The following is a 144,179-nucleotide window of genomic DNA, read 5'->3' on the forward strand; positions in this document are numbered from 1 at the left end:
GTCATTGCCAGGGTCTGTGATGACCGGCTCTCAGTGGCCTCTCGCTACAGCACATTGCCTCACACTCTAAGAAGGCCCAGTTGCCCTTCAAGCCTGATTCAATGGCGTATAATGGTATCTACCCCTGGCCTGTTGCCCTCTGGACTCAGAAACTAAGTTGTAGCCAAAAATCTTAGCTCCGAAGATGGAGACAGGATCAGGTACCACATGGTCCCGAGTGCAGGAGCCAGTCTGAATGTGTCCTGTCACTTGATAGCAGACAGACACTCCTCAGGAGCTACTCAGGACTCCCGGCGCCAGGAAGTAAGTTGAGGTCAGGGAGTTTGTTTTATCTACTGATTTGGAAAAATATTTAACCTCCCTGGAGCAGGGATGTACATTCCGTGAGCCTGAAGCCATGAAGTTTGGCAAGTCCCATATCAGATGCCTGATACTGTTATACAACACAGTCTAATTTAGGTTGTAAGGCTGCCAGAGGGACCTAAGTCTCCCCCTAGGACCAAAAGTCCCCTCTGACAGTTCTTTGGGCCCAACAATCAATTACAATTATTAGTAACCATAAGAGTGATATCCACTGCCCAGATTTGACCTAAAGGTCAATACAAACAGCTTTGCATAATTATACATTAGGATTTAGAGGGACATAGGGGTGACTTATACAATGTTTTGACTGTTCTACAAATAAAAGCAAAGAGATCTGGCACCATGAGTGAGTTGAAATCCTCTTGAACTGTATGCTCTCTCTCTATTGACCCTGCCTCTTGGAAAATAAAAGCGAGCCTTCTTGTTATCTTTTACCTAAGAGGCCATTACATGTCTCACATAATTTTTTCCAGACTGTTACAAAAAAAATTCACTTTAATTCTGCCACTTAAATTTCCAAAGTATATGTTGATCTTCAAAGATCTTGAAGCTATGATGATAACACAGTTTGGGAACAGCATAAAATGGAAACCAGTGTGTTCAGCACGAACCCTTCAAATGCTCAATGACAACTGTGCATATTTGCACGGGATCAGAGGGACTGAAAGAGGATAGCTTGCCTTAGCGTCGAACAGAGCTGGACTCAGCCTGAGGCTCTGCACACTCTTCAGTTGTCTTGTCTGGATGGCCTATCCATTTGGCAAAGCCTGTTTTCTGAAAAGCTCCTTGTGAAGACTATGGAGAGGTCTTAAGAAGAATGACAACTGCAGTTAAATATGTTTGGAGATGGTCTGTGGAATAAAATCCTGTGACTTCTAAATTGCAGGCTTCTCAGAGCCTTTGAGCATTAATGTGACTCTCAAAGAGGGAGAAATGTATAAATTAAAATGCAGTAAATAGCTAAATGTTGCCAAAACTTGCCCAACTATGAAAACTTTTTTTTTTTCATTAAAGTATTTCATGGGGTTTGGGAATTCAGGAAAACAACTGTGTCTCTCAGGATTCTTCAGGTCATAAGTGACAGAGGCCAACTACTGACAGGGCAAAACGTGGAAGCTATTTGCTCTGGGAACCGAATCAAAATCAGGACATGGGTAGGGCTAGTCTTGTGGGCAACTAGAAGAGTTTATATTTATAAAATACTTTTACTTATTACATTTATTTAAAGTGTATTGAGGGGCTGCATGTTATGGCCTCCTTATAGAGGTCAGAGGACAACTTGGAGGAGTCAATTCTCACCTTCTACCAAGTGGAGGTCTAGGGTTTGAACTCAGGTCTTCAGGTTTTGTGGCAAGCTCCTCCCCTTGCTGGGGCATTTTGTCTGTCCTATTTTTTGTTATTTACTGTGAGATGACCACATGCCAGGCATTGTTCAAGATGCTTGATATGGATGGATTCCTTTATTCTAATATCTCCATGAACTAAATACCAATGTAACCTTCTCTTTACATGCAGGAAACTTGACTCCAGAGAAGACAAGTTGCCCATGGTCACCCGAGCATTCAGATGTTAGCCTACACTTGCAAGCAGTGTGCTTCTCATGGGACTGAAATGCTGCTAAAGCTCACGTACTTGCTATGACTCTCTGGTCTTTGGCCTACTTTATTCTCGTCATCAAGTTTTCCCTCATGAGATCAGAGACCTGGCTGTCTTCATCTTGCTCCCTCACCTCCTTCAGGAAAGGGCACCTCTTCCAATTGCTATGGAAACATTTTGGCAAGGGGCTATTCTATGATTGGCTGATGACTTGGGTCGTTTGTCCAATCTTGGGCTAATTGCCAGGTTGGTGTTGAGGCCAACACACCAATCAGCTCAACTCACTGTGGCTGGAACACAGTGGCCCTGTGATTAGCCACATTCACTAGATCAACATGGTCATGGTCTATGGAGAACAGTCACTTAAGAAGGTTGGTATATGCTCAGGATAGGAGGTCTAGGGCCTTGATATTCTGACTTCTAACCTTGCTTGGGATCTGTTGGTTGGTTTTGCCTTTTGAGACAGGGTCTTGACTGGTCCTGAAGTCCCGACTCTCTTGCTTTTGCCTCCGGAGTATATTGTGATTATAATCCATAGTATCTGGCTGTTTCTTGTGGGGTCTTCTATAATCAAATCATACATACATACATACGTACATACTACACACATACGTATACACATACATACATACACACATACATACATTCACACACATATACATATATACACATACACATAGACATACATCATGTATATTTGTAGTGGAATTAACATGCACAGCAATAGGCAGGTAATTCGTTGTGTCTACTGTTTCGTTCAGGTTGCAGAAGATAAAGACCTTCCTTTTGATGTGTGGATGCCAACTCTACCAGGTATAAGAACTAACAATGAATGTTACTTTTATGCAGGTCTGAGAGGTAAAAGGAGACCTTGAAGGCTCAATCAAAGCCTAGATCTGAGAAGTCCGCATAAGCTTGAAGACACAAAAAGCAAGGTCACAGAAAGTGGTCACCAGATCCACACTGGTCCTAAAACAGAGACACGTTCATGGAGCAGGCCTGAGGCCAATATTCAGAGGCCCAGTCTAAACAAGAGGGTACTGAGACACACAGGCAAAGGTCTAATTTAGATCAAGGCCTGGAGTGAAGGTTTCCAGGTGTCTGGAAGTCAGGGGCAGCTCTCAGGTGTAGAACAGGGTGACAGGTAACGCCACAGATGTGAAATAGGGCTCTGTGTGTGTGTGTGTGTGCCAAATTGAGTTGATGGGGAGTTAACACCATTTGCTAAACAGGGAAGATATTTGCCCCAACACACATTAATTTACTTCCACCAGCTGCACCTGTGTCGCAAGGTTACTGTTCACTGTCCACAGAAGCAAACTCAAATCATATAATAGGGACACGAGGCATGCATTACAAGAGCTCCTCTGGGTGTTTTCCACAGCGTGTTCCTCGCCCCAGCACCTTTATGAGCCACCCCTGTTCCTCCTCTGTGAGGAAGTGAACCTTTTCTTCTGTGATTGTCTCTGAGATGAGTCCTCATCTTGATTAACTCTAGCAGATCCCAGCAAACCTAGTGGCTTCCACATTGTGAGTTTATTATCTCATGGGCAGATGCTGAAAGTTACTCTCTTTGAACAAACATCAAGGCATTGGGTCTTCTTTTCTGAGTGTTCCTCTTTCGTTCTTTCCAGCTTCTAGATGCATCTTTACTACTTGGCTGGTGGTGCCCTTCCTCCATCTTCAAAGACAGTGGCATCATATTTTCTAATCTTTGACTCTGACCCATTATTGACTCTGAATCACTATTCCCCCTATTATGGTTACTATTGATTGTCAACCTGACAGAATCTGCAATTACCAAAGACACAAGTCTCTAGGCATGCCTGTAAAGGACTAACTTTATTAAGTTCTGATGGGGAGACTCACCCTAATTGGGTGACACCATTCCCTAGGCTGTGGTCTTGAGAAATCTAGCTGAGCAGCAGATGATTTGAGGCTAGATGCCTCAAGATGCTGCTGCCATGACTCCTTTTGAGCGACCAAAGTTTGGCTGGGAGCCAAAACAAATCCTTCCCTAAATTGTTCTGGTCAGGTATTTTATGACAGCAAGAGGAAGATAACCAAGACACCCTACAAGGATCCCTGTGAGTACATTGTATTTACTGCTGTAGTTGGTGGCCTGAACCCGGGAGGGTGGTGGCCTTAAAATAAGGTGCACTAAAGTTTCATGCAGTAGTCAACTTTATTCAGGGCATCAGACAATTTATATCCTGAGGGTTAGTTAAACAAGGTAATGAGCAAAACTGATGAGTTTAGGCTGTGTACAAGGATAACCTGTGCTGAAATATTGAGTAACAAAAGAAAGGTGATGGTTAATCGGAAGCAAAACCCACTTCTACTTACTACACCCCAGACGGGCATGAAAGCACATTCCAGAACAACCCACGCCATGGTGGAACAGGTTAGAAGGCTTTGTCTTGTTTCCTTGGAGTTATCTCACAAGCACTCAGAGATCTCTTCACACAGCTTTATGCATGGACTGTATTCTGAGAACATTGGATTGATTGTCCCTGATAATCAAGAATGACAGCTTCATCTCAAGGTCTTTCTTTAGTCGCCCATGAAGTGACTTCTGTCATGAGAAACACAGGTTCCAGAGGGCTGGGTATGGCAGTCTATGGATGGGTATATTAATCAGTCTGTCACAGTTGTCACGTTTAACTTTAAACCTCCAGTAGCTTTACCCATTTGTCTCATACATTGTTTCCTCGATGATGCCATCAGCCTGTCCTAGATTTTATAAGCCTTTGTTTAGATACACCTAGGATTTATCTAGATACACCTAGGGGCTGCATTTCCTGTTTTTATTTGTTTTGTTTGTTAATCCCCCTTTGTGGAGGAAGATGGGTCTCGAAGGTATTTGCTGTTCCCAAAGTCTTTGTGTTAGTCTGTGTCTTAGAGTTTTACTGCTGTGAACAGACACTATGACCAAGGCAACTCTTATAAGGACAACATTTCATTGGGGCTGGCTTACAGGTTCAGAGGTTCAGTTCATTATCATCAAGGCAGGGGTATGGCAGCATCCAGGCAGGCATGGTGAAGGCAGAACTGAGAGTTCTACATCTTCATCTGAAGACTGTTAGTGGAAGGCCGACTTCCAGGCAGCTAGGATGAGGATCTTAAGCCCACACCCACAGTGACACTCTTCCTCCAACAAGGCCACACCTCCTAATAGTGCCACTCCCTGGGCCAAGCATATACAAAGCATCACAGTCGTGTTTTGTCATTATGGCAAAACCAAACCAAACCAAACCAAACCAAACCAAACCAAACCAAACCAAACCAAACCAAACCAAACAAAACCTGAGGTAAAACAGCTTAGAGGCAGGAAGTTTTGGCCTCAGTTTCAGTGTCAGTCCATGGACACAGACTTCAGCATGGAGGCCCACCACCTGTGTGGCCAACCTGCAGTGGGAGCCATCACGATGTGCCAGTCTGTGGTGGTCAGATAGGAGAGAAAGAGAAGTGGAGCAGCCTTGAATACTATGAAGAGAGACGGAAACGGAGACTTGAGGGTGGCGAGGAGTAGCCGGTTGTGAGCCACCTGAGGTCATGGTAATGTCCCAGCCCGACCTGCCGCTGATGGGCCTGTCTGAATGTGTCTATGCAGCGGTAGGTGTCAATATCTATGACTCATATTTCCACCAGAAACCAGGGACATGGGGGTGTCCCTGGTTGGTCCGCCGCTAGGGACCACGTGGATGTCTAGGAGCTGTGCATGACTGGCACCACCCCTCACTGGATGCTGCATTTGGGAGAGCATCTCTCACTGGTAGAGCAGGCCCTTTACGTTTGCCCAGGCAGTATAGTGGAGCTGGTCTTGGTGTCGGGGTGTGTGGGTGAGCCGGCCCGAGGGCATGAGTATTGGAACCCGGACCCTGCCACTCGCCTGCTGTGGGGTGGCACAGGCACAGGGGTGATGCTCTCCATCCCCCTCCCCCCCCTCCAGCTATTGGCTAGCCCTGCAACTTACCAGCTGCAGTACTCTGGAGAGCAGGCTCTGCATCTCCCTTGGGCAACACAGTAGAGCTGATCCTGATGGCAAAGGCTTGGATGAGCCGGCTCCGAGAGTGTGAGAGTGGGAGAGCTGGCCCAGCCCCTCACAAGGGTGAGGCCCACACCTTGACTGGGCAGCACAGAGCAACCAGCTGTGGAGGCATGGTTGCTGGTGGGCCAGCTGGAGGGCACGAGAGCCAAGAGAGCAGGAGAGCCGACCCTCCCTCCTGCCAATGGTGCCATTGAGCAGTGCTGCAGAGCTCCCCTGCACCCAGTGGTGCAGATAAAGAAAAGCCAGAAGGGTGACCAGTTCAGCTACCATCAGGCCCAGATCCAGGCCTCTGAGTTGGCCCATCCCAAAATTTGTATCATTTATGAATGGTCGGGCAGCATGAAAGATACTGCTGTTCCAAAGCTGCAGGATCTCTTTGACATAGGGCAACAGGAGGAGTCCCAGTGAGGATCTAATAGTGACGGTGTCAGAAAAGCCAGAGATCATGAACCAGACCAATACATTGCAATGGACATTTGCAAGTGAAGATGTGTGGACAGAGGGATATACTGTGGGACATACTGTGGCATACTACAGCTTCCAGGGTGAGATGTTTTCTATGCGTTGTTTGTTTGTTTGCGGCACGCACGTGCGTGCGTGCGTGCATGCGTGTGTGCGTGTGTGGGTATGTGTGTATGTGTTTTATTTTGGCAGGAGGTTGCAAGGGCAAAGGGCAGATATGAGGGGAACTGGGGTCTGTGATGTGAAACTCACAAAAAAAAATCAATAAAAAGTAAACAACAACAGCAACAAACAACAAAATAATTGCCATTTTGAAATTTAATGCAACCTTTCTCTTCTGCCCAATCTATTGGTACTTCACGTGCTTACCACTCATTATCATGGTGTAGTACTATTATTTTTCTAGTTTCCTAAGATCACAAGCATGTGGCTCCTGAAAAAAATTATAGTTGAAAACCAGCACTTAGTGGAGCTGAGTGACATTGGGCATTGAAGTCTTGCACAGTTTTTGTGCCAACTGGGTGAGAGCTGTACAAACAACGGAGCTGAGTTATCTCTGGGCGATAGCTCTTCTAAGCAGAATTAGGACGTTATCTTGTTCTTGGAGTGGGCTAGCCCTCACTGCGCATGTGCTCCTTCTGCACCACCCCACAACCATCTCCATTCTGGAGACAGGGTCTCCCTATGCAGCTTTGGCTGTCCTGGAACTTACTATGTAGACCAGGCCAGCCTTTAACTCACAGAGACCCACCTGCCTCTACCTCCCAAGTGCTAGGACTAAAAGTGTGGACTACTGTGTCTGCCTGGGTGTGTGCCTTAATGGAGAACACCACGTGCCTAACCACATGTAGCTCTGTGATGGTTTCAATAGCATTAAAAAATTTTAAATTAATATCTAATAAGTGTGCCTACATATGAGTACATGGTGATATTTTGATACACAGATATAATTAATATGCAATGGATCCAATAAGGGTAGTCATGTATCTTTCTCAAACAATCACACTTATTGTGCTGGGAATACTCAAAATCGTTTTTGCAGGTATCTTGAATGCGTATACTTGTATTCAATGTATCTACACAATGTGTACACATTAAATCATGATTAGCTCCAGTCCCCTGCAGTAGTATAAAGCATTAGAAACCATCTCTTAAATGCATTTCCATATTTGATAATCTCTTTCAACATCTCTCACCCCTTTACTCTCTCCAGGCTCTGCTTTCTCTTCTGTTCTCAGCTTCTATGAGGTCACCATATTTAGCTCCCAAACATGTGATATTTGTGTTCCTGTTGTAGTGGTGAGTTTTTGCTACACCACTTTGGCTCCCTGAGGATCACATGCACGCACTTCCCCAGGATCTTTGGATTCACGAATGAAAGACACATACGCATTAGCTCATTTTTAAAATGCCTTGGCTACCTCAAAGGCTGGACACCCTAACCTTCTTCCCCTGCTACCCCAGGTCCAATCGGGGAGGTGGCTAATGACCACCACCCGAATTTGGGATTCTCACATGGCTCATAGGCTCTCTCTCCTACAGTTCTTCTTTTCTGTCTCCCCCAAGCCCCAATCCTGGTGATTCTGCTCCATTTCTTTCTGCATCCTAACCGTACAACTCTAAGTGTCCTGCCCCGTGCCCAGCCATTGGCCAATGGCATCTTTATTGGTCAATCAAAAACTCAGTGTGGACAAGGACTTTAAGCATTTGGTCACGCAGAATCCTGATTGAATCAAAGCATTAAAACCAATCTCCAATGTCCTGTGTCTGGCTGATTTCACTTAGCATAAGGTTCCCCTCAAGGCTCATCCATGTGGCTGCAAATGACAGAACTTCATGACTGTATAATATTCCATTGTGCACATATTCAGCATTTCCCATTGATGGATGGCTGCAAATATGATGTCCACAGCAGGGTCTGGGGAAGCAAGCATCTACCCAGGGAGGCAAGCCACAGAATTGCTCTGAGGCACCGGAATACAGTGATGCGTGCAAGCTGGTCCAGCGAATACCTGTAGGTGGAGATCAAATAGCTTCAGTGCCAAGCTGTGCCTCCCGTGCAGTGCTCACGTGCAGGCATTTCCTGGATGCTGAAGGTCAAAGGCCCCAGAAAATTGGAATTTGAAACTTAGTAAAACATGGTTTAAAGAACCACCTTAGAAACAACTTATTATTCACTGTGCTCTCAACAATTGGCTAGGATTAGCGAATGCAGAAGAAAAGGAATTCAAATTATTGCTCCCACCCCCAGCATGGATTCTGTTTTCAGTAGAACTGAATTAATGTTTAGGTGAGCTGTGAATGCAAGTACCAACACAGAAATCCCGCCAGTACAGCTCTCTGTATTTAACAGGCTTTTCTGTGGGGTGAAACTTGGATGCTATTCAAATATGCTACACTTCATTAAACTTACAATTCACCAGTTATCAATGTTAATATAAGGTTACATGCTTGGATTCTAATCAACTATGATTGTTATTTAGCTCCATAATTACGTTGTTCCTGTTGTGGTTCCCTTCCAGGCAGGTCCTATGTTCTTCAAGGATCCCTTGCTTTCTGACATGATGCTCCCAAACTCATCCCATGGATCCTCTGTGTCCCCTAGAAGTTCTGGTTCCTTCTCCTGCGCCCTAAAATTGAGATAGAAAAATCATCGTAGATTTGTATTTAGTTGTAAAAGAGAAAATCATAGAGAGATTTCCTTTTACCTAGCTCCCTGCAATGGGGACACTTGCACGATTCTATCACAATGTGACAGCTGAGACACTGGACGTTTGGCTGCCACAAGTCCCTCTAGTTGATTTGATAGCCACACTCACCTTTCTCTTCTTTTATTTAGAGTTCAAGAAAGACCTGAGCTTTATGTGTATTCATTGCTGTTGAGTACGGTTGTGTTTAGTAAACTGGTGATCTCTCTCTCTCTCTCTCTCTTTCTCTGTATATATATAATATTATATGAATGTATAGTGTATATATATATACATTAGGTATGCATATGCATATGTATATATGTACACACTAATTACCATATGTCTGAATCTACTTATAGACAACTGTGATTTCATAGCAATACCTTCAATCCCAACCCAATGCCATAGGCTCACTCCCTTTCCACATCTGTACATGGTTTCTGCATGACAAACCTGCCTGTCTTGCCTACACTGTTTCTCCCTTGTCAGCTTTCCTGCATGTAACCAAATTCCCATCCCTTCTTCACAGAAATATTCTCCCTTCTCCTGGTGTGCTCATTCCCAGCTGGGTTGACCTTCCACGAAGACATCTTCCTACTGTCATCCCTTCCCGGTTGCTTTCTTCCTCTTTGTGATTTGCTCTTAAGTGTCAATGGGATGTCCCACCAGTGAACACTGTGTTCTTGTTGCTACTGTTTTGGGCTGTCATGACTTAGTGTGTCACCTTGATGCTGATACCTCCATCTCGATGCTGCTGCTTCACCTAGAAACATTATTCTTAGACCCCTAAAGACATCAGAAGGGACTTCTCTATCAGGACACTTGCCAACCGGGTTATGTGGTCCTCTGCATCACCACATAGTGTAAGCCATGATCCTGTCCAGGTCATGATGCTCCAGGCAATGATCCTTTGTACAACCTCTCCTCTGGCATAAAAAAGGAACACTTCAAGGAGGAAGGAGAAGAGGAGGGGATAAAGAAGATTTTAATGTTCTCTTTAAAAATAAAATCCAAACCTCTCTAGGTACATGCTGAGCCATTTAAAAATAACACATTGATTCAAAAACATTCCTCAATGTTGGCGTCTCAAGATATCTTTGTGTCACCACTGGGCCCTGGCTGTCAGACTCGCTTGTGTATATCCTGGTTCCTTCCCTCTGTACAATCCCAAAGAGGTAGGCTTCTCTTTGCTTCTCTTGCCCTTCTGGGCTTCACTGTAGAAATGCTCAATGATTGCCCTTCATGAGCAATGTTTTAAGTGTTTTTGCTCCCACCATGCTCTTGCCACTCTAACTCTGCCTAGAAGGAATGACTTGGATTTGCTGGAATCAGAACCCTCAGGTTTTCCAAAAGGATACATAACAGTCAAAGTTTGCCACTAGAGTTTCTAAGGAGCTCATGACTGAACAGCTCATGAACTCCTCAGCTGAAGGGTTGTGTGCTTTCTCTCAGTGGTGATGGTCTTGACATCATCTCCGGTTCATAACAGACCATGAATGATCACTGACTGTAATGTAACAAGTGATCTCAACTGGTGGCATTCCTTGTGACTGGACACTTGATGAGCTGCAACCAGAGACGATAAAGTTCTCAGGCTTGTGACTTTTGGTTTATAAAGCAGACACTCCATTTATACCAGGAAACCAGTCAGCATAGGCCTTAGGTATTGGAATGTGGAGCAAAGGCTCTCTTCTGTAAAGGAGCAGTGTGAGCTGGGTGTTTTGTCTAGCCATATACCCAGCGGCTGCTTCTGAGGTCAGAATTACCTTTGTGTACTTCCTTCTGAGTACACTGACCCCCACGGATGCTCAGGACGCTGCAACCATGGGAACCTTTGTCCCTAGACAGGAAGCAGAGATCCCAAGAGTCTCAAACACATGCAGACTACAGACTTTTCTTTCTTTGTGGAGGGACAGTGCCAAGGAACATTTCTTGGAGCACAGTGACTTGGGTGGGGTTATGGTGCATCCTGAGTTGGGAAGGATTGGATGACCCGTTTGGCTAACACATACCAATTGAGAAGTTGAGGCTCAGCATAGTCGACGATGACGTTCCCGATCACTCAGTCAAGGGCAAGGCCTCTGTTCAGCCCTCAACCCGGTCAGCTTCAAAGTACGTCCATTTCATCCCGTTGCTTGGTACCCCAGAAGCATCCTAGTGCTCAGATAATTAAGTCCACGTTCTCCTTTGCACTCTGCAGAACTCCCTACCCCAAATTAATGCCGACAGAGGCTCAAATCACAGAGTTTCTTATGGTTCTGAAGTTTTTTGATCTTTTTCATATGAGGTACCACAAAAGATGACATTTTAAAGTGAGAGATAATGCAGAACTATGTTTTTTTATAACCCAATTACTAACTCATTTTAAACTGTGCAAACAGATTTGCCCAGTTTCACATTCTTTCAGTATGACCAACTTCATCATGGGAGTTTTCACACAGAGATATAAAATGTTGCCAGAACATTTTACTCTAAGTGTGTTATTATTAAAGTAAAATTCTTTAGATTTCTGACCATGGTAAGTTAAGGATAACTGTATTTTATTTCAGATGAAACTAAACATTACAGAAAGGTTTCTAGGAAAGCCAGTCTATAACTGGTGGTCTTGTTAACTCATCTGTCTTAGCCACTGTTCTACCGCTGTGAAGAGACACCATGACCATGGCAATTCTTATAAAAGAAAACACTTAATTGGGGGTTGCTTGTAGATTCAGAGGTTTAGTTCATTATCCTCATGGTAGGGAGCCTGGCAGCAGATATGGTAGCTGATAGTTCTACAGCTGGATCCACAGAGAGGAGAGAGAGAGAGAGAGAGAGAGAGAGAGAGAGAGAGAGAGAGAGAGAGAGAGAGAGAGAGAGAGAGAGAGAGTCAGTCTCTGGGCTTGGCACAGGCTTCTGAAACCTCAAAGCCCATGCCCAATTACACACTTCCTTCAACAAGGTCACAGTTCCCAACCTTTTCAAACAGTGCCACTTCCTTCAACCAAGAATTCAAATCTATGAGCCTATGGGGGCCATTTTTATTCAGACACCACATCATCCAGTCAGAATCAATTTGGTACTGGAATAAATATATTCAAGATGTCCTTTGCTCCAGGGATAATATGAGAGCTATTCTTTTCTGAAATATTCCTAGTGCTATTTGCTTATGCCTCTCTCCATTGTCCTTCTATAGAAAGAGTTACTTCTAAATCTACCAGTGATCACCAAGTGGTTCTCATTTGAGGCTGAAAAAAATAGTTTTTTGGGGGGAAGGGGTGGAGGAGAAGGAGGAATACTTGAGGGATAAAGGCACTGCAGGGAAATGGGGTAAAGGAGCTGGGGGAGTGGGATGAGGAATCAACTCAAATGAAATGGGTATGGAAATCCCCAGTGGAAATGTTATCTTTGAGTCTGTTATTTTTTTGTTTGTTTGTTTTGTTGGTTTGTTTGTTTATTAATTGGCCAGTTTGGTTTAGTTTCTGAAGAGAGGAAGAAATCACAAGGTTGGATGGAATGGTTGAGGTGGAGGATCTGAGAGGAGATGAGGGGGAGAGGGAAACCATTATCAGAATATACTGTTTGAAAAAAAATTAATAAAAAATGCATATTCACAGAAAGTTTTTAAAAAGATAATTACCATCGTTATATTATGGATAGGCACCCAGTTAGTCCATAACATGCTAGTGAAAGTCCTGTGGAGTTTCTCTTAGAAACAAAATGAAAATTTAGACATTATTACAGAATTCCTGCTTATATTTTTTCTTATAACACACATGAAAGTATTTATTTTTTTAAAGAAAATATTTCTTTTCAATTATAAGATTTCTGTGTCTGTTTCCTAGATGCTATAATTCATTTAATCCAGTCTTATAGTTGGGAATAATATTTAGAATTAATTTAGGAAGCCAATGCATATAATGTCTTCTTTTGTTGAGTTGATCTTTTTGACAAAACAAAAACTTCTCTCAAGCCTTTAGAACTATTTTAATTAAGAACAGTTCCTTATATGTGCCTTTACTTAGAAGAATTGCTAGAAAATGATTAGCTATTGATTTTATTAACTTGTTTATCCTTATATATAGCTTACAGCCAGAGGGGTTGTCTGAATCCCAATATATACTAGGTAATCTTTTTAGGTGGTTTTTCCATACCATTTGACAATAAAGTTGAATCATTTTATGCGTGAATATGTTAGGGGAAATAAAACACAAATGGAAATACTCATAGAATCAGGAGATTTCGTGTACTAAACACAGACAGTCAAGATCCTAGCAGGTGTGTACACAATGCAGAACACTAGGGCATATGAGCAATTAAGATGGATATAGAACTTTTACACCAGCTACAGGTCCAAGAACTTATAGCTCTAAGTGATTCTAATGCCCTGCCCTTCAAAGGGTTCCCCATAAGAGGCTCCACACCAACGAACCCTCCTTGTCAATGTGCCTAACTTGCACCTATAGTTCTAAGCGTAGCTCAGAAATGTAGAATCTGTGTGTTATACATCATCTGGGTGACGGTTTCAGAACTGGGTCTTGCCCAGACCTTTCCTGTTTTCAACTCCACATCAAATAACACTTACTCTAATTATCATGGGCTAATAATAAGAAAAGAGTAGAGACTGGTGAGCAGACATTTTTTTTTTTTTTGAACAAACTAATGACCCGGCCTCACGGTTAGCTAGGCTCCAAGTAGATTGGTGTGGGCCGACTGAGCCATCACTGTGGAGCCCAGCTCTATGACACTTGGGGATGGAGACGGAGGTGGGGTGTCATGGGGGGAAGGGTTGCTCTCCAGGCACATAGATCAGAAGTCCTTCAGTTTCAGGATTGCCTGTCATGTTAAGCTTATGCAAGCCGTTTGAGGGACATTGTTCTTGCCATTTTGTTTGAATTTCATCTTAAAATTTATTGTGGCTTTACATTTTATGGATTATAAATCCAAGATTCCTTCCTGCCTGATTGCATGTTTACACACACCAAAATGCCAGAGCAGCAAAGAGTAATTTCAGACAATACTAGATGTCTGTGAGAGCTTTTCCTTGAAACTTCTTGGTTTCTTTTTCCATTAAAAGTGGCCATTAGTGAAACAAGGCTGTATACATGACTCTTCTTTAAGAACTGTCCCTACGGTGCATTTCTGTGAACGTTTTGTATAAATCTGGCTTTGTTGATCATAGATACCTTAAAGCTACTACAACAGACATCTCAATGTGCCTGCCCCACACCCATAAAACCTGTTTTCCTTTCTGAAAAGCAGTCTTGGTGACTTATCAATCAGAGCCCCCACCTCCCACTGTGCCCCAGGTCCTGCTTCAGGGTAAAGGCTGGACAGAGAGCATCCAAACGGTGTCAGTGAGACTCTCACTGGAATGTAAGGCATGAAGGAGAGTGACATCAGAACTGAAAATAGTTGAAGCTGATTCACTCCAGAGGCGAAGGCTCAGAGCCCTGTCTGTCAGCTCTTACTACTGGGTTTTCTGGTTTTGCCTGGATTCTGTCCTTTGCAAGGCTTGCTGACCACCTGTTGCTTTAGTTCTATGGGCCACTTTTCATCTTTTAGCAAATCTTTCGTTTCTTATTTTCACCAGAGTTGATTGCTGTCACACACCGTTGTTGATTTCATCTTGAAGAGAAGATCCTTGCAGGAAGGATTAGAGATGGTGCTGGGGAACACTGAGTCAGCAGAATAACATGGAAACACGGTCATAAGAACTTCAAATATGTCGCCCTTCTAGGGGCTCTGTAAACACCACTGGAAGGAGCTTTGGAGCTTTCGGGTTAAGAATCAGGCAAAGCTGTTTCTGACATTGACTGAATATAAATTTGGATATGGTATGTCAACTCTTGAAGCTTCGGCTGCTGCTGATTTCCATTTAATATTGGGGATGCTAAGAGTCCAGGTGGCCATTTATATTATCAGGTCCCGTGTTCTTGCATTCAAGTAGCCTCAAATTGAAAATATTGAGAAAAAGTATGACACTGGTTGCCAGGAGCCTGCCCAGCCTGGAATGGGCTTGAAGTGGGACACAGCACTGGACATTGCTTTAAAGACTGATGGTCTCTGGCCTTCTAGCTCCCTAACTATAATGCTTGCTGATTACTTCTAAAGGTTTCTAAAAACTTTATTGCTTATTCTATGGTTAAAAAAGCTGGCTTCTTTTCTCTTTAACTCTGCTTTTTGAACATTATAACTCTCTGTGCTTTATTGAATTCCATGCTTAAATAAGTGCTAGGGAAACCTAACTCTTTTTTACTGTTCTGTGCTCCATTAAGCACTAAAAACTTAACTCTTTATTACTTGTGCTTTAATAAGTGCTAATATCTGGCAATTAACACATACTGTTTAGCAGCAGGGAATTAAGTGAAAGGATTTATTGCTGGTGCTCCTTTCTCTGGTGAATCAGCCAGAAATCTCTCTGGTTAGGCTGGTTAACTATCTGTGAACCAGAGAGGAGGAAAGGAAAAGAATTAAAATGCTTTATACAGGCAAATATGTACAGACTCATATACATTCAAACATTCATGCGTTCACACTCTGGCCAAGCCCACCTGTTTGCCACAACTCCACAAGTATTCATGCATGCTTACATACATACATATATACCTACACACAAACATATAAACAAAAAAAAACCAAGTACATTGGATGGATGGATGGATGGATGGATGGATGGGGCAAAGCTCCCCGAGTGAAACCATTCAACCAACAACCAACAACTTTATTTCTTTTCTCTGGTCTTTTTATACTAATTTAAAGTTTGTATAAAACTTTGTATGACAAAAAGTTTGTTAGAACATTACCTCAGACAAAAAATGTTACATAAAATGGGAGTTACAGAAGGATGTTGATATTAAGTTCAAAGCAGGGTTTCATTATAACATAGTCATTAAAAGTTCAAAGCAACAGTTTTTACATGGCCTTGCCTTATCATAGTGCACACCTGTGACTTTATACTTGGGTCTAAATGCTTTTCCTTGAGCATAAAATTGTCCCAAGCCTATTTCTCTTTTTAATGTGATTATGAAAGCTCATTGTGTTTCTTATTATGCAACTATTCTGAGGAGTGGGCACATTCTATTCTTGATTCTAACTTTATTACATCTTTCTAGTGACTAAGACTGTCTCTAAAAAATTATTCCAATCAAACCAAATTCTATAGAATTATTATCTATTTGTCTCTATGTATAGCATCACTATAAGATAGTAGTACATCTCCGTAGGTCTGCAGATCTGGAGAGAGCTGCTCAAAAGGTTGTACTAATAGCTAATTTTATATGTATGTATGTATGTATGTATGTATGTATGTATGTATATATGTATATATATTATATGGGAAAGAATATTTATAGTAGGAATCTTTTGCTAAAATGTATTTCCCCTCAGGCCTTGCCTACTGGAGCAAATCCATCATAGATTTTAATTCAAGGTAGATCCATCTCAGGAAGATCACCTGCTAGTTTTTAGCTTCTCCTATGATGGCTCCTGACAACTGGTATTCAACACGTACAGAATATTCTTTAAATAATGACAAATCTTCACATAAAATTGTTTTGCGTTAGATGTAATGAGTGATTTATTTTGACACAGTTTCGGAACATTAGTTCATATCAACCAGCCTTTTGGTTTTGGATCTGTGACCAGTATCACATCAATGCTGGAGTGTGTGGCATTTCACAGCTGCCAACCTCTTGAATGGGGAGCTAAAAAGAGAAAAAGACTCATGCTTTACTACTGCCCTTCATAGACATGGCCCAGTGACTCAGAGACTTTTCACTAGGACCCACCTCTCTCTCATTAGGCATGTGGTTGCATCATGGTTACTCAAATCATCTCTGTAAGCAATGGAACAGTGAGGTAAGGACACTGGGAGGTCGCTGGTGGTGGGATGCAGTCGCTTTAGCAATAGTAATGTTTTATTAAGAGTTCACATAGCACTGGGCGTCACATAGACACTTTCTTTCAAGTATGCCATGCATTCTTACCAGACTTCTTGTGACTATAAATGACACAAGAGGAAGGTGAAGCTGAGAAAACAGAATTAGCAGTGCACACAAGGAAGCAGAAACTCTCCAGATATCTTTGGAGGAATCCTTTCTCTGCCATCATTTTGGGGTTGGGGCAGCTAAGGAGACAACCGGAAGATTCACAGTATCAAGTGAACAGTCAAACTCACTAGATTCCTTACCTATGATGAAGGCTCCAGGGGATCTTGGATAGGACACTTGGGCAGACATGGACAAGGCTGAGGATGTGGGGCCTGCACATGTTCAATAACTTTCTTGTCAGCAGAGGAACAAACTCTCCTCCCTGCAAAGACTTTTCAATAAGGACACCTGGCACGTGCCTGTTGCTATGGGAACCACTCACCGACTCTATGTCATTGCAATCTCCCTGATGATGGTGCCATTATTTACCTTTGTGCCCATGAAAAGAGCTCAGATGGCTCAGGTATCAGCTAGGTACCAGGTACAGTGCCCATTCTTGGAAGAGAATGCTTATTCACAGTTACAAGAGGTCCTTGATCACTGTGTGCAAGAGTCAAGGAAGGACAATGACCCTGTTAAGGGACAAATGGAGGTGGAAGTAAAAGTGACTCTGCTGGTAGAATGTCCCAAAGGAGCAATCCTATTATACCTTCCTCCTCACTGTTTAATAAGTGGTAGAGAAGGATGGAAAAATGCCACCTACTATTTATCTTTATAATAATGTAAAAGGTATTTCTGTTACTTAGGTGATTCATTCACTGACCCATCTCATCACTTCTTATCAATATCTCACACAGAACCATACATGATAAACACCAATGATATAAATTTCCCTTGCAGTTTTTGTAAAACTTGACATATCAAATGATACTTTCCCTGTGGAATTTTATTTTTGGTTAACTCTGACTAGAATATTTGCTTGATAGTTGTCTAAGTGAGGCTTATTTTATTTTCAGTGTTTTACTTTGGTATTCTGCAGCATTTTGAGAATGACTTCCATGTTGGTATAACTTCCACATTCAACCCAAATAGTCCCAAACACATATTCAACCATACTCTTTCCTAAACTACCGCAGGGCCAGGTGCCAGGCAGAAAGCTGTAACATCTCTAAACTAGAGTGCTCTGAATTCTGTCCACTTACTCCATTCCAGACTCACTCAAGCTTAATTCTTCTGTCCCTCCCAATAACAACAACAGCAGCAACAACAAAATAAAAGAGATAGTGTCCAGCAGTGAAGACTCCCTCAGAGAATGTGCCCCATGGTCACAAATGATCTCCTTCCTCTCTCTCTGGAGGAGGAAAAGAGGAAAGACAAGAAGCACTCTGTGTAGAGTCCTAGTTCTTACTTTGGGACTGAGAATGGCCAGGATGCTACAACATCACCATAGTCATTAGCCATGTACTAAAAGAGGTAGTCTTATGTGTTGCCTGGGCCACTGTGTTCTGCCTGCTGACAGGTGGGAAAGCAAGGCCAATAGAGGATGTTCCTTCAGGAGGAGGCATCGCTAAAAGCACCCTTGATTAAGATCAAGATGAGTTGGAAACCATCCCAATAAACATTTACATTTGTCTGTCTGTCTGTCCATCTGTCTGTCTATTTATCTATCTAAGCTCCTTCTTCAACTTCTGGTTGGTTTGATGCTTTACAGTGTGGGCCTGCATGGTGCACTATGACTATCTTGGGGGAATGTAGGTGAAGAATTCTTTCAGACATGTTTGTTTTTGAATCTATCTCCTTACCCTACAGGATAAAAGGACATCTTGGAGACATTTTAGAGTATTGTGCTTTTCTTCTTAAGTATAAACATGAAGACTTCTGGGGTCTTCCCAGGCCTCTGCCAGTCCTTTGCATAGTCTCCCAGCATGTAGCAATACCCACTCTGGGCTGGTAGCATGTGAGGGCTTAGATGGTCCCAGCCTGTGGTTCTGTGCACTGTGTGGACAATGTTTTCTTCCATAATACAGGACATCCTTTGAGTATTGCAATTTATTTTTGTTTTGCTTGGCTTTTAACTGGATCTGCATGGTGTTTCCTTGTTCAAAGGAAGAAAACAATATATCATTTTGTTTCATCATCTTTGAATGGCTGCCTGAAATAAGAGGCCCTCTGGATTTTAAATGATGAAAATATGTCTGTAGCCACCCAGATGCAAATTTTATATAATGTGGATCATTTCCCAAAGCCCAGTAACTGGATGTGTAAAAGATGTGTCAACTAATGCTTCTTTGATCTCTGTGCTCTGACAGCTCAGAAGTAACCCCCATCGAGAAATAGAAGAGTGTCTGCTCAAAGCGAGATTTCTGGGACAGTGGGTGATTTACTAGGAAATGGTACCTCAGACAAAAGAGTCCAAGGGACTAAGTGTTAAGAGCTATGTTCCTGGAAACTATTTTTAGTAGATTTTAAGACAGACTTATTAGATCAAATGCTGAACTGAGAAAATTTATTTAGTTTGTTGTTCAGCTGTCATAACACCCACACACTTCAGACATAGAACAGAAACCTCTATAGTTCTTGATAATATAATGTGTGAGAGCTCACTGAGCTGTATATGTTGAGGTGGAATAGGTCCATGAAGACTTCGGTTCTGGCTTGTTCATATTTGGAGGCAGCGAGCATTCAGTTAGCTATCCAGACTCCATTTTAATAGATTGGACTTAGTCTTCCCAGTTCTATATTGTTGACAGTATACATTGGATTACTTATGTAACCCTTTTAAGGGGCTCCCCTTTGACTTTCAAATAGACAATCCCACTAATTGAGAACTTTGTTGTTTGCTTTGGTGTGCCAGAGTCTCAAGCCTAAGGCCTCGTGCCTGCTAGGCAAACACTCTTTCACTGAGCTACACCTCAGGGACTGTGCTTATGCTAACTAATCGTAGCTAACGATTTTAATATAAATGGAACCGGGTACTCATATTTTGTAACAGAAAGAAAAAGCTCCTTGACAATGGATTTCCAAAACATAGAAGATAAACAGTGCTCTGTGCACTAATGGAGCCTCCTGTTAGTCAGACAGATGGAGACTGAGTTGTATTCCAGGGTGGGGATGCCAGTGATGTGGGAAAGTTCTAGTCAAGTTTTGGCTGAGTAGAACCTCCACCCCTGAACCCCATGGAGTACTTTCTTAGGTAATTGGATTTTAGAGTTGGATAAGATCCAGATCCCATCCCTCCCACATACTGCCTGGGTGGCTACAAATAAATTATTAAAATTTTGGAATGCTTGTCTACAGCATCTCTGAAATGGAGTTGACAAAAGTGCCTATTTCGGAAAGCAGCTGTAACAATTAAATGATAGTGGATGAAGAATATCTCATAGGATCTTCTACTATGTAAGGGAATCCCTAAGAAGCAGTAGGGTCTGGAGGTATAGCTCAGTGGTACAGTGCTTGCCTGGCATGGACAAGACATAGTACCAAGAAGTAGTAGGTAGCCTGAAAACGCAAATTAGTTTCTTTGATCTCAGCTCTATGTTCTGATTATCTTGCAAGATTAGAGAAATTCAAGAAAATGTAAAGTCTATTTGATAAGTAAGATAAAAGAAGGTGATCCAATAAAAGTGAAAGGTGAGCTATTCTACAAGTGGAGAAGACAGATCATAGAAGGACTTACAAAGACAGAGAAATTGACTGAAGAAGTGTCAGCTTACAGAAAGATCAATCAATCGATCGATCAATCAATCGATCAGTACCATACTGAGAGAGGACACAGCAGTTTTATTCCCTTGAAGCCTTAATTCCCAGACACCTGGTTAAGCACAGAATAAAGGATGTGACAATCATTTTGTTGGCATTAGTAGAAAACAGCCAGAAGGCTTCATTACCCTCTTCATGATGGCAAAGGTTCTTGGTCAGGCTTCCAAAGCTTTTTCTAGGTATCTATCTATTCTCTCTGGTAAAATCCAGTTTCAGCAAGAAGCCCAGCTAGTTATTTATTCCCTTGATATTGATGCCTCAAGTTCCTTTTGATCTCGTTATCCATCCCCAACATTCCGCTGGAGATGTCTGGTCATCGAGGTCAGTTTTCAGCAAGAGTAAAATTAGGGCAATTTAGCCAGACTCTCTCCCCTGCTGGGCACTCCTTCAGCAATCTGCCAACACATCTCTACCCTGATCCCTGGCCTTGCATTCCTATACCCACTGCAATGCCTTGTATATAGTTTGCCTTTCTTTGCTTTAAGAAGGGCCAGTGAATATTTCTTCTATGTCCATACCTAGATACAAAGCCACTAATTAAATTATTTTCTGCTTGGCGAGATTATGTTTTTCTTTGCCTTTTATTTTCTTGCAAAAGTCCAACCCTTCTTTATAACAGCTCTCAGCTGATACTACAAATGCTCCCCAGAGCACAGTTTTGATGGGATATGGCATTCACCATCACCTTGGAAGCCAAAAGGATCAGTTTCTCTTTTCCAATTGTACCCACAATGTGAGTTAGTCTGTGGTTTGGACTTTGCCAATGGATGCTTCTCTCAGATGATTTTCTGGGAGGGACATTGTTTTTTCAGTATCTAGTCAGGCTTACCTTTCTGAGTGTAAATGGGTTGCCTGTTTTCCCTGAGCTCTTGTTATTCCCAACATCTGAGCTACCAGTGTCTTCTTAATAAAGTGCTATGTAAAAGTAACTTTTATTTTCCTGATGCAATTATTGTCTCCAAGGCTCACTGCCTCTGTCCATTAACCTAGGCTTAAGCTTCTAGCCTCCATACAATCTTATCTAGGCCTAGAATGTTTTCAGCCTCTGAGACTTACTGCTGAATATGCTCACCCTTCCTAGTTCTTTCTGAATGCTGGCTGGCTGGTCAACTCAGCTGTTCTGACTCAAAATTCCTCTCCATGCTGACTGATTCAGTCTGGCTTCTTTCAGCTTCTGACTGAATTGTTCTGCTTGGTCTCATGCTAACATTGGCAATCTGGTCTAATCGCGTGGCTCCTCCTCATTCTCTGGCTTGTTCTGTCCTCACCTGTGTCTAGCTTGTTATTTTTCTGCAACACAACTGTCCCAGTAAAACTGCCCTGTCTCCTCTGAGCTGCTCTCTCTTGTCACCCTTCCTTTCTCTCTGTTCTTCTGAGAGTTGAGAAAATTTATTCTGTCAAATTTTTCTCTGATTCATAGCTTTGTCTGCCACTCAATTTGACAGCACTTTCAGACGTGGGTGCTCCCTTTTACAAACTAACTTTATCTTCATTGTTTGGGATTAAAGGTTGAGTTTGCATTCCAGCCAGAGTAGCCATGTTGCTGTGTTAATATCCCAGTATAGTTCCATTTTGCCAGAGAACTTGTTGAGCTTGATTTCTCCCAGAGGAAAAACTTGGAATATGAGATTATATAGGCAGAGAGCTTTGAGAGCATAGAGATGAGATGGGGGTGGCGAGGTGGCTGAGGAAGTGCATATACTTTTCTCTTACTGTGGCCTTTACAGTTAGTTTTGAAGAGGGAAACTGTGGGTACCCATGTCTTAGAGACCCATCTTACTGGAGTTGAACAGTGCTGGACACTCATGGGCTGGCTCCTGCCCCTATGTTAGGGAGTTGCTCAGAGGCTTGCCTAGTGTCTGGTCTTTGTGGGTGACATTAGCACAGGCAGCCTCCTGTTTTGAGCAAAGAGTCCATTCAGAGATGCAGGCTCAGACAGTTGATTGTCAGCTACGGACAGAGATGGTAGGGCCCAGCTGACATGGGTGGATGAGGACAGCATCTTTTACATTGCCTGAGCTGCTTTGAGGTCCTCAAGAGTCAGAAGTGTAAGACATGGCATTGCTGAACTGCAGTGAGGCTCACCACTCCCAGATCAGGGACATCACCACTATTGCCATCTCCTGATAGTTCCCTATGGTTCCATCCACCTAGGGTCCCTTTTTCTAGGATCCTGGCTCCCAATAAGAGCAGATCACACAGTTTGTGTGCGGGCTGCTGGGGCAGAGGAGGAAGGTTGTTTCTGATCTGATGTCCACAGTGGGAAGTGGAGCACTGAATCCCTCTTGCATCATCTGCAGCTGGACAAAAAGAGTTGGGACAAAGTGGGGAGGCCTTGACCTGTAGTCATTGGAACAGTCACTTTGACAGCTCATTTTGTTACCTGCATTTATGTTACACATCCAAATGAAAAGGTCACATGCCCAACAAAATGTGCTTCTCAGTCACTAATAATGCATTAAGCATATATGGTAAAGGAGGACATCCAAAACTGAGCAGTGGTAAAGAGCTTCTGGGTCAGCCTTGGTATGGTCCATTACTTCTCTAGTGATTCTATTATGGTTCATTATTTATGGACCATATTGCAAACTTACCAGTGAGAAACTCACCTTAATACGTGTATATCCATGTTTGTTGCTGCTCTGTTCACAATAACAAGGAAGTGGAACCAGCCAGTGTGTCTATCAGTGGATGACCAGAGAGTAAAAATGTGACAATCTACACAATAGAATTTATTCACAGGCAAGGAAAACAAGAACACATCACAAAGAGGGATGAATCTGGAGATTATAGTAAGCAAGGTGATCCCTACTCCGGAAGACGGATGCTGCACTCTCTCTAACATGTGTCTCTTAGTTTTTAATGCTTAAACACACATCTAGGTATGGATGTGAGTAGGGTGTAAATTGTAAAACATGCAGCTCAGGTGGGTGGTGTGATCTTTTGGCCAAAACGGAGCCATCTTTCTAGTTCTTCCAATATTATTATTTTTAATGTTGGAGTAGTAGTGATTTCTTTTAAATGATGCAATCACTTATAACTTGTACTTCTTTAAAGTGTGCACAGTAATTAGATCAATGTACTGCAGGCTGGAAAATATAACTAGAATTCAATCTTTCTTGCAGGAGCTGGACAGCATCAATGGAGAAAGCTGGCTTCTTCACTTGCTCTCACTTGCTGGTGTGGAGTGTTCCTGGTCCAATCCATACGTGATTGGAACAGAAGATTGGTAGGAAGTAAAGAACATACATGTGACTTTAAGGAGTGAAAAAAATGTTGGGAGGGGCATAGAGGAGACTTAATAATCAATCACAAAGGCATTTCCAATAGCTTTAAAAGCACAAAAATCTCCCTGTCAAAGTCTGTTCTGCTTGAAGTATCTGTGGTGCTTCCATTTTCTGCAGCAAAACATGACCAGCGTGAGGGGAAATCAATCTCAAAGAGGGAACGGTAGGAAAGAAGACACACTTATTAGCTTTTATGACTTCTGGTTTGTGAAATCTAATTAGCACCAAGAGGACCCAGAAGTTGCAGTAGTGTTAACGGTGCATCCTGGACACCTGTGGGGGGTAAAAGGTGGGAAATATGATGACTTTTTTTTCCATTTTAGATAAAGATGAGAAGCTGGACGTTAGGACTTACACATTCTAAGTTCAGTTTTCTCTTTGAGAGCAGGGTGGGTGGAGACCTTGGGAAAGAATCAGGGGGTCAGTTTGCATATTTCTCCTGGAAATTGGGTCAAGTAGCACCTCAGGCTGCTGTGGAGGCAGGGCAGTCAATGCTGGATGAATGGGGAACTCTTAGAGCTCTGAGGGGGAGTCTGGGAAAGTATTTTCTTTCTTTTTCTTTTTGCTGAAATAGTTTCTTCTCTGTCACTAAAATGGCCTGGGACTCCCTGTGTAGTTAAGGCAAAGGAACAGAAACTTAGAACGCATTGTTGGGGTGAACGGGCAACGGGTTTTCATGGTCCCCCTCATCCCCTCATCGAGGAGCTTCAATTTCAAGTTTTAGGATCCGAGGAAGGACTCTTTAGCATAGATCCAACTAGCATCCTCTTTCTCTCATATCTGTCAACTCTATGAAATGGCCAACCAACACCTCCACTCATTCTCTCCAACTTTTCCTGATAAATCAGAGGCTAACAGAGGACGGACGTGCAGGTCTACCACAGAAACATATTTCAAAGGAGGGTCTAGGGAGTTTTCTGTTTTAGGCTTATTGACAGGAGATATTTTCCCACAGCAATGAAATCTTACTTCAGACTCTGCATTGACTAGAAGATCCACAAACTTCCTTAGTCATATGTATCCAACTTTACCATCACTAATTATTGTTTTCATATTTTGGCTTGACATTTTGGGTTGTATCTTTTGCTTTATTTTGACTAATCAATTGATTGATTATCTTGGTGTATGAATATGCCTGTGTGTCCACGTTTATATGGAGGTCAGAAGACACCCTTAGGTGTTGTTTCAGGTGACATCCACCTTTACTTCAGTTTAGACAATATCTCTTCTTGGCCTGCAGCTCTCCAGGTAGCTAGCCTAACTGGGTAGTAAGCTCTCAGGCATCCGCCTGTCTCTGCCTTCCCAATGCTGGGACTATCTGAGTGTTCTCTTTGTGTGGGTTCATGTTTGTAGGGCAAGCACTTTGCTAACTGAGCCATCTCCCCCTGGGCTGTATCTTTTATGACTTAGAAGGCATTCTGGTTTGCTTTGTATTGATACGATAGACACCATGACCAAAAGCATCTCAGGGAGGAAAGAGTTTGTTTCAGTTCACTGCTGCTAGTCCATCATGAAGAGAAGTCGGGCCGGAAACTCAAGGCAGGAATCTGGAGGCTGGAACTGAAGTGGAGGCCATGTTGGAATGCTACCTGATTGCTTAGTTTCCATGGCTTGCTTAATCTTTTTTCTCTCTGCTCTGTCTGTCTTTTTTCTTTGCTTTTTGATTGCTTTTTATTTTTTATTTATTTGCTTTATTTTTTATTTATGATTTTGAACAAATTTTAAAACAGATTCATGAATTTCACGTCATGTACCCCAATCCCACTCCTTTCCCAGTCCTTCTGTTTCTGCCTTTTACCCTTGTAACATTTCCCCCACCCCCACCCCCAAAATAAAATAATAGAAAGAAATCTCAGTGTGAAAGCGTCAGTGTGTCATTGTGTGTCACACAGTATACCCTTTTGTCCAAACAGCTTACTTGCAAAAGTTCACTGCCATGAGTCATTGGTCTGGTTCGAGGCCTCTGGCTTCTGCTATACCATCAATACTGGATCCTCACTGGGAGTCCTCTTGGATATCCTGATGTTTCCCTGAGTCATGAGATCCTGCAGCTTTGGATCTGCAGGACCAGCCCCTTCCTGTGCTCCAGTAGCTCCTAGGTGGGATAGATGTTGGGGTGGGCCAGTTCAAAGCCAGGATATGTGGTAACTGAGTGGCTCTGCCTGCCAGCTCTCCTGCACCCTCCCCAGCAGGGCCATCTTTCTCATGCAGGCCATCAGGGTCAGCTCTTCCTCACCTACACCCCCAGTGGTGCTGGCTCAACATAGTGCTAGACATCAATATGGCCTCAGGCCACAGTCCAGATACGGAACTTGGCCTTAGGTGGTAATGTGAACCACAGACATCAACACAGATCCAAGCTGCAGCAGGACCATGGACCCACACATGGGCCTCGGGGGCAGCCTGGGCCAGGATGTCACATGGCCTCAGGTGGCAGTCCAGACTACAGACATCTGAATGGCCTTTGGTGGGAACACAGACCACAGATGTCACCACAGATTTGGCTGCAATAGGGCCAAGGACCCAGTCATGGCTCTTAGTGGCAGCCTGGCCCAAGACATCACCATGGCTTCAAGTGGCTGCATAGACTCTGTGTACCCTCCCATCCTTCATCTCCTCCAAGTCTCACAAAGCCTAAAATCTTGAAGAAAAAAAGAAAAGACTATTTAAGCCTGTGTGTGAGTTCAAGGCCCTCCTCATTTACACAGGGAGTTCAGGACAGATAGGGCTTCATAGTGAGGCCTTGTCTCAGTAAACACTCAGATTTTGTAACAACTTTCAAAGTTTCTTAGTTTTTTTAAATATATGTTTAAATAGTCATAGGAGAGTCTGAATTAGCCTGTAGTTTGAAGCTGTTGATGTCCATCCTCCTTTTCCTAGTCACTTTGTCCTGATGACTTCTTTCTTCCCTGTTCCTTTCTTGTTTGTCACAGCCATCACCTTAGTCCATAGAGGAAAATATATTATTTCGTATTTTGAATATTATAAAAAATCCAATAATTTCCTCATGGTTATATTCCTTCAGCTCCACATGCACTAATATCAGGCTCATATTAAAAATAATGAGTTACATTTTTCTGCCGTTTTGCTCAAAGATTGCCAGGCTCTGCTCTGTAATTCCAGGAAGATTCAAGCTCTAAAATTCTGCCGAACTCTTTCTCTCTATTTTTTAAATTTTTTTTGTGTTCTTCTCTACAACCCAACTTCTCATGATGATCCAACATGGACCTTTCCTCCTAATGAGTTCCAGTCTTCAGTGCCCACTAACCTACCACACTGATCCAAAGCTCACTCTTAGGTTAGAAACCATGTTTGGAATATGTTTTGTTCCCTAGCTTCTGGGCTTTCTCATGTCAGGCTTTGTTCGTCTTTTGCAGAATGGCTCAAGGCTTATCTGAGGACTCTCTAGGGTCTGAGAAGAGCATTTAGACGTCCAGTGTTTGTCCCACAATGCATTCAAATGAAAAGAAGAACCCCCTTTGTGGTTTTAATTATGTTCCCTCGTGTATCTTCTCAGTTTGTTATTACCACCACCATCCTGGCCACTACACTGACCCCTTGACAAGCTATGTTCTTTGTACAGGCAGAGTCTGCTCCCCCTTGCACTCCCTGGGTACAGTGAAACAATTGGAAAATTTCAAAAGACATTTCTATGGAACAAGAAAGCACAAAAGAAAATGAACATCAACTTTCAAGAAGCCACAAACAACTCAATTTATATAGTACAAGTAACATCCTATCTTCAGGCATTAGTCAGGATTAGGTTCAGATGTGTTGGTTTCCAATTCAAAGAATAGTTAGTATAAAAGCTACGAACTTATTCATCCTTGTAAAAGAAGACTATAGATCAATCAACAGCAGAGGGTCGAAACACCATATTTTCTTCTGTATGACCCCTAGCAGCGGGACTGTTAATCCCACCAGGTGAGAGAAAAATCACTACCACGATTTTTGAGTTAAACTTGAAGCAAACTTTATTATACAATGGCTTGGTCCATGGATACTGACCAGGTCCATACTGAGATCTCCAAGGGTATGGCACTGAATTACCTCAGTCAGGGACTATGTGTAAAGACAACACTCACAAGACTATGTCCTTCCCACCTTTGCCCAATCAAATACAAGCATACATCCTGACGTACTTCCTGCCTACATACCCCCTGCTTATGTGGGATTAAGCACATGCTGTGCAGTTGGGGCAATCAAGCTTGTTTACAGAAGCAAAAACACAAGGCTTGTTATCTTACATCAACAACAGCATCTAGCATTCCAGGAACTTATCTATCTTTGGGCAAGTGGAGATTACAGATTAGAGGCATTTTCCTTTTATAGATCTCTTTTTTATTTTTTTCCCATAGCCTAGATCTCTTGAGAATGACAATTTAAATTTAAGACATAACTTTAGTCATCACAGGGCAAAATCCTCAAGGTCATTTAATATGGTTGCTAGAGTTCCAGCTATCAGACACACATTCCAGGAATGAAGAAGGGAAAAGGACGAAAGACTTAGAGACTGTAAACCTTTCCTCAAAAGTTCAATTCATTCAATTCTCCATACTTAGTTTCAAGGGTCAGGGCATGCCAGTGTAGTTTGTTAAGCAGAGCATATTGCTGCCCTGGAAAAGTAGGACTGTCTCCTAGAAATGACAAGGAGGCTAAACACATGATACAACAACAGGGCTGCCCGAACACAACTTCAACAATGATATCATTGACAGACATGCTAACCCGAAGGTGGGAATCTCACTGTGCCCTACCCCTAGACAAAGAACTATAAGCAATGAATGACTGACAAGAGAGGAAAATTAGTCTTTCCCAAGGATGAGCCCCCTAGTTGGTTATTCAATACCAGTGGTGAGCTCTGAAATCACATGGATGCAAGCAGCACTAAGCAGATGCAGCAGGTTGTGTCTATGTGCTTATGTGCTCATATAATAATACTATTCAAAGGGAAAGAAGCTGTGAGTTTGAGAGGGAGGGAGTGGGAGCCTGGAGAGTGTCTGAGGAGGACACATGGGAGGAAGGGGACGAAGGAAAAGGAGGGATGATGTAATTCTTTTTGATTAATTAAAAAAGTGGGGTTCTGTTTAACAATGATAGAGGGGAGAGTGGATGTTGAGTGGACACGCAACTGGCCAGTTCTGCTTCCACAGACCATTTCTACAGAAGACTTTCTCAGTAACACTGCTCCAAACAAAACCACCCATTGTCTTTTTGCATTTTAGCTTTTTTGACAGTAGCTATGTGGCTACATCACTTTAGAACTCACTACCTCGGTGGCTTCCTCTTTGTATTGTGTGTTGTCTCAAAAGGTGAGAGCCAAATGTCTTTCTGGGACTTTTATAGCTGTTTTCAGTTATTGGCTTAATACTCATACACACCAGTGGTGACTTCCTGCAGGTCGTTAATCACTTGTTTTGTTATCACGACAAAGGCAACTCAAGGGAGGAAAGAAGGGTTTATTTTGACTTACAGTTCCATGGGAGGACAGTCGACCATAGCAGGAAAAGTATGGTGGCAGGAGGAGGCAGTGGCTGGTCATGTGGGGTCCAGAGTCATGAAGAAGAGAGTGAAGGATGCTGGTACTAGGCTAGCTCCCTCTTTTATATGCAGTTCCAACCCATGGAATCGTGCCAACAACATTTAGGGTTGATCTTCCTACAGTGATTAACCTAATATAGATAACCCTTTACAGACACACCTGGAGGCCTATTTCCATGGTAATTCTCAATCCTACCAAGTTAATAATCAAGATTTACTATCATAGTGCAACATACCATTCAGTATGTGGGCAGTGGACCTGGTCTGTAGAATGGCCTATGGATGTGTTATGTTCTCCACCAGATAACACCGCTTCACTTGTGGCCATGTAATGTATTGTGGCCAATGAGACTTCAGCAAGTGTCATGCATGCCAGAGTCTTGAGAGGCACTTGTGAACTGTAAGTTGCCTTACTAGAATGGCGTCACTACTCTGTAAGAAACCCAGGGTAACCAGGTGGAGAGGCTTCGTGGCTGAGAGCTGAAGCCTTAGTTGATAACCCTAGCTCTAGCATCCAGGCAGTTAAGTGAGGTTTTCTTGAACATTGGCTTTAGCCATCTTAGCAATTGTAGAGTAGACACCCGGAGAACTAGAGAGCAGAATCTCTCTTCTGAAGACTTGTAAGTAGGTGTAATAGATGGTTGCTATTTTAAGACGCTAAATGTTGAAGTGGTTTGTTATGCCTAAATAGGAGACATCTTGGCTATTGTTCAGAGAAATTATGGTTTGGATTATTTTATGTGCTAATCCTATAGCTTACGATCTAAGCTTTCTAGGCTAGCCCTATGTCTGGCTTGAAGCTGTGGTTTGAAATACAGACAGCTGGCATTCTCTGATGCTGCTTTTGCACCCGTGGATTCAACCAACCATGGATAAATATATGCAGGAAAATGCTGCATCCAGGTTGAATGCATACATACCTTTTCCTTGTTATTATATCCTAAGCAGCACATTGTAAAACTCCCTATGTAGCATTTGCATCTTTATATATTACAGGTAACTGGGAGATAATTTAAAGCACCTGATGTGTGGGTTAGATGATGTCACTGAACTACTACTTGTGGATTTTGCTCAGTACCAGAAGGCATAACCATGGCTGCAGAGGGACCACTGTACTCGAAGGCTACCATTTGGTTTTGGTCACTCATTCATGCCTTCATTTTTTTTCTTTCTTTGTAGCAACTCTACAATACTTAGGACAATCAGGTGTTTAATTACTATATGGAATTTCTTTGGCCGCAGTGTTTGAACCGAAAGAGGAAATTATGGTAGAATGTACATCGAGATGTAGATTTTACTTCTAACATCAGCATGAAGATGTATCCACGTTCCCTGTGAAAATAAGAAATACCGCAATATAATTTCCATATCATAATGACACATGCACAAGAAGCGCACCCTCTCTAGGATCCTGATTTATTGCTTATTAAGCTTAAAGAACCTGGGGCAATGAAGAGAAGAAGTCAAATTTAGGCAAGAACCTTGAACTATGGTAACAGTCTGATGGCAATTGAGGGTGTGGTTAATTCCAAAGTCCATGCATGAAATTCAAGAAGAGCCCCAGAGGGTTCTCTAGAATGTGCAGTTTGAGGCGATGTGTGCACCTACACTTACTGGATTCTGAGGAACTTGTCAGACTTTAAGATGACCAAGAGTGTTCAAAGTCACAGGATTCATGTTAAAATTGGAGAGAAAGCGTGACAACAGGATGAAGCAATTCTCGCCAGCAACTCGAGGGCGAAATTCGATGTCACAACACGATTACCAAAAATATGAGAGGGCAAATGTCAAGAATTTTCCTGATGTTTTCCTCATGGCGTTCTATTCTATTTTAGTCTCCTGTATCAGCTATCCGTGTTATAATGCCAAGTGGAATGTACTTGCTGGAAAGAAAGAAAGAAAAAAAAAACACTTCATAACATTACATATTATGATAGCAGATGTTTTCCACATCACTTTTAATTCCTGGTCAGAGCATGACAAAAGACAGTGCATAGGTTAAATAATAAATTAACTATTTTTTTCTTATTAGCAGAGATCAAGCGCTAACTCTGAATAATGATGTGTTGCTAGATCAACACAGTACCAGCACTTCAAGATGGGATTTAGGGTCTTGACTTCTTATATCTGAAATCCAACAGGATGCTGCTTGAATTTTTCGAAAAATATGACTTTACAAGTCTATGAGTTTGTGTTATATGAGCTAAATTCTCTCCAAATCATCTTCTTTTCTTTAACTGATTCATCATTTCTCTCCAAAATCTGCTGCATAGTGGTCTTTGCATTCTTCAGATTTATCATTGTTAAAATAAAATGAAAGTGTCTCCAAATTGGTCTTGAGTGAGACAAGGTGAAGGACTGAAGAAAAAAATTCCCATCCCGATAGAGTTTATATTTTATTGCTTGTTTCTGGTTACCTTTTGAGTATAAAATATTTGATATTATAATACAATAATATCAGAAAACTGACTTTAATAATGTACTTTTGAAATTTGGTAAATTTTTGTCCTGATACTGTTCGTTTGTCTGGACCTTAGGGTATTTGACTATTGTAACATGACTGCCTATCACATAGATTTAAATATAACTTGTGTCAAATAATATCTCCAAACAAAAGAAAAAAATCTGAAATAATAGAGAAAAGCTATAGCATATTTAAAAATTGACATTTTAAACATTTTTTAAAATTAGAAATTATAATAATTATATCATTTCTATTCTTCCCTTTCCTTCTTCCAACCTTTCCCATCTGTTCCTCTTGCTGTCTCTCAAATTCATGGCCTTTTCCTTTAGACATTCACATACACACACACACACACACACACACACACACACACAGACACACACACACACACACACACACACACACGCAAATACATCAATATAACCTGCTCAGTCTGTATGATGTTACTTGTATGTATGCATATGATTCTTGGTATGGGATAGCAAGTTGGAGGACTCTTTCCTGGGAAGACTGGTTCTCCTGCTCTCAACATTCTTTAGTTCCCTGGAGTTCTGAGTCTAGGGTTCTTTGCATTTTCATGGGCTGCATTTTTCTGTGCTGATCTCCATCTGTTGTATATAGAAGTTTCTTTGATGACTGGTGAGAGTTACAGTTATCTGTGGGCATAAGGATGGATATTTAAGATGAAGCTAAAGATTATGCTGGCTTCATAAAATGGTGGATCTCTTTCAAGATTCATGAGTTCTTTAGCGTGGGTAGTTGGCTAGGTCTGCAGACCCAGACATGATTTCCCTCTTGTCAAGTGAGCCTTTAGTATGGCTAGAAAGCTGTTAGCTGCTGCCAAGAGGTGAGGTATGACAGCCTTGGTGTATTACATGATGCTGGTTAATTGTTGTGGTTTGTAGGTATATTTTTTAATCTAATTTTTTTGAGAATTTTCACACATGAGTACTGTATTTACATCATTTACGCCCACCCAATTCCCCCATGTCCACTCCCACTCCTCAAACTATTGACCTTATCTCCTTTAAATCTTATTGCCACACCACACTTCACTCAGTTTATTTAGGTTTATTAGTGCTTGTTAGGTTTATTTAGTGTTGCTTGTGTTATATCTGTTTAGGGTTTGGGATTGGGTTACCTATCAGGGGTCTCATCCCTGGAGAAGACTAAGTCTTCTCTTCGAAGCCATGAACTGCCTATAGATTTTTATCTAGGAGTGGGTTTATGTGAGATTTTCTCCATGACCACTGGTATTTTTTTAAAAACATTCTTTATATGTTTAAAAGGTGTCTGTTTTATTGAACAAGGTCATCAAGCTTGGTGCCCTAAACTTTTATAGCTTGGATGTACAATACATTGCAATATCAATGTATTTATTGATTCTTTACTATTTTATTTTTCTTTATTATTTTAAAATTACATTCATTTATTATGTGTGTGGATACATTGCCATATGTGCACAGGAATGTCATGGCATGTGTGTAGGTCAGTGAGCACTAGTGGAAGTGGTTTCTTTTTCTCCACTATATGCGTACTAGGGATTAGAATCAGGCTGTCAGGCTTAGTAGCAAGTATCTTTCTCCATTAAGCCTTCTCTTGTTATTTATGGCAATGCCTACGATGTATGAGGTAAGTTCATTCATTCCAATCCGATCTTATTTGCATCTTGTCCAATCTGCTTTCTGCACTCCTTCCCACCCTCAACATTCAGGGTCTTGTACTTTTTTTCCTGCCCTGTGTTCATTGCTTCTCAATCAATTCCTGTGTTCTCTGGTTCTCTGTCTTTCTGAGGAGTGCTGTATCAGTCATAGGCAGCTGCATGCTGCAGCTTGACAGGAAATATCTGGTTGGGAATCTGGGGCCACTATTAAAGTGATATTGCCAAACAGTTCCATCCATTATAAATTAGGTCACTTGTAGAGGTAGGTTATTTTAAACACGTTGCATAAAGGCTAAATATTTATTTCTTCATTCTTTGCAAACCACTGACTCAAAATCTCCGATGTGTAGCACTTTAAAAACCAGGCATTAGAACAAATCCATGATAATAATGACCATTAAATACTTTTCAAGTGTACATCAAGACGTTAGCTACTACTTTTTCCCAATCTTATTTATACAACACTAGATTAATATCTAGATGTAAAAGCTAGAAAATTGCTCTGTGTAGTGGTCACATATATGATCCCAGATCTTGGTGTGAAGGAGCAGGAGAATCAGGAATTAAAGTCATCTTTGGCTACACAGGGAAATTCGAGGCTAGCCTGGGCTACATGAGACCCCGACTCAAGAAACAAATGAACAAATAAGAAAGCTGAAGGCTCACTATTGGGACGACAGCTTACAGGTCTCTCTGTGAGATTTCTAAGCACATGCTATCTACTCTGGACACTAAATCCCAACCCACACCCAAATAAAATAAAAAAGTAAATAGCAATACAACTTAGTGTGATCGCAATACAACTTAGTGTGACTGCAATACAACTTAGTGTGACTGCAATACAACTTAGTGTGACTGCAATACAACTTACTGTGATCGCAATACAACTTAGTATGACCGCAATACAACTTAGTGTGACCACAGGCTTGAGGGACGCTGTGCTTCTCAGCTGGAAGAGCAAACATCTCTGAGGACGAGGGCCAGGTCTAAAGGCTTAAGGAGAAGGAGATCCGCAGGTAGCAAAACCCAACAAAGGCGGTTATTCATGTGCCTAAAATTCCATTTTACATATTTATGCACTTTCTCAGATTCTTTTCCAAGCTAAAAGAAAAAGAAAAGGAAAAAACAAAACAGCAAAATATAGTCAGTATTGCTATATATGAATTTAAATCACATATAGTTTTCAATTTTTAAAAATTACAGTGTGTGTGTTTGTGTGTGTGTATGTAACATCTGTAATGTGTGTGTAACATCTGTGGTGTGTGTGTGTGTAACATCTGTAATGTTTGTGTACCATCTGTGGTGTGTGTGTTTGTGTGTGTAACATCTGTAATGTTTGTGTAACATCTGTGGTGTGTGTGTTTGTGTGTGTGTAACATCTGTGGTGTGTGTGTGTAACATCTGTGGTGTGTGTGTTTTTGTGTGTGTGTGTAACATCTGCAATGTATGTGTAACATCTGTGGTGTGTGTGTTTTTGTGTGTGTGTGTAACATCTGTGGTGTGTGTGTGTGTGTGTGTGTGTGTGTGTGTGTGTGTGTGTGTAACATCTGTGGAGATCACGGGGGGACTTAAGAGACTTCATTCTCCCACCATGTGCATCTGAAGGGACTGAACTCAGGTCACCAGGCTTGGTTGCAGGTACCTTTAGATGCTGAGCCGTCCCCCTGGCCCATATTCTTGTTTTGACTACATTAGACACACTGTCTATGAACTAACAGCACTACATTATTTGCATTTCTTATGTCTGTACTCAGGCCATCTAAGACAGATGGGCAGTATGTGTTTCAGAAATCTTTCTACAGTCACAAGCCTCAGAACATCCTCAGAGAAATGAAGACACTATTGTAATAGAAAGTTCTACACTTTCAAGAGAAGCCCTTGAAGGCCACATGCAACTATAGCTCCTAATTAAATTGAGCCATAATTTAAATAAAAATACATACTTACTATTATTTGTTATATTCACTAAAAAAAAAATTACAGATTTGTATAATAGAAGACATGGGGCCGATTAATAGAGTCCTCCCAAGGAGAGTGGAGACCTAGAGGCAAAATTCTAATTTAATTCTTTTGGTGTCCACTGAATTTCCTCTCACTTCTTCAATAGCGTTCTCTAAACCATTGGCTGTATGTTTAGAAATGAAAATCTCAGTACTCATCGAACTTCAGAAAGGGTTTTTGGATTATGTGTCACGGCCTTTCATCTTTTCTGCCTCTAGGGGGAAGTGTGTTTTCAACAATTCTGTCTTGCAGAAGGTATTTTTATTCTATGTTAAGGCTTCACTGTGGTATTCTTTAGTGTGACCTCAGGATTGGCTGGACAAGATGGAAGGACCTTGGACAATCTGCAAGGACCCTTACTTGGTGGGTTTCAGGCCAGGGTTCTGAGGCAGGGGATTTGTGGAGAAAATGCCCCAGGCATTTTTTAGTACATTTCTTTTTTTACTAGATATTTTATGTATTTACATTTCAAATGTTATCCCCTTCCCCAGTTTCCCCTCTGGAACCTCCCTATTCCATCTCTCTCCCCCTGCTTCTATGAGGGTGCTCCCCCTCCCACCCACCCATTCTCACCTCCAAGCCTTGACATTCCCCTACACTGGGGAATCAAAGATATCATAGGACCAAGAGCCTCTTCTCCTATTGATACCAGACAATGCCATCCTCTGCTACATATGTGGTGAGAGCCATGGGTCGCTCCATGTGTACTCTTTGGTTGGTGGTTTAGTCCCTGGAAGCTCTTGCGTGTCTGCTTGGTTGATATTGTTATTCTTCCTATGGGGTTGCAAACCCGTTCAGCTCCTTCAGTTCTTTCTCTAACCCCTCCACTGGGGACCCCAAGTTCAGTCCAATGGTTGGCTGTGAGCATCCACCTCTGTATTTGTTGGGCTCTGGTAGAGCCTCTCAGGAGACAGTTATAACAAGCTCCAGTCAGCATGCACTTCTTGGCATCCACAATAGTGTCTGGGTCTGGTGTCTGCAGATGGGATGGATCCCTAGGTGGGGCAGTCTCTGGATGGCCTTTCCTTCAGTCTCTGCTCCACACTTTGTCCTTGTTCTTTGAAATGACACCATAGCTTCTCCATACTGTATGGCTGTAGCCAAAAACAAACAAACAAACAAACCCCAACCAACCAACCAAAAACATCTGGACACAAAATTCACTTGACAGAACTAGAAACAAAATAGCTCTTGGATATTGATAAAAATATTTCTAAACCTTATAAAACTTCTGAGTTTCTGTAATATCACATTTAACACTAATGTGTTTAGGCTTTCCACTAGCTAACTTTAGTCCTTTGTTTTCTTAGACAATTGAAATTGATAACTGAATTCTGAATGTGAAAAAAAAAATGACCCTTCCCCAACTTCAGTGGTTTATTTTTTTTCTTTTGGTTGTTGTTTTGTTTGTTTGTTTTTGGAGTTGAAAGGAACAGTGTTTAAAACCTAAATGCAAGACTGTTTTTCTTTCTTTTCTTTCTTGTTTTGCTAACATGATAAAAAATGTTACAAGTTATATTTATCAAGTGCTGTTCAGTTTTACTCTTCTGGAAAGCCTGAAAATATATTGGTAAGATCTCATAAGATGGTGTGTGTGTGTGTGTGTGTGTGTGTGTGTGTGTGTGTGTGTGTGTGTGTGTGTGCCTGTGTATTACATTGTATTGAATTTATCGTAGGCAAGTAATCCCATTTCCAGCTTTCTTTTTTTTTTTTTTTTTTTTTTTTTCCTTTTATTGGTAACAGAACCTTGTAAAATTAAGTCACCCTGGCTGGCTTTGGATTAATCTGCAGCCCAGGTGGCCTTTGACGTCCTTCAGCATAGCCTGTGCCACCAGGCCCACCTATAAATGTGATACAAAGAATGTTACCTACAGTGGGAATCCCTTTGCTTACCGACCCTGTTTTACATAGTGTTGCATGTGATCTTTCCCAGTAGAAAATATCCTCAGGAGACAAAGAGGTGTTTAAATGTACTGTGCAGGCTTTGGGCCACAGTTCTTTCAGGCCTAAGATGCAGAACTACAGTCACACATGATATCGTCAGCTGGTTGCCCAAAGAATTATGATGGAAAGTAAACAAACCCTCCTAACACCCACAATAAGTAGACAAAACCCTCCCAATACTGGGACAATAGGCTTGTATTACTGTTAATAATCTTGTGCTCGTTGGCACTGGAAGACCTTTCTTTTTAAAATCTCAGCTTCTGTTCATTTGGAATCTGCAAAGGATGTGTTGAACATGCACGCAGGCAGCAACTTTGTGGCCCCCTCTCCTCTGTTTCTGGGCTGATCCGGTCTCCTGTCGTCTGTGCTCTTTTAACAACAGGCTGGAAGTTGAGCGCTTCTACTCAAAGGCCACAGGGAGGCTATGGTGCCAGCCTTAAAGGAAGAGCAATGCCCTGCTGTTGACCCAAGGGCGAGGCTGGGCAGCTCCAGAGATGTGAGAGGCACTCCACACTCGGTGCCACTGAAATCCCAGACTCTTCTAGTGAGCCCACACCATACACTGCAGAATCATATCGCTGTTGGCTGGCGTTCCCCAGACAGGGCATACCGGGTAGTAATAGGAAACCTCAGTCCTTCATGTCTCCTGGCAACCAGCTGAAATCCACTAAGACCCTTGGAATCCAGGATTTAGCTGTTGTCTTTTTTTTTCTTAAATAACTATGACTCTATAAACAAATGTTTGCTCTCCCAAGAGTTCAGGAAGGATTTAATTGCTGTGAAGCACTACTTGTCAGTTTCTAATGTGCGTGGATAACTCTTCTGAATTAAACTTTATATATCTACTCTTAGTATTGGTTAGCAGCTCTAATTAAACAGAAGCTCACCTAGGATTCAGAAGTCCCTACTTACAGCGAAGGTTTGGGGACCACAGTGTACAACTGAAATCTAATCCGGTTTTGAAAAGTTACCCTCGATTGCATTTTCACTGCTAGAAAGGGCGACCGAGAGGGGGCTGTTAGCCTCGAGGAGGGCTGATGCCTGGATTTGCCGTGTCCTCGGACACCTCGATTTATCACTTCATAGTCACAAATGAGAGCAAGGACATTTTAGGGGGCTCAACTATTTAAAAAAAAAAAAAAAAAAAAAAAAAAGAGCCTGGGGCAGCTGGTGAAGAATCTCATTCAAGTTCCTGCCGAGAGAGGGCGTAAGTTTAAGACTAATAGAATTCGCGCACACTGACGCCCAGCCAAATGAAAGAACATTTAGAAACATTTTGAATTAACTTTAATTTGCGAGACTTTGGTGTCAGAACTACCTTGTGCAATACAGCCTGTTCTCGCCGTAAATGTCTTTGCTGCGTGACCACGAAAAGAGGGTGCAGGGCCCTCTGGACCTGCGCAGCTGCTCGGTCCTGAGACGCGCCTCTGGTCTGAGACGTCTCCACAGTCGTTTCCACTCCGTCTGCATCGCTGTGGTAGCTGTGACCAGTGGGAAGACTGGGTCTCCCGGGCAGGACCTTTCTGGGCATCCCAGAATATCGGGCATCCTGGAACAGAAGCTCTGGGGTTGGCAGACTGCTTTTCGGTACTTAGGGATTCTCTGGGGGGAAGATTTGGGGGCAGTGGGTGAGTGTGTCCCTTTTAGTAATGGAGTTTAGCAAATACTACCTTTGGGAGATGCTTTTCAAGCTCCGTGACACTTCCGGGAGCGGAATCATTTACCCAACATCCGAAGCAACAAGTTTCGCTTTTCTGGTCTCGGTGACCCGGCGGAGGGTCTGCGCACTAGGACACCGTGACGCCGCAGACACTGTGATTCTAGCGTGTCTCGGCAGCCCAGAGGGAGAGCACCCACTCCGGGCGGGGGAAGGACCGCCGCGGGCACCGCTCAGGCCGGATGGGCATACCAGGTCTGCAAATGAACCTTCTTGCACTGGGACCTTGTTCCTTGTTCCCTGACCTTGCTCCAGGGACCAGAAAGGTCAGGTGCGGGACAGGACTGGACGCATCCAGACAGAACGTGGCCAGATCACGAAAAGAGGTGAGACCCTATGGAGTTTTGCAACGAAGCCACCAATTTGGAGAAATATCTTCCCTCTGTTTTCGCAGCGCGTGTGTTTTGTGCATGTATGAGCGCTCATTTTTTTCTTTCAAACATATTTACATTTTCTTTCTTTCTTTTCTCTCTTTTTTTTTTTAAATCCTGGGGCTGGAGAGAGCGGAGCCAGGGAGAGGCGGGGACGTTAGAGTAACGCTGCGCGGTGAGGGCTCCCGCGGGTGTAGACGTGGGCGGCTGCGGCTTTGGGCCAAAGCTGAGCACCGGCAAAGAGGGGGCTTAGGGACCCAACCACGAGTAGGCCAGGGGTGCGGGGGAGGAGCCCTGATGTAAGAATGTTAATGAGAGGCTCCCCCAGCCCAGCCCCCCACCCCACCCCTCCCCACCCCCACCCACCCCACCCGTTGCAGAGACAAGCCTGGCCTCGGCGCGCCATGTGGTAACGCGCGCCCGCTGCCACGCTATTTAAACACCGGCTATGGATCCAGAAACCCGCGCGAATCAATGGGATCAAACGCGAAGGAGGTGCACCGTCAATTACAAGCACTTGGACAAGTTTAACTTCTTTTTCTTTTACAAATAAGGCCTTCAAACGCAACCTTAGCAACGCCCAAATAAGAAGCCACCTCTAAGCCAAATAGCCTATGTGCAAAGGAAGGGAGAATATATATATATTTATAATAAGTCTATATGTATATTACAGACGCACAGGTTTACATTCTGTGAACTTTTTTCTTTTTTCTTTCTTTGCTTTTTTTTTTTTTTTTAAACCTAGGGATATTGCAGAGGAGTCTTCCTCTCTATCTTTTGGCGCGTTACTGAAGGGGGTATTCTGTTTTCTTGGAGCGCCTAAGGGGGCGCAGGGACAGAGGAAAGAAAAGAGCAGGGAGGAAAGGGGCAGGGTGGGTGGGGGGCAGAGGGCGAGCCGGCGGCCAGGGCGAGCGCTTGCTGGCAACAGGATGCGGTCCCTGCTGCTGTTCACTTTCTCGGCGTGCGTGCTGCTGGCCCGGGCGCTGCTGGCTGGCGGTGCGAGTAGTGGCGGTGGGGACACCGGGCCAGGCAGCAGGCGCCGGGAGAGAGAGGCGCTGGCGGCTCAAAAGATCGAGGTGCTTGTGCTATTGCCCCGGGACGATTCGTACTTGTTCTCGCTGGCCCGGGTGAGGCCGGCCATCGAGTACGCGCTGCGTAGCGTGGAGGGCAATGGCACCGGCAGGAAGCTGCTGCCGCCCGGCACTCGCTTCCAGGTGGCCTATGAAGACTCTGACTGTGGCAACCGTGCGCTCTTCAGTTTGGTGGACCGCGTGGCGGCGGCGCGCGGCGCCAAGCCGGACCTCATCCTGGGTCCGGTGTGCGAGTACGCGGCGGCGCCGGTGGCCCGCCTGGCGTCTCACTGGGACCTGCCGATGCTGTCCGCAGGAGCGCTGGCCGCGGGTTTCCAGCACAAGGACACGGAGTACTCGCACCTCACGCGCGTGGCGCCTGCCTACGCCAAGATGGGAGAGATGATGCTCGCTCTGTTCCGCCACCACCACTGGAGCCGCGCTGCCCTGCTCTACAGCGACGACAAACTCGAGAGAAACTGCTACTTCACTCTCGAGGGGGTCCACGAGGTTTTCCAGGAGGAGGGCTTGCACACGTCTGCCTACAATTTCGACGAGACCAAAGACTTGGACCTGGACGACATAGTGCGCTACATCCAGGGCAGTGAGCGAGGTGAGCAGGAGCGCGACAAGGGGTCGTTGGCTCTGACCCAGCGGTTCTTGGTGGCTCCCCCGAAATCCCACCAAGTCAGTCTTCTGCAGACCCCACCCTTCCCTATAACCCGAGGACCCGTGGAAGTTGCGCGCGGGAGCTTGTTCAAGTGTGAGCTGCCTGACCCAGGGGCGGGTGGAGGATAGCCCATCGCGGTGTAAGGGGTGTGCCTAGACAGTCCCGGGAAGGTGGACCTGGCCAGTCGAGGGGACGTCTGAGCCGATTGTTAGCTCAGGTATGACAGGTGTGGCCAAATACCAAGGCTTTTCCCTTTCGACAGTTCCGGGGTGCCATGCGTTCCAGGAATTCGTTACCCTGTCCATTGCTGTCGCGCGCCCCCTGGTAGGGCCATAGCGTCTGGGGACAGCCAGCAGCGCGCAGCTTCTTGACTAGCTAGGGGTCTCCTGGCTTCCTTGACTGCTCTTTCCATAGACCCCAAGTCTCTTTTAAAAGCCTTCCCTTTAAATTCCTTCCACGCCCCTTCTAGTGTCTATAAACAAGCTTCTGCACAAGCACCAGAGTGCGTCGCTGTGTCTGAATTCAGGAGACACTCATTCGCCCCGGGCGCGCTGGGCTTCGCAGCCTCTGAAAGCGCAGGGAGCTGGGCTTGGCCGGAGCGCGCGCCGTAGCTTTCTTCCCATCGGTTCCCTTCCTGACCCTTTCTCCTCCAGTCGCTGGAGGGTTTGGAACAATAGCCAAACTAGACAGAGCACAGTTCTGGGGATTGTGATCATGGCTAGAGGGAGCGTGGGAATCCCCTGCAGCTGCCCAGGTTTCTGTCCTGTAGCTAGAGGAGGGAGACGAATACCCAGTGTAGGGCAGTGAGTCCGGACATCCCAGTTGTGGTTTACAACATTCGAGAAATTCCGCCTTTGTTTCCCCTTGGTGCGCAGGCGCCCAGAATGTCCTCGGTATTACTCTCCCCCTCCCCCCACGCCGCAAAGCTTCCGATGCCCGGGGGTACTATCCTGGTGAAACCTGGGGGAGCGGAGCCAAGCCAGGGTACCTGGCTTGCCTGGCACTGGCAGCAATTCGACTGCTGGGAACCTGGGGCCTGGCTGTTGCGGGACACTTAGCTTGCAGGCTCAGAACAGGTGAGGTGGGCAGAGAAAGCTTCAAGAGTGGGGTCACAGCTGCCCCTCCCCTCTCTCCAGTTTGGCTACCCTGACTTCAAGGTGTTGTAGACAGTGCGCACAGGACAAGTTTCGACCTAAGAACTCCAGGCTGTCTACGCAGAATCACTGTTAGGTGCGCAGGCAAGGCATTGGTTATGAAAAAGGAAAGTTCTGTCCTATCGTAGCAGATTTGCCCCTGCTGGGCGAGAAACCCACTTTTTTCCCCACTCCCAGTCTTCAGGCTACCGCACCCTGGTATTCCTTCAATTCTGGGCTTCCAGTGCCTTATCTCAAAGCTGGTGACTTCCCAGGGCAGGCTGGGAATGGGGGCGTGTCCTCACGCCTCGCTAGATCCGAGATTTGCAAATTCTGTCCCTGCCTCGCTGAACCCAGAAAGGCGGTGACCTTGGTACAGTGGCCTGGGATAAGAGGCCTGGCGGATCTGTCTGCTCTGCTGTGGGGCCTTTAGTCACACAGTGCTCTTGGAACCATGGTGTTGGGAGGGTCACAGTGAGATAGTGGTCTGGGGTGGGGGGATGACTGGTGTGTTTGGTTTAAAAGGACTTCAGCCTGCGTTCTGTCCCTATTATTATTTTTAAATACACCAAGCTTGGTAGATGTACTTCGATCTCCTCGCATTTATTCTCATTCAATTTAGCGGTGCAAGTCTGTTAGTCTGGCGTGTGTATTTTATATTATGATCTTATGATTCTTTCTCTAAAATCTGTGTCAGTAGCAATACGGCAGGTTTCCTGAAATTTAAATAAAAATAGTTTCTTTTCCAGGCTGACTTCCTCTCAATTTTTTACTCTTCGTAGAGAAAGTCGTGAGCTCTCAGGTGCTTCCTGTAGACCCGAATCTCCACTTCAATGTAGCCAGGCACGGTGTTAAGTGGTAGGGGTTTAGTGCATGGTTTCAGGGGAGTTTGTGGCTCAGCCCCTTGCTAGCTAACAGGATCCTGGGCTGTTAAACTGTACCCCAGTCTCTTCAGGTAAAGTGGGCTTCCTACAACAGCTACGTCTTGGGGTTGCTGGAAGGGTTTAATGAACAAGGTTACCAGCATTCCTTGAAACAGTGCCAGACCCAAGCAGTAAACGTGTGGCTTCATTGTAGTGGGTGTTGTGCTATATTTGATAATAATCACCTTCACCGAGAAGGGGAAGCCATGTCCTGGGAAGAACTCGAAGCAGAAAAGCCCACACCTCTGGAATGCAAGGCACTGAACTCGAAACAAGGTACTAGATGAGAATCAGGCCTCTTCCAACCGCTATTCTGAGCTGGAGTCCTCTTCCTCCAAATGTAAAAATGTAACTGACAGCATTTCTGCCACAGAGCATCTCCTGCCTTTAGGAGGGGCCAGGGCATGCTTTAGAGAGTCCCTCCCATCCCTCTTTTGGAAAGAACATTTCAACTTTAAAATCAAATTATGGATATCTGAATATCTTCCCTGCCATCTCAATAGTGTAACTAAATTTTCTTTTGGCTACATAACACCTTTTAGAAATAAAAATTAAACAAACAACCCCCTCAAAATCCCCAAATTATCCTTATCTCTTAGAGGGTTTGTCATTTAAGTCAATTGAAAAACTTAAAAAAAAGTCTCCTATAATGAAAGCACACACCTGTGTAGGTGTGATTAAAAAAAAATAACAGCAACTTCACAGCGTGTATATTATCAGCTAAGAGGATAGAACAGAATCAATTTCAACCCCCAGGCATGAGGGCAATAGAAAGTTTCTCAAGAGCCAGCCTCAGGCGGCCTCGAGAACTAGGGAGCAGTAGATGAGATTTCACAAGGATTTGTTTGTCCATGCATCCTGGTTATTACAAGATGGTGACCATTTTTTTTTTTTATATACATGGGGTGGGGCAGAGAATACTGGAGAGTGATTTTTGAATATTCAAGTCTTTTAAAAAAGTTTCTGTGTTTAATTCCAAATAAAAATTTGAGTTGTAAGGGAGATATTATTTTCACCCCCAGAAATTCCAAGGAAAACTAGACAAAATGACTCTTTAGGCAGGTAGCTAAGCTATGCTCACCATTTACATTCTGGATCGTCTATTTCATGTACTAAGGGTATTCTACAAACACTTTAGGAAATAGATGCCAGTGGCAGAAATACATGCATGCATGCATGCATACATACATACATACATGCATACATACATATGATCTTAGATGGGAATGGTAGCACATGCTTGTAATCCCAGCATCCAGGAGCTGAAGCAAAAAGCTTGTGAGTTCAAGGCCAACCTGGGCTGTAGAATGTGCCCTGTCCCAAAGTGTAAACAAACAAGCAACAGGCAAATACTTTGTATTTAGTACTGGATTTGTTTAAATAGTTGGCTAGGATCTTGCTACATCACAGGAAATGATACATTTATTATAAAAAAGTCAGAAACACATTTTTTTTTAAGCAGAGAAAGGTCAGTGTTGTGTTTATGTACTTTCTCAGATGCAAAAGTAGAAGAAACCTACACAAATTGTTTTGTATAAAAACTAGCTTTATTTTTTTTAATTCTTCCTATATATTGTTATGTATTTTGGCTTGGAGAGTGACCACAGAGATAGAAATACTTAATGAGCACAAGAACAACTTATTTTTAATACTCTGGTCTAAATGATCAAATAATTTGTCAGCAGAATTTTAAAGCAAAAGACCCTCATAAACCTCCCTAGTGTATAGAACTGGGAAAGAGAGGTGCTACAGGCCACAGTGTAGAAATGACAGGGGTCTTTCCAATGGATAGAGCTTCGGAGCAGCAGAAGCAAGGGCACAGTCTGTATTTTATAAATGATATTTGTTACTGTGTAGTGTAGGAACAGAGAAATATGCTTTTGAAAGAAATTAAGTTTTTGTTTTTATCCAAGCTAGGTATACATCTATGTAAGGTTAACTACCCCTTCCCCCCAAACCCTCTAAACCCCCAAACCCCTATGTGTTGTCTGGAAAAATGCTTCTTGTCCCCCACCTCTCGTTTCGGACTAACCAGAGCATCATAGCTGAGTCCTGTGGATGTTCACTAGCGACTTTCCTTTAGAATTCCAAACTAGAAGCTACTTTTGATTCTTCTTTTCAGTTTTAGGTTCTGTCTCTTGGAATGCTAGTGGAGAATGGCTAAGTTATCATCCACTCTCTGCTAACTACACATGCAGTGTGTTCTTCATTCCTCCCTATGATCATGTCAACATTTTCCTTACCTCAGTATTGATATTCATGTTATCTTCTGAATGATGTTTACAGTGAATCCAGATGGTTGAGGATATGCCTTCATATATATGTATATATATATGAATACATATGTGTATAAATATACATATACATACTATAAACACATACATATACACATATATGAATACATATGTATATATGTATATACCTACACACACATACATGCACACACACACGCACAAACACATGCACACACACGCACACACACATACATACATACACATACACACACACACACGCACACACACAACACACATGCACACAGATACACACATACACGCACACACACAGGCACACAGATGCACACAGATGCACACACACATGCACACACACATGCACACACACAAGCACACACATGCACACACGCATATGCACACACACGAACACACACGCACACATACACAGGCACACACACACGCACACACACATGCACACACACACGCATACACACATACACAGGCACACACACACTCATCCTTTTGTTTGCTTAGCCTGCTGTGGAGTGACTGCTAAAATCACATGTAAGCTCTCCTCTATTCCAAGCTCGGGAGCTGCTTCAGCGTCGTCCTTTTCTTGGCATTCTATTCTACTACGACCCTGAGCTCCTTGTTTAGTGATTCCCAAGGCTTTCCACCGGTTCTCGTTTTGAGCCTGTTCGTTCCGTGTGTGCCCTCCTTTCTTTGTTGGAGGAGCACATCCTCCAGGAGCTTTCTAAGGATGGGCAAGAGATTCGTTTTGAAACTTTTCAGGACCGCAGACTTATTCATCTTACCCTTACACATAATTGTACAATTCTGCACAGAACTCCATGCTATAAGTCATTTTCCTCCTCAAAATTTGATGGCATCACTTCATTGGCTTCTCGAGTCTGAAGCTGCTGTTAGTGTGAATTGATGTATTCTGGACTTAGAGTTTACTATCACCAGCCACCCCCACAAAATATTTTTAGAATCTTTTTTTTTTGTTCTCAGTAGTTCAATACTTTATCACAGTGCACACTGCTGTCAGTGTTTCACCTTGGTGTGACCCTTTTCTCAGAAACTCATGCCATTTATATATTTAGTTATTATTTATTTATACCCAAATGCTGCCCCCTCTAGGGGTTCCCCTTGCAGAATTGTGTCCCCTTCACCTTTGAGAGGGTGCCCCCACCCTGGGTATCCATCACCCTGGGGCATCAAGTCTCTACAGGGTTAGGTGCATCCTCTCCCACTGAGGCCAGACAAGGCAGCCCTCTGCTACATATATGCCAGGGGCCTAGGTCTAGCCCATGGATGCTCTTTGGTTGGTGGCTCAGTCTCTGAGAGCTCCCGGGGGTCCAGGTTAGTTGAGACTTCATCTTCCAGTGGGGTTGCCATCCCCTTCAGTTCCTTCAATCCTTGCCCCAGGGAATCTTCCATAGGGGTCTCAGACCACCATGCTTGGCTGTGGGTTTCTGCATCTGTCTCAGTGAGCTGCTGGTAGAGCCTCTCAGAGAACAGCCATGCTAGGCTCCTGTCTGCAAGCACAACACAGCATCAGTAATAGAGTTAGGGATTGATGCCTACTCGTGGGAAAGATCCCAAGTTGGGATGGCCACCGGTCGGTGTTCCTTCAGGCTCTGCTCCATTCTTGTCCCTCCATTTCTTTTAGACAGGAGCAATTTGGGGTTGAAATTTTGTAGGTCAGTTGGTGACCTCATCCCTCCACTGGGGGTCCTGTATGGCTACTAGAGTGGTCTCTTCAGGTTCCATATCCCCTCTGTTGAGCTAAGGCCACCCACATTCACACTCGGAGTCTCTCCCATCCCAGGTCTCTGGGACTTCTTAGAGACTCCCCACCCCTGGCAGCTGCATATTTCCATTCATTCTCCTGTCCCCCTGGCTTCTCTCCTGTCTCTCCCCATACTGGAGGATGCTACCCCTAGTCCCCTCTATCTCTCCTTTCCCACCCGGGTTCCTCCCTCCCTCTGCCTCCCATGTTTCTAAGTGGGATTTAAGCTTCCTCACTTGGACCTTTCTTCTTGTCTAACTTCTTTGGGTTAGAAGAATATCAGAAACTCATGTCTTTTAACTAAGAAAATTTCTTAAATTATTTCTCTAATGATTTTATTTCCTTAATATTTAGTGTATATTTAAAATTTTATTTCTAGATTTATTTTTATTATTTTATGTGTATGAGTTTTTTTTCCCCCAGAATGTACGTCTGTGTATCACATGTATGCCTGATGCTCTGGTGCCAGAGGAGGTGATGAACCTCTGAGTGGGTGCTGGGAATCGAACCTGGGTCCTTTGCAATAACAAAAAGTGCTCTTAACCACTGAGCCAACCCCCCCCATCCTACTGTTACATTTTTCTTTTCTGTGATCACACTTTCAGTGTGCAGAAGGAGGCTCTGCTCTGAAGAAAGAGCCTAGCCTACCTCTCTCCTGTTCAGATTCATCAATGAGAAAATTTGTTACTTTCCCTCTTGCTGGGACAAATGGGGGCTCCTTGAAGGAAGAGGGATGTTAACCCATTGGAAGCTTGCTTTCTTATTTATTTATTTATTTATTTATTTATTTATTTATTTATTTATGTTATAAGACGACATTTATACTGCAACTTTATCTTAATGAATTACATCTCTTTGGTAAAAATAAACTTTATAAACATTTTAATAGTCAGAGATTAGATAAAAAAACTAAATGTTTGTAAGTTGTTTCTGCTATGAGCAAGGCTGCAACTGAGAAGCAGTTCACTTGTGGTTGGTCATCTGTTGGCAGTTAAACTCAGAAGTTTTTATGCCACATCAGAAAAGAGAAAAAAACCAATTCATAACAGATTTCTTTGATCAAAAGGTATTCTTACATTTTAGTTTAAAAATAAATAATAGTTACAATGAATGGCAATTATACATTTTATATACTATATGATGGCAGCATAATATTTTAAAATTAAGCACTCGGTTTAATAAAAAAAAGTACAACAACTTTGAAGACGAGTTTGACAATGGCACTGGCAGTTAGATGCAAAGAATAGTCTTGGGAAATGGCAGGTAAAACATTCTATTTTATATTTGATTACATCATTAACACATTGGAGTAAACTTTAATCAAAACTTAAACATTTGAAAATAATAATAAAAATCCCCCATGACATATATGTAGACCAGAAAGCCTCAAATTTGCTTTATGTGTTTATATAGGGTTTTATATAGTTTATATAGGGCTTTAAGCTGCTGTACATCTGAGACAACACCCTAAGCTGCTGAGAAGACCCATTGGAAGCTTCCTTAATGGACGTCCAAGAGAGGGGAAAGATTTTCCATAATATGTGTGTATAGACACCGCTTGGAATGTGATTAGCTCTGTTAATTAACATTTAAAGCCATTCCAGTGTGCGTAACCCCTTCGATTACAAGAACATGTTGGTACAATGAGAAGCCATTTAGTGGTGATAATGTGGCACCCAGATGGGGAAAGATGACACCAATGTCACAAGTTAAAGTGGGACAGGTTTAAAAAAAAAGGCTACCAAGAAGCACATAGGGTCAGTCATTATCCTTTCCTTCTGAAGTGTGATATATTGATCTCTGATAAATAGTTACACATTGAAACCAGGCTTGGTGGCACATGCCTTCAATCCCAGCCCTCGGAAGGCAAAGGCAGCTGGATTCCTGTGATTTTCAGACATTTGCAGCCTGTTCAACATAGCAAGTTCTAGGACAGAAAAGGGTTACGCAGAGAGGAGCTGTCTAAAAGCAGTTGATATTTATTTATTGAAATACATATTGATACAACGAAAGCAGTCTGCATTGACTCCCACTTGTGCAGGAGGATTGGCAGACCCTGTTTCTCTGTCAGTCTCATCTATCGTTGGGAGGTCTGGGGAGCTAGCCAGTTTTCCTCATGTGACACACGGTCTGTATGTTTCCAGGTACTTCCTAGGTCGTACCTACTCCTCTTACGTCACTTGGGCTTGCTAACTACGTAATCTGGCTACTGTATAAAACGATGAAATATGAATAAGAACAGAAAGCTGTCTCAGAAAAAAATATTTCAAGCCTTTTGATAAATTGTATAGAGGAAAGTTTGCTAAAAGTACCCACAGTTCAACTAGGTATGAATGAGACAACCCCAAAAGGTTGAGGCACACCATAAAAACTAGGGTTCTTTACTCTGATGGCTTTGTTGGTGGTAATCAGTACTATGAAGTGGTGTTGCTTCTACTTGAACTAAAACTAGATGATGATGGTAATGATGATGAGGATGACGACAATGACACGATGTTGTTACAGATTTGTATTATTTGAGAGAAACAGTGACCTTGGGAATGAATTAGTTTTTTTTTTTGAGCAAACCATATACTTGGCACAAAATGGACAAGACTGAGAAGAATGAAAGTCTAAGCAGGTAGACAAATGTCTAGCACCCTTTCTCAGTCACAAATGGGTAGTAACACTTCAAGAAAAATTCGTCAGAGGCCATGATGGAAGTAGGGGAGAAGTACAGAGGCAAAGCAGGAATGTAAAGAAAGGACCGGACTCTGTCCAGGACGTAGGGATGCCAGTTCTCTAGCCTCAGGGTTCAGTCTGTTCTATCCTAGGACAGGTATGGCTCTCAAAAGGATGCTTAGGATTAACACCTGGTGCCCCACTGGCTTCTCTGATCCATGATGTTGTAGCATCCTGTTGTTTATAATCTGGTTCCTCAGTTAGCATGCCAAGAGAGAGGCCATATTGACACATGTGTCAACATGTCCCGACTAAGTGGCCCCCATGGGAATTAAGCAACCTGCAGTTCTGATAATCTACAAATGCCATGTAGGCTATTCATCCAATGCGCCAGCAGAGTAAGTTTCTGCATGTAGCTGTTGACAGACACTGAACTCTACACAGTGCATACAAGTTGATCAGAGTTCCTTAGTATTCAGCCAATTGGGGCTCCGTGGTTCCCTCTGGAGATGCCCATCCTTGGAATCCATGCTCTTTGACTTGTCCAGCTTGAGCCCCTTATTAGCTATTTTCTGAGATACCTTGCCTGTGATTTTTCCATCAAAGGAGTTTGATCTAAAATGAGGGCCCAAGTTGGTAATTAGGAGTTTCTTTGAGACCTTCTTTATTGAGACATCTTGGGATTTTGAAGAAAAATCCCAAATGTATAATTATAATTCCAAGAGAAACAACATCTACTCTCACAGTTGTGGGCTTCAGGTGTTTCTCATTGCCTTAAAGCCATGTTTCCTAGTGCTGCTGTTGTGCGAACGGCGCCTTTCTGTAGTTAAATGTCAGTCGTATCCTGGAGCTCTGAGCTCGTGTGTGTGCAGGGACTGACTTATCAGTAGGAGCCCGGGCCTTCATGCAGGATGCCAAGGCTGTTCCGGCACAGACTGCAATTTGTTTTATGTGTTTCAGCACCCATACTTTTACAAAGAGCACACACATCCCAGAGGGCTGGCATGAAGCACGGTAAGGCAATTTACAGCACCAGGCCTCTGTGGGTCTCCTCTCATTCTGCATAAGAGGAAAATACAGTTTCTCCTGGTCATGGGCCTGTGAGCCAAGAACCATCAGATTGACTGGACAGTGACTGAGTCCCCCCCACTTCACTGTCGCCTGTGTCTTGCTTAGGCCACAGACAACAGTCTCTTAAAAATGCTTAAAACCTCTTACATTTAACACTGTGGCTACAAACTCACAGAACTCGGACTGTGTGTGTGTGCATACATGTGCGTGAACACTGCTGGTACGTGTTTGTATAATCACACAATTATGAAGATAATGCAAAGATGATTCAAGGATAATTTACAGGATCATGCTTCTATACTTCTAAACACTTTCTCTTTGAGGTAAAGTCTCATTTAACGTCCAGGATGACCCACACAGCGCTGTGTATGACTCTGCACCCAGTTTCCTGTGATGCTGAGAATCAAACCCATGGCTGTGGGCACTCCAGGCAAGGACTCTACAGACTTAGTCAAATCTCAAGATTTCTCAAAACACTTAAGAACATGGATGTTTTCATAAGTAACTACAGTAATAGTCATAAAACAAGAGCTTTCATGCGAACATATCCCGCGACCTAGTTGCAGACCTTCAGTCAGATTTCATCGGTTGCCTTTTAATGTTTTTGTTGAAGATTTTTTGCTTGTATTTCAAGATCTAGAATCCATTTGAGTAGCATACATTGCTTTTAGCTTTCTCCTAAGTCTCTTGGTGTTTAGTGTTTTACGAGCCTGCCTTTGTTCCCCGTTAAGTTGAGTACTTTAGGGAGTATGGATGGGTTACTCATCCTAGGGTCCTCTAGGTTGGTTTTGTAGCTGCTTCCTCCCGATGAGATACACTTTGCCTGTTTGTGTAATTTCCAGTCCTCTCGGTGTTCTATCCAGAGGCTGTTGTGTCTGTATTGCTGGCTCCTATCTCTTGGTTATGGTGCTATTTTCTATGTTCATTTTAAGTTAAAATCATATATTTCCCTTTGTCCCTTTTAGATGTGGCTTCATCTTAGGATTTAGCTACTCGTAGCCAATTGTAGCTTGAAATTTTGTAAGTTTCAAGTTACTTTTGTTGTAGTATTTTGTTGTAATTGCTCCATTTTATTATTAGTTACTATTGTTAATCTGTCCCAGTGTCTGACTTAGAAGATAAATGTTATCATGGGTATGTATGCTTAGGAAAAAACACAGTATGTTTTTCTACTCAACTTTTGGGAATCCCGTGGGATGTGTGAATGTCCCTACCCAACTATTTGTAATGCCACAGATGTGTAATGTCCCTCCTGTGGGTACATGGGCACCATGCATTAGGTAGTTTGTGAGGAGCTATTCAAGACTTTATAGATGACCCGTTCTGTGCCTGTTGTCCCCTGGTTGTTTTGGCCTGCTTTCTGCCTGCTGTGTTTGGTGACTCACGTACTGTTTCTCTCCCCAGTGGTGATCATGTGTGCCAGTGGTGACACCATTCGGAGAATCATGTTGGCGGTGCACAGACACGGCATGACCAGTGGAGACTACGCTTTCTTCAACATTGAACTCTTCAACAGTTCTTCTTACGGTAACTTCCAGCTTCTCCAACTCTGTCAACATGTCAGAAAGAGGAATGAAGAAGAGTCAAAAGCTTTAGGGAGGTCCATAGATGTACTTTCTGTCACCGTGGGAGCCATATTTGATTCTGGAAATTCATGATTCTGAGTACTCCCATATATATATTGCCTCATGGTTTCTCAAGCTTTTCGTCTTTTCTGAGAATCCACTGGGAGCAAAAGACACCACATACATGTGGTGTCAAGGAAGTCCTGAGTGCATCAGCGTAGCCCAGTCCTAACTCCACAGGAATGTACATGCAGGTACCAGATGCCATGGTCACGGTGGACTTTTGGAATAATTTAGGTGTGATTTGGGGGTAGGATTTTAGGTAGCAGGAACAGATTAGAACATAATGTTATAGGATACAATATGCCAAGGCGTTGCCATAGTTAGCATATGTATTTTTTCATAATACGCATGTAATACGTTTTAGTAATATAGTAGTGTGTGACTATTTATACTGTGTTCATATTATACATGTATTATAGACACAATACAAAAGGAAATGATGATCAGGCAAGTTAAGATAAAAGCGCGTGGACGTCTTTGTTCCTAACTCCCCTCCCTTGTAGCTCATGATACCTTAATCCACTCTTAAAAAAAAATCTCTGGAGGCATAATGCTGGCTTCATGGCTCTATGCAAGCATTGCTAGGATTGGCACCGTTTCCCATACAGAGGTTTTGCCAATCTATATTTTTATATACCATTTTCTGTAACCTTTATCAATCTTGTAAAATATAACTTTATCAGAATTTATTTTTATGTCCATAAGCAAAGTTTCTGTAGGTTTAATATTTAATCCTGTTTCTCTCTCTCTCTCTCTCTCTCTCTCTCTCTCTCTCTCTCTGTCTCTCTCTCTCTCTCTCTGTGTGTGTGTGTGTGTGTGTGTGTGTGTGTGTGTGCACGCAAAGCATATGGAGCTGTTTCTCTTCTGCTTTTATGTGAGTTCTGGGGGGGTGCATGCAGGTCATCGGGTAGCAGATGCCTTTACTTACTGAACCATTGTGGAAGCCCGTTTTTATTTATTGATTTCTTCAATTTTTATTATATTCATGTGTGTAGGTTTTTTTTTGTCTGCATGAGTGCCCACTTTATTATTTATTTTATGTATGTGAGTTCACTGTCACTCTCTTCAGACACCAGGAGAGGGCATCAGAACCCCATTACAGACGGTTGTGAGCCACCATGTGTGGTTGCTAGGAATTGAACTCAGGACCTCTGGGAGAGCGTTCAATGCTCTTAACCTCTGAGTCATCTCTAGGCCCTCCTTAATCTGCTCTTAAGTAGAATTTCACGAGCCACTGATATATAGGTCAAAGACATCTGTGATTCCTTATAACGGATTTAGGGAAACTCCCAGGGTCTGTGTAATAAAGGGTTATATTTTTTGAAAGTTAAAATAAGTATTTATTTGTACCTATTTGGATGTTTTGCCTGCATGTATGTCTGTGCATCACATGTGTGCAGTGTCCAAGGAGGCCAGAAGAGGGCGTTGCATAGCCTGGGAACTAGTGTTACAAACCAATGTGCGCTTCTATGTGGATGCTGTGACTTGCTGTGGGTTCTCTGGGAGAGCAGCCAGGGCTCTTAACCGGGGAGCCATCTCTTCAGCACCTATGTAATGGAAGAATGCTTACGGGGCTCATCTTGATCACAAATCCAAAGCCTTTTCCTTCCATGGTAGTTAGGACTCTCGTGCAAGTAGTCATTTCAGGACTATAGGACATTTTCTCAGACACACACACTGTCTGCTCAAAGCTACATGGCCTTAGAGTTGTAAACATGCAGATTACAGATGGCGTGTTTATGGCGAGTTCTGCTTCCGAGTGCTTGCTGATGATATATAGTTATTTAGATAGGATCCAAGCCTTTAAACATTCACCATGGTTTCCTGCCCCGATTTCCTGGTTTACTTCAGCAGCAGTCATTGTGTATATACAGATAATATAACACACTTCTCCCAGGGTTAAAGAAAAGCTGATGAAACAAAAGTAGCCACTGCTTCCTGTGATGGATAGCAGCGGGGATGTGGTGCGTACAGGATGGATCCCGGATTTCATCCTGCTCACTAGCATTCTGGTCTTTCCCTTCCTCCCTCCCTCGGCTCTGTTAAGTGGAGTGTTGTTTTCGCTTACAGACTTAAAGTCAGAATATCATTATACTCGTGGCTCCAGCACCGAGTTCTTTAACATAGAGATAAAAGCAGGTTAAAGGAAAAATATCAATTCTGACTTACAAGGTGAAATAGAGAATTTAAAATGATGTGTAGGAACGCAGGCTATAAACAGACAAGCATGTTTGCCTGCAGTGAGCATGTAGTAACAGACGCAAGTGTTACTAATAGGACTGCTTTCATCTACAGATAAAACTGGTGTGGCTTTATCCTGTTAGAACAATGCAGGAGCGTTGCAGAAAATGTGCAAAATGTATTAAGAAAAACCGGAAGAAAATAAGTTAGAATTCTGCAACTCTCAAAAAGTTACATTGCAATTTCTTCGAAATATATATTGTCTATTATATGTATATTTCACAAGAATAATTTTCAATAAAATGATAGTATTATGGTACAGAGGCATAGTATACCTTTAATCCACCTCTATTTCTTAGCACTGCCTCCAGCCTTTTGTTATTAAGAACAGTATATGCTGAATAGTCTGAAGTACATATACACTGATAGTCATATACTTAGAATATATTATATATTACATAATATAAATCTCTGGAGGCATAATGCTGGCTTCATGGTTCTATGCAAGCATTGCTAGGAATTAGCACCATTTCCCATACAGAGGTTTTGGCAATCTATATTTTTATATACCAATGGTGAAATTTTCTGTATCCTTTATCAATCTTATAAAATATAACTTTATCAGAATTTATTTTTATGTCCATAACAAAGTTTCTGTAGGTTTAATTTTTAATCTCTCTGTCTCTCTGTCTCTGTCTCTGTCTCTGTCTCTGTCTCTGTCTCTGTCTCTCTCTCTCTGTGCATGTGTGTGTGTGTGTGTGTGTGTGTGTGTGTGTGTGTGTGTATGGAGCTGTTTCTCTTCTGCTTTTATGTGAGTTCTGGGGGGCTGCATGCAGGTCATCAGGATTGGGTAGCCAGTGTCTTTACTTACTGAGTCATTGTGGAAGCCCGTTTTTATTTATTAACTTTTCAGTTTTTATTATATTTCACATGTATAGTTTTTTTTGTCTGCATGTGTACCCATGTACCACTTGTGCCTGGTGGGTGCCCGAGAGGGCGGAAAAAGGCACTGGATCCCGGAGCCAGAGTTACAGACAGCTGTGATCTGTCATTTGGGAGCCAAACCTGAGTTCTCTGAAGGAGCAGCAAGTGCCCTTTACTCTGTGGTATCTCTTTAGCAGCTCCTCCAGTTTCATTTTAATATACACATTTAAAAATTATATTTAAAATTTTCAAAACTTTTTTTTTGAGTCAGTGTCTCTCTATGTAGCCATGCTGTCCTGAACAGCTAGATCAGTGGACTCACAGGGTCCACTGGACTGTCTTCCAAGTGATGGCATTAGAGGTATATGACACCATGTCTGGGCGAAATTAACTACTTTAAATAATTAAATTATTCATATGTTAGAAGCCTTATTCCATGGGTTCCATTTTTGTTCTCTTTTTAATTGTTTTAAATTTATTCCTTCCTTCCTTCCTTTCTTTCTTCTTCTTCTCTCTCTCTCTCTCTCTCTCTCTCTCTCTCTTTTTCTTTCTTTCTTAAATGTGTGTGGCCTGGCATGTATGCATGGGCACCATATGTATGCTTAGTGCCCACAGAGGGCAGAAGAGTTCATCTCATTGTGAACCACCACGTGGGACTGGACACCAAATTCAGGTCCTCTGCGAGAGCAGCCACGGCTCTTAACCGCCAAACCATCTCTCTAGCTCCAGTTTTTATTTTCTTGAAAATTTAATCGCAAAATGGTTTTGCCCAAATCACAATGAGTACTTGAGGCTTCTGATTAAATCTGATTCTTTTACATTTTTACTGTGCATTTGTTCAGGCTTCGGGCTCTGGTCTCAATGAGCCCGAGAGACTTTCCTGTCTACTGACTTAACTGCTAAGACCTAAGAGTTAACAGCTACAACCTTAATCTTTGGAAAGTGAGTTAATCTGCCTTCCTCTGCAGCCTTGGTCTGTTCTAGTGACTCATCAGGCTGAGCGACAGATAAACACACAGGAGAGGAATTGGGTTAACTACCCAGCAGATATTATGAGGCATAGCAAGTATCTGACAAATATTTGTCACGTTCATTATTAGTCTTAGTTTGCTTTGACTACCGCACACGGAATGTTCAAAATTGTAGTTAAGTTGGCAAACTTTTCTTTGATGTGTGTTTTATACACACATTTCAGGTGGTCCGTTCTGCTACTGCCTTCACCGACTCACAGCTAACCCACCCTACGGGTCTGCGTACATTATGAATGATATCTGTAAAAGAATAATTGCTACACTTAACTGCAGTGACACACACATAAAGGTTTCTTGTACCCGAAAGAGCTCTGGTTGTGGCAAGTCCAGGGTAGAGATCCAATTTCCCAAGATCCTTAGTATTACAAATGTCTTAGATTTCCTGCCTCCATTTTCAATATCAAAGATTGCGACCATGACTCCACAGGTCATTCTTTAGTTCTAGTTTAACCAGGTCAAGACTAGCAGATGAGAGGAGATCCTTCCCGTTGACTTGGTTCTTTTTGTTGGCTCCCATGGAAGCTCTACTTAACTTCTGGCTGTGTGGGGTTGGCTACCCCTAGATAAAGTTGGAAATTCTCAGTTGGACTCCTCGATATCAAAGCTGGTGTGGGATTCTGGGAGTAAGGAAGGAGGAAGGAGCCTATAGTAAGGTGCCTTTCTGTGTCTTCCATAGACCCTGAAGCATCTGTTTTCTCAGAGCAGAAGTGACCAACGGCATTGGGCAGAATCACTCAAACTTTAATTCTGGAGTATCGTTATAAGGGTCTTCTTTGATAATCTAACAACCCTCCATTATCACAGAGCTGTGATTCCAAAAAGATCCTTCAACACTCAGTGTTCCCTATGGTTCTTCACGCAAACTGTATATTTGTTCTAGATCAGAGGTTCTCAACCTTCCTAAGGCTGCACCCCTTTAATACAGTTCCTCATGTTGTGGTGACGCCCCCAACCATAAAACCGTTTCTTTGCTTCTTTGTAACTGTAATTGCTGTAATGACTCATGGTGTGAATATGAAGGATATCCGATAATGAGACCTCAAAGAGACCATGGGTTCAGAGTCGCTGTCCTAGAGGATGGTCTCTGTGTTTACTGCTATTTTTAGAAAGCACAGTCGACAGTGCATCTATTTTGTCTGATTACTAAATGTCTCAATCTTGGTGAGCCCTCAGAATCGCCTCCAAACCTGTCCAAATTTTATGATGACCAATTCAGTGTATAATACAATCTGGGGGAATTAAAGTGTTTGAAGAGATTTTTAAGACTGTACTTAAAAAACTACCTAGGGAGTAGATGATGGTATTGCCTTACAGATGTTCTCATAGCACCCATTGGCATTTCTCTCTGGTCATGTTAGCCTCCTTAGCGCCTTCTCCAAAGGTGTATAGTGGGAAGGCGCTTGCACGATCCTAGCTGCAGCACCAGGATTGTTGCTGCGTTCGCCTTGTTTCCCAAGAACTCAGACAGCAGGAACTCAGGTGAGGCTTCAAGTAAAGTCAAGCACAGGTACCACAGTGGAGCACAGATGCCATAGGAGGGATTGTTTTTGTAAAGCTTTGCCATAAAGGTGATATAGGCACTTTACAGTCAATTTGGAACAAAGAGAGAAAAGAAAGGAATTCTCATATATTCCTTCAGCCGCAGCGGTTGCTGGGCAGTGTGCTAAGACTTCTCCTGGGTTTTCTGTGCTACTCTTTTCTTTTGAGTCTGTGCATTGTGCACTGCAGATGTGGTCTTAAATCTTGGGGTGCTTCAGCTTTGAGGGTCTGCACACAGGTTGGATAAGGCTTAAGTATCTTGCCCTGGTTTGAGTGTTCTCCTGTTTCTATGTTTAACCTCCTGGATCCTTGGCTTCCTCCTTTGTAGGCATCAGCTTTCAATCTTTTTCATAGAATTGCTATGAGGATGGAAGGTTACCAGGCTGCAGGCAAAGGAGCTATACTGAGCTGCGTGGAATATTGACGGGAGTGTCTGGGAGCCTAGCCCCTGGCTCTGTGTGACACTGGGACTGTGGGGAGTGGGTAAGATGAGGCAAGATGAGCGTTTTCTTTCCCTGACAGCTACCAGAGCTGATGAGCCACAGCGGTCACCAGCAGCCTAGGTGAATGACAGACAGTCAATTCTTGGGCAGATTCTGTGTCCCATCCATTGAAGGCCAGCTGTGTGCTCAGTCCTTGGTAGGTGCTGAGTTGCAGGATGTTCCAGTCATTACAGCAAAGGCAGCAGCCATTGGAGCTATCGTCCTGGCTACCGAATCACTAAGCACGGCCCGCCTTCCTTTTCATACATGTTCTTGGTTTTCTTCACACAGTGCAAGCTTGCGTTCCTGATTTATTATTTGATGTTAATTTAATTTAATTTAATATTAAAGTCTAGCAAAGCGAGGCAAGCACATGCTTTCTCTTACTCTGAAGGATGTACCTTACTTCTCAGCAGTAGACTTCTTTTTGTTTTTAATTCCTTCCTCAGGACAGTTGTGAAACTCCTACCCTGTGGGCTGAGAGGCGGCTCATTGCTGAAAAGCTCTTCTAGCCAACCATGGGGCTTGGGGCTTAGATCCTGGCACCCACATAACAAGCCGGGCATCCCTAATGTACCTGGGATTCCAGTTCTCAGGGTTTTGATGATAGCTTCTGGCATTCATGCACGTGCAGGTGTGCATAGACCTTCACACCTACATTCATGTACACCTCCATTCACACACACAGACAGGCAGGCACACACACACACACACACACACACACACACACACACACACACACACTGTTTTCCCTCTTGCTGTGATAAAATAACCTGGCGTTGTTGGGAAGTCAAAGAGACAGGCATTCAAAGTAACTCAGCACGTTACACCCACAATCAAGAGCACAGAGCAGTAAGTTCGATGCTTGCGTTTTGGTGTTCAGCTCACACTCACACACGGTCCAGATGCCCCAAGTCCAGGAAATGGTGCCTGTCATCTGCAGTGACTCTGACTGAGGCTTCATTCCCAGATGATTAAGATTGTGTCAAGTTGGGGGTTGGGGATTTGGCTCAGTGGTAGAGCGCTTGCCTAGCATGCGCAAGGCCCTAGGTTCGGTCCCCAGCTCTGAAAAAAAAAAAAAAAAAAGATTGTGTTAAGTCGGTAATTACATAACCATCAATGCGCACATAATTAAAAAAATAACATTAATACCTACCCCTCTCCTGAAAGTCATTTTCTTAAGGTCACAAGTAGCTTTCTTGGTGAATTTTTTAGCCTTGGTGAGGGCCATGCTCCAAATAATGCAGTTTAATGGCACTTCCTGTTATGGTACCCTTTACTTCTTTCCTATGTTTCCCCCTTCTTTCTTCCTTCTCTCTCTCCTACCCTCCCTCCCTCCCTCCCTCTCTCCTCCTCTCCCCTCTGTCCTTTTCTTCTCCTCCTCTTTCTTTCCTTCCATGTCTTTCTCCACGTTTCTCACCTTTTCTGCACATGGCCCTGCCTAATTGCCCAGACTGGCTTCACACTCGTCATCCTGTAACCCAGCCCTCTGAGTCCTCGGATTGTAGGTAGACCCTACCACACTGGGCTAGCCATATTCTATTTAGCGTTGCTTGGGTGGCCACTGGTCACATGGCACTCATGGCTGACCATCGCACACCTGAAATGTGGCAGATGTGGTGAGGGAGGAGTTTTCAGTTAATTGGAATTTAAATAATAACAGTGCAGCTGGTGGCTGTTCCATGGGATAACGTAGCTCCAGGGCAGCCCGGGGAGGTTTCTAACTATTCCTTTCTGGAAATTTCATGCTCCAGGTTTGGAGGCCTCTGTTACGTTTCTGGTTCTGTTAGTGCCTCTGTGTCTCCTGTAACTATTCCTGCTCACCAGAAACAGTCTGTGCACAGTTCACCCCTTTTCATCCTGCACTGTCTTCTTTAGGGCAGGGAGTCCCTGGGCTCCAACCCTGATGTGTGTAGGATTGACATCCAGGGTCTTTTGTAGCCATACTCTCTCCAGCTTCAGACCTGTTTCTAACCTTAGCCTGGTGGTGTCCTTTGGCCTTCTGAAGTCACTTGGGATGGGCAGTGACACTAACCAACACCATCATTTCTTCCTCTCCTTCTCTCCTTCACTCTGCTTTTTCTTCACTGTTCTTCCTCTCCTTGATGCCATTTGTGATGCATCTCCCTCTCTGTTGACCGCCCCTCCCTCACCATTGTTGATTTGGGATTCCTCTCGTACAGTTATCTCGTTTCCATTCTCGTGGGTGCTATCTCTTCTTATGATTATAAAAGTTGAAACATTTATTTTTGAAAAAATGTACTATCATATCAAAATACCAAAAAAAAAAAAAAGAAAGAAAAAAGAAAAGAAAAAAGAAACAAGAAAAAAGAAAGAAAGAAAGAAAAGGAAAGGAAAAAAGAAAAAGAAAATAGAAAATAAAAGTTCTTAGTGAGCTTGATCTCCTGGAAGGCCCGCTTTGTGGTTTTGGCATGTGACTTCCCACAGACGACCTCTCTTAACCTCTTGCCTGGATTACTGTGGCTGCGAATGCTCAGTGTCTCCCCGCTCTAATCCACTGCTATTTCCTAAGGCCTGCTCCTCTCCTGCCATTCTTCCGTTCTGCTCATAAATCTCCAGAGGCACCTAGCTGTCTGCTGAATTAAATTTGTCCCCACTGATGGGACACCATGCCAAATCAACCTTTGCCTTCCTCGTGTTCAACAGCCCCAGTGTGGGAGAAGAGCTCACCGCAGAAGTTATGGGTGTGAACAGATACCTACTTAGGTTGGTTTGGATTTATTAAGCATTATCATTTATATGATTTTCTAGAAACAAACTTCTAAAGTTAGGTCATGCTGGCACTGTTAGGCTGGATTTCACTCGTCTTTGAAGAATATATTCTTCCTCTTTTATTTACTGAGTTTAATGCTGTTTTACTTTCACATGTCTTCTTTAAGATAGCATAAAAGCCCACGAGAATTAATTTAAGAATTAATTAATTTAAGAATTAATTTAATTAATTAAGAATTTCCCTTCAGTCCCTGAAGAAAACTGAACTCTTCTCCATTGATGAAAGACTCTAATTATCTTTGTCTAGAAAGATCAGGACTTTTATGTATCCCTACTCGTGTCTTCTGAAACTTAGTCTGGGGACCGCATTCAGGCATTCATGTATGGTAGGGAAGCATCATGTGTTATAGCCTAGCTTCAGCAGGTGCTGACACTTTGATTCAACGAGAAACTGAGTCAGCAGGGCCTACAGTGATGGCTCAGCAGTCAGAAGAGTGTGCGTTGCTCTTGCAGACGCTATGAGTGAGGTTCTCAGCATCCATATTTGGCAGTTCACAATCCCCTGTGAAGTCCACTGCTGTTTTCTGGTCTTGGTGTCCTGTGTATGCACGCACATACACAGATGAGCTTGCACACATACACACGATTAAAAACAAGTGCAATGGAAAACAAGAAAATTGTTCAGCAAGTACTTACTGCATGTCTATAGGAAGTAGGTTCCTCCATGGGAACTCTTGGGCTTTGGTTCATCCATGGCTAGTGACTGTGACTGTGTCTGGGTCCTGGGTACCGAGTACCCTTCTAGGCTCTCTCACTGGCTCCAGAGCCAGGCATGGCTTCTCTTAGGCTATGATCTCCTAGGGATTTGGGAAAAGTCATAGAAGAGGAAGAAGAGGAAGAAGAGGGAGAATGAGTCTTGTCAATTTTTGTTTTGGTGGCTTGAATTGAATGTTGTGGTTATTGAGCACAGATTTAGTCTTTAATGAATTATGTTATCAGCTCTGTCTTATTTATCTCTAAGTAGCTCCTGGGCATAGTAACCAACTAATTAACGGTTGCTATTATTAGGATTGTGATGAAACAGATGTTTCCACAAACACACTCTCTACTTCTGTCTTTTCTCATCTTCCAGACTGAGATCCATCTTCTGCTCTGCCTGCTGGATGCTATACACACTTGTGCCTTTCCCCAGTGGTATGGGTTCTGCCAGACACGCCTTTCCACCATCTTCTCTATCTATTAAATCCCTGTTTACACATGTAGGACCAGACTAACTCCTTATCTTCACATGAGATGGCTCCTGCTTGGAGCTTGTTGTCTCTTCCCTTTGCTTTGTTTTTCTGTCCCCGAGTCCTACAGGAGGCTATTTGGTTGTTTACATGGTTCAGATCTCGTTTTCAAATTTGGTGGAGACTCTCAAAGACATCTATGATGTCCTCTGTGGCCATGATAGAGTTGTGCACATACGCGCAGAGTTCAGATGTATCTGGCTCAAGCTGTGCTAGAGACTCAAGAGACAGTCATTCTTTAGTGGACTTCTGGACTTGTAGAATTTATACCGTAGACCTGTCCAAATGCTCAGAGGTCCCCTTGCTTCTGAGCTGTTAGGTTCGAGCTATCAATGCAGACGGGGGCTTGAGGGGCACAGTTGACTTATGTGATACTCTTGTCTTCAGAAAGCTGCAGATTCATTTGGAAAGTAGCTTATCATTATAAATCAGAAGTCCAGTAGCTTATCATTATAAATCAGAAGTCCGTCCGTCTTGTCTTTTGGGGCCCTTCAAGCTACCAAAATTAAATCAAAAGAAGAGAATGAGACTTCCCCAGATTAGCCTTCACTTTTGTGAGGCAGGATCTGTGAAACAACAGTGTCTCTGTGCTTCAGTTTCCTCATCTGTTAAGTAGAAAGGATATTTTGAGGACTGAGTTTATGCTGATAAAGTGTTCAAGATATCTATTACCCATCCATCACCTGTGTGTTTGTATGTATGTATGTATGAATGTATGAATATATGAATAATCTATCTATCTATCTATCTATCTATCTATCTATCTATCTATCTATCTATCTACTTATCTACCTATAATGTATCTTTCATTATTGATATATGTGTGCTCAAGATATTCATGACTTTACACACCGATTTAGCATTGTTTAGTACTTTTGATGACCTTGTCAATACAGTACAGATAGAATCCCTCAAGTCCACCCTTTCCATCCTGGGAAGATGAAGAATATTGCTAACCTCTAGCTTTTAACAGTACCAACCTTGTACGTGATCTTTCCTCATGCTTTACTGTAACCTGCACTCCAGGTCCAAATAGCATTGTGCTTGTTTGGCCACACAAGTGACTTGGTTCATTTCCATAATAGATATTTGACAGATAGATATTGATAGATAGATGATAAGTAGATAGATAGATAGATGGATGGATAGATAGATTCATGCATACATACAGACAAACACACCCATAATGGAAAGCAAGTAAGTGTGAATAGAAAGGAACTTTGTTTCTGCAGTGCCGCAGTTCCGGGGGGCTGACAATCGGAGTCCCATGGTTATTATAAGGCAATTACATCAACAGAGCTTGTCTGTCTCTCTCACATTTCAAAGGAACATGTGTCCGGAGAGACAGCTTCTCCTTTAATGATTTTGACATTGTCATATTATACCTAAGCGCAGAACTATGACAATACCTCTGCCTCTGCTGCCAACGGTACCATGTGGGGACACATGGCAGTTGAAAAGACAGAATGGCCTCTTTATGGTGACTGGCTTGGAATTATAAATATTTTCATTTCTCCCGTAGGAGATGGCTCGTGGAAGAGAGGGGACAAACACGACTTTGAAGCTAAGCAAGCTTACTCATCCCTCCAAACAGTCACCCTGCTGAGGACCGCGAAGCCTGAGTTTGAGAAGTTTTCCATGGAGGTGAAAAGTTCTGTTGAGAAACAAGGGCTCAATGAGGAGGATTACGTAAGTGCTTGATTATGAACCTCGCCCTCCAGCATCCTGAAAACAGGCTTCTAATTAAACCAGAGGTGACAAAGTGTCCCATTCTGAGCCATTCAAAAATTCCGAGAGTTCAAGTCTGAATGTTGCTGTCGCCTCCCGTGTTTTTTTTTTTTTTTTTTTTTACTTTTCCTCTCCCCAACCCCCCCCCCATCATCAGTCCTGCAATTCACTTACACTCCTCCTTTGCAACTGCTGAAGGGTGGAAAACGGCCTTTTCCCGGGGACCTGTGATGCAGAACAGGGTGTCTGTACACTCCCATCATTTACTAAGTTAGGAGCGTGTTGCGGGAGGGGGAGACCCTGTAGATTCCAGTCATTTACTAAGTTAGGAGCGTGTTGCGGGAGGGGGAGGAGGCAGTTGAAGGAGTGCCCGGGCTTTGCATGGCTAATTTGTCCAAAGCTTGGTGGCAGAAGATATTTTAGGTTTTGGAGGCTCGCTCTTTGCACAATGCATGTCCTCTTCTTGGTTGGTCTGTTCCTGTCTCTCGCTGGCCGTGGAGTTTTCTCCTCTGCTCTGCGGCAAGCTGCTTCCTCCTTGGGTGTTCTAGGTCTTCCCGCTCCAGAAACGTTTTTTGTTACTCATGCATTTTAAAGAAGCTCAGTCCGGGCTAAGGGTCAAACACCTCCCTGGTCGCTATTGTTCAGACGGCCTTTGGCACAGTTAGCTCTGTTTCTGAGATGTTCAAATCCATTCTCAGGGTGGAGTGAGCAGAGGGCCTTTGAGTAAGTGGGCTGAGGTGGGTGTGCGGGTCTGTCTTCGCTTCCCTGTCAATAGTGAAAATTAAAGGCATTTCATGTACATATTTTACCCAGTGGTCCATAGTAACTATGATTTGAAAGCTGAGCGGCAATGTCGTCTTGTCTGCTTCCTTTCTGAAGTTGTTAAAGTTTAATTACTTCATCATATGTTGTCTGACGTAATTGTAGGCCAACCAAAATCTCATTAAGAAGACTATCGCTATGACTACAACTCACAGTATTTTCCTAATTCTAGTATTTTCAAGAGTATTTGCATTTGTGAACTATGATACTGCCTCTCCATGCTGACTTTTAAAAATAAGTAAAATTTACAATTTTAAGTAGAATTGAGGTTATTATAATGATTTATTCCAATTCTGAGGATACATTTAATTTTCCTTTTTATTTTTCCAGCTCTGAGAGTCAAACCCAGAGCTTTGTGTGTGTTCCACCATCCAACCTGCCACCCTTCCTTTTCATAGCTTTTGAGCACAGTCGCTTACAAGGTTAGTCCACAGTTGGCTGTGCTGTGTTGGGGGAGAGAGCAAAGGAACTAGAGTCAGGAGTCTGGGCTCCTGAGGACAGGAAGTAGAGCAGTGCGGTGGGCGGTGCTTCATCAGTCTAAGGCATCACGTGGACAGCTTTGCTCCAGGTCCTTTAGCTTCTCACGTTTGCATCCACGGGCATATCTGTCTGCATAGAACATAATTTCATAGAGCCTTGCATGGGCTCTGCCCCTGTCTTCATCTCATAACCAGCAAGTGTGGTGGACTCATTAGTCCTCCTCGTAGTACTATGTGGTCACCAGGTAATCACGTGACTTCCAGGTAGGCTCTGATTTGTTTCCTTTTAACACTTCTGTTTCTTCATGCTTATGCTGATGTGTCTACTGCTAAATTAAATTTAGCTGAATTCAATTATTAAATTGAGTATATTGAATGAAAATAAAATATAAATTATAACCCTACAGCACCAAGAGGATATTGAATCTTCTGAGCTTTAAAATGCAGAGTTTGTGTTACTGCAGAGGACAGCATTTTGTCTGACTGATGCATGAAGCACGGTGCTTAATGTAGGGGGTTGAGACAGTATCGCAGATTGAGAAATCCTCTTTTATTTTTCTTCGGTGAAGGTTTTTCTGTTTTTTAAAAATGAGACGCTTTCCCAGCATAACAAATAAAAATGGCGCAAGCATGAAGGATTGCTTAGACGAGGGTGAGGAGAGACCTTGTGCCTTTGAGGTTTTGCTTTAGCATTGCAAATTGAATGATATCCCGGATCCAATTTTATATTTATTAGAGTCACATCCATATTAGCATATTGCTAGCATCCCTAAGAAAGCTATGATCTTTTCAAAAATGAAAATGTGTGAAATTAAAAAAAATTTTTTACAGGCTACATTGTAGCACTAGAAAGACAGAGAAACAATAATTCTTAAACAGTAAAATTATTTGAATATTTTAATAGCACAGTGATTTTATATTTTTGCTTAAACTTGGATGGATTAACCAATTTTTTAAGTGTATATGTGAGCATATGTGTGCACAATCATGTGTGCATGTGTATGTACATGTATGTTGAGCTCAGTAGTCGACGTAGGGTGTCTCTCTCCTTCTCTATCTTATCTATTGAGGCAGTTTCTCATGGAACCTGGTGCTTGTTGATCCAGATAGTCAGCTGGTCAGCAACTCCTGGGGATCTTTCTGCCTCTGCCTTCCCTAATCTAGGATTACAGGCGCGTGCTGCTACACCTGGATTTTTGCGTGGTTGCTAGAGGCTGAAATCAGGTCTTCAAAGCTTTTGCAGTAGTCAATAGAGTGAACCACTTACCTAGCCCCAGTTAATACAGTTTTGTTTTTGTAAAATCGACCTTCATTTCCATAACTTGCTCCCTGTAAAAAAATTAAAAATTTAATTGAGAAAAACAGGGGAAAGAGTGTCATTCCTTATTGAGGATGTGGCCACAGACAGGTTTTCCAAGGTCCAGTGCATGGTCCTCACCCCTGTACATGTGGACAACAATCACTGGGATTAGTGGCCTATAAAAAAAACTGAACAAACCAGAAGACATGAAGATGGGAATGGGCATGTTCAGAGGACGTAGAAGACTGGAGGGGGTGGACGTTAGATGGAATAATGTTTTCATTGTATATATGTTTGCAATTCACAAAAATAATAGAGAAAAGGGTGGGAAGTGGAGTATAAGATGTTATACAGAGAACATACAGTTTCCCTCAAGGTAACACTTGGGAAAATTATATGTAAGATGGTGGCCAGGTGTTGGCAGCAGACTCAAGATTCTGCTTCCTTATACGTGTGTGTGTGTGTGTGTGTGTGTGTGTGTGTGTGTGTTAAGCTCCGTACTTTATCACCTGTGTGGATTTTCATGTTTGAATTCTATCCAATGCTGATATATATATATATATATATATATATATATATATATATATATATTTCACTTTTTGAGACAGGATCTCATATAACTCAGGCTAGCCTTCAACTCACTACATAGTGAGAAATGTCTTTGAACTCTCAATGTTCTTGCCTCAAACTCTCAAGTGCTGGGATTACAGGTGTTGCCCACCACACTTGGCTCTATACTTATTGTGACAATCGGATTCTTTATTCTGTTTGCAAGGCTATATGTTAGTTTGTTTCCTCATCGCTGTGTGTGGTGGCTTGATAAGAATGGCCCCGTATGTATTTGAATGCTCATATATTTGAATGCTTGGTTACTGGAGAGTGGTACTATTTAAAAGGATTAGAAGGATTAGGAGCCGTGGCCTTATCAGAGTAGGTGGAGACTTTTCAGAGGAAGTGTGTCACTGGGAGGTGAGACTTGTAGTTTCAAAAGCCCATGCCAAACCAGATTCTCTCCATCACCCCTCTCTCTCTGATGGCACATCAGAATATACCTCTTAGCTACTGGCTCCAGGCCATGTGTGCTGCCATACTCCCTGCCATGGTAACAATGGACTAAATCTTTGAAACCCTAAGCAAGCCCCCTGTTAAATGCTTCTTTTTAGGAGTATCCCTTGCCTGAAATGCTTAGGACCATAAGTATTTGGGGTTTCAGATTTGTTTTTAATTTCGATAAATACATATACGCACATTATTTGGAATGTAGAATCCAAGTCTAATTGTAAAACACACTGATTCCTATACATCTTAGACATGTGGATTGATGATAATTTTGTACATTATCTCAACTGCCCCTGCCTTTTGATTGCAAGCCACCACAAGATATGAGGAGGTTTCCATTTGTGATGTCACACCAGCACTTAAAGTTTCAGGGATACTCAACCTGTATTGTTCTTACTTTTTTTTTTTTTTTAAATTGCTATACTGGGGAAACATCAACCCTGATCTCTTCTCAAATAGCCAAAACCTTTTCTAGTATCCTGTCTTTGTCAGCAATGCTCATCAGCCATGGGTTCTGTGTATGGACCTCCTTAGGGACACAAAAAGTTCAGCTTCACAGATGGAGATGGTGTGAGGGTAGTAAAAGTGTCCACAACAGGGGTTCTGAAGACCACTTGTGGGTCACCGATAAATGCAAACCAAGAAGTAATGCTGCATTGGAGAGGCCCCGGGGTCTTGAGGCCTGGTTCAGAAAAGGTTTTGCCAAGTGCCTGTCTGGCCTCCACCATTGGATTTTGTATTGGGTCACCTACGTGTGCAGTGGCTCTCACTCAAGGGCATTTTAATGGAGCTGCTTAGCACTCTGCCTCAGGAGTGGTTCCAAATCCACAGTGCTGGTATTTGGTTTTAGAATGCGCTGTATGGTGGCCAAGCTGAGATTAGTTGCATCCCCTGACTCCTGGGCCAGTGACTTTCTTTTTCCACTACATCAGTCTGATCCTCTTAACAACAATGTACCCAACAAGGAGGCAAACTTATGACCCAAAGATTAAGTGTATCAGGCCCTCTGCGTGAGCCTGGCAGGCTGAAGTATTTCCTTGTTTTCTCTGTACTCACCAGTCCAAAGTACACACTTTTAGCATATCAGTTTCCCTTCACACTCTCACATACTTGACAACTCGTGCTAAGATTCAGTGTCCTCTTCAGCTGCAGTCACCCTTCACCCACATGTAAACCATCATTTTCTTGATTATCAGATACTGTTTGTTGAGTTCTCTGGGGAGCATGGCTGTGAACCTGATCCTGGAAAATGTGTGCTCCCAGATGGAATCCTAATCCTCTAAAAACTCATGAGTGGGAAGAAAATACCCACAACCTTGAGCTTTGAGGTCACATCATAGATGCATTCCTGTGTCAGTTCACAGAAAATGTCATGCACCTTAGCACCAGGACATGTGGATGGTAGTCATCTCCAGCAGAATGATGGAGGCAGAGGGCCCTTTTTCAGGCTTTCAGGTTTCTGTAGGCGCTTTAAGGAGATGAAAGTTTCCTGCCTCATGATGCATTGACTTCTTGTAATTACATACCCGACTCTGTAAGTGCACAGTATATACATTTTGGAGAAAGGAGTCAGTGTTTCACCTAGGTGATCTATGTAGAAAAAAGAAGAGAACCACTGGGCTAGATCATGGCTACAGCTGGATAGTATACCATTTGGTTATTGTCCTGAGGCATGTTTATTTACACAGATAAGAACAATATTTGTGCAGGATTACACTGAAAAAATCATTTCCCCAGAAGAAATATGAAGAAAATGCTAAAGTTCTATCTAGTCTTATATTAGAGAAACCATTAGCTTTACTTCTGAGATGACGTGCTCACTTCTTACACATTCATTCATTCTGCACTAGTGAGTCAGCTGACTTTCCAAGACCTGCTGTGCTCACTACTATTTCTTAGGACTGGGTGAGCCAAAGTTGAAGACACTTTTTTTTGGCTCTGGCAGCATCCCTGGGTTCTCCTTCCTGTAAATCCCACTCCTGGCCTTGATCCATTCTTCCTATTGTATTTGGCACTTTTGAGACCTGTTCACCAGCTGGAACTTTAACAGTTGGCTTTTCCCTTGGGTGAACTTCACCTTCTTTTCCTGATGTTGTTTAAATAAAAATATCGTAGATTTCCAGATTGAAAGGGCATGATACAATGAATGAAAAAGGTAGTACATTCAATTAAGTAGTACATTTTTAGTACTATAAGGATTATAGACGTATATAAATTCCTCTGTGTCTCCTCCCTTCTGGGCTTCTGACTACACAGTTGATTAATGATTTTGCTGATATTGTCTATATGCTTTTAAAATGGATTATTTACATTGTTATTCTTGGTAATAAAATTTTGATACTATGTCTTGATTCCTGAAATGGAAAAAAGATTAAATTGTTTGACACATTATTTTGTCTCCTAATATTTTCTTTTCTTGTTAATTTTTTTTTACAAAATAAGGTTTGAAGAAAAGATAAAAGATAGTATTCAGAGATTTTTTATTATTATGCTCATGTAAAGATTTACAGCATAATCATATATGCACTTGTTGTTCCTCCTGTACCTTCTCTGGAATTTAATGACAGTTTTCTTATTTGCTTTTACATAGTTCTTACTATTTTATTTTAGTGCCTCAGTAAAGGGTTTTATGTCATGACATTAATGCTTTGAACCTTATCTTTCTGCTCCAGTTTGGAGTAATTTCTTATTTTAACATCAGTTTGGAACTGTCTTTTAGTTTTCTCTTGTATTGCATGATCCTTTTTTTTTTTAGATATCATATCTCCTTTTTTATTCTTAAAATTCTTGTTTGTTTTGAAGAAAGAGTGCATCAATGGGAAAAAGTTTTTGATACTTTGTACATTACACATTTGGTACTATATTAATAATAATAATTTCAACATTAAGTTGACAGTTTAGCTGGGTATAAAATTGTAGTTTAAAGATTCTTTTTCCATAAGACTTTGATGCCATTACTTTTATTTTGTAGCTCTTATTGTTATCATTTTAATTCTTTATTTTAAAGTTCTGTTTTCTTTTCCTGTCTATCCTTCAAGGCTTTTAGTATTTCCTCTGTTTGATTGATTGTATCAGTGAGGTTCTAGTAAGGCAAATAGAGCCAGTTCAGCAGGAATTCAATAGAACGAACAGAGTTCAACATGTTAGAGGAGATGATTCCTAATGGAAGAGTAAAGCAAGCCAGAAATTAGAAATTGCAAAAAGTCATCATTAGGATCATGGGGATCTATTAGGTCCCCAAAGTTTGGGCTGCCCACAAAAGCTAGAAGGATGGAAATATACAGTTTTTACTGGAGATATTACTCAAGGCAAAGAGAGAGTTGGGAGGGGGTATATCCTGGCTTTCCTCTTCCTTCTGGTTCTATTCTCTTGCCTGTGTTCCATGCAGACTGAACTAATCAGGAGTAACATGACAGTGAAATACAACCAAGAGAAGTTATCTTTTAATGATGTAAAGCAAAGTGACACAGAAGAAGGAAGGGGGAATGAATTAGAAAACAAACAAACAAACAAACAAGCAAACAAACAAACAGAAAACTGGACTGATTGGTGATCTGAAAATTCTCAATGATGAGTCATGGTGTGAGTGTGTTTGCTTATCCATTTGTATTTTATATTTTGTTATTTGGAGGACAAGGTCTTGCACTGTAGCCCTGACTGGGCTGGAACTCTTTATGTAGCTCAGACTGTGGAACTGTGGAAGCTTATTGTCTCCCAAATGCTGAGATTATAGATGTGAGCTACTGCGCTGGGCTTGGTGTGTGTATTTTAAAATCTCGATGTCATGGTTTTAGTCCCTCCTTCAGAAACTTTTAGAGCTGAGTGGTAGTCATCTTTATCTGGTTCTTATATTATCTGTCTCATCTTCTAGTACATATGCTGTCAAAGCAAGTGTTATTTCTAATTCTGCCTTTTCTTTTCCTTTCTGAGAGATTGTTCTGACTTTATCATCCAAACTACTGGATTTGGAAATGTCTTTTATATTTTTAATTTTCAAAAGCTTTCTAGGTAGATTTGGTGGTACATGCCCATGATCTTGGGAAACCAGGGCAGGAGGATCACTACAAATTCCAGGTCAGCTGGGTCAACATAATGAGTTCCAGACAAGCCAAGACTTGAAGATGCTGTCTTCAAGAAAAAAATAAAAAAGATTAGAAATGAGAAAGACAAAGAAAAACCTCCATACTTTCTGCTTGTCTGCGTGGATCCACACTTCAAAACAGCACCTTGACTTTGGTTCTTGGACACAGAGGCTTATCTTCCTGATATCCCTTCTACCAATTCTAGAGTATATGCTATTTTTATTTAATTTGTCTAAAATTGGGGCTAATTTTGTAATTGATGCTCTGTCATAATTAAATAAACAATCAAGGTAAATATTATCCTATCAAAAGGCACATCAATGAGTTCTTTCTCATAACTGATGCTATTTATGCTTGTTGAGTTAGGAGTCTTGTCATCCTTTTTATTGTCTTATTTATCCTACATTCCCAATTTCTTCCAGGTTCTTAGTTATTGCTATTTTATCTTTTCATCTTCCATACTGGAAGCATTTCATGAGTGTTTTTCTCCTATTTTTGCGTGCCTCCTTCAGCCCTCCCCAGGGCTTTGATAACAAATCTGTCTAATGTTGAACTGGATTGGAGCTCCATGAGCATCAACCCAGCTATTTTGAAGAATCACCTTAAGCATTATTATCTTGAGTACATTTTTTTCTCATAGGATGGCCAGTTTCATTAAAAAAAAATTCTCTTCTGAACCCTCTGGAGGTCATTAGGCTGTATTAACTTTTGGGAGCCAGGAAAGGAGTGTCATCTAAGACCCCAGACTTGCAACTCTTAACAACATTCTCCACTTCACATTTTCCCTATCTTCATCTGTTCCGGGCACACTCTTTTGCGCTTACATTTTCCTCAGTGACATACTTGTCTTCTGGCAGGATGGGGAAGAACAGTTTCTTTCTTTTCTGTGTAAGCTTAGTAGAGGGATTCTGACTTCCTTTTTGTTGTATATGGGTATGTGTGTATGCATGTGCATACATACATGTATCACAGGCATGTAAAGCTAGAGGAAAACCTGTGATATTCTTTAGGTGTCATCCACTTGTGTTATGAGGACTGTGTTTCTCGCTGGCCTGGAACTCGCTGGAACTGGCCTAGTAGGTTTGACTGGCCAGACAGAAAACCCTAGATATTTCTCTATCCTCTTGGTCAGATTTCTTGACTTCTCTGCTTAACAACTGTAGATTCTAGCCGGGTCTTCTCATTTTTAGGTTTCTGCTATTTAAAGCTCAAAGTTATGTCTAACAAGTCTTAGTTTAAAAGCTAAGTGTCATTATCATTAGCTGGGTATAGAATTTGTTCATTCTTTATTGTAAAATTACTTCCTAGTTAACCCATGTGCAGGGCACCATAGGTTTGTACACAGAAGTACACACACTGTAGGAGAATTTTATTACATAAGAGTACTCAGCTGTTTGTAATACTACATCAGAAATGCTTCTTGGAAATACTATTCTAGATTTAGAGTATACAGAACCAGCTTTTCTTTAGCTTTAAGCTGGCCACCAGCCTATATTGTTTAACTGCAAAGGCAAGCCCTAATGCTGGACTCAAGGGTTAAGGCATTGCACTGTTCTGTGCCTAGTTTGTTTTACAAAGACACAGCCGCAAGGCTTGCAGATGTAGGATTGCAGCCTAATTCTAATGAATGGATCAGGATTCCTCTGATGTATAACACCTGTGGCATGTTCCCGAGGACTAGATTCTGATCCCCAGAACCACCTGGTGGAAAGAGAGACTTGACTCTTGCAAATTGCCCTGATTCCCACATGGGAAGCACCGCTTGTGTTAGTCCCCTCACAAACAAACAACTAAACATTAAAAGAAAAAATAAATAAAAAGAGTGTGTAGTGTATATTAGAAAAAAAGAGACAATTCTGGATCTTAGTGCTTCGTGGTTTCAAGTTCAGTTTTACAGTTTCTAATGTGATCTGTTTTTAACCCTGGGTAGAATTTGGTAAATACTGTTTTGTATTTCTAACCAGGTATTCTGAGCAGAAGGGGATTTTATGACTTGGGGTATTTGCTCATTTGTGGTTCTCAGGCCACCCATAGCTTGCTTTTTCTTTTTCTTTAAAAGTTGAAAATTTGGCTATTTAAACAAATACTGTGGGAGAGTCTGATGTGTGGCAGTGTGGCGAGGGGATGGGATGGGGTGCCTTGGGAGCATGTTTTCTATCCTAGGTCTCCCTCTGATGCTCACAAATCAATGCGGAGTGGGGGGATGGGCAGCTCATTAGGCGTTGTATTTGAGAGACACAAGGTTTAATAAATAATTGTTTAAAGAGCCTAGATGTGACATATTGAGACATTTAAAGTGTTGAAAAGTAATACTGTAATTTCTCTGAGGGGGAAGGTCTCATGGTATTTAATCCATTTAATTTTATCAGTCATCAATCAAATCTCGGTGAGGTATTTATTTCACTCTCCTTTTGTCTCATGCTATGTAATTAGATCCAAAATCTCTTAGTTGAAGAATGGAAAAGTTAGGTCTTCAGCGAAACAAATGAAAGAGAAGAGAATGCAGTTGATGCAAAATGTACTTGCCCCACTCTGACAGCACTGCGCAGTCAAGGCTTCTGCAAGGCTGCATCGGAATGGAAGGGCAGCCCCTTCTCCTGCAGCTTCCCTTCCTCAGGTCTCACCCCGTTTTCTCATAGCCAGCCAGGGGTAGTTTGTCCAAATGAAAAGTCCTTTTCAGATGCAGGAGGTCCTTGCTAATTTTATTTGTGAGAATAGAATCAAATCTCAAGTTGGTTTTAACAAAAAAAGAATGGTGAGTCTGTGTGCAAACATATTGATAAGATTAGTTGTATTAGGAAAATGCATGAGGGATTTTGTTAGGAAAAAAAAAGAAGGGGGGATGGAGGCATGGCAAGGGGTTTTTGCTAGCTAGAGAAATATTTGCTGGCCTTCAAAACTCTTAAATGAAGATTTTGGACTTAAAAAAAATCACTGTCATTTTCTTAAAGGTGGAAATTGTTTTAAATTATTCTGGTGACTTTTAAATAGGTTAAATAACACGAATAGACTATTTGAAGATGTTGGAATAATCTGGGTTAAAGCTTTTTTGACTATAAATAAGCACTCATTTGCTTGTGATTGTTACACATTGTTAGGTGTGGCTTTCTAACTGTAAAAAGCTTTGACCTAGCACACTGGAAAAATACAAAGAGGCCCAGGGCTTACGCAAAAGGACTCTGAAGCCAAGCATCCTGTTTTATCCCTTTGAATGAATGTGGGGTGGTGTTAGTGTTTGTGGCGATACAGCAACTTGAGACACAAAGATGTTTGCAGCAATGGTGATAACACTCTCACGAATGCATGAGCGGAATAGCATTGTGCACGCAAAGCCACCCACAACTGAAAGGCTAAGGAGTTTTCTGACACTGACTGGGGTAGAAGGGCATGCCAGCTCACCTGGGCAACTTCCTTACATCTGAAGTACAATGTAATTATTCTCAGAGAAGTCTGTTCACCTCGAATCCATACTGTAGGCACAAGACCAGTTTGACCTGTGGGAAGAATGTACCTAAGGCTGAAGAACTGCACTTGTGAGCCTGTAAGGCCTGGGAGGGAAATATTAGCGGACAAAATTCTTTTCTCTGCATTTCTCATCCTTTCTAAGGGCTTGGTGTCAACCTGGGGTCTGGCTATCCCTTCTTTACTCAGGGCTCCTTTACACAGTGATGTTGGGGCTGTAGATTAGCTTCCCCAGGAGACTGAGTTTAAAGGGAGAACTGGAAAAGGAAGGCCTGAGGCGAATGAACCTAGAGGAGGTATTGGGATTGTGTTGCCAGAGAATGTTCTGTGGATGTCAGGCATCCCTCATCTGCTGCAGGAGAGTAGTGTAGAACCACTTATGAAGTCACCCAATGACTAGAGGAATAATGGTCCTTTCATAATTTAAACTCTATTACATGAGAGTTTGATTTCAACTCAGTGTCACAACAGAATAACTCTGGACCTGAAGTCATTTGGTAGGAGCTAGAAGGAAATGACATATGTTAAGACTTCCAGCTTGGGAGCAAAGGGGCCGATAGGCCAATTTCAGCCTCCCCAGCCACTGCTAACAGGGAATTTTGATGTTGGATGCTGAGTGTATCCACAGGGGTTTTGTTTGTAACTATAGGGCAGAGATTTGGTTCAGGAGGCCATTGTTCATCGATGCTGCTCTCTTCATTGGTACATGAGGTGGGAGAGCCCAAGGCAGTGGCTCAGTGATGTTGGTTGACCTTGTTCAGTTCATGTTTAGACCACCATGTTTGTGAGATGTGTGTGGGTGTATCTTCTAGGAGATATAATCTTACAGCAAACTCCTTGTTCTTCTGGTTCTTGCAATCTTCCTGCGTCTTCTTCCACAATGATCCCTGATCCATGTGAACATGAAAGAGGTTGGGAGAAGTCCAGAAATCTCAGCCCTATACAAAGAACTATAAACAACTAAGGAAAGAGGACAGCGGGAGAGATAGTGTTCCCTAGGGTAGAGCACACTGATTGTTTTTTCTAACACCAAATGGTCATCCGTGAAAACACACATACAAATGACATTATACAGACTAACTAGGTTGTACATATGTATTTAGAAATACATACATACATACATACATACATACATACATACATGTAGGCAACAATAATTAATGAAAACAGAAGCCATGAATTTGGAAAAGAATAAGGAATATAGGAAAAGGTTTGGAGCAAGGAAAAGGAACAGGGAATGATATAACTAATTATAATCTCAAAAAGCAAAAAATAATTTAAAAAAGTCAGTTGATGGGCGAGGTGGCCATTTTAAATTATTATTTTGACACAATGTAGAAGGAAGATTCAGGGAGGAATTGTCTAGATTGGGTTGGTCTAGGGGCATGCCTCTGAGGGCTTTTCTCGATCATGTTAATTGATATGGAATGAACCAGCAAGAAAAGTGGGCAGCACCCGCCCCTGGACTGTAGGACTAAGAGGAGACACTGAACAGAGCACAGCCTGTAAGTGCCTTTTGCTTTCTCTTAACTGTGGGCATAATGTGGTCAGTTTTTTCAAGCTCCGGTCACCATGACATCCCTGCTACTAATGGAGCATAACCTAGAGTTGTGAGGTAAACTGTCCCTTGTCCCTTACTTTGCTTTTGTCAGGGTATTTTATCACAGGAACAGAAGTGAAACTAAGGTAATGACCATCAATACAACACGACATTACTAACATTATCAAGGACACAAGGGCACCTGTGTGCCAGAGACTCTAATCTGCTAAATGGATAAAAATCATATTAAATTACTCTTGGAAGTTATGAAAAAAATGATTGATAAAGGGATTTTATAACTAAGTGCGCTGGGTGAGGGTGTCCAAAGTTAACAGCCCAGGAGCTGTAAGTAGAACACCCTCAGGGCCTCAGGTGTCATATAGGAATAGTTTTAAGTGACATCTTTTCTGGGGTTCAGCACATTATAAATAAGAACAGAGTAATATATTACTAGGATTCAACCATTGAAACCAGATTGAAGTTTGAAAGTGAGTTGAGCTTTAGGATATTATAATAAATTAGTCTGTACCTTCTAGTGCTCCACTGGAGCCAGCTTGCTTCATTTGCTAACGATCTAAAAATGTTGGCCCTGTGGATAGTGATTTAGAGGTAGGGATTTTTATTTTTATTATAAGTCTTTGGCTTTGGCTTTAATTTGAGAGATTTATCAATGACTTCATCTACTCTACTATCTCGATGAGTGACTACTAACTACTGAAGTCAGTTATATGTTCTTCCACTCTATCCTAAAGATCTTAAAGAGATTGGAAGTTTTCATTAAGAAATCCTGTGGATCATATTAACGTAGTAACTTGACCCCTTTAATAGTACAGATTCCATAATCTTAATTCACCTTAATCTGTAGGCATTTCTCCTTTTCTGCACTCAGTGGTGACGCATATTTATGGCAACCATCTGCCTACTTCTTGGATTGGCCAGATTGAGGGCTGTCTTATTTGGTGTCCTCTGTGTCCATAGTTCCCTTGTAGTGACCACTCTATTGACCTATGTAACATCAGGAATAGGTAGTTGAGCTGGAAGATGTTTGTTGACTGAGCCTCTGTGAATACTATCAAGCCCTTACCAAGGTAAGTGCTTTCTTTACCTTGAGGTAAAGTATTGTCCTAGGTACTCTGAGGACAGCCTAGTGCCTGTGCAGGCAGCTTTTGATGGGTAAGGAACGATGAGCCTTTTAAGTAAGACAAATAAAAGGAACAGAAGCTTAGGAGCAGGGATGCATTAGACACGGCTGGGTGGGGGCAATGAAGTCACAGCCCAAGTGGAAGAGTTATTTCGAAAGACATCTTTCTTATTTTGGAAACTTGCTCCTGCCCTGGCTGCCCAAATACCACCATGTGCGAGTTTCTCTAACCAGATCTCTGTATTCAGTCTCTTTCATGATTTCTCTTTGCCGCTTGCTCCACAAATATTGCTACTTCCAAGTTTCTCCTCTGGCTCCTTTCTCTCTAAACACATTGTGTGTATGTGTGTGTGTGTGTGTGTGTGTGTGTGTGTGTGTGTGTGTGTGTGTGTAGTGTAGCCTTCATCTATAGGCAGGGTGACTGTTTCCCTGTAGAAGATATCCAATGTGTGTGTGTCTGACTGCAACCCTGTCCCCTGAGTGGCAGGCAGGCTTCTACTCGTAGTTTCCCATTGGCACCTGGGCCTGAATGACATTCATCTACCTACTTTTTTGTTCCCCTGAAATGACTCCATTCAGAGCTCTGAAACCAAATGCAGAGGAGGAGGGAAGTCCAAGTCCAAAGAGCTTGTTCTGCATATCGAAGAGTATGGGAGGATAGGGGGTTGTAGTAGTCCCAGCACTTGAGAGTTCCAGGTGATGATGAATTGGACAGCCTTGCAAGCATCAGTGTCAGGAGCATCATTTCAGACACTGTGGGAACAAGGACAGTTAGATTCCCAGTTCCACAGACTGGATCAGTCAAGATGTATTTTTGAACAAGGTTCCCAGGTAAACTCTATGCATTCAAACATTGGAGAAACGTCACTTTGGAGTATGTAGCTGTGAGTGAGTTGAAGGGACCAGGGTAATGAAGACAGAACCCTGGAGTGAGTGGATCACACACGGGAACACTGAAGGAGCCACTGTGAGTGTAGAGACGGTGTGGAGGAAGAATGTGAGTCAGTACCAACCTCCCTGACTGTATTATAACACTCCTGACGCCCCTGCTCTCCTGATGTGCAAGTAGCAGCAGGGCACTCTGTTATGTGCTTACGAAGTCAAATTAAAGGAAGTGAGTCTTTCGTAGGAGTGGAATACATTAGCCTATTTATTTTGTAATGTTCAGTGCTTTTTGTACTTTCTCATTAACAAAAATTTGCCAGTGCCAAAATCACAATGATATTCTATTTTCTTTCAGACTTTATAAAAGTTTTAGACAGGATACTTATGTCTATGATTCATCTCAAGTGAGTCTTTGTATCTGCTGTGATTTGAGAGTCAAACCTCAATCTTTCCCCATTGTTTTCTGTAGTCCTGCCATGTGCTGAAAAGACTTGGTTTTCCCTGTTGAGATGTTTCAGTCTAATCCGGAAGACTGTGTGTGTGTGTATCTTAGATTATTTATTTTGTTCTACGGTTCTGATTATCTTTACACAAATCTCACTTTGTAGGCACATAATAATAATATTCTATGCCCCGAAGTTGCCAATAATTATTTAACTTTATCTATACATAATTTCCAAAATATAAAACACTGAGCTTCTTACGAAAGCAATGTTGGTTAATTCAGTTTTATTGGTTTGGTAGCAACCTTGATGGAAAAGATCTCGTAAACGACTATTTAGTCCTAATTCACTGATTGAGGTCACCAGCTGCAGTGCGAGCTTCCCTCCCAGTGTTGGTCTGGAAGCCTTGCCCTTAAGTGGTAGCTGTGGTACCCACATTACAGCCATCTCAGCCAACAGTGCCCAAAGGAGGCCTTTGAACAGTTAAAACACAGTGTGATTTATTGGTTTTATCATGGGAGAGGCCCTAAAATCCTTTCTTTGGACCCGTTTATTCCATTTCTATTCTGATTTTCAGATAGAATCTCACAATGTGGCCCAGACTGGCCTCAGGCATGTGAGCTTTAGCAATCTGGATCTTAGCCTCTTGAGTCACAGGGACTACGATTACACAATACCTTGTTTTACCCTCATTTTAAATATCACTGTAACAAATGTTGGGATTTCTTCCCCTCATTTACAGAACATTAGTGTTAGTAAATGGCCAAGATGATGGCATGCTAGAGGCAGGCACAAGTGAGCGCAGTGGGAAGTGGCAGGTGACACTTAGGTCAACTCAAGTGAATGAAGTTTCTGTATTAGATGCTGGCCCTTGGACCTACGAAAAGAGATGTACCTGTAATATAGCCGATATTCTCAGTCGCAGTGCAATGCCTAGGTACGCAGCCATGCAAATATGCAAAAGAGACTGCTGAGTGACAAGACTCAAATCTGTGCTAAGTGCAGCTGCCGTGGGAAGGAGGAGGTTTGGGTGAGAGCAAGTGTGAGTGGATGCGTGAAAGTAGGTTTATCTGTGAATGTGCTGGGAGGAAAAAGAAGACCTGCCTGAGGGAAGTGACAGGACCTGATAAAGGTACTACTTGCAAAGGGGCAGGTATGGAGGAGGAAGAGAGGGGTTGTGGAAAAACAGTATAAGATGCCAAGCTACTATAGGCTTAGGCTGACGGACAGAGGGAAGGGGAGATTACCAAACCGCAAGGCCTATAGCCATTGGAAAGAGCCTTTTGTGGTATTTGTGAAAGACAGCAGGTCCCGACATTCAACCTTTATCTCTTTCTGAGTTTGCTATCTCCCTCTTCCCTGGTCTCTCCTCTCTTCCTTTTCTGGTGTCTTAGTCACTGTCTTGCATGTCACCTGTCGTCTGAACCTGCCCTTCTGTTGAGTTTTGATTCATGTCTTCGACCATGTAAACATTCTCCCTTGAAAAGGACACAAATCGCATTGGTATTGCAGAGCCATATGGGGGTTCAGTCACTGGCTTTCCAGAGACATCTAGATGCATATAAGTGAGCTATCGAGGTTAAGGATAGATGTCACTCACAATGCAGTTCCCCATGTGAGCACCAAAAGTTTGTAAAAAGGCCATTGACACCTGTGCTGTGTTAGCCCTAGAGTCCTATTCATTGATGGCACTTCTACAGGAGACTTCCTGGATTGATTTCCTTGCCAGTGTTTGCTCATGTCAGTGAGTTTGACGTGCCAGTTATGAGGTCTATATTGTCATGATGAATGCCGACATAACTCTATGATCTCACAAAGACATATTTTTTTTCTAAACCCTTCTGCTCTAGGTGATGAGGGAGAAGAAATCCTCCTTCTGTTTATGATTTATTGGTTTTATCATGGGAGACAGCTATTCTTGTGGCTACATGATCAAAGATGCTTGCAAATCCAGCAACTTTGATACAAGGGTGGAGACAGTTCTCTGGGCAGCTCAGGATGGAGACAGTTTTCTGGGCAACTTAGGGGAAAATCCCACCCTGAAGTCAGTTGAGGAAGGAAGAGATCTTCCATCCTAGAAGCAAAAACAATATTTAGCTCCATTGTTGGTAAGATGTCCGACTTTCTCAGAATTCAGGGAAGGTTCAGTGTGTTTAGATTAACTTTCCCCAAGGCTAAAATACGTCAGCAAGCAATCAAGAGTCTAGGTCTGGCAAAGTGAGACTTCTCTTTATGAGACATTGGAGAGAGTGTGGTAGCCCTTGGAACATGGTGCTTTCCAGTGTTGCTGGGGTACAGACTTTGAATGTTATGACTTCTAGGGAAATTGAATGAAAACTAATAATACATAGAGTATGTTTCTGGAGGTAGACATGTATGTTTGCATATGTCTATACATGTGTGTAGAGGCCTGAGGTTGATGTCCGGCGCTCTGCATCTTATTCATTGAGGCAGAGTTTCCCGTTAAACCCAGAGCTTCCCCAAACAGTGTGTACAGCTGCTTCCGTCCTCCGAGCACTAGAATTACAGGTGAGCTGAACCACCATGCTCACTTGGCATTCACATGGGTTCTACAGATCTAAACTGGGGTCCTCACACTTCATAGCAAGCCCTCTATCCACTGAGTTGTCCTCTCAGTCCCAGCTAATATATATTTAAAGTATAAATTATAGAAGTGATGCGTTCAGTGTTTACCAAATGTAGAGTTATCTTGGGCTTTTGAGCTACCCATGCAGCATTGCCAAGCCACTCCTGATGCCTGCTGTCTTCAGCAGTGCATGGGACTCAGATAAGATCCACTTCCAAGGCCTCATTATGTCCGTTTGACAAAGTGATGCCGCCATTATTAGCTATGAAGGGAGAGAGCAGACCGCGGCTCATCTCCTACTTCTTGCTCCCTTTCCAAATGTCCACTTTTTTCTTATGTGATCTTCAGCCGAATGAGAGGTTAGAAGGCATGTCTTTTTCAGAGGATCTTGAGACATTAACACCCACAGCTTTCCTCATTTGCATCGGGAACCAACAGTTTGTGGTAAGGGAGATAGAACCACTGTGTGACATGCTTGGTTTCATGTGAATGCCACAAGCAAAACCCCAGGACGGTTCAGCTTGGCACTCCCCTTTGGGAGTTTTCTTCCAGCAGCCTTTACCTGAGAGCCTTGCATTTTTCCTGGTATCCAGGCACCCCCTTTACAGCTCTTTCTCATGGCACAGGGCATTTGAAGTAGGCTGCATGCTTTACTTATTCACAAGCATTGAGCAATTCATCTAAACGTGAATTTGCCTCCCCAGAGAGAAATGGGGGAAGATATTATGCAGTGTAACAGAGGGGGCCATGCGAGAAGGCCAACTGTTACCTATCCTAGGCTCATTTGAAAAAGGAAAAGGATGATCACTTTTATTCAGCTTTCTCCATGAGAGAGAATGTGGCTAACAGTGCTGGCAGACAAGAGGTCATGTCATGACTTCATGTGTAGAGCCTGTCTGCATGGGTCAGTGATGCTGCCGGTGGAGATTGCAAACAGCCATGTTTTCTTAATCCAACGTCTTCATTATCTGGCCCAGGAGCGGCTGCACTCAGGAATTTAAGAGCTCAGCAAATGATGCTATGGGAGGATTTTCCAGCTAAAAGGATGTTATGATGGCGGGTTTTGATTGCCATCAAGGATCTGGAATCTCAGAGGAGACAAGCTTCTGGGCACGTTATTTAGATTACATAAGTCTTCGGATATGCCTGTGAGGGGTTGTCTAATTGAAGTGGGAGAGGCCACACGAAAGGCAGCCTCCTTGGACTAGGATCCTGGGTTGCGTCAAAAGGAAGAAGCTAGCTTACACAAGCATTCACTGCTCTCTGTTTCCTAGTGACTTCAATGCAGTAGGACTAGCCTGCTCTGGTACTGCCACCAGGACTTAGCCTCCATGATTACTGTTCCCTTGACCTGTGAGGCAAAGTAAGCCTTTCTGCCTCTCTGTTCGTCTTGTCAGGGTACTTAGGTAACTAAAACAGACGGTGAACACTCAAACAAGTATCTAGTGAAGGGAATCCCATTTCCCGTGATTGGTAACAGTGTGATCTCCAAGCCAGGACCTCGAGGTTCAAGTGTTTTGTCCAGAGACAGGGAGGCACAACAAGTAATCTGGTTCCTTCTAGCTGGGAAGTCCAAAGGAAAGTGTTCCTAACACTACTTAATGCTGTCTTCCCCCCCCCTCATTGTTTTTCTCCTTAATTTGCACTTCCAATTTTCAGTGGCTGTAATGTGCTAATGGGCTTCCCTCCCACTAAAACCCATGTGTGAGAGTGAGAATGTTCTCCTTGAGAAAAGGCAGCATCAGGGGGTTTGCTTCTGACTGGGGGGTTTGTGAGGTAGGTGTGATGAAACCTCCTCCACAGAGCTTCAGTGGGGCCAGCATCCTTTCCGATAATTGTGGCAGGAGAGGGAGACACCTCGCCACTCTAAAGAGTAGAGAGGTAACTGTTGCAGTCTACTTGGAAATCAAGACAGGTTTCAGAACAGAGTCTATGTCCAGAGCCTATCTGTTCTGTTTGGTGTCAAACTCGTTAGGACAAAAACAATTCAAGTTCATCTTTCTTGGGCCGACGATTGTTCACTCCCATTGTAGGGGATGGGAGAATGCCTCAAGAAGGAAGGGATGGAAAGGGGTAGTTAGGTCTTGGTGCTAGGGTGTATGACCAGGCCCACCAATGGCCAGCATCAGTACGGTGTCTCTGGATGAGGATTTAGAGAGGAGGATAGAAGGAGGAAGAGGAAGAAGAGGAGGAAGAAGAAGAGAAGGAGGGAGAAGAAGAGGATAAGAAAGAGGAAGAAAAGGAGGAGGCAGACATAAATAAACAGGGTGAGGCCAGGAACTCACATCATATTTTAAGCAGGGATGCCACAGGTGGCCTAGCATCAGGAATTTGCAGAGCAATACATGCAAGAACAAAACTCAGGAAGACTGAGCAAAACAATGGTACTCCTCATGCAACATTATTTCCTACAGAATGGGCAACTTGATAGTGGCTAGGCCATTGAAGACCATGACTCCTTCTCTGGAAGCCAACAATTAGCAGCCAAGAGCTCTTCAGAAAGACATGGGAAGTCTAGTGCTCTCTTAGGGCACCTCCCTCCCTCACATGTTCCAACTAGGATTCCATGCCTTTCCCCTGTAGCAAGGTGATTTCTATAAAGGTATAAAAGAGAGGATAGACCTGTAGGGGAATCATGACCATGTCTTGAGAATTAAATTTAACGGCTAAACTCTACTTATTAAAATTCATCAGCCTGCAAGCTTTCTCAAGTCATGATGACTTCATGGTCTAAGTGAAAATTTGTGTTCCTTTGGAAAATTAAATTAGCATATTCGAGGCAGCTGAAAATTATCTTTGACTGGTAGATGTTATTTCTATAGCATTCTCTGCCTAAGAAAACAGCATCTTTGAGATGTAAGTTTGGCAGCTAAGAGTATGAACCCAAGGCAGTCATGGTCTCAGGAACTTCCGTGGGTGTTTCATTTTAATCCCCAGAAAATCTCTGTGAGGTGATCCGGTGCTAAAATAAGCTGTGTACTTCACAAATGAGGAATCTGGAGATTGAGGGATTGAGTGAGGAGTCCCAGTTAGGAGTGAGCCATAGATCCAACTAGTTGCCAACTACAAGATCTCTGTGACCTTGAACTTGTCCTATATACCCTGAAGGTCAGTGGCATAGACCAGCTTGGACAGAGCTATGCTTTTTACTTGGTAGCATTAGGATCATAGTGCTATAAGAGATCTGTCTGGGGCACCTGAGTGTGAATGAGCAGCCCTACTTTCCATCAAGAATAAAATGGGTCAATAAAAGAGGTTGCTTATTGGATACTGCTACTCGGAATTAGAAGCTAAGTAGAGTCCTTGGGTTTAAAACTCCTCATCTCTAGACAATCAGAGCAATAAAAGTTATCAGGGGTGATGGTGGCAGAAGCTGTTTGAAGTCCTTTACATTTCTTAACCTGCTATCAACCCCAGGAGGAAGGCACTGTTATTTCTTTAACTTTTGAGATGAGGAACTGAAGGCCCAGAATGATGTAGGCACACAGCTACAAAGGACAAAGCTGGAGCTGCCCAGGTTCTCGGCAAATCTGAAGTATTTGTTCCTATAATGCAAAACAGGACTCAAGGAGGGGTGGGGTGAGGACAAATGAAACTGGGTGTTGAGCTGCCCTCTGTGGGTGTGCCCATGAAAGAGGTGATGCCATTCATGAGTGTGTTTTCGAACAGGGAGACACCATCTGTGAATATGCTCTTGAGTTGGGCCATACAGAAGGTCAGTGAAGGCATTCTTCCTGTGGGTTCCTCTTTAGAAGAACTGGGCTGGCTGCTTCTTACATAAGCACCTCCCAGGTCCTCTGAGGAATGTCCAAGTCTTCCTGTAACCTTGGCTTTCTGTTCTTAACTCTGACTCTTGAGGTATGAATATTCTGTGCCTTTTGTACAGTTTGCAAATTATCCAGCATTTCAAGATGGCGGTGGATCATTTTACTCGGATTTATGTTGTAACGGTATAAATGTGGAAGCAGGACCCACCAAAGGGGACTTATAGTCTTTCTAAGGAGGAAATAATGCAGGTCATGGTATCAAGTGCCTACTAAGGACAGGCCACGTTCCCTGGGGAGGACTTTTGATCCCAGCAGTCTGAGTGTCTACTGGTTGTCTCCATGTGGTCTCATTCCTCTGGCCTCAACTCAGCAGAGCGGTTGCTGCTTTTAAGGGAGCAGTGGTCAGGATATGCTTTCGCCACATTATTCTATTCATAGTGTTTTTGCAAACCTTCCTCCCTTCCACTCACCTGCTCATTTTCAAAACTCAGTTCAGCTTTTGCTCCCACCATCGAGCTTCTCGCCGTCACCTTCCCAATCTATAATACTAACTGCTCTATTTTATGTCTTCTTACCGTATCCTGAAGAAGACTCTAGTGTATACTACGGAGAACATCATGTGGCCCACAAAACTAGTGATTTAACACTTGATATGCACCAAACGCTTTATGCTGTTGCGCCATGATTCTTGCAATTGCCCTTGAAGAAGGTTCTATACCATGTGCGTGGATACAGATGAAACAAAATGCAATGCGACACAGCAACTTCCCTAAGTTCAATGGCAGTGTTTCCATTTATTAAACCAAGGTTATGGAAATCAGAGAGACCTTACTGGAGCTAGAGATCAAATTGTACCAACCGTCAAGAATGCATCCATCTCTGTCCTTGGAGTCTGGCAGAGGGTGGAAAGAGAGATTGAGGGGTTACTGCCAATTCAGAAGACAGTATGGCCCCACTCCATAGGCAGGCAGAAAGCACTGTGTTCCCTTTTTGTATCTTCCGTACCTATAGGCAATGGACAACAGTTTTGATAAATATGAACACATGGATTTTGTTTTAATGTTTTGAGACAAGGTCTTGCCATGTGGCTGGCCTCAGACTCCTGACTTCTCTACCTCAGCTTGCCCTACTACTGTTCTGTGGGTGTCCTCCGCTTGAGAGTGTGGAGATCTTATGGGCTATGGAAGTTAGGGCAGACTTCACTGGGGAGTCAGACTCATGTTGAGTCTGACAGAAGATGTGGGTAGAAGGCTGGACGTGCATGGAAGGAAACTGTCAGAAGTTCCTGGAATGATAACCTGGACCACAGAACTGTTTCTTTGCCTTTGGTAATGCTTTGTTTGCTCTGTAAATTCCCATGTCAGGGTTTTTCCTACTCAGTCAGTGTTAGGAAACATAAGGCTTGGCCATTACTTTTGATGGCTCTGCCCGCTTCCACCGTGGATCTCACACTTCCAGACTCAGGTTGGACCACGGTGGTTGCTTGTATCATTGCTGGGTAGGAATCACCAGGGTCTCAGGCTCACCCAGTGGGTTTCCTTCGCAGGTGAACATGTTCGTTGAAGGCTTCCATGATGCCATCCTCCTCTATGTTCTGGCTTTACATGAAGTGCTCAGAGCTGGCTACAGCAAGAAGGACGGGGGGAAAATCATCCAGCAGACTTGGAACAGGACATTTGAAGGTAGGGATTCGGTTTCCATGGTTGCAGCACAGCAGCCAAATAAGCTGCTGCTTCTGTGAGCCCTGTCTGCTGGAACTAAGGCCCTTTCTAGAGTCTGTCTTTCTCCATTTAAAACATTTGTCTCATCTATATTACATCCCAACCACAGTTTCCTCCTCCTTTCCTCTCAGTTTCTCTCCCCACCTCCCTTCTTCCTCCAATCCACTCCTCCATTTCCCTTCGGAAAAGGGCAGGCCTCTCAGGGATATCAACACGGCGTATTAAGTCACACTAAGACTAGGCACCTCCCCTCATGTTTAAGGCTGCACAAGGCAACCTAGCAGGACAAAATGAGTACCAAAAGCATGCAAAAGAGTCATAGACTCTTACATAGTCCACAGCTCCCACTGTTAGGAGTCCTAAAGAAGACCAAGCTACATCAGAGACTTCATCCAGCGACTGGTGCAGAGACCCACAGCCAAACATTAGGAGGAGCTCGGAGAATCCTGTGGAAGAGGGGGAGGAAGGCTTGAAGGTGGCTGAGGGGTCAGTGACACCACAAGAAAACCCACAGAATCAACTAACCTGGGTTCACAGGGACCCAAAAGAGACTGAACCAATACTCAGGGAGCCTGTGTGAGTTTGACCTGGGCCCTCTATATATGCTACAGTTGTGTTGCTTTCTCCATTTTAAAAATAAGGATAAGTCAGTTCAAGTCACAGTCTTGTGAAAATAAGGTCAAATAATGCAATGCATGTAGACATGCTTTGAGAAAATTTTACTACAATAAAGATGGTCCTGTTGCTGCATATTTAAATAACAAGTACACTATGGTGTGTGTGTGTGTGTGTGTGTGTGTGTGTGTGTGTGTGTGTGTGTGTGTGAAAGCTCATGTCAGGTTTTATTTTGTTCTTCAACTTAGTTTTTGAGGCAATTTTGTATTGAATCAAGAGGTCACCGTTTGTCTAGACTGATTGGGCAGCAAGCCCCCGAGACCTGCCTGATTCTGCCTCTGTCAACACAAGGATTACAGCTATGAACTGTACATGGGACAAGAGTCTGAACTCAGGTCCTGATGCCTGCATAGTAAGCACTTTACCCATAGAACTGTCTACCTAGCCCCATGTACTTAAAAATCACATTTAACATAAGTGTTATTCACTACAGAAACACCAGTGTGGAAGATGTGCAGTCCGGCTTAGAAGAGTGTTAACATGGGTGTGGGCTCCTGTGATCAGACCATGTTGGTTTTAGTGGAATGCAGAAGAAGTCGTTTCCAACCTGGTGCTGAGAGCTGCAGCAGGTCCAGGCCCTCAGCTTTTATTTTACTTTCAAGACAGTGAATATTAGTTCCTGCTTTAAAAAAGCAAAACAGAAAAGTGTAAGAATAACTGCAACAAAAAGGACACCATCTCATCATTCCAACAACCTAGGTTGACATTTAAAAATGAGATCATGCTTGGCTAGGAAATTTAAACAGAACACAAATGTATAAAATGGAAAGTGAAAGCTTTGCTTCCCACCCCTGTCTCCCTTCTCAGTGCAATCTCTGTAACAGCCCTTTCCTAGATGACTCCGGAGGAGCGCTATGCTTTCTGATAGCATCGTTATATGCCCCATAGAACTTTTATCCAGCGGGTCTCACTGTCAACACCACTTTTCACTGTAGTTTTATTTATATTACTCTCTTATTTTTTTTTTTTGTATGTCAAAAAAATTCATACAGGCACTCACAGATCTAATACATTTTAAAATGAGAGATGTGGTTCTGCCTTATGGTTATATAATAATTTCCGTAATTCTTTTTGTTTATTTGTTTTGAGCCAGGGTCTTACTATGTAGTCCTAGCTGACCTGGAACTTGCTTATATGGAGCGGATTGGCCTTAAGCATGAGACATTCCTCCTGCCTCTGCTTCCAGAACACATGGATTACAGATGACCCCAGACCCAGCTCTAATCTCTCTCTGACTGGTGGATACCTCAGTTGTTACAGGTCTTGCCATTCTGCTATATGGTGGCATAGGATCTTACATCCTTGTTGAAGTTTTGTGTGACTATTTTTCACAGAGAACATTCCTAATGTGAAGGATTTTTAGATTTCAATGTATGTTGGTGTTTTATAAGGTGCAGTGACTATTGCCAAACTTACTTTTCTTTTGATCGGCTTCATTGATTCATTTACTACCAAAATGGCTTCTTTTTTAAATTAAAAAAAATTGAGGTTATAATTACATTTCTCCTTTTTTATTTCTCCCTCCAAACCCTCATGTATACCCTCCTGTTCTTCTTCACATTCATGCCTCCTTATATTCACTAGTTATTATATATATATATGTATATATATATGTGTATATATATGTGCATATATATACATATATATATATTCCTAAATACAACCTGTTCATGGTTGACTATTTGCCAAACATCTTACAGAAAATTCTGCTAATGTATATTTTTGTTAATAGTGTATATAAGACTTACCTCACTAACACTCCAAACTGGCCTGAGCTGGTTCCAAGAGCAGGCAGCAACTACATGTTCATTCACCCAATCTATTCAACAGGCACCTACGATGTAGCAGGCACTGTTCAAGGAACAGGAGATGAAGCACTGATGATGTAAAGATGGTGCCCACAGTCACTTTCTCTCATGTGCAAATATGTGTGTGCACAAGGGAAAAGGCAATAAACACATAGCCCCTTCCCAGCGCTCTAAAATAAGGTAGAGTAGGGAGATATAGAAAGGGGTGGGGTGGGATGCCGGTTTAGAGTGGCCAAGGAAAGGTCTGTGAACATGGCAGCAGAGTGGACCCCAGGGCAATGGGAGATGTCATTTTGTTTAGGACACTGTGCTGCAGAGGGAGCATCAGTTTCATTGTGGTCTGAGTGTATGTGGTAGGAGGTTGTCAACTGAGGAGCTGGGAGGTCTACGTGACTCATGTCTGAATATATGGGACGGTGTGGTAGGACCCAGTGTTCAAGATGCAATGGGACCAGACCCATGGACCTGGAAATCCTGCTGAAATAGAAAGTCTCTTAGTCTCTAGGGAGATGGTATGCCTTATGACTGCTCTGTGGCACATAACCTGTAGTTCGCTGGTGAGCATCTTCTGAGAACCATTAACACAGAGTGCAGACTCGGGAAACAGGAAGCCGGAGGGGCCATTCTTTCATTCCCCATTTTCTCTGGAAAAGGCTGAAAAGTAAGTTAACGGAAAAGCATCTATAGTTCTGCACCGTGCCAGCTCGTCCTGCGAGCCCTTTAGTGGGCTGGAGTCTGCTTATACTTACTCATGGAACTTCTCATTGAGAAGCGAAAACTTTCAATGACAAGAACAAAGCCAAGGGTACATTTGAGAGAGGAGTAGAGGGTGGTCCCCTCTATGTTCTGCGTTCTCAGCTCATCCACAGAGATTAAAGGGAGGGAGTGGAGCTCCAGATAGGGTTGTCCGGGTAGTAGCTATGGTAGTTACTGCTAACTTTCTATGGTATTTTCAGTGAATACCATGTTTTACTCTAGACAAGAGTGGCAACTTTCATTTTTCAGACAAGTAGTTGCTTGGGGTGAGTAAGCTCCCTGGATGAATTTGCTTTGCCTCTTCCTGCTTCAGCTGAGGGGCAGGAATCAAATCGGGTAATTCAGGGAGCATATTAGGACAAACAAGTTTCCCAGAAGTTGCGCACAATACACCAAGAACCTGGTGTATGGGGACACAACCTTGGTCAGGCACATCCCATTCTTAGCTATTACTCACTGCATGGTGCGGTCATTTGTTCTTGGTCTTCTGACAGCGGGATAGGAGCCAGAGGTGGGGATGCTGAAAGGCACCAGTGAAGGAGGTTGTTGAGAGGAGGGCAGGTGCCCACAATGGCTGGGATACAGTTTTGTTTAGAGCCAAGACATGCGCTAAATTTTCTCTTAACGCCATCTTGATGGTTCCATTTTAGGGCCAAGTCTACACAGTCAGTATGCACCAAGAGTATAAATAATTGCACAGTTGAGTCTAAAACTATAACCTTATGTGTCCAAAAGGTAAAGATTAATGCCAAGGTAAGTTTGTATTTGAATGGATTGGAATCTATTTTATTTGCTAAAAAATAGTGCATTTGAAGGTAGCCCCTCAAAGAACTCTAGGGTAGATGTGTGAAGAAAAACTCAAACCTCCCTAATGTTAAAAACAATTTTAATTTTGGTGGTTGCTGTAAGTGACCATTAAGTTGTTAGGAGAAAAAAATTACCTTGGATGTTATTTGACAAAATTGGATTTTATTGCCATGAAACCTATGATCAACTCTGAAGACCTTCAATAAATGGTCCAAGAAGAAGCCGTATTTCCTCTGGGTGAGAGGTCAGGGGGACAAAGTAAACAGGACTGTGGCACAGAACACAAGCTCCACTCTAGGCAAACAGAAACTGGGGTAGAGAGAGTCACTGCTGATACATAGGAAAATTCTGCGCCCAGCCTGACAATTTCACCTTCTGCTCGATACTCTCAGGTGAAGTCTCACTTTGCAAAGCAGCCACCCCAAGAGTTCTCACCCTATTTCCTGGCAGAATTGCAATAACTTAGAGATGTAATGAGGTCTTGGATTACTAGGGCCACTTCACCTTATAAAATACGCTGCAAAACATTCAGCAGGACACAGCTTCCCTAACACCTCTGAACAGATGACAAGTGATTTCGGACAGCCACAATATTTGGAGAAGAAACTCTCTCTCTATCTAATCTATCTATCTATCTATCTATCTATCTATCTATCTATCTATCTATCTATCTATCTATCTATCTATGTATATACATATATTCATATGTACACATGTATGTACAAACTATATGTATATAATTTGAAGTTTTATAAGCCCCCAAAGATACACAATATGATAATAGGTCTATCTTTTGTAACCTGCTTGCATGAAGAAGACAAAAAATGTAGACGAATGGCACCTCCATTCTGTTTCCAGCAAAGCAAGCCAAAGTCCGGAAAAATCAGTGGACCTTCAAACCACAGCCCAAAGGACAGTAAACCCAAAAGACTGCCTCTCCAAACCACACAAGAGGATGGAACTTTCCCCTGGGATACTTCTCAGCAGACACTCTTTCTACTGGGGCAGTCATTACTTCTGGAGAGAACCAAATTCATTGAAGCACCAATTAAGAACAATATGGAATTCTCCCACAAAGAAAACGAATGGCTTTTGTTTAATAAGAACATGGCCCGATATACACATCCTACTACTTAGTGAAGGAAGACAAAGTAACAGACTATTTATTATCAGCCATTGTTCTCTGGTGGCCTTTTGGGGATTGGCCGCTGTGAGTACCCATCATTGCTGATCAGGGTGGGTGGGTCCTCTGTGTTCTGGATGATCTGCTCCAGCTTCATATCTCACTGGCTCTGATTATAAACCCAGACGTCCTTCATTAAAAACCTCACAGTTCTTTGGTTCTTTTCTTGCCTCGGGGTCTTTGTAAACCAAACTAGGTCAGTCACTTAGACTTCTTGATAGTGAGATGAATCATAGGTTTCTTCCTGTGTACTTTCCAGGGACTTTTATAATTTTTACTCTTTTACTGAAGTCCATCTTGATGTGCTGAGTTGTCCAGAGTGATTGAGGATGGCCAAGTGCTTTCTGTGATATTGAAAGCACAGTAGTGATACCGGTAACTTTAAAATATCACCCTTCATTCCCAGATCTCAAGTTCAAAATCCCCAAATCAAGTGTCCGATGGAAACTTCCTTATAATGGATGTTTGTTCCATGCAAAACAGTTATTTAAAATATCATATTAAGATTACCTTCTGGCTATGTGTGCAAGTGTATACGAAGCTTTATTGTGTTTAGACTTGTGTCCTACCCGAAAGGTGTATGCATATTCAAACAACTGAAAACATCTGAAATCTGCAACACTTCTGGTCCAAGTACTTCAGCTGTAGGATACCCAACCTGTAGGAGTAATAGCAGTAGGGGAACTGGAAGAAGAAAACAGCTGGTTTCACTTAGGTATTTGTTGGACATGCCTCGAGTGTTTTATCTCATGCAAATATCTCTACATCCTCTTGGTGGGAACATGATCCTGTTTATGTCAGTTGTAGAGAGGCTCAGGGGATCAATACCTTATTTTATTTGTGTGTGTGTGTGTGTGTGTGTGTGTGTGTGTTTGTATGCATGTGTGTATCTATACATGTGCTACAGTATGGATGTATAAGTTACTTTGCTCCTTCTACCACGTGAGTCCCAGAGATCAAACCTCTGTCCAGTCTGGTGGCAAGCACCTTAACCCCATTCACTGGCCCCTCTTTCACTGGACTTGAGTGCTCTGTCTAGGACCCTCCTTCAGCAAAGAATCCATCTGCTCTAACTTAACCTCTGCGGCAATGTTAACTCAGCCCCCAGGAATCTTTCAGATAATGTTAAGATAACCAATAAATGAATACACATTAGGCAATGCTCTTTAAACATTAGCTCCAGAGACTCAGCAACCAGGCCTCCAGCTTTCCTGGGTGTTGATGCAGCCTGTATGAAAAACACTCACTGAATCCTAGGCCCGACTGATTTTCTTCATAAGAGTTATCCAATAAGTCACATCAACCTATGTGTGATAAGACATCTTTACTTCTCTGCTACTTCTTAGGGAATAAAAAAATCAAAATTCTAGAATGAACACGTTGCTTCAGCACTGGCCTTAATTCATTTTTTTTTTTAAAAGTATTCCCCAAAGATCATTTATTTCTTTTTCTTTTCTTTTCTAAATGGAGAAATGTTAAGAATTTAGGAATGCAGACACAGATGAAATTACAATGTCTTTCCAAATGCCAACAAAAATGCTCCCAGTCTGATGTGATTCCCTGTGGCATGAATTTGTTTTTTAAAAAATCCCATTAATTCATTTTCTTGGCAGGCAGAGGCTCCCTAAGTCTCTAACTCAGAGTTCTTTACCTCTTCTGTAGGTATCGCTGGGCAGGTGTCCATAGATGCCAATGGGGATCGGTATGGAGACTTCTCTGTGGTTGCCATGACTGATACAGAAGCAGGTACCCAGGAGGTAAGAGAAGGTTCTGCTTTGTTGAGTCTCGCAAGTGGGGACTCCGAGAGTGCATTTGTCCTGGTGTCCAAAGCACACTTCAAATAAGAATGAGTCTTTCCATGGAGTGAAAGCTCACTGTTGGTTGAGGGCTCAGACAGAAGGCAGGACATGGTGCCATGTGTGTTGTTGGTAGAGAAACCCTACCTCTCAATGGTCAAGAGTCTCTCCTCAGTCCTGTGTAATAAGGACATCCGTCGACAGAGGAAGTGCAACTTAACATGCCTCTTACATTTCTGGATTTCTTTTTCTAGTGTTGTTACAGATTTTCAGGTGTTACTATTTCAAAAGATGGTGGAGTCTCAGGACAGAGAAGTCTGTCATGTAAGGAAGACAAGCCTCTGATGGTCACTGGGGGCAGGGGCTCTAACATGGGAAATGTAGTATTTTCCTCACTGGTCTTCTGACATTGTTAGAGCCATACAAAATGAGATCTAGAAAAGTAACACATGACCTCTAATGGACAAAGAAATAGAGAAAGAAATAAGTATTAAATAAATATTCAGTATTTCTACTGAAAATGTACTTTTCAGCAGATAACGAAGTGTGCTCTGTTTCCTTGGGAGGTCATCACTCTTGTTGCCTTTGTGGACACAGACATGTGGGACTTGCCGTTTTCCTCTCTGTAGGGGTAGTCTAGCCTTTGGTGATGGAACAGGAGTCCTCTCACTATGTTCACCGAATGACTTCATATCCCACCCCACCCCTTTCCCCAAGTTCTGGGTCTCATCTGCAGTCCAGCTTCCCTCTCTGGAGAAGGTGGGAAGTGATAACCCATCTCATCTCATTGTGAGGTTGCAGTACACTGGGTTTGCTCAGCACATAGCAGTAACAGTCCTATTTCAGGAAGACCTAGGATTGTTTTGACCATGACCAGATATAGCCTATGAGGGCCTGGTATGGCTCAGTCAGGAGGGAGGAGAAATCTCACAGGCCACCCAGGAGACTCCTTAGAAACTGTGGGCGACAAGGCACTGCCAGTTCAGCTTGCGTGACTGATCTACTAGTCATGTAACTGGATCTGACCCTACAATTATGTCATGAATGAGTGGTGATTTTCCAGGGGTCTAAGGTGACAGCTGAAACAGTCCAACCTGATAATGGCAGAGCATAAGAAATGACTTTATCAGAGATGAATGCGACCTCTAAAGAGGCAGTGATCGAAGGAGGGTCAGAGAGTTCTAAATTTGTAAAAATTGCATTTATTTATGTATTTATATATCTATGTATCTATTTGTGTGTGTGTGTGTGTGTGTGTGTGTGTGTGTGTGTGTGTGTGTGTGTGTGTGTAGATCAGACAACAATTTGTAGGAGTCAGTTATCTTATTCCAACATGTGTGTCCTGGGGATCAAATTTAGGTCCTAAGGCTTGGTGACAAAGGCTCCTAAGTTACCTTGTTGTCACCCTAAATCCCTAAATATATATGTGTGTATTGTGTATATCTATCCATCTATCAATCTATCAGTCTATCAGTCTATCTATCTATCTATCTATCTATCTATCTATCTATCTATCTATCTACATACAGTTTAACTGAAGAATGTGGGCTGTGTACCTGTTACATACTTAACTTGAGTATGTATGTAGCAGCATTGATTCTGTCTCATTTTCTAAGGAAAACGGGCCTAAAACATGGCTGACAGTGTGAACTGCCTATGGAAGGCCAGACAAGGCCCTAAGGGATGAGGAAGGGGAAAACCTCTAAATTTATAGATTATTGTTTCATAGGGAAATTAAAAATCTGCCCTTCCCACTTTGCAGTACCAACTGATGAATACCGAGGGCCAGCATTGGTAGGCTGTGACCTCCAGATGGACCTCAGGTGGCACTGTCTGTTGTGTCCACACCTTTCTAAGCCTACATGACTTGGATTTCTTCCATGCCAGGAGGAGCCACTGCGGCAGTCACAGGGTGCACAGTAGGGGAACACTTCTCGCATTTCTTGCTTTTCTGAAGCTCTTGCTGTCAATTCCTGAAGGTGGTGATGTGCAGACGCAGCCTGTGTAGATCAGGCCCTGTGCTTTGGAGCGTGCCTGCAAGGCTGTGCACTTTGTGCCTCCTTTGGGGACAGGTACCTTTGGTCTTACCTTTTGTCCATCTGACTTTTGTCTTTCTGTAGGTCATTGGTGATTACTTTGGAAAGGAAGGCCGGTTCAAAATGCGATCCAATGTCAAATATCCTTGGGGCTCTTTGAAATTGAGAATAGATGAAACCAGAATTGTGGAGCACACCAACAGCTCTCCTTGCAAATCATGTAAGTTCAGAGACTTAATTTACTGTCCTTCTCCAGTTCCAGGATCATGTGAGTCTGGAACATGTTTCTCTCAAGAACTCATGTTCTGAAAGCTCCCATGCATTTTTCTGATACCTTCAAACCCATGGAAACAACTCACAAATGGCTGACCCTCCTCTTTTATTAGAACCTTCCACGTTTCTTTCATTTATTCTTTCCTTCCAAATGGTAGGATATTCTGCCTGGATTTATACTCACAATACATTCTCTTAGTTATTAGAGGTTTCCACTTTTAGGAAAAATAGAAATGTTATTAGCTGTCTCTTGTTCAACTCTTGTAAGAAATTTCATTATTGGTTTCAAAGTTCACAGTTGACCTCCAAATCTTTAGGACAGGACAGAATGCTCTTAAATGCTTTACAACTTCCAAAGTGGCAAATAAGTATTGAACACACACACACACACACACACACACACACACACACACACACACACACACACACTCCCACCAAATTATTCATATTATTCTGGGTGCAGATAGAGAAGCAAGTTTTTTTTTTTTTTTTTTTTTTGAATAGCACAGCAAAAGGGACGGTTTAGGAGGTGATTGTCTTTGAGGGGCTTTGTAATTATGAATAAGAACAAATGATGTCAATCTTTCAGGCCAGTTAGTGATGTTAAGTGAATATATGAATGGCCATTATGTCTCAGGACCATATTTGAATGATGGGGAATTTTTATCCATGTGATAATTATGAGAAAGAATTAAGGAGAAAGCGTGTTGACCATATAATTGCCAGGTCTGGATCCCAAAGCTCACTTTCCTTCTTGCCAATTTGGGGACCCTAGTAGACTCCCTTCAACCCGCTAACTCTCACATTTCCCACATGTAAAGGGAATTTCCCCAGCTGTCACCTGAAGAGCCAAGGAGCCCATGCACTGCAAGCTTATTCTAAACTCTGAAAGGAAAACAGCTGTTGATTTTTTGGGACCTGAGATCCTACTGAGAAGGATTTAAGGTTTACATTTTCACAAAGCTATATAGGACATTTGGGATGGAACTCTGGCTCTGGTGAGAGAACATCTAAAAACAGAACACTGACCCAGTGCAATTTCCCCCGGACTTTTGAAGTGTCACCATTGAAGTGTCACTGTCACCCACCTGAGGGAGACAAGTGCGGGCCAGCGCCTCTGTCCATCCATGCATCTTCGACTTTAAACTCAAAACCAGCATGGATATGTCTGAGATCTTCAGTGTGCAGCTTTCATCAAGTGCATCCTGAGCCTGTCTCTTTCTCCATCTTTTATTCTCTTTAACTATCTTTTCCCCCATCCCCTTTGCTCCCTCCATGCTCCTCCCCTGTCACAGATCTTGCTATGTGGTTCAGGCTGCCCTCAAACTTGAGAGCCTTCTGCCTCATCTTCCCAAGTGCTAGGATGACTGGTGTTTGTCCCGGGTCCAACTTTGAACTTGTTCTGATCTTGGTCTGTTCACTCTCACGTCACAGTGCGTTTATTTAGTATTTTCTGAAAACCTTTTCTCAGAACATTAGACATACATATTTTACATTATATATTCCATATAATATATAAATATTCTATATAAATCATGTACAATATGTTACCATATATATTATACATATATCGCAAAGAGGAAAATTAGTTTCAAATGGGAGATGAACAAAAATCAAATGTACTTTTACTCATTTCTCAAAATGAGCTCTGATTATTGATGTTTCTTTTCAAGCAGGTGGCCTAGAAGAATCAGCAGTGACAGGAATTGTTGTGGGGGCCCTACTAGGTGCTGGTTTGCTAATGGCCTTCTACTTTTTCAGGTAGGGACTGTTTATGGAGTTAAAATTCACTCTGCCCCCTTTTGCCTTTGTCTCCTGTCTTTGTATAACGCTCCCTGTGATTGGCCCACACCCTTCTTTTAAACAAGAAGGATGACGGTTAAATTACTAAAGCGGTTCTTTGGCTTCATCTTGGGTTTGGCAGGCAGTGAGTTTTGGATTCCTATGGCACTTGCTAGAAAGTGGTTGGGATCCCTGGATCATTGATCCATTTTTGAGAGTCCCTTCGACCTATCAAATACAATCACAAAGAGGAGATCTGGACAAAGAATGAACTTCCTATTCTCAGGCTTCCTTTGATTTAGAACAAGTTCCCTTGAAAGGAGCTCCCAGTGGTCTGTGATCCCAGCCTGCAGTGTGTCCTGTATTTGGAGAAGTCACATTCTTAGCTGTTGTTGTGGCTTAACGTCAAGGCTCATAAACTTACAATGTACACATGTGTGCAAGATTTCAGTCCTTTGCTGCAGTGACGGTGACCCATCCTGTTGTCATCTTCGGTAGTTTAATTCATGGGTCATTATAAATCGTCATGGTTTATTTGTAATGTTTCTTCATTTTTGCATGGAGATGTATGTCCGAGTGTATGTAGCTCTTTGTGGGAACAATCGCGTTCCTGTCCCTTTAGTCACAGTACACTTAGTCTGATCTTTATCTGGGGTCATATCCTGGGAGTCAAGCTGAGATTCTGGGGCAGAATAGATAAGGCTCCTAGGAAGAAGGGGAAGGCTTGTCCTCTGGCATTTCAGAAAGCATGCCAATTTTCCTCCCTGAATAAGGACATGATGCCTTGGGGGCACACTACTTTAATCTCCAACCAGGGTTTCATATTGTGTCACTAGTCATTTATCAAACCTAACCCAGATGTCCCTGGAGGGCACTCTTTGTAAGAGGAACCATAGTATTTTATAGTCAAGTGAGGTTTTATTATTACATTTGTTTTGCCTTTACCCAGGAAGAAATACAGAATAACCATTGAGAGGCGAAGTCACCAAGAAGAAAGCAACATTGGGAAACATCGAGAGCTGCGGGAAGATTCCATCAGATCACATTTTTCGGTGGCTTAAAAGAAATGCCCCCCTCGCTTTGTCTGCTTGAGATTCCTTAAAGAGATAGTTGAAGGACAGACATCAACGGAACAGAAAGGGTGTTCTTGGAGAATTCATTCTTTTAAGCAGTAGTCATTTCATTTTAAATTTTCTTTAGAAGCTCAGGAATGATTATTAATCACTATCTGCCTTCTGGTCTTTCATCTCATGGCAAACAGATAGAATTATATAATGTAATCCTGTTAAGTGTTCTGGCTGCTGGAGGGGCATCGGAGTAGATTTATGTCTCGAAAGTCTGGAGTCACCATATCTTGATTGCTTTGGGGGCATTTCACACAAGGTTATAAAAATGTGGTTTTTCCGAAATGAAATGTTTTGTAGCTAGAATAAAACAATTTTTACAAGTAGAATATTCTTGGAAAGAATTTAACACCCAATAAGAGGACAAAGGAATGAGAGAAATCTCAAGGCTGGGAATGCATGCCCCTCTCTCTGGAGTTGGGGAACAGGTTTGTGGTTGCCGAGGGCTTTGTCCAACGTCCACATTCAGGTCTGACTTCACATCTCAAGAAAGGATCCTCCCTGTCTCTCTTAGTGTCTCATCAAAGCTACTCTGGAAATCTGTAAATACTAGTGAGTTAGGTGGATTTATATAAAAAAAAATCAGTCTAAAACGTTTCTTTTATGATGTAAAAAAAAGCCCTACTTCATACTAACATTTTATTTTTAAGTATTTTAATCTTATATTTTGGTATTAGAAATGTGTCTATTTTTTCATTTTGAAGATTAAATTTCACTTATATTTTAAGAGCATGGAGGAGGCGTGTGACAAATCTGTGGTGAGGGAGGACTGGTTCTCTTTTTCTCTGCTGTTCTCTTTCCCTTGGCTGTGGCTAAACTAACGGCTGCTCTGACTGAAGATGGGGAGAAGTCTGTTGAGCTTACGGACTCTGAAGGGATAGATTGATGTTAAGCTGTTGTTCATTTTCGACCGCTTTAAAATGTACGTTATTGGAGGGCTACATCCCTTCTGAACTATGGTCAAATGATGCACTTCAAAACCAGTAGACTTCAGCAGAATCTATAAAGAAACACAACCCCTTTCCCTCCAGAACAAGCAGACAGTGAGAATTCGACAGCAAGATACAGTGATGATACATTTTTAAAAACTGCACACAATTTATCAAAATCTGAGGTGATGATTTTGATTAAAAAAGAGAACGTTGATAGGTGCTGTGTCCTTTTAACCTCATAGAGTTTTGCAGCCACCACAAATCACCCATAGCTTGGACAGTGATCTAGGACAGACAAGGGCAGCATGGCCAGGACTGAGAGCCAACCTTTGCTGGGTATCGGCTTTGCGCTCGGTTCTGTGTGCGGAGGTTTAAATTTGGGTTCCTGGTTTATCATTCGAGGAGAGAACAAGGGGACAGTCTTGTAATTACGCTTCTCTTGGTAACATTTTTGAGCATCTGAAACCCAGTTTGAAGGGGAGGAATTAAGTAACCCCTTGGATATCCATTCAGTTTAACTGTAGAGAAAGCCACGCAAGCGCAGCAAGCTCTGAAAGCTAGCTCCCCGGGGAAGGAGTGTGTCACATCTCATTCTCTCGGTTAAGTCAAAGTGAATGCCCTGCCTCTGTGAGGGGTGCATTTCTTTATGGCTCAGGAAATGGGATGCAAACCTCATGATAAAATGAATTAGCTCTTGAACCATGGAAGGAGGTACATTGTGGTTCTGCACGTGGGATATTGAGGGAAAAAATGCTGACTTCCAAAAGAGCAGAAAAAGTAGGCCAGAAAGGTAAACTTCAAAAATGCTAATCTAGGAGGAGAGCTTGTGGAGCACAACTCAGGAAGGCAGCGGCTGATGGTCAGAGACGCACCTAATGGAGACAGATGAGCGGACTGCAACCACCCCAGTCCTTAGAGCCAGAGGGCTGTTTGTTTCTCTCTTTTTCAACGACGTTTTCCCCTGTGTTTCAGAGATACTCATTTTCTGATGTTTATTTTTTTTTTGAACCTGTGTGTTAATTACAGGAGGGTGGTGGTGGGGAAAGTTCTCTACCTGGCTATATTCCTTGGGTGTAGATATTTCTAGTCCTTTCTTGAGTTTATATGGTGACCCATTAATGGCAGTGTTGTTACTACAAGTATCTTTTATTTTTGCTCTAGCTAGAGGAATTGTTCTAAGGTTAATAGCACAGTCCCAGATTAGATGTTAAAGGTGAGAAGGAAGCTAGCCTTTTTTAAAAAAAAGGCAGGGGGTTGGGGATTTAGCTCAGTGGTAGAGCGCTTGCCTAGGAAGTGCAAGGCCCTGGGTTCGGTCCCCAGCTCCGAAAAAAAGAACCAAAAAAAAAAAAAAGGGCAGGGTTAATCATGAGGTCCCTGGAGTCCTTTCTTACAATGTTAAAGCAATTCTAATATTATTAAGGTTGATTGTTCATTTACATGTCTGCTGTATGGTTTGTCTTTCTTGAATGTCTTTACACGGCTAGGCAAAGTGGCCCATGTCTTCAATCCCAGTACTTGGGAGGTGGAAGCAGGGGGATATCTATGAGTTCAGGGCCAGCTGGTCTCCAGAGTGAGTTTCAGGTCAGCTGTAGTTACACAGTTAGTCCTTGTCTCAGAAAAAGTCTTCATATGAGTTTCTAAAATGAAGTTCTGAAAACGCCACTAAGTTGGGAAACCTTCGCTGAGGCTGTAGATGTTTGTTCCGTGGTGGCCCTGGGTTAAGCACTCTTGATATTGTATTGTAGAACTCAAATTCCTCACTGCTAAGCAACTACTTTGACAATTAGTCATTCATAATCTGTCAGTAGTCAATATTATATAATAAACAAAATGGAACTTTAGTTCTTAAGCCATTCTATAATTTTTTACTCTTAAATCCAATGATCAAGGCTTCAAAGGGTGAGTATTTTATTAGCATTTTTCATATTTGGTCAAATATAAGTTCATATGCACGCTAAAATAAGCATATACTTATGGTGATGGAAATAAACACGAATTTTACAGCCAATATTATTGTCTTAGATTTGAGAGAGAAGCTGAACTCAGAAATAGAACTTTCTGGGTAGAGTCATATCTATTCCCAGCACAGAGGTTTCACATGGACTCCGTCAACCTGCATTGTTTTGAAGAGCCATCTGCGTGTCTTTTCCTGAACCTCGGACAGAACTCCACATGTCTTGAAATGGTTGTTTACATTTCAGAACTCATGGAGGAGAGGGAGAATCCTATGGAATGAGAGCAGATGCCCCACCCCCACTTCCTCTTTCTCTTGAAGAAAAAGCTTTTGGAATGACAAGTCACTTCCCCCTGCTTACAGGCACCCTGCGCCTTTGCTGAAGGCACATCTGCCTGTGTCCCTAACTTGCCTCTTTTCCTCTGGTTGGGACTGATTGGAGGGGTCCAAGACAGGCAGTGGGAAGTGAAAAGGGAGGCCTTGTATATCTCGGACAGACACAGAGCGGGTTCAGAAGCTGTTTCCAGTGGAGCCATTGCTTCTTGAAGCAGAGTTACTTGGGCAGGTTCTTTTAGATGTGTGTGCGTGCGTGCATGCATATTTAAGAAAAAGAGAACGAAAGAACAGTGTTCATAAATTGGAAAATACTAGGGCCTAAGTTTCTTGAGACACAAAGAACTCAGATCCCTAGTGGGTGCAACTGTGAAGGTAAATGCCTATTGACATTTGGCTCTAAACCTACATGGTATGTTTTGTTTGTTACACCCCGTGGTTCAGGACTTCAGAAGAAAGCTGCTAATGAGCTGAATTTCTTAGTCAGTGGGAAAAAATGGAAACTGTCTAGAAACACAGGATGCTTTAGGGGCAGCATAGAAGTAGGCAGAATGAGCCAGCCCCACTGGAGGGTTCCATCTCTGAAGTTGGTCTTTAGAATGGACGAATAAGGAACAGTTTAGACCTTCTTCAATAGCCAGTCTCCACACGAAGTGCTGGACGTGCCTGAGAGAAGAACCAGGAGCTTATGCCTCCGAGGTGACAGGGAGAAGAAGTCTGAAGCGGACACAGGCTCTACTGTTCTTCCCAGAGTCCCACCTGCCATCCATCACATTTCTATGGAGGTGTCAGCAGCTTTCCCATGCAGGTCGGAACTTGTGAGGAGGCCTCCACACTTACTCAGAGACAAAGACAAAATAGCACCACTGTGAGGAGGTAGCTGACAGTATCTTGGCCATGCATGCTCTCGGACAGTTCACATCTGTGATTTTCATGTAAACCAGGGAGCTGGACTTTGTTCTCAGCCTACGGGTTTTTCAGACGTCTCCCGCAGGCCTATGGGATGAACAGAATCCTCAAAAGGCACTGAATTGGAGGTTGTTCAAATCTCTCATTAACCACTAATGTTAATTCATCCCAAACTCAGAGCATTCTGAGCCAGCGGATGCAGGCGTTTCTGTTTTAAGTCACTTCAAACATAATCGAAAGGATTTCACTGAGAGCAGACTCTCAGAGGTAAAAATAAATATGTCACAAAAACTCTTTGGTATATCAGGTATCCTATGATTCCTGATGGAAAGATTTGAACAAGTAGATTTTCGAGTTAATAAAAATGCTCCATTTCTTTGATTCATATTTAAAGACATAAATTTATATGCACAGGGATAAAGAGTCCCTTCGCCAAGTGTGAATCATAACAGGCCACCAAGTTCATTTTTATTTTCTAGAACAAAAGTGTCACTTATTATTGGGAAGAGAAAGAGTTATTTCTGCAGAGAAAGAAGAAAACGTGGATTTTGACATGGACCATCTTATCCATTATTCAATGCCTGTGTCTGAACATGTTCAGTGTGGTGTAGCCTATAAGTCAGCAAGGAAGTGTCCTCGAACTGTACAGAATCAGAGCTTTGTTCCCTGGGCAGAGCTCAAACCAGGGGGTCATGAGCTAGGCATTGCAGGCCAGCCCTACAGCCTGTGTCTTTTGAGCCATTTTGTTCATGGATAATTTAAATATAGGACCACCAAACAATAAAAACTTACCATGAGTCTGGTAGAAAACTCAAGGCCGCACTAGCTACATATAGCTTACTATTCTGATGTAAGTAGAACTATCTGCATATAATGTGATTTAATTTATTGTTGTTCTGTGTAGAAAGCAAGGATTAATGATTGTGGATATAGCCCTGTTTTGTATAATATATTTGATTTCTGGTGCAAAATTGGTCATTTAAGCGATCTACTTCATTTGGTGTTTGGATATAAATGTGTATGTGTTCTTGTAAAGGTTCATATTCAGCAAGAATATCACATAGCTAAGTATAACAATATGTTCTCATTAAAAGTATAAGCTACAGAAACAGTTTCCTGTCTATAATTCTATAATATATACTGCATATTTCCAAGTTTTCTGAGGATTTTTTATTCCCTTGGATAAGCCAAAGTGAAAGATCAATTGTTGGGGATGATGTATTAAAACGTTTGAATGAAATGTTGAGTCCATGAAAGGACTCAAGAATTTTTGCCCCACAAAGGAAATGCACAGAGATAGTAATGTGTCATTGGGATGAGTGCCAAACCCTGAAGAATGGAGAATATCCCCCCCCCTACTTTGTACCTGGGCGTCTTTTTCCCTCATTAATTATTTATTCACTTTACAACCCCATCACAACGTCCCCACCCGTCTCCACTTCACACAATCCCTTCCCTCACCCCTCCCTCGCCTTCTCCTCTGAGAGGGTAGAGGAGCCCCTGGGTATCCCCCACCCTGGCACATCAAATCCCTGCAGGGCTAGGCACATCGTCTCCTACTGGGGTCAGACAAGGCAGCTAAGTTAGGGGAATGAACCTAGGTGCCTTGAGACACTGCATGCTCCAGATGATGTCATTGATTCATGCCATTGTGTTCGTCACCCACAGTACAGAGAACTTCCGTCCTATTTTCCAAAGAGCTCTCATGTTCCTGTATACCAATCAGAGTGATCGGCCTTCCGCATCTCTAGCTTCATCTGGGCTAAAAGAGGCCATCTCACCGTCTGAAAAGTCACCCATTCTTATGCCTGAGAAACATATAGTGATTGGCGTGCCTGGAGCACTGTCCCCTTGGTCCTGATGTCACAGTCAGGGGGTCCCTGAATGAGGCCACAGGTGTCACATGTACTGGGAACCTGTTTGAGGTGATGCTGTAGCAGGATGTTGATTGGAGTGAGGCAGCATGGGAAGGTGTGGTAGGGGTAAGGGGCAAGCCTGGAGATGACCTCTAGGAAAAAGTATTCATTCTTGCTACTTTCCCATCCATCTCTAGGGCCATGGATTCTTTGATTCTTTCCCTCTATCCATACAGCTCAGTACCCCCAAAACATGATATTCAGCCAGCAACTTTCAACAGGCCAAGGATGCCTTATTGGGACCAAGGATCCCCAAACAGACCTAAATACCACTGATTTAGGGATGTGATCCAGTCATAAAGCGTAAATATCTAGTGTTGATTTAAGTAGCAACTATTAATGTCAAACGTACCAATGGCCTCACACCTTTAAAAAGGAGCTTCTTCCCAAACCATCTACCCAGGTCAAAATAGAGCCAAGGAAAAGAATTCCTTTTGCAGGCTTGGTGTAACCCTCACAATCACCAGAGGCAGAAGTTCCCAAGGTGCAGAGAGGAGGAAGACCAGAAGTGGATGTGAGCGAAGGCCCATGTACTGCACACTTTGTGGCAGTAAACACTGTTTGCTTCTGGGTCACTTGCGTCCTTTCTGTTTCATAGCTCGACTCTGACCCTTGAGCTAGGCCATCTTGTGTGAAAAATGAAAACAATACGAGTTACAACCTCACCAGATTGCCATGGTTTCAGACTTAGACCTCCCACCTGGCATACCATAAAACATTCAACCAATTTGTTATTGTTTGTTTCTTTCTGAAAAATAAGACAAACCTACAGTAATTTGGAGGGTTTTTAAGGCCAGGAGGGTTCTGGTAGGAGACACAGTCTGCTTTCTTCTCAGTCTGTTTTGATGGCTAGTGGCCTCTGTCTTGACAGTGTGACTTGAAGTGAACCTCTGAGGAAGGTTTGTAAAAGGACCAAAAGGGAGGCTGCCATAGCTGGATGATTTCAGAGGGCTCAACACTTTCATCCAAGTATGGGTTCGCTCATCAGGATGGAGGGGCCGATGTTGAACCTGTGGTCACACTGTGCCTGCCTTCTGCCTCCTCTACTGCTGAGACAGTCCTTAGAACTGATCCTCAGAATTCACTCCTGGGAAGCTGTGGTCTGCTTGTCTCTCAGGTGTCATAAGGAATAGCTTTCCTACTATTAGCTGCCCTCAGCCCCAGAAATTCTGTGGATATAATGCTTTTGTGTAGTTGTGACCGAATTATCTGACAGAAACAGGAGAAAGATTTATTTTGGCTCTTGGATTCAGAGAGCTCAGTCCACTGTTGCTTAGACCCATGTTTGAGGCAGAGCACCATGGCAGAGGGCACATGTAGAGGAATAGATAGGCAATTTACAAGAATTAAGGGAAAGGAATTCAGGAAGGAATGAGGGTGAGTCATAGTTCCCCAAAAGTATACCCAGTCATTTACTTTATCCCACTAGAGCCCATCTACTCCCAATAGCATCACCATATTCTGATTCCACCAAGGGAGCAGTCTATCTCCAAAAGCCCACCATCTAGCAATCAAACTCCCAAATCTGATCCTGCTGGTGACACTCTCCATTCAGATAATAGCAATGGGAATGCTGTCGAGCTCTCCCACTGTGCCTCTCTGATGATGAGGCCCCTAATTGGTTGTCCTATGCATAGTGGTTAGCCTGGAAACTGTATGCACACAAATAGTGAAAGTGGACCCAACTGTCCATATGTATACATGCATACATACATACATACATACACATATATACATACATATACACATACACACACATACATACATACACACATACATATACACATACACACATACATACATACACACATACATGCACATATACACATATACACACATATACATGTACATACATAATACATACACATATACACATATACACACATATATACACACATACACATGTATACACATATATACATACATATACACACATATATACATATATATGTGAGTAATGAAATAGTGATCAGCTTAGATTGGGGAGCATGGAAGGGTTTGATGGAGAGTTGCCTGGAGGGGCTAGAGGGAGGAGAGGGAGGGAGAAATAATATAATTCTATTTCAATTAAAACATTAATACATTTAATGAAGGAAAGAGGGAGAGTGTTACCAACTGGCACATTTGTCAGTATAGATCAAAGAGTTTTATTATTTCTTTTTTTACATACTACATTCCAAGGCACCAAGAGGGGTGAAGCAGCATACAAGCTGTAAGAGAGCACTCTGTAGGGGAGGCCATGTGATTCCTGGTCTCCAGAGAGCCTTCCTTTTCCCAGACCCAGCAGCCTCGAGGCCAGGATAGTACAGACACTTACTCTTCCAGAAGAGGCCCAGCACAGGGCTGCCTTCCAGGCCATAGCAAGTCCCCTGTCATGAAGCAGAGTGGTCAGCGCCGATCTCTCTCTGGTGGAGCAGAGGTTGGTTTGGGGGAGGCTTGAGGAAAAGCAGTTGTTCAGGTCAGACATCCCTGAAAGCAGAAATATCCAGGGTGGTTTTAAAGGCACTTCATGCTTCCAGGCAAACGTCTAGCAAGAGAGAGCGCATTGAAACAGAGCTTGCCCCCTCGTGTCTTAACTGTGCATAGCTTAGACGATTCTCCGAATCCTACTCAGGAGAGTGAAAAGCATTCGGAGTGCAAGCCCTTCTCTGTTGGAGGATGCTAAGTGTCTACTGAGGGCTGCCCTCGGGCCAGGGTTGGGCTCCACACCTGTGTTCCCTCCTTCAATTTCCTCAGCTCTGTAACAAGGTTGGGGGGCACTTTGGTTTTCCTCCTCACCACAGAGACGTGTAAACTGAGGCCTTGAGTAACCGGCTTTGGTTCAAAGTGATCAAGAAGCCAGAGCTACAGTCTCAAGTCAGGAACCCCGCTCTCGATGGCAGCATCACCCATCCAGTTTAGTAAAACGCAGTTCTCTGGGAGTGACCTCTCTTTTCGTTACCTTCCATATCCAGTCAGATGCCGGCCCTTCTTTTCACCATCACTACATGAGCTCTTCATCTCCTGATCCCAAATCAGCAGGAAGGAGACTGTTTCTTCACTCTGTTTCCGACCCTTCTCGTTCCTCACACAACCGCTGTACCGGCGTTCCTGAGCGACGTGGTGCATTTGATACCCTGAGCCTCTTGCCTCACTCTCCACGGTCAGACTCCACACTCTGTCACCCTGACTCTTCGCGTCTTGTGGCACTGAGTCACACTATTTGTCTGGTTCAGGCACACAGTGCTGAACTCGATTACATCAACTGAGTTCTTTCTTGCCCAGGAATAAAAATCCCTTTTACTTTCTTGTCAGACTTTTTATTTTTGAAATGGTCTCATGCAGTTTGGCTGGCCTTACACTTGCAGTAGAGCCAAGGATGAGCTTGAACTACAGATCCCTCACACCGCCCCCCAGTACTGTTATCACAGGTATGCACCACCATGCCTGACTGCCTATTTAGATTTTATTTCCCACTGTTCTTCCTGACCAGTGACTCTTTACTTCATATTAGTCAAAACTTTATCTGAAGTTCAAATCCAGTTTCTTCCATAAGCTTTCCTGCTCCCCCCGTGGCCTTCCCCAGCTCCGTAATCTCTAGTGAGGGGCTATGAGTCCGTGGTTTGTGGTCTGTGAATTTGTTTTGATTTGTTTGTTTGCTTTGAGAAGAAAGGGATGTCTATGGGTGGAACCGGCTCTCCAATTTGCCAACCCCCAGCCCCTGCACTCATTATATTCTGATACTTTTTCTCACTTCTTTTTATTAGGGTTTCAGGTCTTGCCAACTGAGTGCACGGATAACTGGGCAAGCATGCAGCCGTGTGACTTCTTTCCTGTCTAAATTTCCTCTCAGCGCCACGAGTCTGTCCAAGTGTCTCGTGGTTACAGGATTTCCTGACGCTGCTTCTTTTCTTTCAGTGTCTCTGTCAATCATTGGTTCCAAAAAAAAAAAAAAAGCCAGAATTCTTTAACATTAAATTTATAATTAAGTACATTTTATAGAAAGCAAAGACAATAAAAACTCCAAACACATTGCTTGCTAATTATCTATTCTTCTAATGCATCTGTTGTTGGAATGATTCCTATCACCCATATCTATGGTACATATACTACGTGATCTCCCAAATCCATGCCAGCAATATCATATTACTATCTTATCATATTATTATCATGTATTATCTTTAAAGTGGCTATGATATCGGTATTTACACTACAGAAGTCCACACGGAAGATCATGGCACTTCCCCTCATACCTGTTCATTGCGGGGTCACTACATAGCGGCCATCCCTTCTCTTCCTCTTCTTACTGGGATGACCCATCAGCCCGTGACATCATTCCGTTATAGAAGAGGACGCAGTCCTTCTTGATGTTGGGTGATCCATTCATGAGCTGTTGTTGCCCAGAGCTGCAAAGCCTGCCTAGTGTTCGATGATCTGGGAGTGAGGGACTCTTCCTACCCAGAGAAGAACCTTCAAGAAAGGATGTCTCAGCTCCACAACATGCTTAAAGAAAGTCCTGCTGTAGAGATTTGTCAAGACACCAACTATGTAGGGCCCCTAAACAGACATCCTTAAACATCAAAATGCTTTTGTGACTTCAGTTAAGCATCCCAAACTCTTGTCTTTGCAGAAGCCTTGGAAGTTGGGAAAGGGAAGGCAACACAAAAGGACCAAACCTACTGGACTATCACAAGTGGAGCTTCACTGTTGGGTCTCTCAGGTCCCCCACCTCTTCCAAAACTCCAATGGTTTCCATAGCCAATGCCCCACATATATAGTATAATTGTAAATGTGATAAAATATAGAAGATACAAATTCAAAATGAGTGCAACACAGTAAGCTTTCCAAGTAAATCCTTAGTCCACACAACTTGATCATTGCTGTTGGATTTACTAAATGTAGTGTTTATAACATATCACTGATATAAGTTCATCGTTGAGCAGAGACTTTTTTATAGGCTTCTGTGAGATTAGAATGACGATTTCCTTGAAACAACAAAACCTTTTAGCCTTAGCCTCCATTTTGGGAACTTTATATATTAACCAGCCACTACCAACATTTCTTAAATGGCAGAAAGATTTTTAATACACTTACTTTTATTTCTAAAAGATTAATAAAAATTAATATAACTGATAACAAATTAATGATTTACCTTGTATTTTAAGGATGTTATTCCATAGTCTAGCTATTGTTTTCAAAGCATTGGTGTTTTTGTTAGTGTTGTTACAGAGATGTAGGCTAATGGTCCTTCCACATCTTTTCAGTGAACAAAACAGTACCTTCACAACATACAACAAACACGTGAAGTGTTGTATTTAACTTATAACTGCCCCAATGCCTTCTCTAGATGGTTGTTCTCACCTCTTCACTAGTCACATGCACTGCCTCTGTAGCCATCATATACATTTCCATAATGTTCTTTCTGACTCAAGACACTATATTTAAAACCCAACTTCTTACCACTCAAACCATATCTTCTCTGCCTGAGGAACCTGGGCACATGGTAAAATTTTCTTTCAACCCTAATATGGCTTGGGTGTTTGTGTAGATGCCGTATTACACTAAATTAAAAAAAAGACTGAGAATGTTCTTTATGACAAGCCACAGACTTGCACATTCAAATTTCAATGATTCCTCTGAATTATAAAGTATGGAAAATGTTTTGTTGTATAGACCTGCAAGGCCAGCAATAATATGAAAGTGAGAAGAACCCACCCTGGATCTCACTGGCCACCAGACCCACTGGCTTGTCCTTAACATGCTTACACAACTCTCCTAGTCTCATACACAAACCTATGCTGGGTAGTATAGGATGTTTCCCTTGCTATAGTTAGCACAGAACTTGCATTTAAGAGACAACCTCTACAGATAACCCAGGTAGTTTTTATTCTGCTGTGTTCTTTGTCATTTACAAGATAAAGAGCATGTGTCCATCCTGTCTCACTGAAATCCCTCTCTAAATCATCACTATATTTGGTGAGGAGGATTCATTCCTCCTATGACCTGGACCTCTCTCACCTTCTGCTCAGAGGTCCCTAAGGGCTTCATTCTTTAAATCCCTTTCGAACATGTACAGGGGCATTCCTGCAGCCTACTTTGGAAACTATTTCTTGAGGAACGGTCATCATATTTCTGAAAAATTATGGTGGCAGCTGATCCAAAATCTTGGCCTTGAACTCCAGCCAATGTTTTCTTGACTCCAAAGTGTCCTGCCAAAACAAAGTAATTGCACAGCTGACAGAACCTCTCTTGTTACCTCTTAGGAATGACCATAATTTACAGCCACTAATGCCAACGGGGGTCTCCCGGTGAGCATACAGCTACTCTGGGTACATTTTGGTGAGTCATCTTGAGCTAACTGACCTTCTCATATTTACCCTCTCAGGGAAACATGGAATTCCTTGTTTGAGGAGAATGAATGCCATCAGTAAAGAACTCTGTTCTTGCACTTTAGCATGGGTTCTTTCCTCCTGCACGTGTGGAGTAGTTCCCTGACCTAAGGATTCGGTGGTGTCATTTTCTGAGACTTTCAATTCTTCCAGTTTATTGGCCCCAGGCTTGACATATAAACAGAGAATAACCCAAACTATCACTGTTGAGATATTTTTGAAGGAAAATACCTTGCTTCAACAAAAGACCAACTTCTTCCTTCTAGAAAGAAGTAAATAATATTTCAGAAGGAACAGCTAAGGTTTGATAGGAAGCTTCTGTTGTTGTTAAATTCTAGGTTAACTGGTTCTAGAGTCTAAAATCATTTGGGGCTGGCAAGGATAGCAGAAGACTTACTCTTAAATTTTGTGATCCTGGATCTGTTGAGGAAATCTGAGGATTCTTAGGCCACCAGAGGTGCCAAGGCTTAAGGGCACCAATGTTCTCTAGCATGTTTCACTGCTGCTTAAATGATCCATGGTTTCCCAGACAGAAAAGGGTAACTAAAAGAAACATCAAGGTAATTCCATGGTATTTCATTAGACCTGAACAATAGGAAGACCCCAACAACAAATCCGTGGCTAGTTTCTACCAGGAAGCAAGATGTCACCTTGGGTTGCCCATAAGAGATCTATCATCCTGACCTATTTTTTCCATTTTAGATACCTCTGTAAGTGGAATCACATAGCATTGTTTAATGCATGACTTAAATTCCTGTGCTGTCCTCAAAATTCACCCATGTTACAGTAATTGATAAACTGTCTTCTTTTCAAAGTATCCATCCATCCATCCATCCATCCACACATACATATACACACAAAGATATAAATGCCAATTTTGTTTATTCATTATCTGTTGCTTGGTATTTGATGTGTTCCATTTCTGGATTGTTGTGGATATTCCTGATATGAACACAGGTGTGCTTACAGCTCTCAGACTCTTACACTTAGAGTTTTTTCTAATACATTTTCCAAAAAGGGGTTGTTGGGTCATGTAGTAGTTCTAGTGTAGACATTTTTAGGAATCTACACTCCGTGTTCTATCAAGGTTGAACCTTCCCCAGCCTCTCAAACAACACACAAGAGCTCCAGTTTCTCTATGTTCTCATTACCATTGATTGTTACTATTATTGCTTGGACTGTGGGCATCTTAATGAGTCTGAAGTAGTAATATCTTTCTTACATGTCTTCATATAATTCCTGGAATTAAGGACATGCACAGGTAATCCAATTAGTCACCCGTGGGCAGTTCTGTTCTGCTTTTAAAGGCAGTAGGAGGTTCAACTCATACTCAGGTTGCAAAGGCATTTTGACAAATTAAGAAATTTCTGATCAGGAGCAGAAAGCATGCAGAATATTCATGCTTGATTTCCTTCCAAAATTGTCACTCAGCTAACATTCATCACCAAATTCCACCTGATTTCGTTACATAAACTGTTGAGCTGTCCTTACATGCCTTTTAGTGTCCCCAGTAATAAGAAGTCCACTTCATCTTCAAGTCCACTGTGGAGTCTGATGTCACGTTTTTATCTGCTCAGGTTAGACTAGAACTACAGTCATCTTCTCCCTCCCAATCTGAAATTTCCATCTCTTCCAAAGGTGAAGTGCCTAGCTTCATTTGGAGCTCACAAAAGCCATGGTGAGCATCTTTAAGGAATGACCACAGTCATTTTCACCTCTAATAATTTTCATGTTTATCTGATTTTATTTGCAGTTGGCATCAAATCAGAATGTGGTATGTTTAGTTTGGCAACTCTGTGTTCCTGTCAGCATCATGAAATTCCTAAGGAAGGAGAGAGGGACATACCTTTGGTTGTCTTGTGTTTCCATTCTGTTCAGTGTGCCCATTCTCTGTGTGGCTCTAAAACAGGAAAATCGGATGTTTAATATTCTCCTTTATTTTCTCATTAACTGCTGATCAACACAGACAGTATGGGGTGAATGTAGAATGCATAACTCACGGTTGGTAGGTATTTTACTTTATTCTGAGATAGCCCAAAGTTATCACCATGTGCCATGTATGCTCGACCAAAACAAGTAACTTATTCATTCAGTCAAATACAACTAAATGATTCTGATCTTGAAGCTTGTTGTCTTCTGAAAACAAATTAGTATGGAGCTGTGATAATTTTTGGTCATGTGAGGAGGGGAGACATTCTCAAAATTGTGCACCCTACTGAGGAAGTTGAATCCATGACAATTATGTATTTGCATTTAAAAATTCCTTGCCGAAAAATAGTTCAGTAAGATATCTCTTGTTAAGTGGTGTCATTATTATTGAACCTAATTGAAGGTTGTGGTCATTCTGCTGTTTTCAGCCCAAAGCATCTATAATTGTGCAGTCACATGAAGGATTTAGCCTTTTACTAATGAACACTGGAAAAGTGCCAAGGGATTTTAGTAAAAAAAATGAGACTCGGAAAGATGTGGATTTAAGGATGCTTAAGTGTGGTAAGAAAGGGTCATCAGAGTTTAAGGACGGATTCAGGAGGAAGATTGAAAGTGGAGCAAATTCAGTGGGAGAAACTGTGAGGCACATCTAAGACATGTAAGTGGCTTTCTGATTTTCTAGTGGAGTTACCAAGCTGTCAGTGAAGTACCTGGGTCTGGAGTCAGAATGAGGATTAGGTTGGAAAGACAAAATATGTGTCATTAATCCTATGCTTCTTGCTGCCGAATGTGAAACTCAATCTTGAATGTTAACTTCATTGGACTCAAAAGTGCTTAGAGTTTAGAAAGCACACACCTATGGTTATGTCTTATGTGGTGGAACCATCCAGTGATGAGAATATTGAACAAAAGGGGGAAGGAAAGAGTTGTCTCACATCACATGATATTTCTTTGCTTCTTGACTGCTACATTCTTCTGCCATGCCTTATCTCAACCATGCACAGAAACAATTGAACCAGATGTGTATGGAACAAAACTTTCAAAACCATGCGCCAAAATGCTCTGGTATAATAAGGCCCTGGGATCAGTTTGTACCACTGCATAAACTGAGCATGGTAGCTCATACTTGTAATCTTGGTACACAAGCAGTAGATAGGCAGAGAATTCAGAGTTCAAGGTCACCTCTGGCTATGTATTTTGAGACCTGCCTGGAAGACATGAGACCATGAGACTATCTCAAAAAGTATCTTCCTTTTAACTTGTTTTCTCAGGTTTTACAGTGAGGAAAATTGTTTCTCTCTCTCTCTCTCTCTCTCTCTCTCTCTCTCTCTCTCTCACACACACACACACACACACACACACACACACACATGCACGCCACACACACACACAAAACACACACGGCCTTAAAAATTAAACTGACAGTCAACATGGGTATTTTGAAAGTATGGCAGTCAACTTTGAGTTCAACCTTGAAGGGAGGAGAAGGATTTAAATAGTCTCAATTGCAATGAAGTTTTGACAAAGGAAGCCTTCTGATTCATGATAAAAACCCTCCAGAGTATTTTCATTCTTAGTTTTCACCCCAATTGTCACTCTGCTAGTGTTTACTACCAAATGACATGACTTTATTACAGAAGGAAAAATATGAGTGGATGTGTGTGGATGGACCTGGAATCATGGCTGGCGAATGTCAGCATTTTATGTCAGAGCTAAAAGGCTGAGTCCCCAAGACTGAGAGTAAGAGGTAATGTAGAGACTTGAACACCGTGGAGCCAGCCCATGGACTTCCTTCTTAGAACCCAAAGGATGGAGAATCAGATCTGATTTCCCTGACTGGCTTGATCTTTTGGAAGTCCTGTGCAGGTGGCCACAGTTGCTGTAGGTACTGTCATGTCCAGAAAACTACTTTGTTGAGTTCTTAAATATGATCTAGAAAATATGACAACTCAACTATATTCCAAAAATCTACTCTGGGTGTTTCTACAACTCAAATGCTTCTGAAGGTCTCTACCCAGTAAGAGTAAAATTTGATATCTTACTAATATTGTAAGATCAGGACCAATCTCTGGATCCTCAGGTTTGAATTGATCAAATGATCACAGTGCATGTTCTATACTATGCATGTTCTGCATAGGGTGGAACAACAGTTCTTGTCTTGGCTGGCCATTCTTATGCTCTCCCCATCTGAATCTAATCACTTTTCTTTCTCATATAGTGATCCCAAACTAGATTCTTATTCAGGCGAGGAAGGAATCCTGCATTGGCTAAAGCAAACTTCATAACAGATTTATCATACAAGGTAGCTAATTATCAGCTTGGTTACTATGGTCCAGTTTTGTTACTGTGTTTTAAGTATGTTCAACCCAAACAATACATTTAGCATTTACTGAGTTAATCACAAAATCCAAGAGTTGTCAAAGAATTGACCTAGCCTTCACTTGACTAATAAAGAGAATGGGAGATGAAATTAAATGTACCTCTATTAAAACCTTCTATTGACTGGGCTCTTTGACATTGTTCTTTCATTTGACAAGAGGAAAAAGGCATATGCACATACATTTTGTTTTATTTTTATACTTCTAAGTAATTAGAAAATCTGAATATTATTAGAATAGTCATAGCTATAAATTTAAGATTAAGAGAAATTCAATTTAATGATTTTTAACTCCTAGGCTTTTACAAACTCAAGGTTGACTTTTCTGTTTTTGTGTTTCCAACAGTCTTTCAAAATTCCCTTTTCTTAAGCCAGCAGCCATCAAGTTACTCTTAAACCCACACCAAGTGCTATTTAACATGGGAGACAGAAAGCCAGATAGGTCTTGGCTTTTGGTATCAGTAGTGTCTTTGTTGTGGAGAGATGTCAGTTCCCAAATTCTCTCTGCACTGTACAGACCTGTGTACCCTGGGCAGCTTTATAGGTCAAGCCCTGCTCCTCAGGGACTTATAGCAACTTGTAAATCCATGAGGAATTTTTTAGCAAAGTTCTAGTTCTTAGTTTATTCATGGATTAGGCTTGTAAGAGTGGATTCATTCTGAGGCCCTAATGAGCAGATTTTTTTTCACACTGTAAAGAACACTTCTCTATTTTCAACATTCAGCACACTATGGTTTTTGAATTTATGCTTTCAGTTATATCCCCCATTGACTTTGAAATCTTAAAAACTACTTACCATGGCTCCATTGAAAGCCTTTCTTTGTGTAGCACCAGAAAAAGGAGACCCACAAAACTATTTCACATGAATGTGCTGCTCCAGCTTACTTCTAAGAATATTGGCTCTGCTCTTCCACCTAACCAGAAGTCAAGACAGCGGTCTCATAATGAAGCCATGTCTACTATTAGGGAAGGGGTGTGTGTGCATGTGTGTGGCATGTGCATGTGTGTGGCATGTGCGTGTGCATGTACGTGTGTGTGTGTGTGTGTGTGTGTGTGTGTGTGTGTGTGTGTGTGTGTGTGAGACATGGCATTTCATGCTCATTGTCTCAGAATTGGGCTGAGGGTATATTTTTAATTTTTTTCATTAGGAACAAAACAAAACCCAAAACTTGATTTGGACCTTCTCCAACAAAAAGTTTCTTCAGAATATTCTCCATAAAAGAAGCTTGGAAGTGCTAGTAGCCTATTTGCCCATGTACTGGCTAGTTTTGATCAACTTGACACAACCGAAGTTATCATAGAAAAAGGAGCCTTCCTTGAGGAAATGCCTCCATGAGACCCAGCTATAAGGCATTTTCTCAATTAGTGATCAAGGGGGTAGGGCCCAGAATGCGTGGTGGCATCCCTGGACTGGTAGTCATGGGTTCTATAAGAAAGCAATCTGGGGCAAGCCACAGGAAACAATCCAGTAAGCAACACCCCTCTGTGGCCTCTGCATCAGCCATAAGTTACTGCCTTCAAGCCCTTACCCTGTGTGAGTTCCTGACCTGACTTCCTTTGGTGATGAACAGCAATGTGGAAATATAAGCTGAACAAACCCTTTCCTCCCCAACTTGCTTCTTGGTCATGATATTTTGTGTAGGAATACAAACTCTAAGATAAACTAGTACAGGGAGTGGGGTATTCCTGTGACAGCCTGACCATATTTTTGGGAGGACTGTGGAAAGATTTTTGGAACTTTGAGCTCAAAGAGCTTTTGGGCTGTTAAGAGCTCTGTGGGATGTTCTGTAGGAGCTTGGAAGATAATGTTGAGAACAGTGCAAATGATGGAGGCTGGGCTTGTGAAATTTCATGGGAAAGATTAAAGACTCTTATCAGGGCCATTGCTGTTTTGATTGTGAAGATTCTGTGGTTTTGGTTAGCTGGAGCTGAAGATTAACAAGGTATCAGAACTACTAAAGCAAAACCTTTGCATTACTGGGTTGATTGATGCTGGTTAGCTGGAGTTAAGAAATTAGCAGTGATTAAGAAGAGACCAGTATCACTAAAATAAAATCTTCTGGGAAGTGTTTCCTGAGAAGGCAGAGAAGCTGTGTTCCAGAGGCAGTCATGGTTGTACCTTGTGTGGGAAGTCAGACTTGGTAATGTGTACGAGTCACACAGGTGGTACTGGTTTTGAAACATGAAAGGGTAGCAGCTGATGCTTGGCCATGTGAGAGGCCAGGAGAGGCCATTGGTGAAGGTGCAGCCTCAGTGGCAGTTGAAGGCCCAGCCAGGACTGAAGGGGTCATGCAGAAGAAGTTGAGGCTTAGCACCATGAAAAGAACCCATGAGGCGCTATTTGTGAAAGTGCAGTCCAGTTGCAACAGAAGACAGCATGTTTCTTGCGATACCAATACCATGAGATGACCACCAAGAATAGCAGCAGCAGTGGAGTACAGGCAACTGGAGCTTGGAAGACAACTGTGTGCTACAAAGGGCAGAGTTAGAGAAGTGACCCAAGCCCTTGGAGGAGCCCAGAAGATTGTGAATGGATCCCAGACAACATTGGACAGTAAAAGTCTGATTTTGATTTTGATTGTGACTGTGCTCTGATATTTTTTCCTCTTGAAATAATAAAATATTTCAATGGAGCCCACAATTAAGAGAATTTGAATTGTAAAAAGATTTTGAATTTCAAGAGATTGGATATTTTAAAGGGATTGAAATTTTAATATGTAAGAATTTGTAAAGAGTGGGACTTTTAAAGGTATTTAGATCTTGGGGATGAATAAGAAAGTAAGGGTTGAGGCTTAATATGATGTGTTTGTGTGTCATGTTGACAAGGGGTCAGTTGTGCTGGCTGGCTTTGTGTGTCAACTTGACACAGCTGGAGTTATCACAGAGAAAGGAGCCTCCCTCAAGGAAATGCTTCCATGAGATCCAGCTGTAAGGCATTTTCTCAATTAGTGATCAAGCTGGGAGGGCCCAGACCATTGTGGGTGGTGCCATCCCTGGGCTGATGGTGTTGGGTTCTATAAGAAAGCAAGCTAAGCAAGCCAGGGGAAGCAAGCCGGTAAGTAGCATCCCTTCATGGCCTCTGCATCAGCTACTACCTCCTAGTTCCTTCCCAGTGTGAGGTCCTGTCCTGACTTCCTTTGTGGATGAGCAGCAATGTGGAAGTGTAATCTGAATAAACCCTTTCCTCCCAAACTTGCTTCTTGGTCATGATGTTTGTGCAGGAATAGAAATTCTGACTATAATAGCCCACTTGGCAAATAATGGTCTATGGTCGGTTTGGGTGAAGTCGTTTCACTGATTTCCAAGGGGATGTCACTGAGTGGGTCCTCTGAATGTCTCCTCAGAACAGAAACTTGTGTGGGTTGTCAACACCTGTCTCTCTCTCTTCCATCCTTTACATGCTAATTCCCGGATCAAATAGGATTGCAAGGGCATTGTGTTCTTCCTGAAACATAGAACACAAGTTCACTGGTGTTTCCCAATTATACAACTCTCATTTTACAGGTGAGGGAACTTAGGTGCAGAGAAGGGAAGGGCATCGCTGGACATTAAACTGCCCTCTGGCATTTGCCTGCATCTCACTCTTCTGAGAAGTGGCTCAGCTGAGAAGTAAGCCAATATAATGTTTCACAGGGGTCAGAGTGAGCACACACGTCTGGACAGTTTGTTCTCTTACTATATGCCCCTGAGTTTGCATTCATTGTTCTGCCAATACTGTCACAGGCATGGTATCTTAAGACAACATATGTTTGCATCTGGGGATTAGAAGTCTGACCAAAACCTGTCTAGAGTCTTTGGATTCAGGATGGAACAATCAAGGCAGCAGCTGGGTTATATTTTCTTGTGTGGCTTGATGGGAGAGGATCCTCTTCCAGGCTTACTCATGCTGTTGGCAGTGTGTTTCCTTGTGGCTGTAAATCTGAGTGCCCTTAGCTTCTTTCTGGCCATTGACTGGAGCTCAACCTCCCATCCTTGCTGTCTGCATTTCATAACATGCCCACTTCCTCCTGTAAATCCAGAGGGATAGCAAGTCCTGGGTGAGATGGAGTTTTTCCTAATTTAATTATGGGAGAGACACGGCAACACGCTGTAGGAGCAAGACGTAGGTGATACCAAAATTCATGGAGAGATGATGCGAGGACCCAGATACTGTTCTGTGAGGCTCATTGGCAGTTGCTTTAGGATCTATCTGTAAAGCCCCAGACAAAGGACTGATTCTCTAAGAGGAGTAGGTTCTGGGCTGGTAATGTTTTCACTGTAGATTACTGTTAAGTTGAAAGTATATTTCTAGTGTTGTCTCTCAGAGCGTTGTTTCCCATATTTAATGACTCTATACCAGCTATTTCATGAAGATTCTATAAGCCAATATTTCAAATTTTGAACAAATGTAATCAAAGTAAGCAAGTCATTGGATGGCACCATTAGGATCCAGTTTTATTTTACTAGTTATGTGAAGGGGATAGAATTTTTGATGTTTTAGACTTTGCATTTGAATTTTTCTTTTAAAAAAAATGAGCCTTCCTTGAGCCAGAAGGAAGACCCCATTTATTTAAGAGGAAATTAGGATTATTGGAATATGCAAGTATAAAAATAGTAAGTAACTTTTATATTTCAAATGTAATTTGTTTTTTGCATTAATAGACTTACAAAAGGTAGGGTTTGGTGAAGGAATTGATTTTCTAAATTTCTGTAGCTCTCAATTCTCTCCTCTCTGTTGGCTCTATCTTTGTCTGTCTCTCCCTCTTCTTCTCCCTCTCCCTCTCCCTCGTCCTCTCCCTTCTTCTCCCTCCTCCTTCCCTCTTCCTCCTCCCTCCCTCTCTCTGTCTTTCTTTTGACCTTCATCTGCCTCCCTTCTTGAGTCCAAGCTGACCTTAGACATTTTTGTAGCACATGATAATCGAGAATGCCCAGGATTTCTGCCTTTGCTTCTCCTGTGCTATGATTACAGGTATGAGACTTTGCACCTGGTCTATGTGGTGCTTGGGTCAGAACCCTTGGCTTCCTGTATGCTCAATAATCATTCCACTGGGGGAGCTTCATTCCCTAGCCCCCCAGTTCCTTTCTTTGTTTTGTTTTCATTTGTCTTTACTTTTGCATTTTATTTTGTTACTTCTGGGAGACCCCCCCCCTGTTCTCTTGTACATAAATAATCATGTGATAGTTGAGTAGAAATTCTAAGGCTTTAAATTCTAGACAAAGAATTACAGGCAAGAAGGAATGCTGGAGAAATAGTCTTCCCAGGAAAGAACCAACCAATTGGTTATTCAAAACCAGATGGTCAGCCCTGAAAACATATACACACAAGTAACATTATATGGAAGAGCAGGTTGTATTTGTGTATTTGGGAATATAGGTACACATAACCATATGTATAACAATTAAGGAAAAAGAGACAATAAGTTTCAAAGATAGTGAGGGATACAGGAGAGGGTTTGGAGGGAAGAATGTAAATGGGGAAGTGATGTAATTTTATTATGATTTCAAAAATAAAACATTAAAATATAAATTAATTTTTTTCAAAACTTCATAGCTATAAATGCATTCCGATTATTCTCAACCACCCTTCCTCTATCTACCCTTGTAACCTCCCTTCCTGCACATTCTTTTCTTATGTTCATGCCTTTATGTGTATGTTTCATTGAGTTTAACTGCATAGTTCATACCACCATGAAATCATCCATTGGAGCCTGGTAGGCTCATCTGTGAAAGATGATTTCCTTTCATTCATGGCCAATAGTTACCTATGGAGGGGGTAAGTCCTTGTAAGCCCCTCCCCAATTCATGGCTGATTAAATTGACAGGAAGGTCTTCTGCAGGCCTAGTGTAGGTAACTGCTCCTGCTATGGGTTTATAAATGAGGAGGCTATTTTATGCAGAAGATGGTGTTTTATAGTCTTTTCCCCTATTACCCAGCTATTCATTCTTCCTATTCCCTTGTCCACAATGTTCCCCAAGCCTTAGAGGAGATGATATAAATACCTGTTTATAGGGACCCCAAAAGAATACAACAGAGTCAAATGACCAGGACACTTGGGGGCCCCCAGAGACTGAGACAGAGACAGACTACTAACCAAAGAGTGAGCATGGGCTGGACCTAGGCCATCTGCACATATGTACAGATGTGTGTAGCTTGATCTTCATGTGAGTCCCCCAACAACTGGAGCATAGGCTGTTCCTGAAATTGTTTTCTATCTGCATGCAGATGCCATTCCCCTAACTGGGTCACCTCATCTGGCTTCAACGGGAGAGGATGCACCTAGTATTACAATGACTAGAGGAGGGAGAGGCAGGAATGTACGTGTAAGAGGAAGAGGAAGGTGGAATTGGGGATGATCTGCCTGAGGAGGTACTGGGAGAAGCAGGGTTGATACTGGGAAGTAAAGTAAATAAATACATAAATAAATAAAAATAAATGCCTGTTTCTCACTACCATTCTTAATTACAGTGTTTAAATGTAAATTATAAGGAAGAGAGAACTTAGTAATAATGCTCAGAAGCTGGGACAAGGAGGGGCAGTTTACCCCATAAATGCCCAAAAATGGGCCGTGGAAAGGAGGAAGGATTTAGAGTAGGATGTGAGAGTCGATAATAGAGTTCTTAGAAACCTCCTGCAAAATAAGCAGAAACACTGCAGAAACATCCAGATAGGTCACACTTGGGCTGACGGGTTTGTTTCTTTGGGTGTAGTAACTAGCAAACCTCATGGATGAGTCTCAAAATTGATTGCACTGACATAATTTCCAACGTGTTGTCTCACTCACAGGGAGGCAGATCAAGAGACCAGTTTAAGATACTACTCTTACTATCCTGTGATCTCACTTATCATCAGACCTAGGAATTCTCATAAGACCCAGGGAGGACACACAAATGGAGATAGCTCTTGGAGTCACAAGTGCATTTTGGAGAGCCTCACCCAAGCCCTATGGTTTTGGAAAACAGGCTTGTTTTAGAAGTCTGCTCCTCCTATGTGTTGTGAAGACATTCTGGGGTAAGAAGCATCCTGCTCCTTATGGCTTAGGTTAAGAGTCATGGAGTCTGTCTGTTCACTCAGGACAAGGCCACAAACATACCTTCCAATGTCTTTTTCTTTGGCCAAAATTTGCCCAACAGTGTGCGTTCATACCTGCTAATCATATTTTCCCTAGGATGTTTTCCTAGCCCTAGGTTTCTGAACCTTGACCTCTTTGAATTAGAAGCAGCATTAAAAGCTCATCCCCATCCCACAAAAAAGTCATCTGGTCTACCACCTAACTCTTCCATCCCACTTCTACATAGTTACACATCTTTTAGGCTGTGTTCATTTCTTTCTACAAAAGAAAACTCTCAGCTTCAGTCTTGAACTTTGGAGGTCTGATGCCAGCATTCTAGTCATTGGTGCATATCTTTCCTTCTTTTGCAAGGATATTTAGAATATTTACTAAGCCTGGATTGCTTTTGTTCATGACAGCATATAGGGAGTTTGTGATTGAGACAAATGGCTGGGTTCCTGATTCTAGCTGTGGATGAGAATGTGAAGCCTGCATGTTCAGAAGAGGTGTCTACATTCAAGGGTGATACCAGAGATGTAGCCCCATAGAATAGGCCCCTATTAATCAGACAATGTCACTTGGATTTGGAGCCCTCCTGTCCTATTTCTGAGGTCTCAATCAGCCCATCTTTTAGCCAGTTAATATTCTGGAGAATTGACTGACAATTTATTCAAAAGAACATAAGTTGGTTTTTTATAATTTAAAATTTTATTTTACTTTTTCCTGACTGAGATCCTGTCACTGCAATTCTTTTACTTGCTAAGAAGAAACTAGCTGTTTTCAAAAATGGACAAAAGTTATGTTTTCTCACCACAACTGATGAGAGTATATGCAAATTTGTGACCAGACCCATCAGAACTAGGAGCCAGGTTAAACAAGATCTAGATCTATTCCATAGCAGAAAATGTAAGGGCCTGCCTTTGAATTAAAAAACAATATGTAAACACAAGACATAAATATTTGGCTTAATAACAACATGGCAGTAGCCAGCAAGAAACAATTAATGGTTGTATTAGTCAGGAGTCTTTGTGGTTGTAAGTTACAGAAACCCAGCTTGGATTAGGCAAAAGGGCAAAGGGGGAAACTATTGGCTCTCAGAATGCAAGTACAACCAGACTGAGGGAAGGGGAGGGAAGCCACTGAAGTTTAGCAATAAATGGGACAAAGGGCACACTAGCCCTGGGGTTCCTCTGCTCCATTTCCAGTCTCACTGGCCTCTCTTTGGGTGGCCCTTCTCTCTCTAGGGTTTCAATCTCTGTCACTACAGACTGTCAGCATAGGTCAAGACTATGATCCTCAACTGCTTGACCCTCACCCCTTCTGTTGTTTGCTTCTGGCTGAAGAGGGGCTGGATATTTCAGGTAGAGTCAGAAAGTTCTATAGGAACTCTGGTGAAGAGTCTCCTGTAGTCAAGGAGAGTCAAGGAGAGAGAGAGAGAACTAGTGAGCTAGTTAAAGCAAGCAAGCAAACAAAAACAATGGAGTTCTTTTCTTTCTTTTTTTTTTATTATTAACTTGAGTATTTCTTATATACATTTCGAGTGTTATTCCCTTTCCCGGTTTCCGGGCAAACATCCCCCTCCCCCCTCCCCTTCCTTATGGGTGTTTCCCTCCCAACCCTCCCCCATTGCCGCCCTCCCCCAACAGTCTAGTTCACTGGGGGTTCAGTCTTAGCAGGACCCAGGGCTTCCCCTTCCACTGGTGCTCTTACTAGGATATTCATTGCTACCTATGAGGTCAGAGTCCAGGGTCAGTCCATGTATAGTCTTTAGGTAGTGGCTTAGTCCCTGGAAGCTCTGGTTGCTTGGCATTGTTGTACATATGGGGTCTCGAGCCACTTCAAGCTCTTCCAGTTCATTCTCTGATTCCTTCAACGGGGTTCCTATTCTCAGTTCAGTGGTTTGCTGCTGGCATTCGCCTCTGTATTTGCTGTATTCTGGCTGTGTCTCACAGGAGCGATCTACATCCAGCTCCTGTCGGTCTGCACTTCTTTGCTTCATCCATCTTGTCTAATTGGGTGGCTCTATATGTATGGGCCACATGTGGGGCAGGCTCTGAATGGGTGTTCCTTCAGTCTCTGTTTTAATCTTTGCCTCTCTATTCCCTGCCAAGGGTATTCTTGTTCCCCTTTTAAAGAAGGAGTGAAGCATTCACATTTTGATCATCCGTCTTGAGTTTCATTTGTTCTGGGCATCTAGGGTAATTCAAGCATTTGGGCTAATAGCCACTTATCAATGAGTGCATACCATGTATGTCTTTCTGTGATTGGGTTAGCTCACTCAGGATGATATTTTCCAGTTCCAACCATTTGCCTACGAATTTCATAAAGTCGTTGTTTTTGATAGCTGAGTAATATTCCATTGTGTAGATGTACCACATTTTCTGTATCCATTCCTCTGTTGAAGGGCATCTGGGTTCTTTCCAGCTTCTGGCTATTATAAATAAGGCTGCGATGAACATAGTGGAGCACGTGTCTTTGTTATATGTTGGGGCATCTTTTGGGTATATGCCCAAGAGAGGTATAGCTGGATCCTCAGGCAGTTCAATGTCCAATTTTCTGAGGAAGCTCCAGACTGATTTCCAGAATGGTTGTACCAGTCTGCAATCCCACCAACAATGGAGGAGTGCTCCTCTTTCTCTGCATCCTCGCCAGCATCTGCTGTCACCTGAGTTTTTGATCTTAGCCAACAATGGAGTTCTTAAAGTATCATTTTAATGTAAATGGTTAAGTAGAGGAGAAGCTGAAGGGTTATTTCACATTGTAAGGACATAAATGGGGTTTCTGAACAAATAACCCAACAAGCACATCCATCAGTCCATGCTCAGGGTTATGGATCAGTCAGGGACCGCGTTTTAGAGGTGGTAGGTGACTGCACGGGAGGATGTGAAGAATACAGGGTATACCATGATCAAATGCTTCTGCCCTGTCACAGCTGTCTGGTAGACATCTATGCCTGTGCTCTGAAAGGACCCAGAGAGGGGCTATCTGTCAGTGCTGCCAGAGCCTGGGGACACTGACAGCAATGGGGTTTTCCTGTTGGAAAAGATGGCTAATGTTAAGAGAAATGTGAACAATATGCCTGAACGTGGGGCAAGGTCACAGAGGGAAAGAGTTGGAACTGTATTCATAGGGGGCTCCTGAGGTTCTGGATCAGCCCTATCACTTACCCAGAGCAATTTCCATTCCTGCCCTGGACATGAGGAATGGAAGGGGGCAGCTAGAGATCTCTGGGTGACCTGGGGAAGACTTCAGCCTGGACGAGCTAGCTACATGCATGTATGGGAAGGAGACCAAAGCCTACGGCTCAGAGGCACTCCAAGCACCTAAAGTCTTCTAGACCCCTTCCGTAGAGCTTTCCCGAGATCAGCATCCCTTCCTCACCCACTCCCAACTGCATTCATCTTCTCCACTGGGATGGAATCTATGACAAGTCAGATGCGACACAATACACGACTCAGGACACTCTTATTTCATAAATATAGTTTATTTGCATTTTAATGAGAGAACATTTTTGACCAAATGCCATCCTCAAGGGCAAGTTTTTGGTTTTCCAGAAGTGGGAGGTTTGTAGCATTATGATATACACACTCCTTTCTCCTTCCAGAGTGCTCTTTATAGGTTGGGTCATGGATTGGAAAATCAGTCTGATGAGTCACAGCTCGTGGTTGTTGTGGTGTGGTACTGGGGTTTGAATCCAGGGCCTTAGTTATGCCAGGCAGCTCTCCACTGCTGAACCACACACCTCTACTTAATAGAATGGAATGATAAATAAAACATCAAAGTCAATGACATGTAGTAAGGATGAATTATGTTTCATGGAGTATATTTTAGGTTTGTGTTTAGGTATGTATGTAATGTATGTCATACTTTTATAGTTTATAATACATATGATTATCTTACTTTATACATAAGCACTTTTTTATGTGGGTTAGTCAAATACCTGAAAAGTGTTATCATAAAGTCAAATTCTAGGAAAGAATGATAGAATGACTTGTTTTTAATGGAATAATTTGGGGATTTTTTGAATCATGATGGTCTTCACTGGTCCAGTGGACGGTGGGATCTCAGAAGAACACTTTCAGATTTTCCATATTTGTATGGGAAGGGCAAAAGCCGTTCATATTTTCTAAGTCCCTCAGGAAATGAAACACTAACCCTTGTTACTGACCTGAGGGAATGAGCTTTGCTAGAAACACCCCTCTCCCCTCCCCATTGTAATCTTACTGGGAGACAAAAACTTGGCTCCGGTTCTGTAAGCAGCTTTGAGAATTAGAGTCATCGGTGGTGCCTATCTGCCATCACCAACAGCAAATGCGGATTTCCTACTGGACTTTTCCCTTTGCTGAGGGCAGAAAGCTTGTTTAAGTTAAACAAGGCTACTGTTTGTAGATCTTATCTTCCGGAAGAGAAGTGGGAGGCTGGAGTCCAGGGCAGGAGGTGATGTTTCAGAGAACTGCACACTGATGTGCTCGCCATCAGTTACAGTTAGGCATGAGGTGCGCATGGAAAAGCTGCTTACCACAACTGTCTCATGAAGAGAGGTATAGAGAATTCAATTCAACCAATCAAGATGCTGACTAAATAAGGCCAAAGTGATTAAGTTTGAGGTGAAACAGACTCTAATGTAAGCTTATAAGGACAGGTTGGAGAGTTTCTTCCTCAGAGAAACCACTCAGGATTGTGAACTGGCTGCTGGTGTCATGAAACTCATCTGGAGCCTGTGCCCACCCAGATACAAACCAAACAAAATAGAAAACATCTTCCAGCGCACAATGGTTCTTTGGCCAAACTCACAATTGAGTAATGCTCAACCGAGCATTCTTTGTGTTGGCTCAAGGCCTAAGAGAAAGACTGCTTCCCATAGGTGGCTTCCAGAACCTTTGTATATTTCCTCATTTCAAAAGAGATGAGAGCTAGCCATTTCCTTTCCTACCAGCGAAGCTCCCTGTTTTCGGTGTTCTTACAGGCCCAGCTGCATCATAGCTACAGTTCCACCCTGATCATTTCCAAAGTGAAACTCCACAAAGCAGTGGGCCAGTAATTCCTAAGGACTCTGAGAGTGGCCAGGCTCACAATCATTTATGGCTGTCTCAATACTACGATATAAGGACATTGAAACATATCCCTGATGCTCCCATCATGAAATGCCATAATCATTTAGCACCAAGTAAAAGTCAAGGCTGCAAGTTGCCTTGCAATCATAAGGACCTAAATTTGGAGCCTTACCTCCCCACGAAAGACTGGATGCAGTGGACTGCACATGTAATCCTAGCAATGGCAAGACAGAAGTAGACACCAGCAGAAACAAGGACCTACATCTGAGGCTGTACTTTTATCTTCCCATGCACTGCTTGTGAGTCTGGATCTCTCTCTCTCTCTCTCTCTCTCTCTCTCTCTCTCTCTCTCTCTCTCTCTCTCTCTCTCTCTCTCTCCCTCTCTCTCTCTCTCTCTCTCTCTCTCACACACACACACACACACACACACACACACACACACACACTCAAAGACCATGTATTTGAAAGCTCAAGGGGGATGCAAATGGGAGGGGTTGAAAGGAGAAAATGGGAGGTAGAAATAGTATAATTATAATCCCCACCAATAGAAATATTTAAAAATATGAATAAAATTTATTAAAAAGGAAGAAGAATAGTCAGGAAGTCTGAAAATCTCAAATGTTACCAGCGTTCATCTCAGATTTGGCTGTAGGAACTTCATATTGGCTTGTCTATAGTTCAATAAACAAATAAGGGTTTATGACGAAGCCGCAAGCAGGCTCTCCATAGCTGCTATTCTTGGAGGATGCAGGCCACCATGATTATCAGAGGGTGCTGTGATTGAGGACCCTGACAGAGACTTGGCACAGGAAGTTTTTCGAATAGAGAGGTTTGCTTCGAAATGAATGGTTGTCTCAGACTCTTGCAGTTACAGGAATCAAATCAGAGGCAATCCAAGTTTTCACTGAAACAGTTTATGGACCAGAGAAGTATGTTTGGAGACACAGTTGAGGAAAATTCAGTCAAAGCTATGAAATGTAAACGAAGCTTAAGAGGCTGGAGCCTTCCACAAATGTCTGTAAGGATTTTTTTCCCCCAGGAGTATGCTGGGAATGCCAATCAGAGTGTAGTTTTCATAATCTGCAGTGCCGAAAGTATGCGTCTCTCCTCCGTGTGCTGGGGATGTTAGGTCTAATGTCTTTGACCTGCTTGAGAGAATGCACATGATTTTAAAGTTCATCTTTGAAGGATGGAAAACCAAGGAGGAAAAAAGGAGGATATAAAGGCAAGAATGAAAAGGCAGGATGAAGGGGAAAGAAAGGAAAGGGAGTGGGAGGGTTGGACTGTCTGACAGATGGAGCGAAACAATTCAAATGAGAGTCTAGTAAACAGAAGGCAGGCAGGGAAGGCCATTGAGTGTCCCATTATGAATCTGAGGCTGGGACTGGCATCTGCTTCTTTGTTCTAGAGCAGGCAAGAGATCTCTGCCTGGTCTCTTGGGTGAGGGTGGAGAGGGATTCTAAACGTCAGTGCCCAGGCGTTTCTCTGGAGGGCTGAGCAGTGGAAAGCACGTCTTAGCTAGGTAGAAGGAGTGAGAGGAAAACAGGCTCCCAGAGGCACCATGTGGGAAGGATCCCGATGGGATCTGTAGGCTGGGCTAATACCTAAGTGTTCTCATGGCTCAACAAACAGTTGCTGATTGTCATCTAGTCAAAGAGTCTAGTTGGCAGAGTGTTAGGGACTAGACTCAGGAGGTTTTCAAGTGTGTCAGCAGTTTTAGGTCTCAGATTGATATACAAATTATAACTTAGTTTGGTGAAGCTGATCCCGTAGGATTTGCTGGCAACATATTCCTTCTTTTGTTTGTTTGTTTTTGTTTTTTTTTTTTACTGTGATCATAATATGGGCAACTAGCTCTTCTCCTGTCCCTCCCTCTCTCCCCTCTTCCCTCTCTCCCTGCCCTCCCTCATGTCCCTCCTCCTCTTCCTCTCCTCCTCTTCCTCTCCTCTCTTCTCTCTTCTCCCTTCCCCTCCCCCTTTTTCTTTCTTCTTCCTTTCCTTCCCTTCATCCTCTGCCCTGTCTCCTCCCCCCCCCAACTCCATAATAGAAGCAGAGAGAAATTATTAATAAAGAACTTCCTTCTGAGGGAGTACATAGCCCTGAGCTTGGAAGAAGTTTAGAATCCCAACTGCTCTCTGCCCACTTGCGATTTCAAGGCTCTCAAGTATTTTATTTTATTTTTATATTTTGGGTAGCACAGCGGTGAGTCAGAGGCTTTGCTCACTGCCACCAGCATCACTATTTCTGAGAGACACACCACCTTTATTACTCCTGTCCTCTTACTCATTCCTGATTCACATTGTCACCCATCAGGGACAGGAAACACTGGGTAATATGTAGGTACCTGACACTGTTTCCCATGTTCATGGAAGACCTGACTTTCTGTTATTCCATCATTTGTCATCTCCTCAGGGGTCTATGTGACCTTCTGGTATTCCCTTCTTTTGGTTAGGAATCCTGCTCATCACCATGGTCCAGTTAGAAGGAGTGAGGAGGAACCCCAGCCACCACACTTTGAAGTTCTGATCTGCAAATTGGGTGACTTTATTCCAAAAGCAAAGCTGAAGACTGACAAGGTTCATGGTATTCTTATGGTATTACAATCCTTCATGCACACCAGGAGTTGAGAAGCTTCTGGAGATTAGCTCCAAATGTTTCTAGGGCAAATTGGTTATTAACTTGTTAGCAATTAACCTATAAAAGAGCAATTAGAATGAGATACATTACAAATGAAATTGAGTATATTCTAATGGTTTAGCATTTTGTACATAACTAGATGGCTCTACCTTGTCTGAATTAGTGCTTTCAAATAAAATCTATTGAATACATCCTATTCTGGTGGCTCTCTGCCCTTCTCCTAGGTGGCTCTGCCCATAGGGAGAGACACAATAAAGTCTGGTACTTTGGTGGTACTAACACCTTCATGGTGTTTGTAGAAGAAATGACCTTGGGCCAAGTGTACAAGAAAAGAGGAAGTTCCCCAACCACTTCCAAGGGGTTGAGGCTGAAGAGCAGATGTCTTCAGGCTGCCCGGATGTCTGCCACATGTCTTAGCAATGTAACCATTGCCGAAACCCCAAGTCTACAGCTCAGGGTGGTCTGGAAGGCAAGGATTGTTTTCCTGAGAGCGGTTTCAAGAATGTAGCTCCTCACCTAATAAAAGGAATGTCCGATGATTAACTGGGTCTAATATTAGTATGGGCAAAATAAAAAAGCAATTGGGCCTGGTAAGAGAGAACAGGCACCGCATGCACCCACTGCCAGGCAAAATCTGTTCTGTTTCAGTCATAAATCTTTCTTGGACGCCAGAGAAGAATTTCACTTCCGTTAGAAACACTGAATGAACCAAAGAAAAAAGAGAACATGTTGTTTTGGAGAGGAAAACATAGTTAAAGTTCTCTATGTCTTTTCGGCCTGCTTTGATGGCTTCTTTCTCATAGGACACTTGACTTGGCCTTGACTTGCATTGCTTTGCATAAGATGGTGGCAAAGTGAAGCCAGGTCAGGATGAGCCCTTTGCTTCTGGCTTTGGCTTTAGCTAAAGAACACACATTTGACACTGCAGTTTACTAATCTCCTGGTGGGCCATTCGTTAAGCTTCTTTGAGCAACACACCCTTAATAATTAGTAAGGACACAGAGGTAGACTTTAGGGTAACTTATGCTTAGAAATATTGCTGACTATGATGTAGAAATTAAATAGATCCCTTCATGAAATAAAGTCACCACTCTTGCTGAACTAAGCCTCAAGTTACAAGTAGCCACTTTACTGATGTTATTTAATTTTATTTAATTAGCCTTCATGACTCCTTTTGATGTCTCTTCTCAAAGTATGGTCCTTGCAACATCAGCATCACTGGAGAAACTTGTGAGAAACATGAATCTTCAGTCTCTAGTGCAAACATACTTGGGCGACAGCATGTGCTTTAGCAAACCATCCAAACATTTCCAATGTACACTGAAGTTTAGGAATGCCCATGTAAGAAATGTCATCCTAGGCTTTGGTGTATAGCATTGTGTCACGAGTCTTTGAAGTGCCCTTTAGTAAAAGTTTCAGTGTTAAACTGTAGGTTTTCAGTGATCTTCAGTACCATGTGTGTAGGAGGCACATGTTCCCCTGGGCTGGAGAGATGCTGTTAAGAGCACTTGCTGTTCGTGCAGAGGACCCGATTCAGTTCCTAGTCCCATATGGGGGCTCACAACCATCTGTAATTCCAGTTCTAGGGTAACTGATACCTGTTTCTGGCCTCTGAGGGCAACACACACACACACACACACACACACACACACACACACGAACCATGTGCAAATATACAGACAAATACTCATATAGATAAAATATAAATACATAAGTGTACAAATTTAAAAATTAGTCTTTTATAAATGCCAATTCTCAAGGCTGAGGCAGAAGGCAACCTCAAGTTCAAGGCTAGCCTGGCCTATATGATACACTTCAGAGACCATTTACTTTGTGAATGGATCCTGTTCCTCTTGGACAATCATAGTGACCCAATTCCTGGATAGAAATTGGTTTTATATTATTTATTGTGTCTTCGTCTTGATGTCATCAGGTATAAAGGGTGAGTGGGACTCTTTGGGGTACAGGAGACCAATGTGAACACTCTGATGGAGGGACTGTCTACTCATGACATTGTGATTACTGGGAGAGTTTGCATGCTGTGCGGTCATTGGCTTCTATATGGAGACTTGGTCTGCTGAAGTGCAGCCTCCTTAGAGGAGAGCAAAGCTATTTGTTGGCAGAAGAGAAGGGCAGGAGGCTGAAGTTCTCTTTTGAATCTGTAGACTCATCATGTTCTTGATGACACTGTCAGTTCTGCCCTTCAACTTCATATGATGAATTCAATATTCCACTTGAATATTTTAACTGAGGAGCTGAGAGACACCAATACCTTTGCTTTCTTGATCACAGAAAAATTTGAGTTCATCTGAGTGAGGTCCTACAGAAGAAAAACAAAAACAAAAGCTAGAACAACTCTGCTGTTGTCACTAGTTACTTGAGAATGGTCACATGTGCCTTCACAGGTTTCCTTCTGAATTTTCTATGAATATGTTAACTAACTTCTATCTATACTATCATGCTATTTCACAAAGATTTGCAAGTTCAGAGATCAAGGACTGGTCCTGCTATTGTTAACCCACAAAGGGGGGCTATTAAACCCTTTGAGCTCACAAGGAAGTTGGGCTAATGGAGGTGTGTCCTGAGTGCTGGATGAGGACCATTCTGTGTTTTACATTAAGATACACTCGACCTTCAAGAAAATCATGCATAGGATACCATAGGTGACCATACTTGAGTTTGAGAGTCTGTCACTTGTCACTCCACTTATCCACCAAGCTGCTAAAGGCACTTGCAGGGCTGAAGGGGAGAGAAACAAAACTATACTCATTGATTTAACTTGGTTCCCCTTCCTCTCTGTCAACTGCTTCTAACTTTTGCAAAACAATATTGTCTATCTGGTTTAGGTGACACTCAAGAAAGCGTTTCTTGAAAAAGAGGTGTTCTTTGACAGTTACACACACACACACACGCGCACACACACACGCACATGCACCTACACACACACACACACATACAATGATCATCACTACCTTCATTATCTCTTATTTTTTTCATAACCCACTAGTACCTTTCCCACATTCAGGTCTCTGCTTTGTTTTGTGATGTGCTGTGTTTAACTAGGGCTGTCCATGACTATGGATTTGATACTATTTGTTAGAGCATGGTGAGTAACTTCTGAGGACATCTGAGCCTTCCCCAGAATCCATCAGTGGGTCATATTTTAGTATGGAGGAGTAGAGGTTATTGGGCTGCCCCTTTATCTGTGATTGTCAACAGGACCAGTCTTATGCAGATCCTGCTGGAGGCCACTGTTGCTGTGATACCATGATTACACTGGATAGAATTTCACAGTTTTTTGTTTTCTATCTCTATGCTGATCCACCCCCTCTTCCTCAATGTTCCTAGAACCATTGAGGGAGTCCCATGAGGACTGGACTGTCACTTTTTCTCAGTATCTTGAGCAGTCATGGCTCTCTGCATTTTCTGGCTTTAACTGTAAAGAGATTGAGTCTGATTAAGACTTAGAGTACAACAAGATGGATGACCAAGGAAAGAAACCCTTTAAATACAACAGGACCAAAGATTATAGCCTGGGCAGCATGCACAGTGCCCACATCAGGCGGAGTTCTAGAGCTAAAAAGAAAAGTGGACACATGCCTCCATCTCTAATCTAGAAGCTATCTTCAACTGATAACTACTTCCAAATGAAAATCTAGATAGATTTCCATAGTGGCTATCCAGGTTTGCACTCCCACCAGCAATTGATGAGTGTCTCCCTTATTCCATGAGCTGTCACTTGTGTTTAATCTTGGCCATTACACCTTGATAGGTAAGGTGTAAGGTGGAACCATTTTTGTTTGCATTTCCCGGATGGCTAAGGATGTTGAACATTTCCTTCAGTGCTTCTCAGCCATTTGATATTTTGAATTGAGAATCCTCTGTTTAGATCTGTGCCCTATTTTTTAATTAAATTTTAAAAACATATAGTTTATTGAGTTCTTTATATACTTCAGGTTTTAGCCCTCTATCCAATGAGTAGTTGATAAAAATCTTTTCCCATTCTACAGGCTGCCACTTTGTCTGAATGATGGTGTCCTTTGCTTTCACGAGGTCCTATTTATTACTTGTTCATCTCAGAGCCTGTACAAATGGCGATTTGTTCAGAAAGTCTTTCCCTGTGCTAATGCATTCAAGGATATTCCACACTTTATCTTTTATCAGGTCTAGTGCTTATCTAGTTGTATGTTTAGGTCTTTGATCTGTTTGAAGCTGAGTTTTGTTCAGAGGATCTATTTGGACTTTTCTTCCTGCCCACATCCAGTTTGACCACACCATTTGTTGATGATACTGCCTCTTTTGTAAAGCAAAAGACACTGTCATTAGGACAAAATAGTAACCAAAAGATTGGGAAAAGATCTTTACAAATCCTGCATCCAATATACACAAAGAACTCAAGAAGTTAGACTCCAGAGAACCAAATAATCTTATTAAAAAATGGGATACAGAGCTAAACAAAGAATTCACAGATGAGGAATGCTGAATGGTTGAGAAGCATCTAAAGAAATGTTCAACATCCTTAGTCATCAGGGAAATGCAAATCAAAACAACCCTGAGATTCCACCTCACACCTGTCAGAATGGCTAAAATAAAAAACTCAGATGACAACAGATGCTGGCGAGGATGCGGAGAAAGAGGATCACTCCTCCATTGTTGGTGAGATTGCAAGCTGGTACAACCACTCTGGAAACCAATCTGGTGGTTCCTCAGAAAATTGGACATTGAACTGCCTGAGGACCCAGCTATACCACTCCTGAGCATATACCCAAAAGATGCCCCAACATATAACACGCACATGTGCTCCACTATGTTCATAGCAGCCTTATTTATAGTAGCCAGAAGCTGGAAAGAACCCAGATGTTCCTCAACAGAGGAATGGATACAGAAAATGTGGTACATTTACACAGTGGAATATTACTCAAGCTATTAAAAACAATGACTTCATGAAGTTCTTAGGCAAATGGATTGAACTAGAAAATATCATCCTGAGTGAGGTAACCCAATCACAGAAAAACACACATGGTATGCACTCAATGATAAGTGGATATTAGCCCAAAAGCTCGAATTACCTAAGATGCAATCCACAGACCACAGGAAGCTCAAGAAGAAGGATGACCAAAATGTGGATGCTTCCACTCCTTCTTAAAAGGGGAAAATATCCATAGGAGGGGTTATGGAGACAAAGTTTGGAGTAGAGACTGAAGGAAAGGCCATCCATAAACTGCCCCACCTGGGGATCCATCCCATATACATCAGCCACCAAACCCAGCCACTATTGCTGATGCCAAGAAGTGCAAGGTGACAGGAGCCTGATATAGCTGTTTCCTGATAGACTCTGCCAGAGCCTGACAAATACAGAGCAGATGCTCACAGCCAACCATTGAACTGAGAACGGGGTCCCCGGTGGAGGAGTTAAAGGACTGAAGGAGCTGAAGGGATTTGCAACCCCATGATAACAACAATATCAACCAACCAGAGCTCTCAGGGACTAAACCACCATCCAAAAAGTACACATGGACAGACCCATGGCTCCAGCCGCATATGTAACAGAGGATGGCCTTGTTGGGCATCAATGGGAGGAGAAGCTCTTGATCCTGCCAAGGCTGGATCCCCCAGTGTAGGGGAATGTCAGGGTGGGGATGCAGGGAGGGGTCGGTGGATAGGTGGGGGAACACCCTCATAGAAGAAGGGGGAGAGGAGATAGGATAGGAGGTTTATGGACAAGAAACTGGGAAAGGGATAACATTTGAAATGTAATTGATAATATCCAATAGAAAAATAAGTTGTAAAATATTGCAGACATGCAAAAAGTATGTAAAGTAACTTTTAGCTTAAAGCAAAAATAATTTTTCATCTTAGATGTTTATTTTCAGATTAAATCAGAAATGTTCTCCTTTTTCTTCTGTATTCCTTTTAAAAATATTTCATACAATATATTTTGATCATATTCTTTCCCCTCCCCCACCTCCTCCCAGTTCCCCACTCCAACTTCATGTTCTTTCTCTCTCTCTCTCAAATAACAAGTAAATATAGAAAACCAACTGAACAAACAAAAAAGCAGATGACATTAACAAGGTACCATGGAGTCTGTCTTGTTGGACAGTAGGTCTTGTCTGAGCGTAAGGTTTTTGTCCTGGAGTGTGATTGATATACTCAGTGCTGCTCCATGGAAGAGGATTGATTTTTCTCTCTGCCAGCAGCTCTCAGTTGCATAGTCCTTGTGGGTTAAAGGTGGCGGCTTGCATTCACGTTGGGATTTAGTCTGGCTTTAACTTCTGCCTGCTTTCACTGTTTCTGTAAGTTCACAAGGGCATTAATTAACCTTGTTGTTTTTGGAAGATGGGGTTTTCTTGGAGTTGTCCAACACCTCTGGCTCTTAAAATTTTTCTGCCTCTTCTTCCACATAGATGCCTGACTGAGCCTTGGGGAGAAAGGTGTGACACAGGCTCAGTCTCTAAACACTGCCCTGTTGTGGGTCTCTACTCTTTAGTGCAAGAAGATGCCTCTTTGAAGATGGTTGAATGATGCTCTGATCTGTGTCACCAGAGTTGCATCACGTACTTGTCCTGTTGGGATTTGCTAGTGGCTCTGGAAGTCATGTCTTTGAGAAAGCAAACTGTCAGCCTCTATAAAGGGTCCTGAGGATGTTTCTACCTTTGCCCTAGTAATCCTGCATCTGAACAACTAGCTTAACAACACAAGAGACAGTAACACACATCTAAATGCTCCAATGTATGTCCATCTATTTCCATAAACAAACAAACACACACACACACACAGAGGCAAGGGAATACATATATTTTAAATATTTCTTCATTGTGTTTGTATTATATATGTATACACATGTGGATGCAAGTCTGTGTGGGTGTGTACATACAATGGCACATGCATGCAGGTCAGAGGACGACTTGCAGGAGTTGGTTTTCTCCACCTGGGGATCAAGTCAAGTCCTCACATTTAGCAGCAAGTATCTTCGCTGGCTGAATCATCTCAAGTGTCCCAATTTTTTAGGCCTGAATACTATTTTCTGCATTAGAGGGAAGCAAAGCTAGTGTTACAAATGGCCGGCAGTCTAGTTGTGCAAGGCCCCATGATCAGAGATGAGCTCCGCTTTTGGGGTTTAATGCGTTGTTGCTATCCTGGAGGTTGTGCTACCCAGTGAGTCTGGTGGAAACAGAGGCTGCACACCAGGGCGTGGAACCTTGATCCCCTGTGTTCTCCATCCTGTTACCTCTGTTTGGTGGGTACTCGGCCACGCTGTCCCAGGAGCCCGTTAGATTATTGCTTTTGACCATCTGCCTCAACTGGGGGCATGGGAGTAGATGCAGGAAAGTGTGGGACCAAGTGCTGTGCCTCCACATTGCTGAGTGAGATCGTGGATACCTGTGAGGGTTTCCATTTGGAGTTCTCTGGTGCACCCAAGATTATGTGGTGGTAATTAAAATGAGCACATACAAGAAATAACATCTTCAGACACCAAAGAGCTGACCACAGGGGGAGAAAAGCCTCCCTGTTGTTTCAGACAGGAGCTCACAGTTTCATTTTGTGCTAGCCCCATAAATTATACAGTTGCTGGAAGAAAAATGCTAGTAGATAAAATTTAGAGGCCCCCGGGGAGGACCCAATACAGCTTCATCAAGAAATTACTCTAGATAAAGTAGGAAAAAGGAGAACTCCTCCTTTTAGCTTTTAGCTCAGGCTGCAGGAACTCAGCCAGGAAGGAAGAGAATGCACCCAGGGTCCTGGGGACAGTTTATGGCTTTTCCCACACTGGGAAGAAAGCAATGTCAATTCTTGGCTCTGAGAATTATTGCTTCTCTGTAGTACATACTTTGTGTGTATGTACATAGAGGGAGGAGGTACAAAAGCCAGTGTAGGTGTGCAGGGGGATATAGGATGCAGGTATGGACATCAATATATGTGAGTTTACATATGTGTTTGTGTGAGAGTGTATGTGTACATGTGTGGAGGAGGTATGGAAAACAATGTGTGTGATTGTATGTGTGGTAGGGGAGCCTGGCAGAGGGAGTTATGGAAGTCAGTATATGTGAATGTCCATGCATGAGTGTGTGTTTGTGTGAGTGTGTCTGTGTGCACACGTGAGTGTAGGAGAAGGTATGGAAGCCAGTGTTGTAACTGCATGTGTGCGTGTGTAAGGGTGTTGGAGGAAGGAATGGAAGTCAGTGAGTGTATGCATGTGCAAGAAGGAATAGGTGTGTATATGTGTGACTGTATGTATGTGTGCATGTTTATGAGTGTATATGTGGGCATATGTATGAGCGTATATGTGTGGCTGTGTGTGTAGGAGGAGATAAGAAAGCCAGTGCTTCTGATTTTCTGCAAAATACCTTGTAGCTTTCTGATTTCCCTTTTAAATTTCATTTGAAGGAACCATTCCATTTTTTTTTAAACTAGAGTCGTGTCTGATGAGGTTATTTGTTTTCAATAAAAAGAAAAAAAATTAAACCCCAATGCCCCATGAAGGAAGACTCAGCGCCCCAGGCAGACCCATCCGTCTTGTGTGTAATTGGGTCTGCCATTCCTGAGTAGCCACTCGAGAGAAAAGTTCACCCCTGTGCAGTGAATGAGCTCTTTCAAGGCCTCCGGCTTCGGGGGGTGGGGTGGGGGGTGGGGGACTGCATCATCGCCTCTGGCCTTGGGGGTGGGGTGGGGGAACTGTATCATGGCCTCCGGCCAGGAGGCATCCTAGAAGCCTGGCATAGCAGCAGGCTCAGCTTCAGACTTGAGGGTACTTTGTTCCTCTGGCCATGCAGATAAGCATCTGTTTGCTCCCTGTCTTCCTGGCCAGCAGGGCTGGGGTTCCTTCAGAGAGGCATTGGCATCTAAACGGCTGGGAGTTTCGGTGACAGGAATGGGGAAATGAAGTCACCAAAGGCTTGGAGCACTTTGGTTTGACTCGGGAAGAGCTAGCTAGCAACAGTAGTTTCTGACGTCAAGCTGAAGGCCGATGAGGCTATTCCTTCTTCCAGCTCATCAGTCTCTGGGGGCATTTGAAACCAATTGTTTATAACGAAACGCCAACTCTACTGGCAGTTTCTCTAGAATTGTTCCAGGAGACTGGTGGTACTGTTGTCTGTCTTGACCTATGCCAGATAACGCCTTGTTGCCCATCCACAGTAACAATGTCAGGGTGCTGCGTTCATCCCGTGTTGAGATTACTGACATGATAAGCGGGATTCCTGTGTTTATGCCTTCAGACAGTTAACTGAAAGAACACTTGGTTGCCTCTCTTTCCTGTTTTCCAAGAACCGCTTGTTGAGGAGGCTGACGGCCGAGTTTACATCTTCAGCAGTGTGTGTAAGGTTCTCTGTGAAGATCTCTTCCTCTAACCGGAATCCCTCAGGCAGGCTCTCATGTGAGATGTCTTGGTGCTTGGAAGAAATCTTTGGGTGACTTTTCTGAGGTGCAGACTCTAATGCAGTTGTAAGAGAATAATAAATTAATGCAATTAAGCAAAACACTGGCTTTCTGGGCTCGTCCACTCAAAAGGATAGAGAAAAATAGTCTCCCTGGGAAGGGTTGAGCTAAGTGTGTGTGTGCAAACTTCTGAGATGAGTCCTTAATTCAGCTGAGGACAAGATTGCTGCAAAACACTCTAAAAGTACCATATTCCAAATCTCTTAGCAATAATCACCTTGGATTGTGGTTTTGTATCGACTTGCTGATTCCATTTGCCTAAGTCCTCTAAGCTTAGGATCTGGAACAAATATAACCCTCTAAGGCTTTGTGCATGAAGGAACGGACAAGAAGGCTCATTTCTATATATTGCAAGATATAGAAAGAAAAGGGGCGCTCAGGGTGTGGTAACATACCGAGCCAAGCACTGGATGTATTTTTTAAGGCCCCTGTCTCAAAGAAGCCAAGAAAGCGTCCAAGGGGAAGAATGCTCCTTGAGGGAAAAGCCCGTGGGCAACACCCAGACTTGAGGTCTGTTCTTGATAGATTGCCAGGAATCTGGAGTGTATGTGCCCCTGGGAAATCAGCCAAATGTACACAGGGCTAGGTATCTTCAATCCACAGCAACAGCTTAAACAAATTGATTGTTTTTCTCGATTTTGACCCTCACATGGCCTCTCCTTGGCCAAAGCTGACATCCTTTCCCATGGTGTTCTCATTTTACTCCCAGGAAGAGAGCGAACTGTTCCATGAAGTTTTATCTTTAACTGTCTGTGGCCAGTGGGGAGAGCCCAAGGGCATATGTCAGGGAAATGGAAGGGGGCAGGTGTGCAGTCCCTGTCTGTTTCACAGCACCAAGTGCTTGACACTTTAACAGTCTAAAATGAGCAAAACAAACCCGAGGGCTTTGTCCAACTTGGGGAAAACATCAGGTTTCGAAGAAGTAACGTTTCACCTCTACTTGAGCCCGTTCATGGAATCAAAGGTCTCAGCCAAATGCCTGAATGCCTTCCAGCTATCTTGTGAGGAGACTCGTCAGAGGGCACAGCTTCCTACAATAATGGCCTTCCACAGCCAACCGGATGGGCCAGGAGTGTTTACCAAAGAATGAAATTTGCATCAGGCATGGGCATGTTCAGCTGCCTCCATTGTGTGATTAATTTGGTGTCAGCTCATGGATCTCTTCTTATCCATTTTGACAGCTGCTGCTGTAGGACCCTGACATCCTTCAGATTCCCCAGAGGCAGGTTAACCTGTCTCATTCCAGTTTAAGCATCGTGGTGACAAGAGTGGAATTTATTGGGTATGGCTTATACAGCAGAGAAGGAAAATAACGAGATCATGACACGCGTGGTCTGGTCTGAAGGGATTGGGGACACAAATAGTCTCACTTCTACCAGTGCCTCCTTGCTGCAGATCCATGGGATTAGCTTGGTAAGGCCCTCAAGAAGAAAAGCGAATGAGAAGAGATAGGAGGGGAGAAAACGGACCTGGAGCGGAAACAGAAGACTCACCTCAAAGATTATGTGTGATGGAAGTTTCTACCATTTGTTCTTCCTGGGAAGAGAGCGGCACCTAATTCCCACCTCCGTTTGGCTGGATACCTCAAACAGGCATTGCAACCTAAAACCTGAGATATGTGCATGGCATATGTGAACATTCGATTAGAAGTGTTCTCTTGTTGTTTCTGAAGTGTCGGTCTCCATACAATTAATGCTTGTCCAATGCCTAAGATGAATGGGTATTTCTCATTCGGTAATAGGAAGACTACCCCATGCCTACTGGCTCTGCTGCCTTTGCATTCATGGGACCAGGGGTTGGAAAGGCCAGCCTGCAGGGTCTTGACCCTGTGCCCTCAATGTCAGCAATTCTTCAGTTCATACACACATAGATCATGCTTTCCTCTGGGACGGATTTTAGCACAATGAGCCTCAGTTCAACATTATTTGGAATAAGCTTGTCGCTGAATTTGTTTAGAAAAGGTCTATGTAATAGTTTCTCTGACTTGTATCACAGCTTAAAAATTTTATCTTTCCATCTAGTGAAAAGTGACAGGATTTAAAATCTGTTAGCACAAAGTAACACGCCCTTGGGGAAAATGAATACCAGAAAGTTAGAATTACTGTGAAGAAAGTCAAACCAATCTTATATTTTATTATTGTTCCACTGTTTGATGCAAATATTTGTGTACGTATTTAACACTTAAAACCCTGGAGAGTTTGAACTTCCTGTCTGTATCTCCTCTTCCTTCTGTCTCTTCTTCCTCTTCTTTTATTTAGTACATATGTACATTGATTTTATCTTATTTACTGAACACTTATTATATACCAAGAATCAGAGACACAGCAGTGAAGAGGCTGAGAAGGGCGCTGCTTACATTCTAGTGGGAAAAGACGGTCAGTCCCCGACACACATCAACAAGATGTGCATCATGGGAGATGCTGATGGTGAACAGGTTGAAGAGGATGCACGGAGAACAGGGCTACATATTCCTTGAGTGACCAGAAGTGCCTATTTCCCCCTATTTAGATGGTAATAAATCAATGTAAAATGAGTTGTGTGTTGCAAGCAGAAGCAATTTGGGTCCCTAATCTTTTAACCACACAGAGACTGCATACCCTGAGATCCTGAGTCTTGATTTTCTTGCCTCATCAAGCACTATGATCATCACGTCAAGACAGAGGAGGGAGATAGAACCCAATGAACCTGAACTGACCAGTGAAGGACACAAACTCTTGTTTTCTTATTGGTTTCCCCTGGTTGTCCTCCCTCTCTCTGTCAGTAAGTCATTTAGATCTACTATTAGTGAGCATCTAGAATGGGCCAGGGCTTCCCCTCCTTGTTCTCTCACCCTGTAGCGTGCACTCAACACTTCCTGACTCCTCAGGT

The 144,179-nt window shown here is 42.6% G+C and overlaps 1 protein-coding gene across 2 annotated transcripts; it reads left to right on the forward strand.

Annotated features, from left to right (window-relative positions):
- Positions 1-40,718: 40,718 nt before the first annotated feature.
- Positions 40,719-101,168, forward strand: Npr3 (natriuretic peptide receptor 3). Of its 2 annotated transcripts, none has more exons than XM_032898772.1 (8): positions 40,719-41,502; positions 52,778-52,900; positions 64,703-64,869; positions 88,022-88,157; positions 95,088-95,182; positions 97,342-97,477; positions 99,204-99,291; positions 100,262-101,168. In XM_032898772.1, exons 1-8 carry the CDS (start codon positions 40,749-40,751, stop codon positions 100,371-100,373), a joined length of 1,611 nt encoding a protein of 536 aa, XP_032754663.1. In that variant the 5' UTR covers positions 40,719-40,748; the 3' UTR covers positions 100,374-101,168. The 2 variants fall into 2 exon arrangements, with proteins under 2 accessions (XP_032754663.1, XP_032754664.1); XM_032898773.1 differs by having other exon boundaries at positions 99,207-99,291.
- The last annotated feature ends 43,011 nt before the right edge of the window (positions 101,169-144,179 follow it).

Source organism: Rattus rattus, chromosome 3 (assembly GCF_011064425.1).
Source record: "Rattus rattus isolate New Zealand chromosome 3, Rrattus_CSIRO_v1, whole genome shotgun sequence".
Taxonomy (NCBI): Eukaryota; Metazoa; Chordata; class Mammalia; order Rodentia; family Muridae; genus Rattus; species Rattus rattus.

What these genes read in the sequence shown, in the direction of transcription:
- Npr3 (XM_032898772.1), top strand. Translation starts at nt 40,749, where the DNA reads ATGCGGTCCCTGCTGCTGTTCACTTTCTCGGCGTGCGTGCTGCTGGCC. An exon ending in CAGCTCTCCTTGCAAATCAT is followed by an intron (nt 97,478 to 99,203) that starts GTAAGTTCAGAG and finishes TTTCTTTTCAAG; the next exon opens with CAGGTGGCCTAGAAGAATCA. An exon ending in ATGGCCTTCTACTTTTTCAG is followed by an intron (nt 99,292 to 100,261) that starts GTAGGGACTGTT and finishes GCCTTTACCCAG; the next exon opens with GAAGAAATACAGAATAACCA.